At 44.3% G+C, this 140,892-nt stretch overlaps 5 protein-coding genes across 15 annotated transcripts in view; 4 read left to right on the forward strand and 1 right to left on the reverse strand.

The window, feature by feature from the left end:
• Positions 1-8,119: 8,119 nt before the first annotated feature.
• Positions 8,120-26,625, reverse strand: BDH1 (3-hydroxybutyrate dehydrogenase 1). 3 transcript variants are annotated; one of them, XM_075098912.1, is made up of 8 exons: positions 26,520-26,625; positions 25,133-25,264; positions 21,291-21,363; positions 19,761-19,871; positions 14,479-14,620; positions 12,774-12,926; positions 10,847-11,341; positions 8,120-9,251 (listed from the first exon to the last, which is right to left on the reverse strand). In XM_075098912.1, the coding sequence occupies exons 2-7, from the start codon at positions 25,213-25,215 to the stop codon at positions 10,872-10,874; spliced, it is 1,032 nt and encodes a 343-aa protein (XP_074955013.1). In that variant the 5' UTR covers positions 25,216-25,264; positions 26,520-26,625; the 3' UTR covers positions 8,120-9,251; positions 10,847-10,871. The 3 variants fall into 3 exon arrangements, with proteins under 3 accessions (XP_074955013.1, XP_074955011.1, XP_074955012.1); XM_075098910.1 differs by lacking the exon at positions 8,120-9,251 and having other exon boundaries at positions 9,496-11,341; XM_075098911.1 differs by lacking the exons at positions 8,120-9,251; positions 26,520-26,625 and adding an exon at positions 25,973-26,136 and having other exon boundaries at positions 9,496-11,341.
• Positions 26,614-46,510, forward strand: LOC142059803 (D-beta-hydroxybutyrate dehydrogenase, mitochondrial-like). Of its 3 annotated transcripts, XM_075098914.1 has the most exons (5): positions 26,616-26,779; positions 30,520-30,630; positions 38,226-38,367; positions 42,404-42,556; positions 44,212-46,510. In XM_075098914.1, exons 1-5 carry the CDS (start codon positions 26,660-26,662, stop codon positions 44,691-44,693), a joined length of 1,008 nt encoding a protein of 335 aa, XP_074955015.1. In that variant the 5' UTR covers positions 26,616-26,659; the 3' UTR covers positions 44,694-46,510. The 3 variants fall into 3 exon arrangements, with proteins under 3 accessions (XP_074955017.1, XP_074955015.1, XP_074955016.1); XM_075098916.1 differs by lacking the exon at positions 42,404-42,556 and having other exon boundaries at positions 26,614-26,779; XM_075098915.1 differs by lacking the exon at positions 30,520-30,630.
• A 7,816-nt stretch (positions 46,511-54,326) lies between these two features.
• Positions 54,327-64,871, forward strand: APOD (apolipoprotein D). Of its 3 annotated transcripts, none has more exons than XM_075098919.1 (5): positions 54,327-54,433; positions 59,862-60,015; positions 60,315-60,436; positions 62,247-62,335; positions 63,727-64,871. In XM_075098919.1, exons 2-5 carry the CDS (start codon positions 59,893-59,895, stop codon positions 63,960-63,962), a joined length of 570 nt encoding a protein of 189 aa, XP_074955020.1. In that variant the 5' UTR covers positions 54,327-54,433; positions 59,862-59,892; the 3' UTR covers positions 63,963-64,871. The 3 variants fall into 3 exon arrangements, with proteins under 3 accessions (XP_074955020.1, XP_074955019.1, XP_074955018.1); XM_075098918.1 differs by lacking the exon at positions 54,327-54,433 and adding an exon at positions 56,215-56,307; XM_075098917.1 differs by lacking the exon at positions 54,327-54,433 and adding an exon at positions 58,683-58,907.
• A 2,304-nt stretch (positions 64,872-67,175) lies between these two features.
• Positions 67,176-80,266, forward strand: PPP1R2 (protein phosphatase 1 regulatory inhibitor subunit 2). 5 transcript variants are annotated; one of them, XR_012661522.1, is made up of 8 exons: positions 67,176-67,374; positions 71,821-71,928; positions 72,390-72,470; positions 72,770-72,873; positions 74,206-74,388; positions 75,635-75,843; positions 77,403-77,453; positions 78,821-80,266. XR_012661522.1 is itself a non-coding variant. In XM_075098920.1 (8 exons), exons 1-7 carry the CDS (start codon positions 67,214-67,216, stop codon positions 77,405-77,407), a joined length of 798 nt encoding a protein of 265 aa, XP_074955021.1. In that variant the 5' UTR covers positions 67,176-67,213; the 3' UTR covers positions 77,408-77,453; positions 78,821-80,266. The 5 variants fall into 5 exon arrangements, 3 of the variants coding, with proteins under 3 accessions (XP_074955021.1, XP_074955024.1, XP_074955023.1); XR_012661521.1 differs by having other exon boundaries at positions 75,720-75,843; XM_075098920.1 differs by having other exon boundaries at positions 75,688-75,843.
• A 4,318-nt stretch (positions 80,267-84,584) lies between these two features.
• Positions 84,585-140,892, forward strand: part of ACAP2 (ArfGAP with coiled-coil, ankyrin repeat and PH domains 2) — a 67,921-nt gene continuing 11,613 nt past the window's right edge. The window contains exons 1-15 of the mRNA XM_075098924.1: positions 84,585-84,739; positions 105,248-105,305; positions 107,890-108,009; positions 109,344-109,397; positions 113,045-113,103; positions 113,608-113,791; positions 116,081-116,125; positions 117,237-117,332; positions 122,051-122,125; positions 128,908-129,020; positions 135,945-135,996; positions 137,368-137,468; positions 138,577-138,682; positions 139,127-139,335; positions 139,550-139,619. Of these exons, the coding sequence (XP_074955025.1) occupies positions 84,687-84,739; positions 105,248-105,305; positions 107,890-108,009; positions 109,344-109,397; positions 113,045-113,103; positions 113,608-113,791; positions 116,081-116,125; positions 117,237-117,332; positions 122,051-122,125; positions 128,908-129,020; positions 135,945-135,996; positions 137,368-137,468; positions 138,577-138,682; positions 139,127-139,335; positions 139,550-139,619 (1,395 nt within the window). The 5' untranslated portion in view covers positions 84,585-84,686. The remainder of the gene's footprint in view (positions 84,740-105,247; positions 105,306-107,889; positions 108,010-109,343; positions 109,398-113,044; positions 113,104-113,607; positions 113,792-116,080; positions 116,126-117,236; positions 117,333-122,050; positions 122,126-128,907; positions 129,021-135,944; positions 135,997-137,367; positions 137,469-138,576; positions 138,683-139,126; positions 139,336-139,549; positions 139,620-140,892) is intronic.

Consider the following 140,892-nt stretch of genomic DNA (forward strand, 5'->3'; position numbering starts at 1 on the left):
GGGGAGCAGAGGACACGTCTGAGAGCAGTCCCCCACTGTGTGCTGGGGGACAGAGCTGCAGGTCCCTGCCGTGGTGCAGCACCATGCTCTCCTCAAACATAGCACACCAAATAAAAGGCAGTGGCACGTATCACACATATAACACATTTCCTCTCTAAAGTCCTTTATGACTGTAGCCCAGCCAGGCTTCCCCTCACCTTCCAGATGTTACATGACCTCCGGGGCAACTCTGCATACCAGAACTGCTGCTCCTGTCCCCAGCTGCACGAGACAATGCTTGCAGAGAGAGCCGAGGTCCCGTGCTGGCCCAAGACACAAGGAAGGGTTTGCCTACCCAAGTGCTTGTCTGCGTCCCCCAGCTGTAACACTCTGCTTAATTAAAAACCTGCTTCTGCCTGCAAACCCAGCATGGCAGGAACTGCTGGTGGAGGGGAGCGAGTTTGGCAGGTCTCTGCACTCCTTGGGAGAGGCGAGCCGCTCTGCCTGCCTTGGGGCCAGGAGAGGGATGCACGGCAGGCACCAAGCCCAGGCCCCTGGGAGCAGATGCTCCAGGGGTCTCTGGGAAGCCCAGCCTCCCTGCCACCCACCTCAGGGGTCTCTTTTCCCCAAAAAGAGGAAAGGTCTTCAAAATAACAACTGGGACTCTTACTTGCTCCCCCTGAGCCTGCTCAAGACACACCCAAAATTCTCTCCACAAGTACAAGGGCTGCAGATCTGCTTCCTTGGGGCCAGGAGGCTGTCGCTGCCAGCTAACAGCTTCAGCCCCGAGAGCCTGGAGCTGCGAGGAGAGAAAAGCCACCAAACCTTCTGTGACTCACACCGAAACCATGAGTTGTCTACATTTCCAGCCAGGGCTGTAATCAGGCTGGGAAGGGGCTGATCCCAAAAGGGTGGGAGGGTGACAAGGATTGGGCTATCAGAGGAGTCACAGCACAAGCTAGGTGACCCGCAGCTCATCCCCAAGTGTGCAGACCCCCAGACTGAGGAAGCATTTCCAGGCATCCATGACTGCATTTCCCGCTGGCTGCTGCTGCAGAGGCTTCTGTAGGTTATGCCACGAACAGCACTCATACCACCTCCAAAATTAGGTCTTTTAAGGAATGTGATGTTTTGAAAATTCTGCCATGGGGGTGTGATGCACACTGGTGCCGTTACAGCTTAAGACACATCCACTGCCTGGTTACCAGCTGGCTAAAAATCCAGCCCTGCCCCTTTGCTGCCTTTGCTTACAGAAATTCTCCAACACAGTTGCAATCGCTTTGAGAACAGTGTTATTAGCTCAAAATCTCCTGTCTGCCCACTGCTTGCCGCTGCAGCGCTACAGGAGCTCCTGTGAGCTTTCCCAGCGCACTCAGGATCAAAGCCGCCAGCTCAGCTCAAAGCACTTCTGAGAGTGGATCTTAAAGAGCGTTTCAGCCGAGTCCTAAAAAAAGCTCATCTGCTTTCATCCTTCCTGCAGTCTAACAGATGTCTACAAGCCCCTGGGTAATTCCTCGCGGATTCCCTTTCTCTCTGCTGTATCAAACCAGGATGAATCCTGTCGAAAAGCACATTTCAAAGATCTCAGCGATCTTGGCAGTCCCTTCTCCACTGGCTGGGAGGGAGGCAGCGCCGGAGCATGTTTTCCAGGAGCAGGAGCTCAGCCTGGCGGGCATCCCCCAGAGGTGCCAAGCGCAAGGGCTGTATCGCATGTCCTGCCTCCTCAGAGCCTCGGCTATCAGCTGGGCTGGGAATTCAAGCACATTTTTTCCATCTCTGAAATGGAGTTAGCATGCCTAGATTTTTTTCTAAAGAATTATAGAAGAGGGGTAACAGCAGTCAGAAGATGCAGTCCTCCAGGGCACCAGCATTTTCGTGGAATGGGAAAGAAAAATGCCCAGTGTTATTCTCAGATACCAGGACATCTGACCCGCTTCTGCTTCCCTGGTGTGATCCCTGCACATGCCAGGCGCACAGCACCACTGAGCCCAGCCTAGGAATACCTAAGGCCCCGTTTACTCACATGTAACAGCATTAGCAGCAAATCCTCCTTCCTCAGGGCAACACAAGTGGCTCTGGAATGGGTTATTGTTAGGGAACGGAGCTGGGAGAGCATCACACCCCAGACATCAGCACACGAGGCTTTCTGCCCAGCACAGCTCAACAGTGGCCACATCTAGAGCAAACCCCCAAAAATGCATGTTGTTGGTGTTCCACTCTTCACTCTGAGTGATTTCCGGAGGATTTCGGCTTGGGTTTCAGTTACGGTGCGAACCAGAGCACGACTGCAGCGGGTCAGAAAGTCACAAAAGCATCCGCGCACAGGATCCTGCTACAAGTGGGGGACCAGGGGTGGAGATGGATGGTGCAGGGTCCGGCTGCAGCAACCAGGGCCACAAAGAGCCTTTCAGGGTGGCAGGCAGCGGCTGGGGCTCAGCCCAGTGGTGTGGTACCAGCCCGTGCATGGCCGGCAGCACCGGCTCGCAGCTCGGCTCTGTCTGTACTTTGTGCCTGTGGCTGAATTGTCTCTGGCATTGTGTCACCCTTTGTTCTCATCTGCCAGGGCTGAAAGGGACCTTTTCAGGGCTTGGGGACAGTTGCTTACCTCTACCCAGAGCTCAGGACACCCCGTGCTTGTGGCACCCGGCTGGGCCACAGCACCACCACCTGTCGCATCTGTGGGGGGACTGCAGGGCACAGCACAACTGTAAGGCACCGTGTACTGGCGCTCCAGCGGGTGCCTGGGCTTGCAGACAAGCTAAAACACTCCTTGGACTGCACAGGGGAGGGGGCTGAGCAATGGCTTAACACTTAGAACCAAGGAGCCTGGGTACCTGCCTACCTCATTCCCACAGTCTCCTCCACACAGGAGTGCCAAATGGATGCACAAGAGGGGCTTTGCTGCACGCTTATCCCAGGAGCTGGGGATGCCCTGCCAGCTCCCCTCCGCATGCAGACAGCAGGTGTCCAGAAGGAGCCCAGGGTTTCAATCCAGGGCCAGAACCTTGGGGACAGCCCGTCCTCCCACCCACCACCCCACGGCCTGCCTGTGGCAGCCAGGGTAGGAGACAGCTGGAGGTCGTGCGGCAAATCTGTTCATGTCACCGTGCTGCGTTGTTTTCGGCAGCAGCTTTAAGCCAAGTGACTTCTGGCAGTGCCGTGGTGGGAGGCTCTGGCATCAGCGCGGCATGGGCCCAAAGCTTCCCAGGGCTGCTCCAGCCAGGGGGAAACACTGCAAGTGGGAAAGCTGTTCTCAGGGTGAGCCTGCTCTTTGCCACCACTGGCTGGGCTGCAGGCAGGGATGCCTCGGATTTCCAAACCCCTTGGGAGCACACAGCAACTCACTGTTCAGCCACACACAGTCACACCCATCCTGTGGCAGGCTGCCCTGTGCCCCTGTAGCTCCCCAAGATGCCACACTATCCCCTGTGGCACCCCTGCCACATCCCTGTGTGTCTGTCTCACCCCACAGCATCCATGTGCCGTGCTGCCCCCACGGTACACCTACCCACGCCTCCCATTGGCACCATGGTCCTGGCCCAGCTGAGTCTGCAAGGGAAACTTGCTTTAAGGAACAACAGGGAAAAAGAGTCTACCAACCTCTTGAGGTGCTCTCGATGTCCCTGCCAACAGCTCACCAACCCCAGTGCAGCGGCTACCAGCTCTGGCTGTGGGTCTATCCCCACCTTTTGGTGCAGATCGCTTGGAGAGCTCAGCCAGGGATGGTCACTGTCCCCCAGGCACAGAAACGATTTTGGATGGAAAACTACAGCTGAGCAAAATCTTTCAAAAGACGCCATGCACTTGCCTGTGCATTTCTGTCTCCTCTTCAGCAACAAAATGCAGACTGCGCACCCCCAGAGTCACGGGGTGCAACAAAACACAGGGGTGTCACTGCTTCTGCTGCCGCAGTCACCCCTTGGGCCACTGAGTCCCCAGCCCTGAACACATCACCCTGCACAGAGAAGCTGACCTGTACCTGCCAGGGCTTCCCACGCACCAGTTACCCGCTGTGCTGGTGAGCCCCTCAATGCAGAGCGATGGCAGCCTGGCCTGACACAAAGCCACACGCGCTGTGACAAGGACACAGTTGCTGCTGAGAGGAGCCTGGGAGCCGCTCGCCACCCCCCTGGGGACATGTGCCCCTCCAAGCCCCTCGCCAATCAGTGCCAGAGCACAGCTGGAAGTGTATTGATCCAGCTGAGCAATTAACCTAAGGGGTCTCCCAGGAGCTGAGAAACAAAGGAAGGGTTCAGAAGGAAGCAAGGGATGAGGAGGAGGAAGGGTTGTGTCCCTGGGGGAAGCTGCCCAAGCAGCAGCAGTACAAGCAGGGCTGGGCTGGGCTGTGCCGGTGGTTTGGCCCCCTCTCTCCTGCAGAGAGCCCTGCTTTCCAGGCACACCGGTCATGTTGCTAGTGAGAAGCATTGCTCCACTGCGGGTGAGCTGGAAGAATAGCGTGTTGCTTCATGCTGCGGGATTCTATGCTACAGAAAACTCATAAGTGACACATGGCCCACACGGTCAGCGAAGGGAATGCAAATCCCTGTCTCCATGGGGTGGAGGGTGATTCCCTCATCTGCAAAGGTCTCTATAAAATGTGGCTAATTCCCACGGAGCAGGCTGAGAGAGGCAGGGAGCAGAGTGGCATCCAGAGGATCTTCGGTAAAAGTGCTGGTGAGCCAGTGGAAAGCAACTCCCTCTGCTCCTGCTGATCCAGCACCCTCTGCTGAGGGTGTTGACGGGTTGCAGGAGACAGCAGGGACCTCTCAGCAGCAAGAAGCAGCAGCACCACCAAAAAGCAGAACAAGGAAGGAGGGGGTGACCTCCCAGTTCTACCAGGATTATTCCCAGGTGCAGCAGGCTGATGGAGAGCCCTATCAGGGCTGCCAGGAGCATTCCCACTAGGGCAGATCCATCTCTCACCCCTGCGTGCTGCTCTTCCTCTGAGCAGCAGCATGGGCCATGCGTGGGCAGGGGGTAATCCAGCTGGGATTGACCAGCATCCTATAGGACCAGTGGAACAGAGATGGACAGCCCCTGACAGGGCTAAAATGGGATTCTCGGCCATGGCCAGGTGGGGGATCCCAGGTGGGGCTGGTCAGGTCCTGATAATCCATCAGGGAGTAAGATCTTTCTCAGTGTTTTTAAATTCATTGTAGATCCAGAGATGACACATCAATGACAATAATCCAAAGCTTCTGTTGAACCAAGCTTTGTAATTTTTCCTGGTCTCTCCTTCAGACCAGTTATACTTTCAGTCTCATGACAACAAATACCCCAATTTCACCATGCTGTGGCTTGGATCCTGATAAGGTTTCTGCAACACCTCCAGGATCTTATGACAGGGAAAGTAGCGAATACTTGCCCTGTGTTCATAGGTACAACAGAAACCTGCTGCTTTCTGCACTAGCAATGCCTAGCCCTGGGTGGGCTGGCTCCGATGCGCCGGCAGCATTCAGTCTCCTGAAAAACTGGCTGGAGGTCTCTGTGGCAACATGTTATCTCACATGATTTATGGTCCATCCTGCTCCAGGCGAAGTCAGAAATACCACTGCAGTGATTGCTCCGGATATTACCGCATTTTTTATGCTACTCTTCTGACATTCACAGCCAAGGGAGAAATGAGGATGAGAACATCTACACTTTCACCCCCAGCTCTGGCAAGGAGCTTTCCAGGGGCTTGGTGTGGGGGTATTTGAGGAGGGGAAGCGCAGGCTCCTATTACTTCCTAACCTGCAATTCCAGCTGGAAAACAAGGTAAAGTAAGATAAAGTAAGGTAGTGCTCAAGGATGAATACCTGTGCAAGCCCAGGAGGGGAATTTTAGTCTTCTGTGTCCTCTTTTCCCTTGGGAAAGGCATGACCCCTCATCAGTGCCCGGCTCCATATGCTGGTGGACAGGTAAGCAGTGAGGGGAGCAAATACCCCAGGGACCAGCATGTTGAAGCTTGTCAGAAATGCAAATGAAGGACGGGCCGAAGTCCCCGCCAAAGGCTGCACGTGTCTGGGGTGGCGGGCAGTGAGGCCGCGGTTCCCAGGGCACAGCTCCTCGGCCCTGTAGTCTGATCCCAACCAGTTTGCAGGAGGGACAACCCACTTGCTGCATGGCTGTGAAACAGGAGCGGCCCACCTCCAGAGAGCTCTGCTTCCCCAGAACTCATGCAGTGGGTGAGGACAGCTCTCCCAAGCTTTTCTGCTAAAGGCGTTCCATATCAATCAAAAAACTACGTGACCTTGTGCTAGGGAACAGAGGGGAGAGGATGACTGGAGGAGCCTGCAGCCAGGTCCAGTCCCTCTTCCAGGTCATTACGGTGGTAGAGTCCCAGAAGGACAGAAAGACTCATTTCTGATCGGGAACAGATGCTGACAACAAAGCATCTTCAAATAACCACACGCAGTAGCAAACAAAACACGGTGTTAGCAAAAATTATTTTAAGATAGCAACCTACATCTTAGCCAGACTCCTCGCCCCTAGGCTTCCCGCAGACCGCAGTGTGAGCTGCCTTCTGGCTATGGGAGCAGAGCTGTCTGATTTCTGATTTTCCAGGCAGTCCTGAAGTCCTGGGGCCTTTTGGAAGGTAGAAGGTGGGAGGCAACTACCTCTGCTTGTCCCTCACTGGTTGCAGGGGAGCCGCAGAACAGCAGCTGTGCCACTGTGTGTCTCTCTGCACGGCCGTGGGTGGAAGTCCCCGTAACATAGGCCAAGCTGGGACACCTGTGTTTGCCATTGCCACCCTCGCCACTGTGCTGGCAGGGGGTGATGGTGTGGCTGCTCTAGGCAGTCAGTCTGTCCAGCTGACGGAGTGTGCGCTACCCCAGCTGACCGCCAAAATTAGGCCACATTCACAGCATCCCTTTCACCCGCTGCCCGGTGAGGCTGTGATGTTGCCCAGGTGACAGGTGGTGACAGTCAGTCAGTGTTACTGTCATCCGTGTGATGGGCACACGGGCTGCTCCTGTCCCTCGCATCTGCCCCTTGCACTCATTCATGGTGAGGATGAACCCCTCCCTCGTGAGGCGCTGCTGCCGCCTGCCATGCGCTGCTGCGGCAGCACCAGGCTGGCGCTTCATGTCGCATGGGGAAGCACCGGTGTAAGTCTGCAGCCCCTGAAGGCTGCAAGGCGAGCCCTTCATCTCTGTTGGGAAAGGGGGAAGAGAAACCAATGCTGTGTTCCTGAGCAGCATCTCCCCATGGAGGTGTCACCAGACCCTCTGGGAGTTATGTGTGTGATTCCCTTCTTGTTTGCTGGAAAGGTATTCTCTTTTCAAAGCCATAGTTCCTGAAGTGCCGGCAGCTGCACATACGCTTCAGAGCAAGGCCCCTTGGCTTCAGCCCAGTCTCAGCACAGACAAGGGTTTGACTTTGTGGCTCAGCAACTGAGCTACTCATATATTTAATTCAGTATCTATTTAATTGTTATATTTAATTCAACTGGAGCAGGTACCCTGCACTCAGCGGTTTAACACTGCCTGAACTGAAGTGGTCCCTTCATCTTTTCTGCATCCAGCGCAGCCCCGTTTCTGAACTGCCAGCCTGGGACCACATCTCAGCCAGACTCGCAGGCTGAGATGTCTACCCTGGGGGGGAGCCTCTGCTGGGGCGCAGGAGCTGAGGCATGGGCATGGGACCAGCTCTCCTAAAGCTGTGTGACTTCCTGGCTGCGAGATGATTTTCTGTTTTACTGGGAAATCCCTGCACTTTCATCCAGACAATGTGGCATTAAAGGCTCACTAACTGCTGTTCTCAAAAGCAGCATTCACCACCCTCATCCCTAGGAGGAAAGAGTTCTGAAGTGGGTAGACTTCATTAAGGCTCAGAACAAGATGTAACAGCTGTAGTTAAAATTACCCCATCTCTGCTGCCTCCCACCACACCGGGGAAAATTATTTTTAACTCCAGGTTGCCCAAGGGATGCTGCATGGTGAGATCTGTTGCATCATTGCCAATGGTCTTTGCTCGGCAAGAAATTTGGGAAGAGCGAGCCCTCCCTCCAGCCATCTGGGATCAGACTAGAGCCCAGGGTGGGCACTGCCGCAAACTGACCCCTCCAGGCTCCCCAGCTCCTTCTGAGGGGACAGAAGCTCCCACTGAGACAGTTCTGGGAGCGCAGAGGACCAGACGCCCAGCCGAGTCCTCTTTTGCAATGCTTTTGTTCTTTTTAATGTTCTAATAAACATAGTGGGCTGAAGCTATTCCAGGAGCCATGGTGGCACGTTGCAGGCTGGACATGGAATGCACTGAGTCGCAAGGACGGTAATGCAAAACCAGAGGGGATTAGCTTTTAATGCGCTTCTCAGGACAAACCCTGAAATTGTGGGATTGCCAAGATCCCATCAGGAAAACTAGCCAGCTTGCTGCCTTCCTGACCACGTATCAGCCACCAAACTCTCCCAGTGTCAGGAAAAGTCACACAGAAACCTAGGAACAGCCATGATGCACAGGAGCATCCTAGCCATTGCCTCCTCATCGTATTTGGCCACAGGGTCTCCTGTGAATCGCGCTGCAGGGCAGCAGTACCGTCACATCTCCTCCGGCCCCTGAGCAGCGGCACGGCTTCGGAGCTCTCTGTGAGTACCTCATGTGAAAGGGTTCAGAAGCTTCCAGGAGAGACGTTGTACAGACATGAGCACTGTTTGGCTTTATCTTTCTGGCTGGGAATGAACATGGTACTATTAAATGTCTGCTAATTTGCTCTCAGGGGTCTCTGAGCTAAACTGAGAGAACTCAGCTGCGCACCCAGTCTTTTCCATATCTAACTTGTCATCTGTATCAGAACCCAGCAACACGTGTAATATTGGGACCTTGCACCCCAAACGGAATGACATGATTTTTTGGTGTTACTTGGCATCTTGGGGCTAAAGACTGCAAGGACTTCTCTTGTAAAAGCTTTTCTCCTTCTGCTGCGTCATCTGCAGCAAACATTGTTAGCCAGGTGTTTTGCTCTGTGTTGCAAGTTGGTCCCTGTGACTGCTGGGTCTCTTGTGGTTCATACTCTTATGTTTTGTCCTAGAGAGAAGTCTGCTTATAGGAAAATGCACCACAAGATGCAGCTACCACAAGACACTAGGACTCTGGAGAAGATCACAAAGCCAGCAAGTCTCTCCCAGGGTTTTATTTCGGGTCTCTCAGTGACCGGCTGTGTGCCCACCCTGCTGAATCACTGCCACTCCCCTCCCCTCTTCAGAGCTCAGTTTCTCTTCCCACTCCCTGGGAATAATCCATAATAATCTCTTGTAATCTGTTGGAGCCCGGTACAGATGCAGGTTTAAGAACTGTGAATACAAAGAGTCCAGGGGTTAGGCATATTTGTCATGAGATGCAGGATACACCTGGTACTCCTGCAGAAGTCTTGCAGTACCCAACATGGACATGCAAGACCCAAGGCTGCAAAGCAGCCTCCGAATGCAGTGTATATGCACAACAGGCATGAACCTCACCAAATTAAAAAAACACGACTAATGGATGTGAGCTTTTTTCACCTTAAATATTGGAAAACAAAGACAGAGAGCCTCTGGATTTTGTTACCATTCATGTATACATTTATTAAGCCAAAGGAGCTTGATCATGTCACGGTATGTTACTAGAGCATGTGAGATCCCTTCTCTTTAACTTTACTAACAATGGTATTTTAATTACTTGTTTGGTTTTTGCCTTTCAAGCTTAAAAAAAATTTAACTCTTTCCGCATTGTCCCATGAAAGGATCTTTTATGGTTTTTTCCTTTTCTTTTCCTACAGTACAAAAAATGTTTCTCAGACATGTAAACAACCATCGTGGAAATGAAACTGCTCTTAAAGTTAACTTTATTGTTATGGACGTTCTGTTAGATTTATATCAATGTTAGATGTATTTCAGCTCAGTGACTCCTTCAATGAAAGCTATTACTGTTATCATCACCTGCTCTGCAACAGTGCCTAGAGGCCCTGGACAGGGTTAAGGCCCTTCTGTGTGAGGTGCTGTGCAAATACTTTGGTGTAACTCCGAGGTTCCTGGTAAGAACGCCATTCATTGGTGTGACTATAACCCTCTCTGCTTCCCTCTGCTCAGTGGTGACCCTCAGATTATAGGAGCTGGAATGAAACTGTTCTCCAAACTAAGTCTGGAGCTCAAGTGCAATTACTCCTGAAGAGAAAAGAAATGGTAGTATGGGCCAATCCTGATGCCTGCAGTCCTGTGCATAAAGCTGCTCACACTCATGGGAATGCTCATATGAGTAAGAAACTCCTGTGGGAAAGGTCTGCAGGATTGAGTCCCTAAATTGTTGAACTCCTTTGCAAGAAAGCACGCAAGAAAAACAGACTGGTTCCTTTTCTCTAAGGTTTCATCAGTATAATTCTAAGAGAGAAAGGGACAGGGTCAGTTGCTCAGTTTCAGCACCTCGAGCATTTTGAGTTCTGATCCCCAAATTAAAGAAGCCTCTGCTCTGCCTTGGGCTACTGTGACCAGGCCTGTTGGACACCCTTTGTCATGAGGAGGCAGTGGTTTGCCATTACAGCACGGAGGTCCTGTTTTATGGTGTGAAGGCTGCATCCTAGGCAGGAATTGTGAAGATTGTGTTCAGCCATCAGCAGAAATAATTCTGAAAACACTTCAGAGCAATTGCAGTTTAAATAATGATTTTAACTTGACTTTTGAGGTGAAAGAAAAAAGATTAAATGAAATAAATAGCCAAGAATCAATGTCCCTGCACAAACATAATGTATTCCTGCCTATGAAGTATTCTTGCAAATTACTGCCCTTTAGGTTATGTCAGATGTTTAAATGAACCCCTTAGAGCTAAAATACAGTACTCTGAAATGAGGTTAGAAAAATTTAAAAACAACTAATGGGAAGTGTGTACAATGCTCTCTTTAAAACAAATTTCCCACCTGGTTACCCTAGGAGCGTGAGGCCTCAGTAGACATAGAGCCGATCCGAAATGGCAGCAGGCATGTGCGTCATGATCTGCATGCGCAGCCACCAGTAGTAATCCATGGGGTGGTAGCGGGTGTAGGGGGTCGTGGAGGTGAGCGCATGGGCGACACTTTCGATGACTGGTGAGGTGTCTGTTGAGCCGCTGTTGCAGTACGTCTCCATCTTGCTGACCTGCTCATCGAAGTACTTCCTGCCATAGTCTTTGCGCACTATCTCGGGGAGCTCATCCCACATTTTGTCAGCTATGGCTTTGATTCGCTCGGGGCTGTACAGGTTGGTGGCAGCTATGAAGTTGCCAGGCTCCACAATGCTGACCATTACTCCCTGGGGCTGCATTTCGTACCGCAGGCAGTCGGAGAAGGCTTCCACGCCAAACTTCGTGATGCAGTAGGGTGACCGGGCAGGACTACCCATCCGACCCATCATGCTACTGATGTTCACCACACGACCTAGGCAGAGGCCAGGCAAAGCACAGCTGAGCTGTGGTACCTGATCCAAAGCAGATACCTGACGTGCACCGCCCAGCAGATTCCTGAATGTGCATCCACCCCCCCACTGCATATGTCGGGCTGCCTGGCAGACCTGCTGGTGGCTCTACCTGAGAGCACTGCTGTCCTATGCAATGGCCTTCAGGCATTGCTCATGACACTGCTTGTGCTCTCTGGCTCTTTATACCTGAGGGCACAGGCACATGGTTACACACAAAGCTCAGTGCTATGGGGAACACAGAAAAGGCTGGACAGAACCTGCACGGAGGGAAACAGGATTGTTCAGCAGCAATCAGGGCTGAGCCCAGACAAGAAGAAGCTGCAGCAGAGAAAGCCTCTGGCACTAAGGCTAAGCTTGTTTATTTGCAAGTCAAAGGCACAAAATCTAGGAGCCCAACGGTGACTTACAGTGTCTGCCTCTTAAAAGGGAAATGGATTGCTCCTGCACCACAAATGGCAGAGCAGTCAAAGTCCACTGCACCCTTTTTTGTGGGACAGCTGGATTATGGCTCCATGCACAGAGCTGGGGCCTTTCTCCTCTCCAGAAGCCAGCCATCCATCCATTTTGGCTGGGGAGACTGCTGGTAGGAGATTGTGGATGCTGCAGTCTAACCAGAGGTTGCAGTTCTCTGCACTTTCTATCAGTGCTCATTGCTGAGTTGGGTTAGAAAAAGACACTTCCACCAACAGAAGTAGATACGTTTCCATGGTGTAAGAAATGCTCCCTGAGCCACATACAGCCTGGGTCTGCAGCACAAGACTACAAAACCAACACTGTTAATGTCTGTGGATGCCTCAAGAGTAAAAAATATTCTCATTTAGTTAGGTAGTTGGCCCCAGTACAGGAAAGCTTTTGCCCCTTTATGCCAAGACCCATGCAACCTCCAGGTCTGTGTTCCTTTCCTGTACAAACCCCACCTCTCATACCTTACAAGCTCCCAAAGTAACACAGCGCACAGCTGACAACTTCCCTGCAAGATGCATGTCATAGCACACCGCTGCTGCCCACCCTGCCCAGCACTGGCACAGCTGGTTTTTGTAGAGAGGAGGATTGCTCCTGGCACTGGAATTTATGGTGAGCTGCAGCTTCTGAACAGGTGAAAGAAGGTATGACGGATTAGATCTTGCGTGGGATGTTGCAGGAGGAGGCAGCACAGATGGGAAAGATAAATAACAACTTTTTCAGGACTGCTGCCTTGCTGTGTAACTCAGAGTGGTTAGGAAATCTGTCATTTGTGTGTATGCTGTGGGTCCCATTCTGTCTGTAAAGGTGTGAAGGTCGCCAATGGTGCAGAATGAAGCTTAACAGACCTTCTGGCCTCTAACACAGCAAGACATGGGGCAGGATGGGGGACCTGCTCCAGGGGGTGCCAGTCCAGAGGAGACCACTCACCCTTTGACCTCCGGATGAGCGGGAGGAAAGCTTTGGTGGTTCGCACAGTCCCCCACAGATTCACTTCAGCTACCTCCATGTAGGTGTCCATGCTTGTGAACTCTACTTCCCCGAATGTGGAGATCCCAGCATTGTTAACCAGCCCCCAGAGCCCTGGAAGGAAAAAAGAACCAAGTAGAAAGCTTTCCCTCTGGGATGCTAATGAGAACAGCTTGGAAAAAGCCTTGCTAATAGATTATGGAACCACACCACAGAGCTTTTCACTACGACGAAATCCAGAAGGAAGAGAGTCTAGAGCAAACCTCAGCCCCTGAGTAAATATAACGACAGTCAGGATCTTCCTGTAATGCCCAATGCTGCAGCCACAAAGTACCGTGAGTTAGGCTTGCTGGGAAGTTCTGAGCCAGCAGGGAACTTCAGCCTTGTCTAAGCTGTGCTCCTTGCCATTCTCTTTTTATCTGTCATGATTTTTTCAAAGAAGCAAAATATCATCCCTAAATGCAAATTGTAAGATTAGGAAAGACCTTGTAAGAAACAAAAGAGTAATTCTTTCAAAGTAAAATCCCTTGTGTCACCATAAGAACTAGAATGTCTGCAGTGCCAGGAAGGAGGATGTGGGCACGCATGCCATGGCCTCTCCCTTTTATTCTGCTGCAACCAACATGGCAACAACTGAAGCTACCAACTCAGTTGGCAATTAAAAGAAAAAAATTTAAAGGAATTTGGAATAAAATGAACTCACTCCATATCATATTCTAATTGCACAGGAAACAGTCTGGGATGGCTTCTCTCTGCTGTTTAGAAAAACTCACTGTTATCTGTTGGCTGTGTCCAGATCTGTGTTCTCAGAAGCAGCCCAGAAAAGGCAACTTCATCCTGGCCTGTGCTTGAGAATACAGGGCTAGAAAACTTAATTTATATAGAATATCCTTATTTAAAAATTAAATACCAAGAAAAGAAAAAGAAATAGGTTTATGCAAAATCCAAAATAAAACATTACCAGGTTTTTTTTGCTTTTAAACAACCTTCATGGGTTGAGGTGTGCATGTTCTTTAGGGGAAAAACGTAGTTCACCAAAGGATGGAAAGGTTTCAGGAATGCATGATCAACTGGGATTTTCCACAGTACTGAAGCAGGATTTGCTGTCATCACCTCAGCAGAATGAGGTAGGCAGGCTAAGAAAGTGAGTTACAAGCTATCCCCTGAACTCTGAAATCTGTAATATATGGTACTATCTGCAATGGCATTAATGATACTCAGCTGGCTTCATGGTAAATCCTTTGGAAAACCTCTCCATTTCCTTTGCCTTTGGAAAGTTTTGGGGAGACTTTTCATTGCTAATCCCCAATCTTTGGGCACTGGCCAGGTTTTACAACATAAAGGGAGTCATGATAAACTTCAAGTCACAGGAATAAAGCGCTACTCCCAGGGCCTTGAACACCGCCCTGATTTCTGCTAACACCCCTACAAGAGCTAGTGGAGAAAAACAGCAGTTTTCTTTGTAGATGCTGTCTTAAGTGGGAAGCTGCTTTCTGATATGGCACAACATTTAAACAGGCCATTTGCTCTGCAATGCTGCTCCTCAAAGCTTTGTGTCCTTCAATGATATGCTCAGCTTTTGAAATATGCCCTGAAATGCTCTCAGAGCCCAGCTGAGGGAGCTCCTGCCACCTATGTGACCTTAGAGCCCACTGCACGCACCTACCTTTCTCTGGGTCCTCCAGGCTGTTATTCACGTGCTCCACTGCTTGGTCCACTTCTTTGCTGTCACAGACATTAAGCTGGACAGTTCTCATTCGATCACTGTTCATGTTGTCCAGATCCTTGGAGCCACCATCTCCCTTGTTCTAGAGGGGAAGAAAGCACTGGTCTGAAGCTGGCTGAAGAGCTTGTGTAGAAGATCAAATGCATAGCAACCATCAAATCAAGCAAAAGAGAATGCACAAGGCAGTCACAAAACATCAGGGCAATCCTGCAGCTCTAAGAAGGGGAACAGACAGGGCTGCTCCTGCAGCAGAACACCATTCCTCAGGCATCTCCATCTGACCATAAGCCCTGTCACCGAGTCAGCTGGTACAAACTGCTTCGACCACTAAGAAAGCAGCCAGTGCTGGATCTGCCCTGGCAAGACGACTTCTGCCCAGTACAAGCTCCTGAGATCAAGCTATGCCCCACTACCACAGTGGTGGGAACATGGTGCCATCCTCAGTTTGGCTTGCATGCGGGGCACAGCAAATAGCTTGGCAGGGGTATGGTATAAAATAGCCGATGAGTGGCTGCACATGTATGTTGCATGTGCTTCTCAGTCACATCGCCAGCTCTGGGAGTGACAGTCCTAGAATAAAGACTGTCTGCCCACTGCTTTTTCCCTTCGGCTGATCTACGCACATAGCTCCCACTGCCTGGAAACCTCCCTACTGCCTCCAACAGACTCCTACACAGCCTGGCCAGCTTGCCTGCTAGCAATTCCACCTGGTGCCTTTTCCAGCATCTTGCTCTCTCCTCTGCCTCCTCCCATGAGCTTTTTCCTCACTCCCATTTCCCATCTCCACTCCTTTTTTTCTCAGCTCAGTATACACATACTGCCTCACAGCCCAGCCAGGTAACTGCAGCCAACCCCTGAGATACTTTTCACACAGGCTAGATGCTGCTAGCAACAAGCCTGGCATGCCCAGAGCTAGTCCATTCACAGTTGTAAAGCCTGGCTATGGTGCTTCCAGGACACAGACGTAGGATAATATGAGTTTGGGACTACACCTGAATCACTCCCATGACTATAAGCTACTGGACTGTGCTGGCCACTCCAGGGTACTTTTGTAGAGGATGGTGAAGTCTAGCTCCGAAAATAATAACTTTTTGGGAACATCCCTGTCTTTACTATAAGAAACTCCCTCTGTCCCCTCAACATCATCCCTCACTAGAAGGTTTTTACTCCCCATTACTAGGCTAGCCATGGAACATGTCCCCAAGATAATCTGACGGCTGCTCAGCTCTTCTTCCCCCATCACTCAACCCTCCAGGTAGCCCTAGTCACTCTGTCAGCATCAGCAGGCAAGCATTATTCACTCCTGAGCTTTTACAAGGCAGGTGTGATAGACGAGGCTTTTTTTTGATAGCTTTTTTTTCTTCTGACCTGCAACAGGTCAGTTCTTCATGGCAGGGCTGTTTCCTGACAGCTGAATTTTAGCTCATTTTAAACATCTCGAGCCACAGGCACTCCCTGTCAGAGACTCAGTAGTAAGCTGTCAATGAGATGGTGCTCATCTCTGCAGTCTGAACCCAGGCTGCCCATCTGCCCCCCCAGGAGTGAGAGTCCCCTTCAGACATTACACTTTAGATACCACACAAGGGTGGCCACACATCCCCCTGTCTCTGTGCCACCTGGTCTTCCAAACACTTTCTCTTGGTTCCTCTCATTCCTGGGCTTATCTGCTGTGCTTACAGACAGTTCACTAACTCAAGTACCTGATGTCTCCTCTGTCATCTTCTCCACCCTTCCTTATTCCGCTGCAGACTGTTAATACCAGTTAGTGTTTGACCTTAAGAGAAGGCACCTACTGCACTCTCTCCACATGGAAGCGTAACACATACAAAATGGAGCAGTTATAAGTCCCATGCACAGCTTAGTGATGTTTGCTTTTAATGGTGACTGAAAATAGAGTTTTGTGCTAAGTTTGCAGCTCACTCAAAAGCACTGTGGTGCTGAAGCCAGTGTGGATGGCAAATCATTGAAAAGCATACAAGTGGCACATGTAGGAATGCCAGTAGAGGATCAGCAAATGCAAGCATGCAAGTCCCTTGGGAACAGCAGACATGGCTGAAGGGAAGAGGAAGAGCGATAAGGCCAAGGTGCTTCTTTCCCTGATCCCACGCCTGCAAGGTGCTACAAAATCTCTGGGCCACAGCAACACACCAGCCTCAGAGGCCTTGTAAGCTCTACGGGGACCTTCACAGCATCCTCTTCTTCCTCCCTTACAGGGTTGGCTCAGCAAACCAACATCCCTCCTGCCCTCCCACCCTCACGCAGCTGGGTGCTTGGACAGGGACCCTTGGGGCTGGGATCCTGGCCAAGAGCTAGGCTCTGGACATTAACCCACACCCACAGGGCTGTTCCTTTGGCTCTTCAGAAATGGCAGATGGGTGGTGTTCAAGTCAGGCACGCCGTGATTGTCATGCTCTCCTGGCATGGGACGCAGCCTGTTCCACAACCCCTGGCTCATACACAGGAGTGGAAGGGCCTTCTCATGCTATGCCAAGAGACCAGCACATCTCTGCTGTCAGTCCCAGGGTCCACTGTCCCCATGGCAAGAGGACCCAGCTCTTGCACAATGAAAAAGCACGCTGCTGCCTCATCTTCCTTTTTCCATGGCCGCCCTCTGGGGCCCATGTGCTTCAGCTTATATCTTTATCAGTGTGTCCCTGAAGTGGTATGTAACACCCTGTGGCTCTGAGCACCCTTCTTGAGCCCTACAGAAACAGGCCTGCATGCTGGCTTGCTCAGATAACGTCTGCCTCTCATCCCCCTGCAAGCCCCCACAGGCCTGAGCACATCAAGCAAAGCAAACAGGGGTTCCACCACACTCCTGACAGCCGTGACAAATATCACATATGTCCACTGGTAACAGATACTGATGGAAAAATACCTTCTTCAGCTTGTGTCAGCTGGCTCCTCCAGCTATTAACCAAAGAGGAAAAAATAAGACAGCTGCAACGTGATCGTTCACTGGATCCAGTCTACTGCTGTCTTTTGGCAGTGAAGCATCAACACAACTCTCACATGAATATATTTGCCAGTGAAAATGTTAGGAAGAAACTGTATGTGAAACAGCACACTGTTAGCGCAGATCCATCCTTGGACTCCCTTCAGTCCTGACTCTGAACACCTCTCTCAGGTTTCCTTCAGTAAAAATACAGTCCGGCGCTCAGGATCTGGTCACTCTAGGAAACCTTTCCTGATGAGTCAGCACTGCATACACTTTTAATCTACAATAAGGACATGACATTCCTGAGAACAGCGCATACCCTGAGGACATGATGGTTCCTCAAGCTGGAGTATGCCTCTGATGTGCAGGTGTGCTGTGAAAAACAGTCCTATGAAAATAACACTGAGGTTTCAGAGTCATTTCCTCCCTTTTGGGGTTAGGTCAAATACACCCAAGCCAAAGATGATTCTTCTTATTTCTACCTCCACTTCTATCTAGCACCTAAAAACACACCAGGCTTTCTCTGCCCCTAAAATCAGCACCAGCAATAATTACACTCTGATCAGAATTCTGCTTCTGGTTTTGCTAGTGAAACTTGTGGCACTAATGTGGAAATCAGCTCAGTCTCCTGGAGTTGTTTTAGTTCTACAGAGCAGTTCTACATAAAGTATATGGCCTGAAGACACATAGGAGGCCAACCTGTTAACTAAGGAGCTTTGGCATTTTACAGTGTTTTTCTGATGAGAACTGCTGTTACCAGTCTTGCCATAGTCACACAGATTTTGGAACATGGGATGTGAGTCCAGCTAAAGAAGCAGTATTTAATTACACAGTAATAAAGCAAAGCTTTCTGCTGATTTTTGGCAAGGAAAGAAATATTAATCAAAGCCAAAAAGAGCTCTGTCATGCTGCTGCATGTCAGCTTATGCCAAAATTGTCAGAGGCCAAGATCTTCCACTACCATGTATTCAGTAGAATAAGTACTGAAAACACCTAAAAGGAAGGGAGGTTTCAGTGACAGTTAAAGATACGCTCACTGAAAATCTGGTCTTCTGGCAGATCAGACAGAGGAACTGAAACCCAGAAGTAACTTTGCAGCTCTGAAATTTTTGGTTCCTGTCTACAGAGGCAGGCTATTATTCCTAACTGGTTTTTAAGTCTCAACGTTCTTATATTCTCTAATGCTGATCTTCAGTTACAAAAGCTGAGTACAAATATCTGCCAAAAAAGTACTGGTCTACCCTCTCCCTTTACACCTTTTGAAAAGCAGTTTATAAGAAATGTCTTGTTCTGCTGTGAAGCCTGTAGAGGGAGCTCAGGTTAACAAATAAACCCTTGACCCAAAGCTGAGACACCACAAGGGACAGAGCTAACAAAACACAAACTTCTCTTTTGAAAAATGCAGCAGGAAGAAACTAATAATTTAAGCAAAACTTAGAAATAATGGAAAAAATAATAGCAGAAAGAGTATTGATAACACTAAAAAACACCTGGCAAATTCTCTTTAAATAATGTAAGTGTTCAAGATCCATTTATAGTGATGAGTGAGATAAAAGATTTGCATCAAAATAACCTACCCACCTCAGGACAGCCCAAGGAGTAAGTTTGTTTCTGTCGGGAAACGGCTGTGCAGCTAAAAAAGCGCAGTGCTTCATAAGGAGAGAGGCTAAAGCTTTCTCCTATTCTCCATGACCAGGCATCTCTGACTGCCATACAGAGCACTCCTGCGGAGTCTATCAAAAGCTATTTGTGGCCTGATTCTGCTCTCATTTGCACTAGTGGAACTCTATAGCCTTCACAGTAATTTCAGGAGACCCTCAATGCACACTGAGGCATGGCTGTGCTCATGAATACATAAAAACATGCTCGTACCACATGCCATAAAATCACCGGTGGCTTGGTGTATGTCACAATTCATCAAAATGAACCCTGCATAAACACGTATAGTCTGAAAGCAGGGCCAAAGATTCAGACTCAACCTGATCCCAAAACTTGCTTATGGATAAGCCTATAAAATTAGATTTGAGGTTCCAGTCCATCAGATATGGAACAGACCACAGAGTTGTGATTCAAATATAGAACCTCCTCAGATACCATTCAGGCTTGGTTCTGGTCTAGACCAGATTATGCTCTATGAAATTCAAGCACCCATTTCTTTCCCTTTGGGCTACCAATCACCCTCCCTCTCCCTGCCAGAAAGCTGCACAAAGTGGAGTGGGAAGATCGGGTTTGCTATAGGTCTGCACATGTGCCACAGGTGAAGAACAGTTTTTGTCTTCCCTACCTTTTGCAGACAGCCAGCGTAAACAATGAAGCCTTTGGCGTGCAGGTGCTTGGCCAAGGCAAATCCAAACCCTGAGTCACAACCTGTTATAAGCACAGCTCTGCTGCCAATCTGCAAAACAAAACAGAACAAAGCGCACTGGAACTGAGTATTTGAAATCAGTGATTTGCAGTGCACAGAACAAAACCATGTCCTTGGCGAGGAGCAGTCCATTCCAGGGACGTTCTGTACACTCGTTGCCAGCTACTGCCACCCAGTGCCTCCTGAAGACGAGAAAGGAAGGTTTCATACCGAGTTCACTCCAGTGAGGCAGGATCACTGTCCTCCCAACACAAAGAAAAGTTTGGCACCTCTGGCAACAGGCTCGCAAGGCAAGGAGACCAAGCAAACCACCATTCGCTGGCAGTTCGCATTCATCTTTAAATCTAAAAAATATACCAGACAGTTCCCAAGGAATGTTTTCTCTTCAGTAGGAAATGTTCCTATATATTCAAAGCAGGCGGGAGTCCACTATTCTGTGCCATGTAACCCACAGGGCATGGGGAAGATAGCTTTCCGGAAGAAAGGATATGGATATCCTTACTGACTGCTCACTCATCTTCCTCTCTCTAGCACATAAGCCCTCTAGTACTGGGTTTTAAAAGCTAAGCAGAATCAAGTAGGTTCAATATTTGAAATTAAGACCAGTTAGTCATCAGTCTTTTTGTTTGTTTTTTGGTCTTCTTATTTTTCCAACTTACAATTTAAATCCAAGTACACCTCCTTCCTTCTCCGAATCCCTTCTAACCCAAAGAGAGGCAGCACTTAAGTGACAGGTTAAAAATTGTATGGGGTATCAGACATTCCAGCAGTAACACATGCACATGCAGCAAGGTGCTGCTGAGGTAATTAGGTAACAATTACTTGCAATTCATTCCAACTTATCTTTAACAGACTAGAAATTTGGCTTTCCCCAGCATATACAGGGACTGGAAGCCCAGCAGCGATGTGAGGGCCATATCTGAATTCCTCTGAGCCTCTGCCCCAGTCTAGCACTGCTACAGTGCTGAGTTCTGTCCACAAGACAGGTAGGAGAGCAAAACATCCCCCTTCCTTTTGTCTGGCACTGTTCCTGGCAAGATAGCACCCTCAAGGAAAGGGCTGTTAAAGAAGAGGGCCACTCTCCAGAACAAGAGGTGAGGACACTGATTTATTTACGTCTCTTTACACAACCATACTCCAGAAAGAGTGCTTTATTGAGAATTTGTCATGCAAATTCCCTCCACTCTAAGGTGGAAGATTTCATCTGCTGAGTGAGTTCCAAAAATAGAAAAAAACCCACTAGCCTGATTGTTTATTTCCATCCTTAGCAGCATGTGCCATGCTACGTCAATGGAAGCTCTGCACTAGGAAAGAATGTGGAGTATGCTGGAGAGGTCCAGCTCGGAGTCTTTCTGGCAAATCGCAAAGAAGAATTTGGTCACCAGGCTTCAGGGATTTTAAAACCCCAGCTCAGCAGAACTAGTTCCTGGAAAACACAATCACACTCACCTGATCGACTTCACTTGCATAAGAGCGGCTGCCACATGTGGACAACAGCGGGAAGCAGAATCTTTGCACAGGCCTGTTAAAAAAAAAAAAAAAAAAAAAAAGAAAAAACCAAAACCAACCAAAAACAAACAACAGAACAATCAGGCATAGAATATCTTGTCCATACCCTGGTGCTGCAGCATACACATGAAAAGGAATGTAGTGTTGCCTATACACATGATGTAGACTGTCATTTGAGAAGATGGAATCCAGTCTACAGTTCTCCTTAGTCTGTGCCTGTGTGTTTCCTACAGTAGGAAACATTTGTTTCTCAAAAGACCTTGATGCTATTTCCAGCTGCAGAAGCTGTCTGGATATTACCAAGAATTCTAAAATAGCTCCTGGTCTGGAAGCACAGAGCTGCTTCCACCTGCAAAATGTGCAGTAGTGTTTTCATTTCCAACAGCAACAACGGTCTCACTTAAGAGTTGCACAAAACCGGGATAAGGGAAGTTATTTATTTGTCTGATGAAAGGATTCTGCTGTGGCATTGTCTCAAATTCCCAGACTATGGCTGAATTTGCTTGGATCTATCTCACTGCTTTTACACAGAGCTCCGCCCTTCTGTCATTCTGGGTGAGACTTCTTCTTCTGCAGTGACTACCCATTTGATGCTCTTAGATTTTATACCTCTTCTTTGCAAGCGTTTAAGCTAAGAGACGCTACATCTTTGAGCAACACCTGGCATGCAGATCTGAAGCTCCTCCACATAGTATGTCTCACTCCCAGGAAGATAAACCATGTTCACAAAGACAGACCAGAGAAATGCAACAATCCATTCCGGGGAGCGAGATTCTATTCATAAAAGCTATGCTACCAGTAGCATCATGCTGTCTTAGGTCTTGCCATCATTCATCAAAACTGGGCCTAGAGAACACACCAGAGTGTCCCTAGCCTCTGCCCTTGCCAGTCACCTCTCTAGACTATATCAGCTGTTTCGTTTTTGCTTTGGGCACTAACATCGCCCTCCCAGAGCCTTCTCGCCTTCCCCTGACATTGCTGTACTTCATCTACCCTCTGACCCCTCTAACAACATCTATCCTTCAGCAAAGCTTATCTTCCAGGCAGCTCTTCTACGTGAATTTGCATAATCATTCACAAGTATCTCCTGCTTAGACATCACAGGCACTCCCAGGGTGATGTGTGCTACACTGAAGAGCAATCTGCAGACATTCTGGCCTGAGCTACATCTTGGGAAAACAAGGCTAGAAAAAGGGTCTGCTAGAGCAGAAGCTTTGAACCAGATGGAAAAGGAGCTGATTTATATTCAGGCAACAGTGCCTGTTCATGTTCCTGCAACAGTGTAAGGGACTGAAAGAGTTAATGTCTCAAACGTTGTAAAGCCGGATGTTGCAAACTGCAGGAGGGAAACTGGACACAGGGCATGGGGGGCGCATGCACAGTCCCAGGTTCTGCTGGGCCTCACTTAGCAACTTGCCGAGGTCATACAAAGTCTATTTGAGGAAGGGGCTTATGACCGCCTGAAAGAACCCTCGCTAACACCCCTCACGCTGGCACCTGCTCAGATCACAAAACTTCTGGAACAAGAACCATATAAGCTCATAGGAGGCATAACTGAAGGTGGGGCTTAGACTGTAAGACACTACAACAATGAGTCTGGCACACGCCCACCACCAGAGGATCATCATGTCTGTCGTCATTGGCACTGGATCCAAGGGTGGTGATATCTCTCTCTCTTTCCCTCTCTTTCTCTTTTCTCCCTCTCTCTCCCTCCCTACTCCTCCTCTCTCCCCCCTCTCCTTTCTTTCCCTCTTCTTTTACAAATATTCTTAATAAGAACCCCCACCGTCAACACTTTTCCATGTTTTCAAGTTACTTCTGCATTGAAATAAAATGCTTAACTGATTGTTTGGTGTCATTTCACCTTAATTTAGTCCAAGGCAACCACTGGAACTGTGGTTACTCTACTTTCCCCTCTCAGGTCGGTATGCGACAGTTTAGCTCTTTTTCTAATTTTGAGTGTCACAGGCCAATCAGCTCTTGAAATAGTTACAGCCAATTTAATTGCTGCACAGGTCAGTCTCCAGGCAAAGTCCGTGTTAACATCCCTGACCTGCAATCCTGGCTTGGAACTTTCATCTCAACAGTAAGCTTCTTGCTGTATCTCAAAGTGCCCAGAAATGTTCATAACATTTTTTTTAGTTGCATGAACTTGATTTTTATTTTCCAGTGTCATGTCTGGTTCTGTTATTTCACTGAACAGCACTCATTTGCTGCACTCTACTCACAATAACCTGTAGAGAATAACTACTTGACATTCTGTCTACCTTGACCTGAAGGCGAGGGCATAAAATAGATGCTGCCTGCTGATCAGCAGGAAAGTCATGAGAGGAAACAACTACAATGCATTTGTGATGTTAGCCCCCACACAGTACGCTAATGCACCATGAGCCATTTTTGTAATTTTGCATGACTGAGTTCTACTGACCACAACTGAGACTTTTAAAATGCACAGATGGTCCTCGAATTGAATCTGTGCTTGTAACCGTGCATTCGCTTATGTTCGGTTATACCAAAAAAGGCAGTCCTCAGCTTGAAGAGTCAAGTATAAAATTGCTACCTCAATGCATTAAGATACTGGTATAGTGACAACACTGCCTTTCAGGTGGACAGTTGAGATTTCCATTTCAGGTTTAGCAGCTTGTGGGTACTTCAAAAAACGCAACACATTTTTGCCCTGAGTAAAAGACGCACAAAGCACAACTACACAGTAAGCAAAACAAAGAAGAAGGGGAAAAAAATGCTGAAAGTTATTTTCTCAAGTTAATAAAGCATTAATTTGTATTTTTAAGGCCACAGCACATTCCTGCTGGAGCTGCTTTGGTGTCTGTGGAGTAAATAGGAGATAAAGGCCTATGTCTGCTTGCTAAAGAAATCTCTAACAGCTTAGCTATTTTTGGTCTCTACAACTCCCTGTTACAGGAATGATCCTTGAGGGTGATGGTCCTGGACACCACTATCAAAAGTAGTAGAGTGAGACTGGAGGTGGTAGTTCTTGCTTAGCAAGAAAAGTGGCCATAAGCCACTTTTAAGCAGCTTATGTACAATTAGTGGTACACACACCATTGTTGGGGAACCCTGCTCTAAAGCAAAGGCAGTGTAAGCACTCAACTTGCTCTGAATTTGGACTAGTAGGGTTCCCATCATAGATCAATATAAAAGGTATTTTCTTCAGAGCTAGGAAATAGAATTAGATAGGCAATTTTCTGTTCATGTTCAGAAAAAAAACAGCTTTGTTACTCAGCCCACCTCCATTTCTCACTAAAACCCTCCCTGTCAACTTACTTTCTCAGTTCATGTGATTCATTGCCTCTTTAATGAAGACAGAAATACATGACAGTTCCTTGCTCTGCAGCAAGGACTACTTGCTGATATTTAGGAATAAATCCTTGCTTGACACTGTATTAATGTTCCACTCAACCCCTTTTTGACTGCAGAGGATTGTCAAGTGTAAAAAAACCCACGTTGCCAACCCCTCCTTGCGCATCGAGTTCATCTCCTCTGCGCTCAGCTCAAAAACTGAGCACCGGCACAGGTTGCCCAGGCAAATTGACTCTCCATCCTTGGAGATATTCAAAAGCCATCTGGACATGGTCCTGGGTAACCAGCTCTAGGAGGCCCTGCTTGAGTAAAGCGGTTTGGACCATATGACCTCCAGAGGTCCCTTCCAACCTCAACCACCTTGTGATTCTGTAAATAAACTGTCCCACTGCAATCAAATGAGCCCTCAATGTATGCTTTACTCAAGATCTCTCTTTCTCCTAGTCCACCAAGTTACTTACCTGAAGCCATTCCCCAGGTCCTTGAAATTCAGGGCTTTCACAGAGAAGTTCAGGAGGGGGCGGGACAGCTTGGTAGCCAACATATTTTCACTTAACACACTCTACCAACAGCAAGAATGTTCTCTCTTAACGCTGCAATACAAGATTGCACCTTTGTTTTAGTTGCTCAGTTATTCTGCAAGTCATGCTGGCTCCATGCATTTCAACAAGAAAATACAGTCCAAAGGAACTCCTCTTTCCCCCTTGCAGTCCCTCACACTGAGATAAACAGCTCAACCTTCAACCACCTCAAGACAGTTTTAAATAAGGAAAAAGATAAGTAAACTGACAAGCACGGAGGCATTTAAAGAAAATGTCAATTTCTCCTTCTTTAATGCATCCTTAACTATATTCTCCGAAACAGCTAAAAATTAAGGTACTTGCATGGAATATATTATTTCAAGTGAGCTATATTTTTAACTAAAATATAATTTAAAGTCACAGGTGACGTTATGTTACATGTTCCCACGGCAATCCTTGGGCTTTACAACTAGTTGAGCCATGCAGTTAAAAATATATTTCTTTGCAATTAAGTCGCTGGTGATGCTGGACTATGGGCGGAGAACAACCATTAAACTCACTATGGGGTGAAAATGGCTCAAGAAGAGTTAAGTACAGAAAGTTAATTTCAATCATATTAATCTCAGATAAAACCGATCCAGCGCACAAAAAACATCTCAGCAGAAAAATAATACCTAATTGTTACGGCTTATTTGCGTCTCAGCCAAAGGCCAGGCCGCTGCTGCGGCAGCTTCGGGGCCTGCTGGAAAACAGGCCTCGGCTGAAAATCAGTAAAATTACCGCAAAAAGAGCGCTCGGAAGGGAGAGGTCTAGGCTTAGGCGGGCTAGCTGGCGCCGGTAACGCTCAGAAATTCAGGGGTTTCGATCAAATTCGCGAGCTCGGTGCTGCCCACGGAATTATTCGCGAGCGATTTTGCAAGGCGGGGTCGAGCCTTTCCGCGGGCGGGCGGGCGGGCGGGCCGGCCCTGCCCTGCCCCACGCAGGGGCGCGGCTCCGCGGCCGGGAACGGGCTCACGGCGCCGGCCAAGGCCGCCACGCACCGGGCGGCCCCGCGCTCGTGGGAGCGGACGGGGCACGGAGAGCGCCGTGGGGCGGGCCGCGGGTGGCACGCCGCGCGGGGGGCATGCCAGCCGTGTGTCCCACCCCACCCCGCCGCGGCCTGCCTCGCCCATCGCCCCCTCCCGCCGGCGGGCGAGGTCAGCGGGCGGCCCGGCAGCCGAGGGGCCGGCGGGGCCTGCCTGCCGCTGCGACCCGACCCGGCCCACCCGCCCCGCTCCCGCGGAGGACCCAAGGCGGCGGCGGCAGCGGCGAGCCGCCCGCGCGTTACCTGGAGCCGGCGGGCCCTGCTAGGCGCTGCTGCCGTTTGAATGGGGCTGGGCCGGTGGCCCGGCTGCCGGGGCGTGGCGGGGGGCGGGCCGGGGGAAGGGCCGGGGCGGGCGCGGGCGGCGGCGGCGATAGGCTGAGGCCATGCGGGGCGCCGGGCTGCTAGCACTGGCCGCCGCGGCGCTACTGGCGGGTGGCGGGCGGCGCCTGGCCCTCCTTCTCCTCCTCCTCCTCCTGCCGCGGCGGGCCCGCCGCGCCCTGCCCGTGAGTACCGCGGCGAGGGGCCGGGGGGCTTCGGCCCCCTCGGGGGCTCGCCAGGGGGCGGTCTCCGGAGGCTCCCCCGCCGCCCAAAATGGCGCCGCGCCTGTGGCGGCTGGGCTGGTGGAGGCTCGGGGCAGGCACGGCGAGGGGAGGCGAAATGGCGGGCTGCGAGCAGCCCGGGACAGCCCGGGCTGAGCCCTGCGGCGCGGTGGGTGCCTGCGTTTGGTTCCAGTATTCTAAACTTGGAAGTGAGCGTAAGGGAGGAAAAAAAAAAAAAAAAAGCCCTGTGAATGGAACAGAATTCGATAACCAGTGTTTTTTATATGTTTTTAAAAACCAACACAAAATATTTGGGGTTCTTTCACTGGATTGGAGCTAACATACCTCTTATGCTCCAGACAGCCTTTCTGCAGGCACCGGGAACAACCTGCAAGTAAACATGGTTTTGCTCCAGGACCTCCAGCTCCGTCCTGCCCCTCTGAGGTGGCCAGATACCAGCTTTGGCCTGCCTCCAGCCTCCCCCTTTGCTCCTCTTCCATCTGCTCTACTCCTCGACATTCCCCATTCCTGTCCCGCCTGAGAAAAGACCTTCCCTTTATTGAATATTTTCACTTGCTTTTCCAGGGATTGAAAATCTCAACTTTCTGACTCTGGAAAAAGGGAATAAGCAGAGGTTACTGTGCTCTAATCTTCAAATTAATCTGTTTGATAACAAACAGGGCATAGAAGGAAATGGGATCCAGAAAACAAGCTACATGGTAGAAGGTGAAGTCTGAGCAAGCATGATGGGTTCCCACATTGTCCAAAGAGGCTAAAAAAGTACCATCACTTTCATTAGTCTTTTGCAATAAATGTGTATAATTTCGATAGATCACCTACACAAGTAAAATAAATTCTGCTGTTTAATAAAGCAATCATAACCCAGTAGGAAAAGCTAGTGAGGTGTGTGCACCTGAGCTGGCTGCAGGTTAAAGTCAGGCTGCCTCGCTGGAACTGCCTGAACTGTTTGGAACGTGTATTATAGTGCTGTGAATCCCACAGCAAGGATATAGACAGCATTACCCTGCCCAGATGCCACAGCAGCACCTTCCAGTACCAGAAGTCATTCCGCACTCCCAGCCAGTCTCGGGCGCCCTGGCAGCACTGTAGGCAAGTGCCATCTCCTGTGCAGTATTTCCTGAGAGCACTGCGTGACCGTTAGTGAGTGAGGCACCTGAACTTCCTCAAACCGTTGATTAAGGTGACTGTGCTGCCTGCTAGAGAGGTGATAGCTAGTCCTCTCTGCCTGTCTCAGCACTGTGTCAAATGGTAAGCTGCAGACTGACGTTATCAAACTCTGGAAACCTAGCCTATTACACCTTATCTTGGGACTTTCAAAAGATAAGGATGACAGGGTTTTTCTGTGTTTGGAGGTTTTTGGGAATAGTATCTTTCTGGCTGAGAATGGGGTTGCTTCCTGCTCTCATCCCTTGGAGCTCTTTGTCGACCAGGTGTAGCACAAAGACGGGCAGCTACAAATGTGAGATCTAGTACGTTCCTTGGGTTTTTGCACAATTGTTAGTGCTTCTGGGTTCTCAGTCTGTTATGAACTGTGCTACTGTAGTTATGTGTTTTATTACCAGCAATTAGGGTAATAGCAAATAATTAACAAATAATCACAGGAACCTTCTCATACTGCAAGTTGTTCCTCACTTTTCTCCCCATTATAGGCAGCCGAGAGAATTTTAAACCTCCTCCTTTCTGTCTACATTTTGGTGGTTGTTTTGGTTTGTTTATTTGTTTGGTTTTGGTTTTTTAATCAGAGAAAGCAGACCAGCTGCTGAGAGCTAACACTGGATACACATGGGAACACAGCCCAGCCATTTGCTTTTACTTTCTGTAGCTGAGCTCTGTCCTTGTGAGTCCAGCTGATGAAGTTGCTTATAGTGGTTGAGGATTGGGCATCTTCTCTGTTTGCCTGTCCTGGGTTCTGGAAGTGATTGCAACTCCTTATCTCCTGCACAGTTCCTGCTCTTTTGGGAAGTCCTCTGTCTTCAGGATTCAGAGGCAAAGTGTCTAGGGAGGTGGGCAGAGGGAAAAAGTCAAGTCATTTCTTTTCCATGGGCTAGCTCCCTGAATTATTGTGGGAGGTAACCTTTTCAGATTCTGTGGTCTGGTTCATACTTGATCCTTATCTGTCTTGAAGTTGTCACTGTAAATTAAATTAAGGCTGAGCACTGTATATTTAATTATCATTTATCTTTTGTACTTCAGCCGTAGCTGCCTTCAGAGCTTTAGTAGAGCTAGCCTGTAGCTGGGTCCTCTTTGTCTGAGTATAGGAATCAGTGTTAATGTGGGTGTTTGTATGATAAATGTAGGATAGACTTTTGATCAGTTCTCATTTCAACTTCAGATCATGACTCCCCTTTGAAAACAATAGCTTCCAAATGCGTTGTAGGACAGGGTGTAGCTTATTTGCTTATTGCTTTCTGCTTAGGCTCACTTTGAGTTTGTGCAGTAATGCTCTGATCACTATCACCCTGCAATTATTCCTTATTGCCTCTTTGCTACCACGCATGTCAGTAAAACAAGAGATCAGAGAACACTGGTGATTGCCCCATTTCTGTCTGAAAAAGTGGCTGAACAAGGTGGCGCAATACATTTGTATGTAGTATAAAATACAAATGTTCATATTCCAGCTGTTTTTAATACTGTAACAGGGAATATTAGTTGCGGCTATCTCCACAGAAATGGAAGTGACCTCACTTCTTTATTGCCTTCTCAAGATCTTTATTACTATATCACATTATTGCCCCACAGATACGGTTTCAGTTTGGAGCAGTGTGCAACACTGCGGCTGGGTGCCTGCTGGTTGGATTCGGTGTTAGGAGTCCATTGCCTCGCAGCTGTGGCGAGGAGAGCAGGGGAGAGATGGCTTTCCAGCAAAAAAAGAGGGCAAATGAGGAGTGTTTTGCTACAGGCGTCTTTTCAGGACTTGGGATTCTGTTTTCAGATCTATCACAAGCCTGTTGTGTCATATGAGATGGAGTATCAAATCTTCTCTCTCAATTTATCTGTCAGTCAAAAGATAATTATAATGTAGGAGAGAACTGTAGGATTTGATAAGTTGTTCCTGTTAAGACTGCAGTGTTTCAGAAGGAAACACTAACCTGTAGTCACATTCCTGCGTGCTAAAATACAGCATGGAAAGTACTGCATAGAGTGGGAGTAGGTGGGGAACAGACAATAGAGAGTCACTCTGCAGTTAAAAGAACTCCTGTACAGTTCAAGCAGGTGACATACTATCATTTGGATGTTTTCTATGCTGCTCTTTCCTATAATGCCTATGAGCTGGTAGATCACTAACCGTTTGAAATGTTTCTGTTCTGCTTTGGCCACTGATACTTGAAAGAAAGAGTTACTGTAATAGCTCAGGCATCAAGTCAACACAAATAGTTACAGACCAGCAACTGAATAAATTTAGGGTTTCACAGTAGTTGGGAGCTGGCTGTGTTTCTACACAGGAGTCTTGTCATCTTTTTTACGCTGGTTGACCCAGCAGAAGCCCCACTGAAATTGCTGGGTTTAGGCTGCGGTCAGGTCAGTGTGCAGACGTGGCCGCTTTACTCGCAGCTGGAATTGTACCTACTAAACACTGGCTGGCCCTGGCTGCAAGCTGCTCCTGTGCTATGTTGCTGGGTGCTGGTGGTGCCTGCAGCATTGCAACATCTGATGACATTGTATTACTGTCTTTCCCCGCACAGGCTGAAGGGAAGGCAGTGCTAATAACAGGCTGCGACAAAGGTTTTGGACATGCCTTGGCAAAACAGCTTCACGCAAAGGGATTTACTGTTTTTGCTGGATGCTTGCTTGTGGTGAGTAGTAATATTGATCAAAATTCTTCCCTGAATGGAGAAAAATGCTGCTCAAGTGACAGCAACTTCATCTGCAGCCTCTGTTTATCCTAGTCCAAGACTTGAGAGAAGTGCAGTGGGCAGGGGTCGTTACATCTTCCATTGCTTCATCTGCCTGTTGCACCTTGTCATTCCTGAAATTATGAGCTCTTTCAGGCAGGGATCGTCTGTCAACCCCTGTCTGTACAGTAGCTTGCACAGTAGAGCAGTGTTGACTGCCGGAAGCCTCTCGGCAATACTGCAACACAGTCAATAAATCTGAGAGTACAAGATCGCTGTGGCACTATGGCTTTCCATCTTCCCTGGCATCTCTGTTGCTGTCTTCCATTTTGTCACTTTCGTTTGGGGACACCCTCCTCAAACTCATCTCCAAGCTGCCTCTCCTGCCTCTTTGTTCAGGGTCTGTTTCCAAAGTGTCTTCTAACTGAGCTTCTACAGTTCTATTCCGTTTCTGGATAGCTGAATAAACAAATTTATGATACCTTTCTGATACCTGTAGGTCTCACCCTCTGTCACCCGTGTTTGGTAGATGGTATTGCTTGTTGTAAAAGATCAGTTTAGGCACACTGAAACAGAAGGGGTTGCAGACCCATCATCCCTGTCCCTGCTCTTGCAGGTAGCCATGTTGTGCAATCCTTTTTATACACTGGGCCTCGGCTCCAGTTCCATCTCCGCTGGGGTTTTACCCTTACTATGCTTTTTTGCTGTTTTCATAGTTAAAACTTACATAATTTCCAACCTGAATTGTTCAAAATCAGTTCATACCCATTTGTTTCTCCGTTTGAAGATGACTGTTTCAGCACAGGTGCTCAGGGAGCAATGACCACAGATTTTTGACTAGCGTGGAGGGTAGGAACAAACAAAAAGGTGGCCGTCATTGCCTGTGTGATCTCAGCGGAGGTTACGTTCTTCCACCACACCAGAAGGGAAAGTTATTATCAGCTGACATATTGTGTAACTTGAGAGCAAGAGAGTCCTTTTGGAAAATTGCCACTATTTGGAAATTTCCATGTGGAGGCTCTGTAAATCCTTCAGTAATCATGTCATACGCTGCTTTGAGATGCCTGTCTCTGTGGTGATAGCAAGTCAGGCACTCACTTCGCAGAGCAGCAGGTGTAGGGAACGGAAAGGAGAGGGGAGATGGGGTGGTCTGAGAGGGCTTTTCAGAAGGCAGCACACTAGTATGGAGCAGAGAGGACCAGGCTCCACTGAAGCTATATAAAGAAAATAAATGCTCCTGAAGTAAGCCTTGCTTGCTTTTTTTATTGATGGGGAAAAAAAACCCATATTACTTCTTGATCACAGATTGTCCCAGAACGTTCTGTCCCAGAACGGCCAGGCAGCTCTAAGCATCCCCTCTGATCTGGCCTGGCAACTTCTTCCTCAGAGCCAAAATTTTTTTGGTTCCATACTTATATTCTGTGTGGAAGTGGAAAATGCATCAGCAGTCACAGTTGATCTACAGGTGACTTTCAGGAGATTAACAGAGCACTTGACCCTGAAGGGGAAGAGAGTGGGAGAATGTGATTTTTGTTGTTCTGCGTGTTCATAAATTTTCAGGAGACCTGGACTCAGAGCCCCAAGATTTCACTTGTGGGTTCCCTCCCCCCCCCCCCCGGATTGTTAGTGTTCTATCTGCTGTTAGGTGCATCTGAGGGACAGAATCGGGTGGTTAAACAGTTATCTGGATAGCTGTCGCAAAAATATTACACCTGAATGCTTTCTGTGGTTCTTGGGACAGCCAACACGCTCATGGAACAGCCTTGTGGTTTAGGTAGTTGAGGAAGAAAACAGCCTAGGAATTCAAAATTTGATGAGCAGGAGCTTACTGAAAACCTAATGGGAGAATGCACGTGGGATGAAAATGGTTATACATCTAGAGCTGACTGCTGTGAGAAAAGGAAGCATATTGTGACTGCAGAAAAAGATGATGGATCCAAAAGAAGCAGGAAATATCAGTGAAGGCAGGAAGCTTTTAGGTCAGCTCACTTGTGAAGAAGTAGTTATGAGCGTATGAGAGATTATTGCTGATAAGTGAAGGAGTACACATGCAGTGTGGCTAAGGATGCAGCTACCCTATGGTAACTGGCCGTGTGCATGTAACTGCTCATGACAAATGCAAGGAAACTTACCCTGTCATGAGAGAAGTGTGAGCTGGTCTAGGTTCACTGCAGGGTCAGAGCAGGTATGGGGGCAGTTGTTGTAGAGCAGATGCCAGGCTATTAGTTCACACATAGTTACTCCATCATCACTTACTTGCATGCTTTTATACTGAGAATTAAAGGATCCCTGATGTGCTGGCCAGCACAGAAAGCTCTTACATTTAATACAATATGGTACACTGTCAGGTGCATCGGGAGCTTTTTAATGATCAGACAGTCAAAAATAAAGCTACAGGAATAAAAAGAATACTGCAAGCAGGCTGGGATAGAACTAGAGAGGATCAAGTGCAAAAGGGGTTTCATTTAGCAAGAACAAGTAAGTGCACAGAGAAAGTTTCTGTTAATATATTAGGATAAAATGGAAAAACACACAGAAATCAATTACAAAATAACCTGAAAAGTAGAAAGTACAGAAAAGTTGAAATAATTATTGTCTTATTTTCTTTGATCTTACTGAGAAAAGGGATAAATTGTTTTCAGATGCCTACTGCCAGAAGTTTTCATGAGGACTGCTGGTGATAAAGGGAAAGAACAGGGAATGTTTACATAAATGGATATGTTCAAGTTCACCAGGCCTGACGAAATGTACTGAAGAGCATTTAAAGGATGAGCCATTGTGATTTCTGCCCCACGGGTGATATTTTCAGGAGCACCTGGAGGCCAGGGGATTTCCAGAAGGCTGGAAGAGGGCAGATATTGTACTTTCCATCCCAGAGGAGATAGACCTCTGAAACTGCCAACCAGGCAGCTCGACTTTGGTGTGCGAGATGAAGTTGCAACACACTGATCTGTCAGTTTTACAGATGTCTAGATGATAGTGTGATACACGCTATCTGTATAAGTTTACTGGGAACAGGCTGTGCCATGTCAGTCTAATCTCATTCTGGCTAGGCAGCAGAGTGGTTAAAGGGGAAGGAATAAATATATCCTGAGTAAGGGTTTTGACACAGTCCCTCATGATAGTCTCATGAGCAAACTTATTCTCTAAGCCTGTGACTGCTGTTTAGTCCCAGTGAAATTTTCTTGGAAGTGCCCCCTAGAATAGAGTTCACTTGGGAGAAAAAATGTGCATGGTGCTAAGCAGGGAGGATTGCAGGCCCTTTGGGGAATAGGGTTCAAAATTATCTTGATAGATCGGATGGAGTCTGAAATCAATTAGATGGAATCCAGTAATGATAAATACAAAGTGTTCTGCCTAGGAAACACAGGAAGGGAGCAGGTGGCCAGGCAGCAGCAGGGGGAAGTGGTGCAGATGGAGCGAGCCAGCCAGATCCACGGGTGTCCAGCATTGTGTTTGTGGCTTCCTGATTCCCACTGACATCTTGCTGCGGGTGCCCAAGCGCTTGCCGGGACCTAATCCTGGATCTCTCAGGCTTCCTCGAGAAAAGGCCGTGGCTCGGTCTGTTACAGAAGGGCTCTCTGCTAACAAGCCGCTGTGTGATCTGCCTGTCCCTCAGCACCAGCTGCATTGGGATTCTCTGAAACAGAATAGGGGGGAGGAGCAAGCAAGGGGAACAGGAGGCAGCTGAAATCTGCAGCAAGGCTTCTCTGCTGGGTGGAAAGGGCTTGTGTGGCTGTCAGGCTCCCCGCCCAAGAACAGCTCCTGCTAGGCAGAGGGTGGGGTGGGCAGCCAGAGCCTTGCAGGTCTGTGAGGGCAGCATAACCGGGGGAAATGAGATAGCTGGGAGGAAACAGCAGAGTCGCGCTGAAGGTCTCTCTGGAGAGTACTTGGGCAGCAGGCTGGGCTGGAGCAGGGCGGCTTTTAACTCTGATGGAACTGGGAAGGGGAAGCTGGGACATTCTTTGAGAGGGCAAAAATCACACCAAAAAAAAAGTGACAGCAAAGGGAGCAGGAGAGAGGTTTTGCAGGAGCAGTTGGGCCATTGCTGCCAGGACCCTGCTGAACTCACGCTGCTGCGTGGTTCCTGCTGGTCAGTCCCGAGGCCTCAAAGGCCATCCCAGGGAGGACAGCCTGGCTGCTGCCATGGGAACTGCTCCAGGTATTTTCCTAGCCACGAAATCTACCATTTAAAAACAAGGAGGAAGTACCATGTGGGTATCGGAACAGGGAATGTGCTTACAGCCCCTGAAGAACACAGAATGTAAGATGATGTTCACTTCTTTCCATAAGAATATATGGCTGCTTCATTTGTGAAGACGTTTTCTGGGCATAAGAGTTAAGCAATTTGTTTTACAGTTAAATAGTGGCTGAGGTGGTATCTGCAACTATGAAAAGTGGTTCCAATTGATATTGCCTGTTGAACTCAGTCTTCCAAAATCAATATGTTTTGTCAACAATGAATAAATTGTAGCTGGGAGTGTAACTTTGTAGATTGAGTTGCATCGGTGATAGGGGGAAATTCATTTCAATATGAATAATACATACTATTTATAGTGGATTTTTAAGTTGCTGGCCTATGGCTTTGTTTCTCGAAAAACAGTGCAAGTATTTCTTGTATAGTTTATAAGGATTATGAAAGATTAAAAAACATGCAGGGAGAGACATGGACCTATTGGAGTGTCTCCAGAGGAGGGCCACAAGAACGATCAGAGGAATGGAACAGCTCTCCTATGAAGAAAGGCTGAGAAAGTTGGGGTTGTTCGGCCTGGAGGAGAGAAGGCTCTGGGGTGACGTTATTGTGACCTTTCAGTACTTGAAGGGGGCTTATAGGAAAGACGCGGACAAACATTTTAGCAGGGCCTGTTGCAATAGGACAAGGGGTAATGGTTTTAAACTAAAAGAGGGTAGATTTGGACTAGATATAAGGAAGAAATTTTTATAGTGATGGTGATGACACATTGGCACAGGTTGCCCAGAGAGGTGGTAGATACCTCATCCCTGGAAACATTCAGAGTCAGGTTGGTCGGGGCTCTGAGCAACCTGATCTAGTTGAAGATGTCCCTGCTCATTGCAGGGGGTGTGGACTAGATGACCTTTAAAAGTCCCTTCCAGCCTAAACTACTCTGTGATTCTATGAAAGGTGTTTCAGTGCTCTGCAATGACAACTGGTACTTGAGTACAGATATAGTTATGGGTTTGTTTTTATATAGATACAGTAAACCTCTCTCTTTACAAGCTGAATTAGCTCCACTTTATTCACTGTTAAGTAGCTGAAAGTTGCTTTGTATAACTCGGTGAGATGCAAGAGCATCTTCCAGAAATCTAGTGAGGCATCACACAACCCTCACCTGTTTCAAAGTGAATATATTTTGGTGACTATGTTAATAACTACTTGTAATGCCACTTTCAGAGATTCTTTTCATGGTGAGATAAGAGGGCTAGATGCAGCACATCACTGTGTTCAATGTGCATTAGAAAAGTATCAAGTCTTTATTTGCTGGTTTTGTGATACCTGGAAATAAGTCAGCTGTGAAATAATATGCAGCCATGGGGCCAGAAACTCATTCCTCCTATTGTCATAGCTCCAGTGTAACTATATATTGATTTTTAAGAGAGCGACCCTGTTTTGCTCTAGGCTGCGGTGGACATTTCAGCACTCTTCCTTCATTACAAGTCATTGTTCACTGGACTGAAGATGGAGGTGAGATGTTGTGTGTTCATTAAACAGCCTGAGATGCGTACAGAACAACTAACTGGTTACATGTTTTTTACATCGGCCTGGCTGCAGAGGCAGCTGAGCAGGTGACTGTGGGAGGGTTGCTCACCTTGTTTGCCCTTGTGCTGTGGGAGTTGATATGAAGTGCTAAAGGAAGAGTGGCAGCCAGGCATGGTGACTCACCAATTCATAACTTCTTCCTCACTAACGAGGCAGAGCCTGTGATTCAGGGAGTAGTTTGTTGAATTAAATTTTGAGCCTGCTGTGGAACTGCATGGTTAATCTGTGCTCTTTTCACTTGTACTTGTTATATACCACCTGAGCAAGGCTGTAAGGCTTAAGCAACAATCCTGTCTGGAAGTGACCAGGTAAAATTTGGAATTTGAACTGTGTTTAGGTTTGATTAAACAAAAAACCCCAACACAATAGTAACAGAATCTTTAATAATAGTGGGGGGGGGAAGAGGAGAGAAAGAAAAGTAGAGCCATCACATTCTTATTACCTGTAGTTGGAAAAAAAGGACTTGTTCTTGCTTCCTTAGCCAGAGTCTCCTCCTTTCATGGCTCATGTCTGTAATCTTGTCATTGTGTGGCAGATCTCCACTGTGCGTGTATTCCTGGGCATCCTGTTCTGCTGCGTAGTAAGAGCAAAATATTATTATATGTTCAGCTGCAAATGTTTCCTGCTGTATTCTGTAGCATCAGACTGTTTGCTGTTAGGCATGCCAAAGGTGCCCCTGCTATCTCATTTCCAAAGTGGTCTGACAATACTATTTCATTAGAAGCCAGGCAATATTTTGGAATGAGAAGGCCAACGGTATCCTGGGCTGCATTAAAAGGAGTGTGGCCAGCAGGTTGAGAGACGTTATCGTCCCCCTCTACTCAGGCCTAGTGAGGCCATATTTGGAGCACTGTGTCCAGTTCTGGGCCCACCAGTTTAAGCAGGATGTGGAACTGCTTGAGCAAGTCCAGCAGAGAGCTACCAAGATGATCAGGGGACTGGAGCAGCTCCCTTATGAGGAAAGGCTGAGACACCTGGGTCTGTTCAGCCTGGACAAGAGAAGTCTGAGGGGAGATCTTGTGAATACTTATAAATATCTAAAGGGTGGATGTCATGAGGATGGGGCTGGACTCTTTTCAGTGGTGCCCAACGACAGGCCAAGGGGAAATGGGCACAAGCTGGAACATGGGAAGTTCCACATATACATGAGAAAAAACTTTCCTGTGCAGGTGCCAGAGCAGCGGAAGAGGCTGCCCAGGGAGGCTGTGGAGTCTCCTTCCCTGGAGACATTTAAAACCTAATTGGATGCATTCCTGTGCCCCCTGCTCTGGGTGTGCCTGCTCAAGCAGGGGGTTGGACAAGATGACCTCCAGAGGTTCCTTCCAACCCCCACCATTCTGTGATTGAGTTAGGTGTCTAATTAGCCTTTTGCTTTTAAGCCAGAAATTCTGACTCTGATTTATGTACAAGTGTTTGCTATGTTACCTACAGAGCATGAAGACTGAAGCAGCAGAGTCACACACGTTTATCCCAGGCTGGCGCAGTACTTGACAGTGTTATGGATGTGAGACCCTTCCTGTCAGGAGCAAACAGCAGGGACTTCGTGGCCCTTCAGAGTAGTAGGTCACTGGTGCAGAAGTAAGGGCTGTGCTGGAGGGAATAGGAAGATGGCTGTGGGTTGCACATTGGGTTGTGTGGCTCGTGTGCCTATTTGTGCACCAGGTTTATACCTCTGTGCGGAATTTCAATTCCCTGTCTATGTGAACATGCCTGGCCCCAAGCTGCATTACTGTTCCTTGTCTGTCTTAGCGGGACATCTTTCTTTTCTGCTGAGCAGGGTGAGAATGGAGATGGAGCCAGGGAGCTGAAGAACATGAAGTCAGATCGCATGAAAGTGATACAGATGGATGTGTGCAGTGACCAGGAGGTGGCTCAGGCTGTGGATTTTGTGAAGAGGACCCTGAAGGAGCCAGAGGAAGGTATGTGAGGATCTTTGTATTTTGAGCACAGCTGGCTCTTTGCTGTGCTCGCAGAATCCTTCCTACAGAGCACTGTCCAGGTTGTTCCCTCTCTGCACCACCAAAAAAGGGTTAACAAGCCTGGAGGCCTGTTGACTGTGTGGTGGGCAGTCAGGCAGTGATTTGGGTCAGTGAGGAAATTGTCTTGCTGTTGATGTGCCGGCCACATAGAAAGAGACCAAGACTGGCTGAAAGATTAGGCTCTAACTCTACATCCTGTAAAAAGCGATGAGTGGCAGCAAGCCCACAAAAGCCTTTGTCTTTCTCCTTGAGTGTCTGTCAAGGTCATAGGATGGCCAGAGCCTGATCCCCTCCTGGTGCTCCTGCTGCAGCCTGGCTCATGCAGGCCTTTCTGTAGTGACCCTGCTAGTGAAGAGGTGATGGGCTCTGGCTGTTTAGTGCTGCCCCCCTGCCGTGCTGGTACAACCTGTTTGTGTAATTGAATGCTGAGCTGGAGTACAAAACTGACCTGCCCCCACACCCGGTTTATTCTTCAGCCAGGTCTATTCATGTTTTCAGTTTGCCATGCAACATCCCAAAGGTGTGATGTGAGGCAGGACGCAAGATGAGCTTGGCATAGACCACCTTAATCCATGCCACCTTAAGCACTAGCCCAACTCATGGGCCCTGAGAGCATGTGAAAGAAGATAGGAGTCCCTTCTGCATGCTGCTTTCCTTTTTGGAAGTGGTTTGGCAGTGGGATATGAGCTTACAGTTGGAGTCTGGTGTGACACCACCTAACCTCTTCCCATGTGGTGAGGTTGTGAGACTTCTTGTCCTGCATAGGTTTCTCTGCAGCCTTTGTGCAAGAGCGAGCTGCGCAGCAGCTGTAGACCCAGGCTGGGGATGGACTGAGGTTTCACATCTGTGGCTCCAGGACTTAAGGGTTGTGTGGCTGGAGTGTGGTTTCTCTTCTTGAAGCTTCGATGAGACTGCCATGGGCCTGGTTTTGTTCACAGCAGGTATAAAGCTAGTAAATAACAATAGCTCTAATTTTTATGCAAATTATGTGAGCACACCCTTCGTCCTAAAACAAGCATATGAAATGTATCCGAGTTACGTACAAGCTCTGATCCCACACATGTTCCCTCTGCATCATTTTTCTTCCTACACAATCACCCAGCCCTTGTCACACATTTCACAGCTTCACAAGCTTTTCCTGAAGAGCCCAGCAACAGCAGTGGTGGCACAGAGCCATTACCCACTGAGTGAACACTTGTAAGGGAGCAGCTCTGTGGCTTCTATAAATGCAGCAGTGTTTGCAAAACCGTGTGTGTAGCAGGGACAGAGAAGTCTTCCACCCTTGATCAGCAAGTTGGACCAGTTCCTCCTGCTCTTGAGAGCCTTATCCTGTAGTTGTCTGCTCCAGCACAGTGTGCAAAGCAGCAAAGGCTTCTGTTTAGGCCCATCAGTGTGACTGAGGTTGCACTTGCCAATAAATAATGCTCAATAAATAAGTGCTGGAACGTAGAGACTATTGAGACTGATGTGCCTTGCACAGAGGTGCTTGTTGCACACTGAGTGTGGCCCCAGAAGGGTTAGTGCAGAAGAGTTCTTGCGCTGTACTTTTATACCTCTTCTCCCTGTGCTGTGTACATAAGGCTAAACTGATTTCAGTAGAAGTGCCCCTGTTTGTTTTCATTCTTATGCAGTTCCCACTGTATTGTTGACACTAAAGAAATAATAGTGATAAGGCTGTGCTCATTAAACACACTGCTGTCCAGCAAACAGCCCTGTGACCCGGTACCTATCAGCACTTTGTTCTGTACGTTGCATGACTTCATCAGTGAGCAACAAAATTCCAAGAAAGAACAATTGTAAATAGTGTTTTCATGAATGTCCCTGAATCTAACCTCGTAACGCAAGAAGTGGGAAAGTGTTGTGGAGAAATTTAGAATCAGGAGGGCTCTGCAGAGATCAATTTGGGACTGACAGTTTAAGTCTTTTGTGGTCTTTGGGAAATCCCTGCCAAATTTGTTCTGCATAGCTTCTTGCTACTGGTGAAATTACACCATCAGATGTCCTGTTTCCATGGTCCTCCTGCTAGCGATTAGAGCCTGCTTTGCAGCAGCGCAGGGGACACCATTCAGGCTGAGATGTTGTGCTGGCTGCCACATGAGTGTGAATTTCAGAGTTACCTTGACCCATTAAAGCTGGCAGTTTCAGTAAGTGCAGCAGCGACAGGCAGGTCTTGGGCAGAGCAGGAGTAGAACTACCTGACTGCAACATTTAGAAACATGAATTAATAAACACAGAAGTAAGGATAGGTGAGCAAGATGTTTTCTTGGCTTTTGCTGCAGGCCATGACTTAGCTGTTATCGCAAACAGCCCCTGTGGCTGTTGTGGCCTGGTGGGGATTGGGAAAGGGTTTTTCTGGAGGGGGGTAAACCTGCAGGCCAGTGAACTGGAGCAATATTCACCACTATCTGTCAGAGACAGGTGTGCAGGGCAAAAGGGGTGCTGGGATCAGCATGTGAGAGCTGGGAGGTACAGGAATGGTGGCAGCTATAATAGGCAAATCCATTCTGGGACAGACCAGGAGGGAATAGTTAATGCGCTCTTATCACTGGGTAGGACATGACCTTCTCTGGTCTGCTATACGTGGCTGGTCAACAGTCCTCAGGGAAAATTAACATAGCTGGGAATGGGGCAGGATACTAGGTCTGTTGTGAGAATAGAGAGCCGGTCTAGCAAGGGCACGTTGGTGTTTTTAAATGCACCAGGAGGATAAATTCTATTGGTATTTATTGGGCAATGATGGAATATTGCAGTTTGCTTAGAGGGCCATGTTTGGTGCAATATATGGTTAGTATCTGACCATGAATAAATATAGGCTGGAAGTTATTAAAAGGCTTTCATACATGAGGGCAGGGAAGCTATGGAGCAGAGCCAGGGCAAAGAGCCCAAAAAATTTTGAGAGAGAGCTTGATAAGTTTTTCAGTGGGGTGCCATGACGTGGGTGCTTTTGATAGCAATGTCAGAGCTCCCTGGACGTGAAGACTCCATCTTAGCCTGTGTGTGTTCTTGGTGGTAAAAAGAAGGTCAGGCAGTAGAAAGGGGCCCTGTCTCCAGCTGGGTACTTAGACAGTGAAAAATAACTACGATGTATGGCAGGACATCTAATGAGGAGCAACTCTGTTATCTTGTTCCAGCTCTCTGTTTGTTCCTCCTGCAGCTTATGACTGCGTAGTCCTGTGCTTCAACAAATTCACTAAGTATGGACTCTGTCCTACAAATGTTTGCCACTGGGGACTTCTGCAGTAATCGCTTTGGAAGGTCAAGTCCTCAGTGACCCACTAAGTCATGGACATGTACGGGGCTCAGTGCAGAAGCTCTTGGTAAGCACAGTCAATTTAATTTTGACAGGACTGCATGCACAAAAGACATGAATTTTTAAATTCTAGTAGTTTTAAGGGTTGGTTATAAGTTTGCCATATTCTGCTGTATTGAAGGAAACCGAATACCTGAACTAAAATACAGCAACAATTAATGAGGCATGAATCTGCAGACCAATACCATGCACTCTCCAAAACAGTGATTCAGAGCTGTGAAGGGGATTTAGAAATCCAAGATATTTGTTTTCCTTCTTTTTTTTTTTTAAATTGAGGGAAAGTCCAGCCCCTTACAAATCGCAGAAGTCTTGATAAGTTCACTGAGTGAAGACAAACCTGGGACCAACAGGAAGCATAAAAGAGAGTCAGACAGATCCAGCCATAGAAAGCCCCAGGACAGCATTTGACCTTAGAAGAGACATTCAGGGAGGCAGTGCTTGTGTGACCCCATCACTCTCCCTGGCGCTCCAAACAAGCCCTACTGGCTTCACTTCTGATATACCAAGGGCGTATTTCATTTCCTTGCTGGTTTTTCTCTACAACTTTTTTTCTATAAAAGTGCCCAGTTCTTTGTCAAGGGGTTGGGATACTTTAAACAACAAGGAAAGGTACTTCTCTGTGACATTCTTCCTCATTCCACTCTTTAACCATGTGTTTGTTGGCAGGTCTGTGGGGCCTGGTGAACAATGCTGGTGTCTCAACCTTTGGAGAGGTGGAATTTGCAAGTTTAGACAACTACAAGAAGGTGGCAGAGATCAACCTGTGGGGCACCGTGAGGGTGACAAAGGCTTTCCTGCCCCTCATTCGCAGAGCTAAAGGTACATGCCGGGCAGTGTGGCAAGACCCAGAGAGACCTTTGCAGCACAGCAAAGAGATGTAGCTAAAAATCATGACTCAGACTCTGCTTTGAGGAATGCCTGTGCAGTCCACGGAGGGGGTTTGAGGCATGCAGGCAGACCAGGCAGTAGGGTTCAAAGGGCTGTGTAAGCATTTGGTGGTATGGGCCGCTTTGGGGGCAGTCCAGGCACTTAGGCAGTAGGTGCTATCTTAAACATGCCAGGATATCAGAGACCTTCATGCAGTGCTGGCAGATATGACACAGGACCCAAGGCCACCTTTAGAAAAAGTGACTGGAGGCCAGACCAAGTGCTTATTTTGGATAACTGAATCTTCCCCCTTCATGTTATTCAGTTCACAGATGATTGCAGAGTGGTAGTGGTGGAATAAATGAGAGTGAGTAACAGCCATTTTAGACATCTTTTCAAAAATCTTTGTTTTATTAAAAAAAAAAAAGATATGTATGAGCAGAACTCTGAAAAGCTTCTTTATTTAGCATGTGTGGGAGAATGCTGGCACAGCTGTGTGTTCTGTGAGCACAGAAAGGGGTTAGACTGAGAAGATTGCTCAGATACCACTTCCAGAAAGTAAGTACCCACTAAACGAGCCCCACCTCGCTACGAAAGGTAGCTTACCCATCAGGTCAGCAGGTGGTTCTCACAGACCCTCCAAGCTGCTCTTAGGTCAGGAATGAGACAGCAGAGCCACTTGTTTCTCAGCTAAAATTTCAAGCTGCAGAAGGGCGTCATGCTCCACAGCTGTGAAAATCCTCTCTGTAAAAATAGCTGGTGAGATTTCAAGGGCCTGTTCGTAAATGCAACTGAATTCATAATTGCACACACCTTGGGGAAGGACAGAGCCACCCACAGAGGAGCAACCACTGCTGTCACTGCCACTGGGCAATGCATGATCTAACACAAGCTGCTGGAGCTCTGTAATTGGGCTGGCATGGCCTGCTGGTAGGAGTTAAGACAATTGCTCTTTGCTGCCCCATAGACAGCAGCACGTCAAGTCTCCTCTCCGTTTCTCCCAGGTGTGTAGCACTCAGGCACTCCTGGCCAGCAGCTGGGTGAGCAGGCTGTGCTGCCCATGCTGCACATTCAGAGAAACCTCTACTGGTTCTCTGCCATCCACCTCAGGTCTAGAAGCATGTAGCTGTGTTGGGCAGAGTGGCTGCAGATGAGCCGTTGTGCCTACAGAAAGAACCAGAATGCTTGCAAGGCATCATGCAGTGTTGTGCGCTTTCCAGTAGATAAACCTGCTAGCTGAGAGCTTGAACCCTTCTCTAGCAAGATGCAGGAGTGGGGCACACTGATGTGATGTGAGAGCACACAGCTAGTAGCCTCAGAAGATCTGGGTAAGACCAGAAAATGGCCTCGGAAATTAGGAGGGAAATGTATGCTTTGTTACCCCTTTTTAATACAGAGGCAGGCATGTTTACTATCCATGGAGGAGGTCAGAGCAGGGGCTAGCCTTGATTGAGTCAGGAGAGAGAGGCTGCTTGACAGGGGATTCGAACATCTCTTCAAGATTCAGATTTTATGAATCAGCGTCATCCAAGAATGCACCTTTTTACTGGGATGTTCTCTCCGCTGCTTCTGCAGCCTGTTACCTCTCCCTGCTCTTTTCTCTCTAGGCCGTGTGGTTAATATCACAAGCATGTTGGGACGGATGGTGAGTCCATCTCGCTCCTGCTATTGCATTTCCAAGTTCGGCATGGCAGCCTTCTCTGACTGCCTCCGGCAGGAGATGTACCGCTGGGGTGTCAGAGTCATCCTCATTGAGCCCAGTAACTTCGTGGCAGCAACAGGCATCCTGACAGCAGACAGCATCGACAAGCAGGCTGAGGCACTGTGGAGTGGAGCCAGTGACACTGTGCGGGAGGACTATGGGAGGGAGTATTTCACTCACCACGTGGCCCAGATGAAGTCCTTCATTAACAGTGGCCTGAAGGACATGTCTCTGGTCTTGAATGACATCACCGATGCACTCACTTCTATGCACCCGAATAACCGTTACAATCCCATGGAGACCTACTGGTGGGTGAGGCTGCAACTCATGACTCACCTGCCCACTGCCATTGCCGACTGGCTTTACATCCCTGGAGCCACCCTGTAAACGGCCGTCCTTCAGGCACCCTTCCAGTGCTCGTACGTATGCACAAGTTAGAGCTGACTTAGCCAGGGCTGTCTGCACCCATTGCTGATGTATCTCCCCCATAGACGCACCTGCTTTCACTTTGGGTTATGGCTTCGGGTCTTGTGTTGTGGGATGTTGAGAACAGAATGGATTTTTTTTTTTCCCCCTAATTCTTTCTTGTTATACTCCCTGCTGTCCTGACTAAAGTTGAAAGGTGTTTTCCTTTTAACTGTGGAGGAGGTAGAGGAGGGTTAACATAATGGGTCAAATATGTGGCTAGTGTAATTAGGTCAGCAAACTTCCCCTGGTGATAAATTTGTCTCATTAATGGGCTCTTGCTTTTCCTTACAAGGACAGGCTGCTAATAGCAGAGCTAAGCTGTTGCTATGAGATGTCTTGAAGGGAGAAACTAAAACGGGAAACAAAAGCAGAGTTTTACATTTGATTGAAAATGGGTCAGTCACAGCCTTCCGTTGTTTTCATGATACTGCTAGGCAGCTCTGCTGTGATGTGACTGTCTGCTCTTTCCAGGAAAACAGCAACACTGCCTCTAAACAGCCTCATTACCTAGCTCGGTGGGGAGGGGGAGGGTCAGAGCCCTGCAAAGAAGGGTTCTTCCCTCCCAGCACTGTGGCCAGGAGCTGCCAGAACCAGCGACTGCAGACAGGCTGCGCAGGGAAAAGCCCTTCTAATAATGAGTGAGATCTGAGCCGTCCCTCAGTCAGTCCCTGTGGCTGCTGGGACTCACAGCCTCTCTCCACCCATTACTGATGCACTTTGCCAGGCAGGCTTGAATCTGATGTAGCAAACAAATTTGGCTCCTCTGACTGCTACCTTATGTACCAGTGCCTGAACTGCTCAGCTGTGGTACAGACACTGTCCAGCCATCCCCCCCGCTTTACCCACGTCCCTGGCCCGTGCTAGGCTCCCTCTTGCTGGTGCAGGGGCTGCTCTTGGCTTTCCCAAATCAGTTTTTTGGTTTCATCTCCTCAGCACTTGGACAGTGACAGGGACACTGTGCAGCCAGTGTGGCCTGACTATAAGCTCTGGAAGGGTGCTTTAAGTAACACGTTTCTTTTTTTTTAATATTGCACAATGAAATTTCCATGTCACACGTGATTGTCACCTCAGAGAACTTCCCGATAACTGGTATGAGCTACTTTTGCACAGTATCCCCAAGGATCTCTCCTGTTGGCCATATACCATGATTTCAATATTTTCCCAAGTGCTGGAGCTGCCTGGCTTCATGCCCCATTCCCTCTGTCCAGAGGTGACCACTCCTAGAGCAGCCAGCGGGCTGGGACCCTACCCTCTCACTCTAGGGACCAGCTTTCCCTTCTACTGCTAAACTTCATTCTGTTTTGTCCAATGGGAGATGAAGTGACTATGGAAAGAGTTTATTGCTTGCTCTTTCCTCATCTGTCTCTGTTAGCTCTGACTTGGAAACTCTGCCATAAACTTCTTATAAGCCACTGGCTGTAAATGCTTGGGGTCTGTATGCACCTGTGAATGCTGTGATGCCAGAGGAGGAAAGCTGGCTTCCCCTGGAGATGCTGTGGAGGTAGCTTGTATTACAAATAACAACTACTGGAAATGCTGGCCGTGCAGTTCTTTTCTATTCCAGATCATCAGCACATGGAGTTTGCCTGGAATCTGAGTCTCAGAAAGATCCCACTGAACTGCAGCTTAGGCAGTGTTGTAATCACTTCTGCTCCTTGCACTGCAAAATGTGAATAATGTTAAATAGCACTGAATTGCACAGAGAGAAAAATAAACTGTGAGATTTATAAAGCACATGTCTGTGTCTCCAGTGCTCATTTCTACATTGTTTTTCCCACCTCCTTTGCATCTGAGATCAGGATTTAATTGGGCTCAGTAATAAAGGAGGTGGCAGTGGTTCAGCAGGTGGTGGGTCTGTGGAGGCTCAGCAAGAACTGCTTGGAGCAGAACAGGCAGCACGACCCATTTCATCAGCAGAAGGCAGCTAGAGAAGCCTCTCTGCAAACACACATTCCATCAGTGTATGTATTTTCTGTGGTTTTTCCTCAAATGACAGTGTTGAGAGAGTGGTGCTATGCATTATCGATTGCATCAGTGCTCTGCATGTAACTAATCCAAATGCTACAGCCACCTGATAATAAGGATTAGCTCTTCTCACAGACAGATTGGAGACTTGCAAGCCAAGAAGTGTCTGAGGCCATGCAAGGACATTGTGGCTGAGTCAAGGTTAGGATTTCACAGCACAAGGGCTCCAGTCCCTTCCTCTGCCCCCTGAGAGGTGCTCAGGAGAGCTGTCAGTGCCTGATCTGGTTCCTGCCTGGGTGAGGAGCTCTGGGTGGATGTCTGGGGGTGAGAGGAGCAGAACGCTGGTGCGGGAAGAGCAAGTATCAGGTGTTTCTGTATGGTGCAGATGATCTTGTGAACTCTGAGCCAGTTGGGCAAAGCCAGCATGACCGAGCAAGTCCCTTCCCATCTTGAGGTTCCAGCAGCCATTCAGTGTCCGGTGAAAACTTGGTTCCGAAATCTCTCCCCTGAGGCAGCCAGGCCCTTGTTTCACGCTATAGAGTTGCATTAGTGCAGACATTGAGGGCAGATTGTTGTCTTGCTGGTGAGGAACGAAGGGAAGAAATCTCAGATCCATTTGACAGTGACCTTCAAAGCTGGAGGACAGAGGAGACAGAAGGAAGTTCAGTGAAATCCCCTGGAAGTCCACACTCATTGCCGTTACAGTATCCTGTGAGGAGTTAGGCTGCCTAAGGTGCCTGTGGCTTTTTTTTTCCAAGGGCAGCTGCTGAGGCCATGGCAGTATCCTACCTTTTTCTGCATGTTTCTCACAATGCTTTGGAAGACAGTGATTGCACAGCTCTTTGGTGCACCCTTTAGCCTTTGTAAAGTGTTTCTGTTTTCCCCTTCAGATCAGCACGGTTCTCTGCGATGACACTGGGAACCAAGAGATTAACCTCTCCATGTCATGTCTGCTCTGGTCCATCTTAACACAGCAAGGGGCCGCCTGGGGTCTCCCACACAAGCAGTGTATGTCGCAGACCTCACAGCACGTGTGGTGCCTGGTTTACCCCCACCTTGAGACCTCCACTAGCAGCAAAGGGAGACTTTAGAAGGCAAAAAGTTTATTGTGGGTGAAGTGAATAAAGATCGTCTATAAAAGCCAAGAGAAACCAGAAGTATGTTCTAAGTGGCAAGAGCTGCAGAGGAAGTCGTTCATTTCCGGCAGAGGTGAGAAGCAGCAAGTTGCTATGGAGATCCCTCATTGATAGTCCTGTATGCGTTCAGCTGTACAATGAGCTACAGAGAGGGTGGGAATGTATGCTTCCTCCTCTGGGCTCCAAAAGTCTTTACCACTGTCACAAGCAGCTGACATCCTAGGTTTGCTGTTCTGATGTGGCTGAAGACCTTAAACAGTTGCAGAGCTGGCCAGGAGGCATGCTGTACCACAGGCGAGCTGTGTAGTGTTACTGGGAACTATGCTCAACAGTCTGCTGGACTGACAGGCAAGACCCAGCCTTTGGAGGAATGTTTTTAGGCAGTGGGTTGTGATTTCTCTTAGATAATGTTGACCATCGGGATATTTCCATGTGCCACTTTCCTCCCAAGTGGTCGCCCCATAGGTGCTGTCTGGTTATTGAGCACTGGAAAAAAAAAACACGCAAGGGATGCCAGAGTGTTAGCAAAGCGGCTGCTCTCGTCTGCTGAGCAGGTCCAGCTAATGGATATTCCTTTTTCTGGCCAGATGATGCATATGACTGACTCACACCATGTCAGCACTGTCTGCTTTGTAACCTGTTGCTTCACCACCTGGGATGGAGTTGACAGGTGTTAGGAGAAAACTTAGGATTTGAAAAGCACTTCTTGCATGTCTGGTTTTGAAGCTCCAGGAGGAACTGCCCACTGCCAGAAATGTTGTTGGGCAAAGGCAGCCAGTGATAGCTCTCACACACAGCAACAGCCCTGAAAACAGGGCGGGAGATTACTCAGGGCAGCTCTCCTCTGCCCTACACATGGCTTTACCTCTGCTTTCCCTGCTCTCTGGAAAAAATTAAGATAAACATGTCAAATGAAGATTGGGAAGCTCTGCTAAAGATCTCCACAACAGCCACAACAGGTTAGAAAGGCCGCTGAGGTCCTGCCTTGCACAGATGGGTGCTGGCCCAGCTGCTCTGCCAGCAGCCAGGGCAGTGCATGGGTGCAGGACACCTTTGCAGGCTTTCTGCTTCTGTAGGGAGCTCTGCTCATCAGCACCCAGCTCTGCAACAGTGCCACCCAGTGCACCCTGAAATAGGAGCCTTGCTTAGCATTTTAGAAACTTTTAAGACCTAGGAAACCGAGGATGGGTTTATCGTTCTAGCTTGGAGACACACGCGCACACACACCCCCCGAACATGGTGGTGCTGTGTAAATACAACGGCAGCACCTGTCCTTCTGGCTGGGGTTTTGAAACATGAGTTTTCAGCTTCTTGTGCAACCACAATGCTGAGAAATGTCTTAGAAACAAACCAAAACCCATACCAGCAGGTTTCTCAGCCAGCAGACTGGGGATTGGAGAGATGCTACGAATAGCAGGAGAATTTGTAATGGAGCCAGCTCCACCTCCAGGGCCTGGTCTGGAGCCAGATACAGTTAATTCATTCTCAGCAGTGCTGGAAGGGCCACAGGGATGCTACCAATAGAGCCATATTGTCCCCTCCCCTGGCACTCGCTCAGAGAGGGAGCAGACCAGTGTCTTCACCTCAAAACAGTGATGAGAAATAATATTTTTGCCCTGACAGAATCTTATCAGGAGGCACAAAGTGGCTGTGCACACAGGTCTCCTGCAGCATGCAGTGCCTTCTCTGCAGTGCTTCCGTAGTGAAGCAGATCTTCGGAGTGCTCAGCAGCAAGAGGCGTGCACTGACCTGACAAACTGTGCTGTGGGCGCGTGTCCTGCTCCAGGCACGTGGGCAGCAGGGCTGGCCAGCGGCATCAGCTCCCGGTGCAGAAGGGAGCTCCAGGCACGGCACTTGGCTGAGCCAGCGTTCAGGTGCGGTTATCACACACATGCTACAGTAAGCATGCAGTAATTCACTTCCCTCAGGGTGGTTTAATTTGATTCCCTGAGGGTGGTTTGCCTCACAGCACTTTTTGCTAACAGAGCAGTAACAGAGTGGGTCTCTGCTCACCCCATTGCCTGTGCATTTGCAGTATTGCTTTCCTCTGTCTTTAACAGAGAAGCTGTTTGTGTTTTGGTCCCATAGATACGGTCAGGGAGGCATTTTTTCTGGTCTCTTTTCTGATAAACCACATAATTATCAGATAAGGATTATATCTTAAGGAGCCCTTGCCACCAGGCAGCTTCCAGCCCCGAAGAGTCAACATGGAGAGAGTCTGAAGTTTTCTGGCTTTTTGGAAAATATCTGTATTTTTAAGGGTAAGGGTTTCTAAGACTCGATGGTACTGCAATGCCATTGCCAGCTTTGCAGCTTCGTAGCCCTTGCATCACAAAATTGGCCCAAATACCATGACTTTTATGGGTTTGCTTTGAAGAGCACACAGTAACAGCTGATCTGCCTACCCATTCCTCACTCTTGCCTTCCCCTGTGCCTGCCTGTTCCTAGCCAGCATGGTACAAGGATGTCCACCCCCAAGCATGTTGTATCAGGTGTTTGGGCCCCTTGTATGAAAGCTCTTTCTCATGCAGGACCTGGCAGATGATGTTGTGAAGAGCAGTGAAGTTTCCCAGTCCTTGCCAGCTCCAGCACACAGCCAGAGCGGGTCTGGTTACCTGAAAGTCTGGCAGATCACCCTTCACTCTTTTTGTCAAGACATTAATAAAAGTAGAAACAGGTACAATGAAAGAAAGAATTTCTGCTTTGATTGTAAAGATGGCATTCGGTGGTCAGGTAAGAGCTGGTCTGTTTTAACGGTAAAATGGAAAGGCTTCTGCCTAGGACCGAGATCCAGCAGTTCTGGTCCTGGCCCTGCCGCCAGCTCACTAAGTGTTCTGAACGAACCACTCTGTGCCAAGGTCCCTTCCCATCCCAGCCACCTTTACCAACACCCTGCCCGTGCTGGAAAGCGCAAAACCAAAAAGTGTACATTGCAATGCAGTGCAGTGCTGTTTGACTCATGTTGCTGTTATAACTGATGCCAGAACAGGTGTCGTCCCCCTTTCCATAGGCTGAATTATTTTCTGAGGCAGAATAAAATATGTGGCATCTCCAGCCTTCTGTGTGAAAGCTGCTACAAGTGGTTTATAAAGTCCTCTGAACTTCCATAGCTTCTGGGAAGAAGGTGCCAGGGCTGAGGGCAGACATTAACACTGTAGTGTTGCTTTTAAACAGGCACCAAGGTTAACCATCACCCCCCCAGGCACCTTGCCCAGTGGCCTTGAAGTGCACCTTGGGGGAAAGCTCTACGTCGTCCATTACTGCGTAACTCCATGGCCTCCCTGCCCGAGCGATTGTGCTCCCAGGGGTGCTGGTGGTACCTGTCACCTGTGGGGTCAAGGGCTGTAGGAGAAGTCGTTTTCCTGGTGGGACTTTAACTAGGGTTACTATGACAATCAGTCAGCAGGCTGCCAGCACCGTGCGTCCTTGCATCTCCTTCCTGGTTTATGCCTGCTTAGGGTTGTTGAAGCATTCAGAGAACAGCAAAGCACCTTCCCTTTCCAACTCTAATGAGATGCAACAATTGCTCCAGGAAGCATGACTAATGAGGGAGCTGGCGGGATGGGGAATGCACCCTCATCCCACGGCTCCATCACCTCCTGCAGGGAGGGACGTGGCTGTCCCTGCGTCCCACTGGAGACATCCAGTGGGTGTCTGGAGTATGGCTACATGGCTCCTCTTTCTATAGAAAACAGTGCATGAACGCTTGCATAGGTACTTACCCTCCAGAGAAGATGGGGATACAGCTGAGGTCCACTTTGATAATGGGAAAGTGCCTGCAGAAATTCTGCCAGGGGACTCGGGAAAGGCTTTGGGGTGGCAATTGCCATCTTTACGGAGGATAAGATAGTGTGGTGGCTTGGCTGTGTGGCACGAGGTGGCTTAGAGGAGGTGCAGGACAGAGTCATCTGGTGGGCACAGTGGTCTGTCTGTCCCAATGAGGGACTCCACCACTGAGTTTTCTCAGGGCCAGCACTGGTGTGGGGATGGTGCTGGTGTTTTTACCAGGAGCTGCTGCCGCAGCATGTGCAGACACAGGAAGCACCTCTCCTCCCCGTCTTCCTCACATACTCTCAACACACACACTAAGTCCCAACCTCAGCCCCTCCCTGCACATACTCTTTTGCTGCATGCCTTTATTGACAAGCAAGTCCCTAAGAGTCTGTATCCCCAAGAGCACATCTAGACCTCCTTTTTGTACCACTGCCACTTTTCTACCCCTGAGCCACACATGAGCTGCCTGGTTCCCTCGAGCTTTGGGGACACCTGTACCAGGTGGCCCCTGCTCACCTGCAGCACTAGCAGGAGCAAGAAGCCTCCAGCTCACGGGGGGCAGGCATGGCACTTGGCACAGCCAGGTCCAGCTCCTTGCCCAGGCAGCTCTCTCTGCCTGAAGACACAGGCTGGGAGCCAGTTTCCAGCTCTGTCTGCACACGGGCACTTACAGACTCAAAATCAGTGCTAGGTTGACCCATCGCATCCCGAGGAAGTTCCTGTGCTCTTGTACATCTGTCCTGGTGTGAGAAGCTTTTGCTCTATTTTGTGGGTAACAACTTGTGCAAAGAATGATTATGTCTGGGAATGCAAGCAATGACATATGTTCTCATAAAAATTCAAGATAATTGGGTAACGCATCTGTTGTCTCACCTCAGGTCTCTTTACACTGAAATACATGCCTGGCTAGTATCCCTGGGGTGCAGCACAGATAAAAGCAGTTTTAACACTGTGTAATCATTCCTAAAATCTCCCAACTTGTTTGAATGAAGCTCTGAATGAATGGTATCTCTGTGCAGTTTCAGACTGTAACTATGTATTGAATCAAAGTCAGAGCATCAACCACTGCATTTATGTTATTTATTTTCTGTATAATGTAAACTCCAGTCTAGCAAACACTTAGGCCTGTGTTTCAATGCAAGGCATGTGTGCTGGGACTTGGTGGCCTCAGCGCAGCTATTCATGGGAAAAGCCAAACACATATGCCAGTGTCTTTGTGCTCTGCAGCCTGTGTGCAGGGTTGCGACTTGCTCTTTCAGAAAGGGGATTCTTAAAATTCTCCTCTGACCTGTGGTGTGAGATTGGGCGGCTCAGGGATGGGGGTTGGAAGCTCTGTGCTGGCCAGTGGAGAAGTCCGTCAGGGCCACAGTGCTGCCCTCGGATCTTCCTGGTTCATATGTAAAACATATATAAGCCAGCTTGAGGTGTAGAAGCAGGGGATATCTGAGGGTCTGAGGCCAACCCCAAACTCTGTGTGTGATTCCTGCACTCATGGTAGCTAATGTGAGTTGCTGACTTGAAGCTGGCTCCAAAGTGCTCCCGCAGCAGGAAAGCCCATGTCCCTGCGGAAGGGCTCCGTGCTCAGCTGGCAGGACAGCATAATCTGCAGGAGATTTCTTAGTTGCATTTCTTAATGCCATAGAATCTGTTCTCTCTTTCTGTGAGCAGAGCTGTGGTTACCCATGTTACAAATCTATGCCACGAGGAAGATGTAGGTTGATATAGGTCATAGAAAATATAATTGTGTAACTGCATTAATGCAGTCCTGAGCTAAGGTGCTGAAATATGGTTTAGCTGCAGAAAATAGGGCTGTGGGCTTTAAATAGCCTTACTTGGGCATCTCTTGGACAGAACTGGTGGTGTCATGAATAGATCACTGTGCCTCCTCCGGCAGAACAGAAAGTCCCTTTGCAGAAGGTGCTCTCTAAGTATGTTTAATGGGATTTTTTAAAGGATTTAAACTATGTTTCAGTATGCTGGGGGCTGCTTAAGGAGTTCAGAAAAAAATATCATGAATCCATGAGGGAATGTGGGAGCTATCTTCCAAGAAGTGGGATGCAGAGCACAGCAGCAAGCACCGGGGCGCCTGTTGGGGCTTGGCTTGGCAGGGTGCAGACCCACCCATGTGAGGGGGGAGCAGCACCCTGAGCTGAGCGGGGCAGCCAGGGCCCCGCAGCACCCGTGGCACTTAAACCTGAGCATTCACAGACAGGGACCCATGGGAGTCTCGTATCAGACTGCAGGATCTGCTCCTGCATCCACTGGAGAAGTCCTACTCTGCCCCCTTCTGCTGTGCACTTCCTCACTCCTCCCAGCGAGAATGAAATCTGGCTGAAAGCCTGCCCTGCCCTGTACCTAGCGTATGCTGTGATAACCTCGCAGCAAAATGAACCAACAAAAACTTTTTTGCCTTATTTAGCTGCATAAGGCCGACCCTGGTGCAGGGCATTCCTGAAACATACTGAAAAGCCAGGATTAAGTGCACTGCTTGAACTCTGTTTTTTATGGTGAGCACATCCACAGGGGTGAGGTGCTGCCGAGCCAAAGCTTTAGCACCGGTCCAGCTCCGCAATGTAGTTCTGTCTGCAGAGACTTGCCTGCTGTCTCTTTTAAACCCCTTTGTCCTTGTTTTTCTTCTCTCTGTTTTGTTTTTTCTTCTTTCAGGAGAGGAGGGATCCCTCTGGCTCCTCTCTCCAAGGACTTGGACCTCGGCAGCAGTGCCAAGCAGGCCAGGGAGCCTTCCTCAAAGCCCAGCCAGAACCACTGCTGGTCCTGCACAACAGAGTTTTTGTCCCTTAAATAATAATGTATTTTCTAGTTTTCTAACTTCTTACCTCTCTCTCTTTGGTTTCTTGTGTTTTGAATACATAATTGGATAGTTTCCAGGGTGGAGAGCTACTCACTAATTGTATATCATGAATCACAACATCTGTCGTGCGCTTGTCTTGGACTGAGTTCCCATATCCCAGAGGCCAGTTCACACTTCCAAAGTCTGTTTACTTCCTTTGGTGTCATAACTGTAATTTGAAATTTTACACCATTTTGCATAAACAGATATCAAAGCACTTGCTGCCACTCCTAGAAACAGAGGAAAATTCCCACCTGCCTTCCCTTTCTCTGTCTTGTCTTCTGCAAGTTGATTTTTGTTTCTATATACATGTTGCAACATGTCCGGCCAACCCAAAGTCCCATTTCCTTTAGAGGAAAACAAAAATGAACTTGCAGGAGACAAGACAGAGAAAGGGCAGGAAGGCACCTCCTGAGTTGGGAAGAGCTGTCCATGTGAACATCGTCTCTGTGGTGGGAGTCTCAGGACTCCCAGGATATCCTGGGTCCCAGGATACAATGCCTTGACACTGCAGGTCCCACAGAGAGGCTCCAGCACCGGGGCTTCAAGGGCAGCAGGCCTGAAGACAAGATCTGTTCATGCAGAATGGTGCAAAATGGCAATGCCCACAGCAGCTCTCCAGCCCCCATGCATTTGGGTTGCTCAGATGCCAGTTGGAGATGAAAGCTTCCTCATGGGGACAGGCGGGGACCCCTGGACTAGTGGCTCCCAGGGCTGGAGCTGGTGGCGTCCCACAAGCAAGGGGCATGCCTGGAGCTCCTGGTCCCTGCAGTGCCTCCGCCAGTGGCTTTTCCTGCTGGTAAGAGCTTGGGCAGCTTCTTAGCTGTCCAAAGTAATCTCACCACAGGGTTGAGAGGATGATGTCACTCCGGCTGCTCTCCCATCCCATGGCAGGTGGAAGGCTGCTGGGGGCTTCTCTGCAGCTGCTGAAATCCCAGCTGGGGACACAACATGATAAGATAGCCTTTTCCTGGGGAGTCGGTCCCCCACAAGGCCTGGCTGGCTAAAACTTCTCTGTTACATAGGTGCCAGGAGCTGATTTCCAGGTGGCCTGAGGTGCACAATGGGTCGATCTCACTTCTGCACTAAGCCAGGTTGGCTGCAGGTAGAATTTCATGGGTGGTGTGACACTGCCCTGTCCCTCAGCTGGCTGGATTTTATCTGCAGCTCCAGCTTACCCTAACAAGGGGATTTTCCTTGCTGGCAGCACTTAGTGCCATTGCCTCCTCTCCCTAGAGCCAGATGAGCCTTGTCTCTGAAATGGACACCTGAGTAACACGACAAAATCCCGGCCAACGTAGCCCATCCATACGTGCCCTGAAAGCAGTGCTGCCTTACACCGTGCCCAGCGAGCGCCCAGCGCTGCCTCGCCCCATGCACACCCTGTACGTGCCCCGTACGCAGGGCTGCCTCAGCTGCCCACCCCTGAACATGCTATGCAGCTTGTGCCACCTCACCCCGTGTGTGCACACTGCCCATACACCCCATCTGCACCCACTGGCACCTTGCAGGCACCTCCGTCTTGTCCTCCAACCCCTGCAGCACTTCACCCTCCATGTGCTATGCACGCACCCCGCAGGGCTGCCTCGCAGCTGCCTCATCACCCAGAAATGTGGGGTAGGCTTCATTCTTGCATGAAGGGTTCAGAGCGTGCCTGGTCCCCTCCCCTTTGCCCTGGTTTTCCCCTAGCTCTCCTCCTTTCTGTCCTCCCACCCCTGCTCCAGCTTCCTGTGCTTTGATGTGCCTCCCCTCCTCTGCTCCAGGGTACGAACTGCTTACCAGGTGGAGATTACTTCTCCCCGCCCCACAAGTAGGTGCAATTATAAGGTTATGGTTTTCCCTGAACCCTTGCTCTGGTGTGCATTGAAGGTGGACGGGCTCACAAACGGTGTTCTGCTCCGGGCTAACGACAGGTGGGACGTGGAGCAGGGCCTTGGTCTGTGGGTGAGCGGTGCCACTGGGTGCTGGAGGAGGGATGACTGAAGGGTCCCAGTGGTGCTGGGGATGGGATGGCCACCTAACATGTCCTGGCCTGGTGGCCCCGAGCAGGGACTCAGCTGCAGAAGCCTAAGCCTGCTCCATTCCAAAACAAGAGCAGCACCTGGATGCTTCCCGCTGTGGTCAGGCAGAGCCCAGAAATGTGCCCCTGGGGAAGGCGTAGCCAGCAGTTGCATAGAGACAGGTCCCAGCAGCGAGCTTGGCTGTCAGCTCTCATCATCTGTGCTTTAAGGCGTGGGGTGTCTTGGCACTCGTGAGATGACCCTTGGCTGGCAGCAGCCAGCAGAGGAGTGGGGCTCCACGTGCTGCAACCCCTGGGCTTCTGAAGGTGCTGCCTTTTGCTGGAGGTGGATACCCTGTGCCTCCTACCATGGCATAGGTTTGCTCCACTGCTGTTGGCGCCGGCTGTGCGGGAGCTGATGGCTTCAGCAAAGCCCATCCCACATGTCATCCCTGCTCTTGCTGGGGCTCAAGGAGTGTCAGCTCTTGGTGACTCCTAGTGCCCCATCACCTCCTGGCCATGTCTCAGAAGAACGCACGCTCCTGCAGCAGGTTTCGTGAAGCATGGCTGGGCCAATGCATCGCTGCTCCAGTGCAACTTCGGCCGCAGGGAGCCAGGAGCCAAAACCGCAGTCAGTGCCCAGTCAGGGCACGCCTCTGGCAGGGCCAGCACTGCGGGGGGGCAGCTCCTGGGTGCTGCGCAGTGCCTGGAGGCCAGAGTGAGCATGAGCCCCTCCTGCTGCTGCAGGACAAAAGGCTTCATCAGAACTGCTCCATCCAAGGGCAAAACACTGCCACCACAGCCCAGGAGTCCTTGCTCCATCCCGTAGGAGAGTGCTCCATGTGCAGATGTGGATATGCACACAGACGCACCTCCATATGCTTGTCCTCAGGCACACAGGGCAAATGTTCCTCTGTGGCCAAGGCTGGCTATTCTGCAGTGCTTTCTCCTCTGGATGTTCTGCAGCATGCAGGCAGCCAAGCTCAGGAGAAAAACTGAGCTTGCTGATCTGCTGCGTGGGGTTGGATCTCACCTCCTCAGTGCACTGTGGCATGGCGGCGCTCCTACAGTTCAGGTCAGGGTGTCTGTCCAGGGTTTTTCTGATTTCTAACCTGTTTGTACCACAAGAGGTGCAGATGAATGTGGGACTTGCACAGGGTCTGCAGGACTTTGACATGGGCAGCCAGATCAACCCCATCAGGGACATGTACATGGTGGCTGCCAAACCGCTGAGGGAGCCGTGTGCAGGTGGGGAGGATCCCCTGCATGCTCCCCTGCCCCATGGCAAATGCTGCTGGCAGGGCCATGGAGGGGGTGCTCCCTTGAGCTCTTCGCCCCTGTGTGGCACCGCTGCGTCTGTGTTGGATAAGCTGTGCTCAGCTGCAATGGCCGTCAAGGTCCTGGGAGCACCCCAGCTGTGGCCGTGTTTCAGGGCACACCTTGGCAGCACAGCCCCAGTACGGGGCAGGACTGAACTAGTGTGGCTCTTGGGGTGGCATTTGGGCAGCCAGGGGCTCAAGAGTGTGTGTGCATGTGTGAGTAAGGCATGAGGTGCAGCATGTAAAAACAAACCTAGAGAGAAAGTCTCAACAGAGATTAGATTAAAAGAAAATGTAATTAAACACAGGGAGCATCCTGTCTGTTACTCAACTCTCCTTGCATAACTCTCAGGACTGGCTGCCTTCACAGATGGCTGCTCTGCTGTCAAAGTCATTTGCTGGGCACCTGTTGAAAAGCTGCCAGGTCAGCACAAAACTAAGTGCACCGGCATCTTTCCTTGTAGTGAGATTTGAAAGTCTAGAGGAAAAATTGATGAAAGGTCTTGCAGCTCCCCAGATGAGCCTGCGATGCCTCCCGCCACTTAATCCTCCCCATGTACTCCTGTGAGTGATTGTGATGGGGACAAGAACGTTGCAGTGGCCCGGAGGGTCTCCAGGGCTCGGGTGGTCCCTGGTAGAGAAGGTTGCACGTCACCCCTGGGAGCACGGCGATGGCTGCTGCTGGGCCAGAGGCAGCAGGACATGAGCCACTGCTGTCCCTAGCCCCTCTCTAAGGCTGTGGCACTTCTCCCCTTCCCCTGCCATTCGCGCCCATGTCTGAAGCTCTTGCGGGCAGCCAAACAGCAGAGAGCTGCTGCAGAGCAATACCCAGACATGTGGTGTGCCTTTGTTTGCCTGGGTGAGCAGCCAAGTTGCAGCCCATCTCCAGCTTCGTACCAGCTGCAGATCCAAGGCAGCTGACTGGCCTGCCAAAAAAACAAAACACGTCGGGGACCAGGGAGTGGCTTGTGCTAGTACTGAATAATGATGATCCCAGCATGCTTATAAAACGACGAGGCGGAGAGCTCCCCACAGAGTTGTTCCTTGCAGCCCTGGTCTTCCGCAGAGCATCACTCCGCCTCATCAGCCAAGGTACGTTTCTGAATTAAGAGATTCAAAATGGGAACTGTGTTTGTGTCCGCAGCATGGCCCATGCCCTGCGGTGGGAGACAGACTGGGCTTTTCTTTTAAACTTGGGCAAAATGCTATCACTGCTCCTGCAGAGGAGTTTCTGGCCAGGGAAGCAGAGCAGCCCATGTTACAGGGTCTGTAGGTGCCAACCTGCCACAAGCAGAGCCCGAAGCACGTGGGCAGCATCCTGGCTCCAGGGGCTGCTTGGGGGTGAGCAGCACAGCTCCCACCCCCGCTTCACAGGAAAATATGTCCTTTCCCTCCTCACAGCATACTTTGGGGGGTCAGTTCATGTTTTATTTGGTGCCGATTTGAGTTTTGACCAACTTCCCCACCCTGCAGTGCTGTGTACATCTTGGCAAAGACACCCCCAGAGGCAGCTGCACCGTCCCTCCCACCACCTCTCAGGGCCAGGCAGCCCTGGCACACGTCGGGATGTCCCTCTTGCCATGCAGGCTCCTGTCTGTGTACACTGTTGGCTTCCATGTCCCAGGGCCCCGGCTCTGCCCTGGCTCTGGAGCATGTTCCTTGCGCTCCATCATTTCATAGCAAATATCTCTGCATTTCCCCTTGCCTTAGCTTTGGATAGATGATGATGTTCCTGTGTGTCCTTGGGCATTTATCACCCCTGCATCTTGCTAGGTGTCAGGTGTGGGTGATAGGTACAAGCACCCTCACCAGGCATTGCCTTGCTTCCTGCAGAGCTGCTGGGCACAGCCTGAGCACAGGCAGGGCTTGAGGCCATTTTGGGGTGGGGACTTATTTGGCACAGTGTCTTTGTGCTCTTCTCATGATCCTTTTCTCCTTGCTGTGCCTCTGAGGTGCTCTGTTGCAGACGTCCTGTCCTTCTTGCCATATTTCACACACAATTCTGCTCCAGGGACACCCCAGCTCAGCTGTTTTCCTCCTCTCCAGGTCCATTTCCCGCCTGCATCCCGGTGCAGCCATGCTGAGCACAGCAGTGGGGCTCTCGGTCCTGCTCGGCCTCCTCGGCTTTGGGAAAAGCCAGACATTTCACATGGGACCATGCCCAGATCCACCAGTCCAAGAAGACTTTGATATCAACAAGGTGTGAAGAGCTGTCTAAAAATCTCAGGGCACGTAGTGAGTTAGGCTAAGGGGGCATGGGAGCAATGGCAGACTGCCTGGGTGCGGGGTGGGGGCCATTGGCAGGTCCAGTCTCAACACCTTGTGCCAGAGCTGCCAGCATGCGTCTGTGGCCCCACTAACCCCCTACAGCCTCTGGCACCATGGAGGTGGATGCTTGAACAAAAAGAGCAGGCAAAACTGTGCCATCAAATGAGCCAGGCTGCTCTGCCCCTCAGCCTTCCTGCACTAAAAGCATCTCTCTGGACTTTCTTTTATCAGTATTTGGGGAAATGGTACGAAATAGAGAAGCTGCCCTCAGGTTTTGAGAAAGGAAGCTGCATCCAGGCAAATTACTCACTGAAGGAGAATGGGAAGTTCAAGGTGATCAACAAGGAGATGCTGTAAGTGTTTGTGTTCAGGCTGTGTCCTCACCACAGCTGTGGCACTCCTGTCACCCCTCTTGCTGCCCTGGGTGGTCATTTTTCTCCAAATTGCCTATTTATGGGTCTGGGGTTGCTGGGGAGGTGCCCTGTGAATGCAGTAACTCTGCCGGGAAAACAGGCTTTGCTGCGGTTACAGCAGAGATGTGGGTCTCTGGTCTCTGCCTGGGCTTCTCTGGGGCTCAAGCAGATCTCTCCCTCATTGTCCAAGGTGAGTAGTGAGAAAATAGATCAAATGCACATGGTGACTCCAGTGTGGAATGCATGGGTCCCCCCTCTAAATGATTTGTGATCCCCAGTGATGGCTGATAAGCCGGATGCCCCAGGTCCTGTCCTGGGGTGTTACTGGGCTGGTTACGGGATGGCAGCCACCACCTTGTGCCCCTTGCATGCTCAGAGGTGCCTGTGCCCTGTGCTCCTCTTTGCTCTGGAGTAAAGGGACCTGATGAAAAGGGGCACAGAAGGTGAAACACAGGTCATTTTTACTTCAGCAAATATTTGTCAACCGCCTTCTGGAGCATTTACCTTGCACTGGTAGTAACTGCTGTGTAAGGGGATTGGCAATTGCTGCGCATTTAAATCAGCGAGCAAAGTGAATGCACTGATTGTCCTCTTTATTATACTTGAGAGCTTGCAATTATCCTGAGCTCTCCTGGATTTTTGCATGGACAGATGCAGATATTTATCTGTTTCCATCACCAGCCCTGGCTGCCATGGGGCTGAATGAATGAGAGGGAGCAAGCAGTGAATGCAGCACTGTCCCCTGCGCTCCTGGCGTGGCACGGGGACTTTGTTCTGGCTCACAATAACAACAATGCAGCAACACATCCCTTGTGTCCAGCAGAAAGCAGCATCCATGCTGCTTGCTGATCACGCAGTACTGTCTCTTGTAGCTCCGCTGATAGGGCAGCGCCTGGCAAACAGCTGACCATTTATTTGTGCCTGCATTAATCTGCAGGAGGTTAATCTGACCGTTAGTGTCACTACTTCAGCAGCTCAGTCAGGAAACATTTCGGGTCAGGTGTGCACTGTGCATGGCTCCAGCATCAGCCCCTTGACCTCCGCTGCTGGCAGCATTAGCTTCTGTCTCCTTGGGTGTTCCTGTTTCACAGGGAAGCATGAAACTTTCCTGCCCCACAGGCAGCATCCAGGTCTTGAGGCATCCGGGGAAAAATGCAGTCATAAGATGGGCAGCCCGAGACGTAGGGCTTGCTGCCAGCAGGGCAGTGCTCTGAACCAGCAGCAAAACAAACCCTGGCTCACCAAGCAGGGACAGGTAATTTGTGTGTGGAGGTATGTGCCGTGACCTGGGAAAAACACAGGTGATTAAGCAGACGTGAACACATGCCTTCCACAACTAGCAGGAGTTGAGCTTCTCCCTGGCCCATCTGAGATCAGTCCTGGGATCATCCTGTCCATCCTGTCCCGAACAGGGCGTCTTATTTTCCCTATTCTCTGTCACTGTGGCACTGAAATGCGCCCCGCTGGCAGGGACCCTTGGAGAGAGGCACCCTGGGGCACTGGGGTGGTTTAACCAGGGACAGCATTTGCCCCGCTGTGCCTGGCCCAGGACCTGGTGTGCCCTGGGCACTGCTGAAGCTGTCCCCAGGGGCAACCCATCCTTCCTGGGATGCTGTGGTTAGCTGGTACGTGTTTCAGCCACCTCTTGGCAGGCGGATGTATCACAAGGGATTAATTAGCAGAAGGAAGAAAAAAAAAGTGATTTCAAACTCACCTGATTTTATTTCTCGCGGTATCATTCTCCCCTTAGTTCCAATGGCAAAGTCAATGAAGTTGAAGGAGAAGTCATGCACATGGAAGTAAAGGAGCCAGCCAAGCTTGGAGTCCGTTTTAACTGGTGTAAGTGTGTTGCTGGGAGGCTTGCAGCCTCGCCAGCTCCCCGATGCCCGCCGGCTGCAGCAACGCTGTGGTGCAGTCATTGCGGGAGGGTAGCACCTGCATGAAGCAGGCACCACTGCCATGTCATTGGGGTGCAAAATTAGCAAAGCAAGAGGCAAAGCTCCTGTGGTGACTTCAGCTCAGCATGACAGGGCAATGGCAAAGGGTTAGGACAGACATTGTGACCAGCAGGCAGTGGTCACTACTGTCCCTCCAGGTCCTTTCACAGATGGGGACAGGGAGGGTGGGGGGTGGGAAAGGGAGCCCCACAGCCGCTGCAAGAGTTGGGTATAGGCTTGTTTCTCTGAACACAGCGGTGTAGCTACTAGACAACCCTGCCTCTGCTTACAAGGGCCTTTTAATAACCATTAATAGTATGTCCTTGTTTGCTTTTTCTTCCCATGTCAATGTAACACGACAGAGGCCTGCTGAGGTGCAGTGCATTTTATTCGTGTTGCACAGCACTTTGCTCTCTCCACAGCAATACTTTGGAAAGTGAGCAGAGGTCTCCCCTTGGCTCCCTTTTTATTCTGGTCCCTCACACCTTTTCCTTGGCTGTTTCATAGCACTCACACAGACAGGTTATTTGGAGAAATGGGTGGAGCAGGGGTACTTGCAAAGAAGATACAATTATTGTTCATGAGCCCAGCTAGACCTAATTACATGCTGCTAAGGCATCACCCACAGCCATTTCACCCGCAGCCATTTAACCCACAGTGTGCACAGCCCCAACCGTCCTCGCTGGACGAAAGCCCTGGAGGACAGCGCCTGGCACTCCTAAGTGGATCAGAAATAAACCCCAGGACACTTAGGCCTGTGTGATGGTTTGAAGCTGGAGTGGCTGTCCCTCACCAGAGCAGATGTTTTGGGTGTAGCAGCCTGATGGAGAACAGTATTTGGCCCAGGTGGCTGGTGCTGGTGGGATGGGCTGAGCCATGCTGATTCCTGCTGCCTGGGCTCCAGTTGACTCTGGGACAGGGCACCTGGGTTAGTGGGGAAGGAGGTGGTAGTTCATGCTCCTCAGATCACCAGTGTCAGCTCCTGGCCCTACAGCTCCTTCCCGCCAGCAAGCACTCTCACAAAGGTACGAGCCAGCCTCGCCGAGCTGTTCAGGTCATAGTGTTAACTTTCCAGCAAGTCCTTCCTAGTCAGGGCTTTGTGGCTTTCTTGAGTCCCTCTGGGCAGAACAAGGGGCCCTGATAGGCTTTTATAAACGATAGCTCCTTGTACTGACAACAATGCAGCTCAGGAGCAGCAAAAGTGGGAACAGCACCAGGAGCCATGGCTCTTGTGCTGCAGTGCAGTCCAGAGTCAGTTACCCACGGCATTCACGGTGCCCTTCTTTCTCCTAGTCATGCCTTCTGCCCCTTACTGGGTCATCTCCACCGACTATGAAAACTACTCACTGGTTTACTCCTGCACCAACATCCTGTGGCTCTTCCACATTGACTACGCCTGGATTTTATCAAGAGCTCCTGAGATGCACCCAGAAACCGTGGAGCACCTGAAGAGCGTTCTCCAGTCCTACAAGATTGACACTGAGAAAATGATGCCCACGGATCAACTTAACTGCCCTCCCGAGATGTAACTCCTGACACGCAGTGACACAGCGCTGGACCAGCAATGAACTTCATTGCTTCCTTTATTATCCATTAGAATTTCTCTATGTAACAGAGAAATGTAATAATCCTTTCGCTAATGGTAGTTTGCCAGCCCTGAGTTACTCCTTGCTGCCGTTCCCTCTATCGCTCTCCCTGCTTTTTCATCTCGCTCTGACTTTTGCACAGTAACTGACTGATTCAAAGAAAATGGGTGAAGAAAAGAAACCCTGAAGTGCAGGCATGAAGCTCTGCTGTTGCTGTGAGTCCTCCAGTGTGTGGATGGGAAAGGGTATGAGAAGTGATGTGCAAATATTAGTCCAAGGGGAAAACCTTTCATCATGTTCCTGCAGGTTTGTTTCCCATTTTTGTCTTGATGCTTCTGGGCCTGCTAGGAGTCTACAGTGTCCGAGCTACATCGTGGGCACTGCCCAGACACAGAGGGTCAGTCCTGCAGCCTGGGAACTGAGACTGGGGGTCTTTCATGTTTTCTGGGACAGGCCTGTAGGTGTATGTTACTGCCACGTCAGCACACCTCCTTGCTAGAAATCAGATCTGGCCCCTGGTATTTAAAGTCTGAGAATGTACAGAAATTCAGCATCGCTCCATCCCTGGTGTCTGCACGCGACTTACCTCAAGTGAGGCTGGTCCTGCACTCACAAGGGATCAGCTCTGACAGTACCCGTAAGCAGACAGAGGGAGACGGGTCTGCTCCCTTGTCCTCTCCCAAGGCTTTTTCTAAACACTGAGGGACCGCAGGCTCTGCCTGACATCCTGCTCACTGCTTTTGTATGTGCTGAGTGCCCGCTGGCACTTCATCTGTCCTGGCAGGTGTTCACCAGCACCGCAACAACTCTGCTTGTATAGCATTGATGCAACTCATTAAAATTAAATCAAAATATCTGCTTCAGGGCTTCTGTACCTTCCAAGCTGCATGACCTTTTTGAGCAGGCTGGGGGCGGCTCGACATGCAGGGTCTGCCCCTTTGCTGAGGCCACGGCACTGCGAGAGCAAAAATGCAATGCAATATGAGCAACCATCTCTAAAGTTGAATGGTTTGCCCCGGGAGCCTGAAGGGCCTTCCAGCTGTCTGGGGTCGGATGTGTGGGCTTTCCCCATCGTCTGAGCCGTGCCGGCAAACCCACACTATGGCTTTGGCTGGTGGTGCCCCCATCTCCTGCTGCTTTTATTGACATGACATTGATGTGGATGTAGAATACTGTAAACCTGCAGGAAATGTTCTACACTTACTGTGGTGGGACCCCGGTTAGTGTGGGTGTGCAGCAAAGCACTTCCTTGCCCTGGGAGGGCTACAGGAGCTGGGCAGGGAGCCAGCATTTTGCTAATCTTTACCAGAGGAGGCGGAGATGGGAGGGAGGCCTCGATGCAGGGATCAAAACAATTGCCATGTTTAAGCCATTAGCTCTTTAAAACTTTTAAATCCTAATGCCACAGTTCCTGTGACACAAAATTAAATACCCCACCCGCATCCTCAGGCCATAAGGCTGATGGAGGGCACGCCAGCATGCTGACAGCTGCATGGTGGCTCCCAGGTGTCAGGTTTTTGGGGTAGATAATTTCATCACTGCTTCATCAGGTTCCTATTTTCTTCCTCATATGGATGGTGATGCTGTAGTCCACAGGCCCTCACAGCTGTGCTGCCAGCCCATGGCAGGGTGGCCATGCCAGCTGCCCCCACCCCTGGATCTGGCCAGGGACCGGGATCACAGAATCACAGAACGGTAGGGGTTGGAAAGAACCTCTGGAGGTCATCTTGTCCAACCCCCTGCTTGAGCAGGCACACCCAGAGCAGGGGGCACAGGAATGCATCCAATTAGGTTTTAAATGTCTCCAGGGAAGGGACTCCACAGCCTCCCTGGGCAGCCTCTTCCACTGCTCTGGCACCCGCACAGGAAAGTTTTTTCTCATGTATATGTGGAACTTCCCATGTTCCAGCTTGTGCCCATTGCCCCTTGGCCTGTCATCAGGCACCACTGAAAAGAGTCCAGCCCCATCCTCATGACATCCACCCTTTAGATATTTATAAGTATTCACAAGATCTCCCCTCAGACTTCTCTTGTCCAGGCTGAACAGACCCAGGTGTCTCAGCCTTTCCTCATAAGGGAGCTGCTCCAGTCCCCTGATCACCTTGGTAGCTCTCTGCTGGACTTGCTCAAGCAGTTCCACATCCTGCTTAAACTGGTGGGCCCAGAACTGGACACAGTGCTCCAAATGTGGCCTTACTAGGGCAGAGTAGAGGGGGAGGATAACCTCTCTTGACCTGCTGGCCACAATCCTTTTAATGCAGCCCAGGATATTGTTGGCCTTCTTGGCCCCAAGGGCACGGTGCTGGCTCGTGGTCAGCTTGCTGTCCCCCAGCACTCCCAGGTCCTTGTCAACAGAGCCGCTTTCCAGTAGCTCAGCCCCCAGCCTGTACTGGTGCATGGGATTGTTCCTCCCCAGGGGCAGGACCTTGCACTTGCTTTTGTTGAATTTCATGAGGTTCCCCTCGGCCCAGCTCTCCAGCCTGTCCAGGTCTCGCTGGGTGGCAGCCCAGCCTTCTGGCGTATCAGCCATTCCTCCCAGCTCGGTATCACCAGCGACCTTGCTGAGGGATCTGCAGGTCCTGCTGAGACGGGAGCGCTTTGCTCAGCGGCAGAAAGCCGCGCCGTCTGAGCCCTCTGGACACCACGCTGCCTCCTTTCTCGTGTCACGGAACCCCGTGACAAGCCCGGGCTGTTCTGCCCACGCTGCAGTGCCAGGCCACCCCACAGCAGCCACAGCACCTCCGCGTCGCGGCAGAGGGGACGCGGGGGCACCCCGCGCGGGGCTGCGGGGGGCAGTGGCGGCCTTTCCTGCGGGAAACCGCGCACACAAACCGGTCACGCCTGCCTCCGTGTGCCAGCAAACAGCCCCGGTACAGCGGCACGCGTGCTGGAGGTCACGCGTGTGCAAGAGCCTCACGCGGGCGCCGAGTGCCACGCGTGCGCAAGGCTCGCCCACCCCCCGGTACGCCCGAAGCCCCCGCGGCGCGCAGAACCGCCCACGCCCACCCCCGCCGCGTGTAAGGGCGCCCGCCCCGAGCAGGGCGGTGCCACCGCGGACGCGCACGCGCACGCGCACGCGCACGGGGGCCGAGGGGGTGGCGGTCCGCCGGCCGCCAGGGGGCGCGGCGGCGGGGGGGCTAAGGCGCGGCGGGGCGGTGGCGGAGGCCGGAAGCGGGCGGGAGGGCGGCGCGGCGATGGAGGCGCCCTCGGTGCCGGCAGCCTCGGCGTCGGGCGCGGCGGGGCGCGGCGGGCCCATCAAGGGCATCCTGAAGAAGGGCGGCGGCAAGTTATCGGCGGGGGGAGCGGCCCCCGGGGCGCGGCGGGCCAGCCCGGCCCGCGACGAGGATGAGCACGGGTGAGGGCCGCGCCCCGGCAGGGTCCTGGCGGAGGCGAGGCGGTGAGGAGGCGGCGGCGGGCCTGGCCTGGCTTCCCCTCGGGCCCAGCGGCACCCAGCCGCCCTGCCTGCCGTGTCGGGAGAGGCCCGGGCGAGGGGCGCCGGGGAGCCGCCGCCGTCCTGGCTCGGACCGGAGCGCGGGGCGGCGGCTGGGAGCGCCGGTGTGGTTCTTTGCTGCCTATGAAGCGTTAGCAGAAGCAGTATTGTCTTGAAATGCTCGCTCTGAAAGGTTTTGTAGTGGGTACGAGGCTAGTTCGCAGTTCGGGAAATAGGCTTCGTCGTGGGAGGTTGATTCTCAGTCTTTTCAAAGGTCCCTTATTTCCCTGTAACCAGAAGCGTGCCCCGAGGAGAGAACCTCTCCTGGGTTGAAACATAAGTAAAACGTGTTCTGGGTTGTGCAAGATTCACCTGTAATGATTTCATGCTTGAGAACGTGCATTGGCCACGTCGTTTGTAGTTTGAATGTCAAGAAAATCTTGCTTTAACTGTAACATGCTGAGTTAGTCCAACTATGCAAGAAGTGGGATTTACCTGGCCAGCAGCTGCCCATGACCAGGAAGGATTCCAGCACTTTTCATGTTAGCACCCAGTTTGCATGGCCCAGTGCTGCTCCGAGACTCCATTGCATTGTGATGGCCAGGATCTGACCCAAACTCTACATTTCTAAAATTGCTTTTGACAGGTTTTTCATTTGGGACCTCAGTCTTGCACGGAGAGAAATAATGATAAAATAAAATTGATGTGATTTTTTTTTTTTCTGTATTATGGTAACATTCCTGTCCTCTTTGCCTAGTTAAGTCATGAATATAGTCTAAAGTCAGTGAGGTAAGAACAAAGTTTTTGGTTTGCTGCGTTTCCTGTGTTAGCTGCCCCTGCTTTCCAGGGGGACATTACTGCAACTGAAGGAACGAGATGAAGTTTTTGAAGGAGGTGAATATGACTAGAAGTATGCTACACAAATACTACCTTTTTTTTTTTTGGTCTTTAGTTTTAATATAATATAGCACAAGGTGTTCACTGCCACACCAGACATAAAGTAAAACTGGCTGTTGGTAGCCTCTGTTTCATTTTCTACAGTCTCTTTTGTACCGTCTTGATGAATGATCATAAATTAGAGTACAAACTGATGAGCTGAGTATATAGCATATTGGTTATAGTACACAGCAGTCTCTTGCAAAGCAGGTAAGTGGGCAGGAGTCTAGCTTCTATGTCCTGTTTACCAATGTGAGTCAATAAAGCCAGTTAGATTAATTCTGAAATTGCCTTGCAAAGTAAAGGATATTGGCTAAACCTGGCAGGCTGCATTAGGAGATTTTCTGGGGAGATTAGTATATGGCATTTAAAGCTGATTTGTGTGCAGGTATTAATTTTGGTTGCCAACAGTTTAAATCAGTGTTATTTCTGACTTCAGAAGAACAATTTTGTACTTAAAAGAATGATAAGCCATACAGCTGTGACTTTTTTCTTTGGAGATCAAAAATTAGTTTTAAGGTATCTGTTTTCTTTGTGCACCTCTGTCAGCAGCCTCTCTGCTTATTTCTAATATTGAAATTCAGATCTGAATACCTTTAAAAATAGCTGCAGGTGAAAGAGCTCATTGTGTCAGCTGTCATCTTTCAAAGCACTGTGTTCAGTAGAGCTCTCATGTATTTGCATCATTATTGACCTTGCACTGCTGTTAGTGATGATAAAATTCTTTGTAATACTTCCCTACTGAAAATAAGATGCAAGGGGGAAGCTCATGAAATTGGGGCACCACTGGAACTGCGTCCTAAGAGCTGAGATCATGGTTTATACCATATTACATATACATTATATATATTAGGTAGATACGTTCTTGGCATTCCTGGTCTACAGTATTTTTTGTCTTAAGGCTCCTGTAAGAGCCTGCAAACTATTTGATCTGGCATTTTACAAAGTAGATATGTAAGCGTGTGTGTGTAAAAACAGCTGTGTTGGAGCAGGTGAGAGAAGCGTCTGCTATGCTAGGAGCAAGTGAGGTGTGAGAGGTGTTCCTCTGTGTAACGTTGCTGTAAAAACTTCTCACTTGTCAAGGTGTTGTCGCAAAATTAAATGATGTATGTAAAGATGGGAGAGAATACAAATGAGCACTTCTGAGATTTTTCAAATCTGATTTTCCTAAGGAAGATTAGATTTCATGTTTCTGTGTCTGAAGGGGTGTCAGGACCATCACAGGAAAATGCTTCCTGTGATGGTCCTAAGCTCTGCCATTAACGTTATGCTGCTCAGGCATGCCTAAGCATGCTAAACCAGAGACAATCAAGGGAGGTGCGTGTTTTTAGAGCACTTAGTCACCTTCCTGTGATGGCTTTTTACATGGAGGGGTAAAATGACAGGTTTGTCTGTTTGCCACTAACGATAATTTTTTTCCTAGCTGAATTTTAAATTCTGCTTTGGGAGGTGTTCCGCAGCCGAGGCTTTTAACGTTGGTATCTAAGTTTAAAGAAATTAGTGTGAAAAACTAAACCACTAAAATCTTCCTCAGTCTTGTATTGATAAGCTACTGAATTGCCAGCTGTGGGCTGCCCAATTTCAAGAGCAGTGTATGCCAGAGACTCTCCTAACGTTGCCAGTATTATTATTAGATGTTGAGTTGTGAGCCCAGGCAACAAACCTTGATGTGCTCTGGGCAAGTGCGGTGAACACGAAACACGTGATGCATTTGTGAAAGCAAAGCATCTGTCATACTTCCTCGTCAACTAAGCTCTGTCTCTTTACAGGGGCTGCATACCATTGTTTGACTGCTATGGCTGGTAAAAATTCTCACACGCTCACTATGTAACCGTATAGTCATCTTACGTTAGTCATAGATGCACTTTAAGCAGGTGTTTAGCTGATATTTAACTGGTGATTTTTCAACTCCCAAATAGACAGGTTTGAATAACTGGCATTCCTAGACCAGAGCCCTTGCTTTGTCATCTTGAAGCTCATGACTCTCCACCCTGCCAGAGCAGGCAATCTGACTCACGTGTTGTCCTCTTAGGTTGCAACTCTTGTGTTGCAATTCGAACAAAATGATTAAATGGATCCTGAACCTCAAACATGAGAGCTTGGCATTGGTTACTGTATGCTAAGGGATTAAGCTCACTTAATTTGTATTCATTTCTGGAGTGTAAGTCTGTGGCATGTAGGATTCAGCATTAACTGTTGCATCTACTTTTTCATCGCTTTAGTTTTTGTCCGTTGTATTATGCAGTGCTCTCCATAATGTAAAATTTAATTTGTGCTTGGAGTTTTGCTTTACCAGTGTTGTTTTACAGATAGCATTCTGCTCAAGAGCACTTGTATTATTGAGACTGAACGTGTTTTTCAAATCGAGTAATTTGTTACTGTAACAGTCAGTGTTTAAATAAGAGTAGTTAAGATCAAGTCTTCTAGCCAACTGCTTCCCCCCTTCCCCAAACCAAACAAAAACCAACAAAGCCCTGTCATGTTTGCTTCCTCAAATAATAATTTGCAACACTTCAGAAGTACGTTAATGCATAAGGTAATATTAAATAGTGGAATTACTTTACTATTCTAAAACTAAATTTCTTGGTTTAGCCTGAAAGAAAGACCATGTTGTATGAAAATTGCAATAACCTTTTTGGGGAAAATGTGGAACCTGGTAGGTTCTCTTGATTAAACATTTCGGTGGCTTCTAGATCAGCGGAGGGGTTGCCTTCCTTGTGGCTTGTACATTTTGTCAGAGTAGACTTTTATTTCCGCAAATATACATAAAGTGGTGCATTCTCTGATTAACTGAGGAAATTCTAAATAAGGTAACATCTCTGATGCCTGTCTGTGTAAAACATGAAATCCCTCGACTTAATTACAGCAGCAAATCAGTTCTGGTTTATGATTCCGCTTCAGGATGACAAAAAGCAGTAGCAATAACCAGATGGTTCAGTGCTATTTATTTTACTGCAGGAAGTTATTTGTTGGTTGGTATTGTTTATGCAACAGTTTCACTAATAATCAGAGCAGCTCGCTGAGCAGTGGTGAGGTGGAAGTTATTTGGTTTTGTTGAAGTGTTGTGGGTTGTAATAAGAGGAAGAATGATTTTACAGTAACTTGTAACAAGAGCAAAGAGTTAATGGGACAGTGATGGAACAAGACCAGTAGTCTCTTAAGAAAATATATGTGTGTATATGAATAAGAATACATTGATAGATCACTGAGTTTATTTAGCTATTGTGAATTGTTAGGGAAATTAGGTTGCATTGATAATTTGTCCTGACTTAAAGTACGTATAGAACAATATTTAATAGCTATACTTTGAACATGCCTGTGTGTCATGACAATATACTTTGTGCGTAGTATTTAATAGAGGTCAAAAGAAATTCTAACATTCCTTTTCAGTGGCCAATTTTTATAGGAAAACATGCCTTTGTTTTCTTATTTCAGTAAAAAATCCCAGAAGTGGGATGAAATGAACATCATAGCTACATACCACCCAGCAGGAAAAGATTATGGCTTGATGAAAATAGATGAGCCAAGTACGCCTTATCACAGGTAGGCTTGCGAAACTGCTGTCCTAAATGATGCCAGGTGACATAATAGTTTTACAGCAAAATTGACTTTGCGGACCTTGCAGTATTTACTGTAGCTGATTGCCTGACAGACTGTGCAGGCCTACTGGATATATGCAACATACTCAGATTTACAAAGCTTGTAATAAATGCTTATAGCTATTGAGGAGAACTGCTGAAAGTCGATTTTTAGAAGGTTTATGTCTAGTAGGCTTTAAGCTTTAAATGGAATAAGTCTGACTTGTCCTGGGTTTTTTTCAGCTAACATCTGCATACTAGAATGTAAAGTTGTCATTCATAGCAATATTTAGATTAGATTTGGAAAGTTTTTAAAGTATTAAAGGAGTCTTTTAATGGAGTGTTGTAAGGTTTTTACTGTTTGATCAAGCAAATTTTAATCATCAGATTATTGATAATGGCTACCTTCTTTGTTTGCTTTCCAAGCATGGTAGGAGAAGATGATGAGGATGCAGTGAGTGATTCAGAATCAAATGAGCCCTTAAGAGCAGATGTGTTGAGTAAAAAGTAAGTATTGTCATAGAAAACTGACTAAAGGTTAAGATAATTTTCTCTTCCCTGGAGTAGTTTTTCATTATGGAAATTGCTGGTTTCTCTAGAAGTCAAACTTCTGCTATTGTCAAATTAAGTAGTTCTCGGTGTTTGATAGTGCCACTGGTACTTTAAACCTCTTGCAGGTTGTCAGTACGCATAAATATGGCAAAAAGAATGAACAAAGCAGTTTGTATGACTGTTCTGAAATGTCTTGTAATTTAAATAGTGAAAAACTTGCTGCTTCAGCATTTTGTATTGCATGTTTTATGTAGACTGGCAGCTGCAGCTGAAGGCAAAGGACCGAAGATTATAGCACAGCAAGAGGAAAGCAGTGAGGAGGAGGAAGAGGATGAAGAACTAACACCTGAAGAACGAGGTAAGCATAAGTTGTTTTCTTTGGGGTGGTTTTTTTTTTTTTGGGGTGTGGGGGGGTTGGTTTTGGTTTTGTTTCGGTGGTGTTTTTTTTTTCCTACAAATAGTTTCAGATTATCACTAAGAAATATTTTGGAAGAAAAAGTACTATCTAACAGAAAAATGTTGTTATTTGAAAATGGAGATAAATGGTCTTTGAAGGGTAAGTAAAAGATTGAACAAATATGCTGTTTGTTTGTAATTTGGACTGTTCGGTTTGGGATCTATATACAAACAGGAATTTGCTGTTACTGGCTGACCCCTTGTATACAAGGTTAAGGTTTTGGAATTACTCTTAAACCTAGACAGCTCAAATAAGAAACTCTTCTGGTTTTGGGGAGAGGGAGTACTTCTTAATCTGAACATATTTCAGGTAGATTTAACAATTTGATGAGTACCGTTGCAATTAAGATGCTACTGATTTCTTGCAAACATACAGATAGTATTTCTGTTTTTTTCAAAGCAACTGGTAGATGGATCCAGCAGGATATCTACATTTATTCTTAAGTAAATTTCCTCATGCTTCTTCAGCAGAGATGATATTTTGTGTTAGCTTGGCCTAGAATATTTTGAGGAAGCAGCCAAACAATAATACTTCTAAGGTTTCAGGCTTGTGTTATCTAGCTATTGCTTCTCATCTTTCTTGGCCCCAACTTTGAGCATGTAACCTTACTATCCTAAAGGAATTGAAAAACAGTGTTGGGGCTGCCAATAAGCAAAACTGAATTTAATTATAATGTGTTACTGCTAGACCTGCTAATGTTTAATATATGGAGCAAAGTTAGGCTTCAGGCCATGGGGAAAGTGGAAAATATTTTCTTCTACATGTGGTAAATATATGTCTCATAACTGGCCTTTGGTAGCTAGCCAGGAGTCAAGTCAGACATCTGCAGAAGTTCATCTTCAGTCCCTCCAGAACGTCTCAATGTGTCCTTAAGTTTAGTTAGAAATGACGCTTGTGAAACTTTGGAAATTTGTATGCTGCTACTAGATGCTTCTCTTGGTTCAGACTTGCGCTTACTTGGAGACAGGTTCTTTTAAAATAGTGCTTCAGCCATTCCAGTCCATCGATTGCTAGCCTTTTTGTAAGTCAGACTCATTTAAAAGAAAACTACACTACTTGAAGAAAATAATTTTAATTCAGTGATTGCTTGATCATATAACCAATGGACTTTCAAGCTAGGAATAAATTTGACCTAGGAAGCAGCTAGTTCCTCTCTGAAGAGGAAATAAACTGGGTTTCTTTTTTCCTTTTAAAAAGGGAAGAAATAAAATATTTGCATTTGTTTGTCCACAGAGAAAAAGAAGCAGTTTGAAATGAAGAGAAAAATGCACTACAATGAAGGACGAAACATCAAACTGGCAAGACAGCTCATTGCGAAAGAACTACATGGTGAAGAGGAGGAGGATGATGATGAGGATGAAGAGATGCACGATGCTGCAGGTGTAGAAACAATGAATACAGAAGCTACTGAACATGGTAAGCTACTGATTAATCAAAAAGCATGTTTAAGTACTGGTGGTTCTTTCAGCTGTTGGGAAAGGAATACGCTCAAGTGTGAGGATGAATAGAAAGGGTACAGTACATATGTACCGCTCAGTTTGCAATAGTGCATGCTATCTTGATAGTTAGATTTGTAGCATGGTACCAAAACCATCAGTATTGCTAATTAAGTGTGTGGGTTTTTGTCTGTGACATAACAGAAAAGCAAACACCTCTGCTTCATACTATTTCCCCAGCAGTAGTGAAGTTGCCAGCATCTTTTTTAAAGGAAGAGCTGTCTTGTACAGAACACTTAAAGCTGTGGCCACATGGGAGAGCCTGGCCTGATGTTGTGGTTCAGTTCCCATTCTGCTCCCAAACCATCCTCTAGCCAGCAATGGGAAACTGGTATGAATGCTTCCTCCCTGTTGAGAGGAGTGTATCTAACTTCCTAAGAACTTCTGCCTGTCTTACTGTAATGTAAAGCTGCTGTTAGGACTTCAGTGTGCACTTGTCCTTAAGCAGTAATGTTCATTTCTATAGTATGGGTTAAGTCTCTCAGCTTTGCTTTTAGTGCAGCTGCTGGAAGAAGGGCTGGGATTTTTAGCTAGGAGCTGTTTCTGGAACCTGCTTCAGGGCTGTCTCTTGGCAGGAAACTCATAAAACCATGGAGGCTGACACTTTCTCTTTCATCTTCAAGCTTCTCTCTGGGTGAAAAGGGTCAACTGTGTAATAAAAGTCTTCGATTTTTGTGGTGGCCTTCTGGTGAATAGTTATAGCTGTTTGCTACCCACCTCTGTGTGTAACAACACTTTGAACAAGTTTTTGGCATTAAAAAAATAGACATCTGTTGCTCGTGAGACTAGTGGCAGTAAAGTCTGTAAGCCTCATTCATCTGTTGCTTGGCAAATCTATGAGATGCTAGCACAATCTGCAGACTTGGGAAGATGCTGCATGGGTTTAACTTGGTTCACATTTGCTTTTCACAGCCATGTGAACTAGGAACTCTTCTAAAATTAGTTTACATTCCACACAGTAAAAAGGTGATTTGCAAAGTTCCATGTTTTTAAGTTCTGTGGATTGCACATTGTAGTCCCATTATTTATTACAGGAGGACTAATGCCTTCGTAATTGTTCCAAAAGGGTCATTTGGTATGTGTCTGAGACCCGTTAATGGACTGACTTTATCCAGTAACTTACCGTATGCCTTATAATGGCTATTTACTAGAACTTCACTCTCCAGGGGAAAGGAGGGCTCCAATAGGCAACCTTATGACCTTTCTCCATGGCTTGAAGCTGCCATCTCTCTGCACTCTGCTGTAAAACAGAGGCAACTCCGCTCCCCAGCTGCATTCTCCAGTGGAAAGAAGGCACACCTTTGCAGCATTTTTCCATCTCTATTGTTGAAGTCCATTCCACCTTGCCTCATAACCAGCTTCAGAGCCACAACTGGTAATTATCAATTTCAGACTGTTCATGGCCAATAGATTTCATAAATGTAACTGTTTGCCAGTTAATCAACCCATTAACTAACTGGTTTCCCTCCACACCATGGCATATAGAAATACTTTCTATTAACTTGACGTAGTTCTCAGTTCTTCATTTTTATTTTGTATCATTCTGCTTAACAAACCTTGATGTTTCATTATTTCCTAATCTCTGCATCAACTATCATAGCTTTTGGTTTCTGTACTTGATCAGATCTTCTGAGGTTAAGTACTGGTCTCACTTTTGTAGCAGCTGGTGAATTGAATGCTCTCAGACTGACCATGTGTGATTCTTTGTGGCAGGGTTGGTCAGAGGATGATGGAGTATGGACAAAACTGTTCATTATCCTCTCTGTCTTCTGCCACTGCCCACATTCTAAGAAATTCTTGCATTGAGGTGATAAATGTTCAGCACCATAGCTGTGTTAATGTCAAAGTTTTACTGAAATAACTTTTTTGAGATTACATCTCTTTAGCACCCTCTTATCTGTATTCTGTGGGCACAGAATAATTTCCTTACTCATAAATGTTAATTAAACAGATATTAGAGCTATTACTTCTCAAATAGCTGGTTTGAGCACTCCCTCCATGGGTTTTTTAGTAGTGTGTGCTTTTGGTCATGTCATGCTTTTGGACATATTAAGTGATTGGGTATTTAACACAGTATTTGAATTTGGTTATTTCCTTCATGGAAGTGAATCAGAATGCTATTAATATTCTTGTTTCTGAGATTCCCCTGTTAGGACTGTAAGTGTGTGGAAAGATTATTCATCTGGATAGCTTTAGAAGAGCTCTTTGACTTAAAATTGCTGTATTTTAAAGTGCTTGCTTATAGAGCAGAAAAGGAGGGTTTCCTTTACTCAGTATATTGGGTGATGCAGGAGCTGATTTTTATGAGGGCTTATTTTGGCTTCCTTCTGTTAAACTGACTAACAGCTCTGATGCTTGCTTTTAACTGCAAAAGAAATGTCTGGGGGGTTTTCTGCATTTTGTATTGTAGCTACATTTTTGATAACTTCTTCCATTCCACTTCAGTTTTTCTGAAGTTAGGGAGATCATCTGGTGATGTGCCTGCCACTCACCTATTATGTCTGAGACTGTCAACTTATGTGAGTGAGAGCTGGCATGCAGTGTCTTTTTATTCCAGTGGAATAACATGACTTCTATAGTACTGATGATCGTTCCAGGTAAAGATGTGACATAAGAGGCATTTCTTAGTGGTCTGTCGTGACTCTAGGGCTTCACTGGCTCCTGGGTTCGTTTTCAGGCCAGTTGAGACCCTCTTCTCACTTGGAATTTTTTTTTTGTCCGTGAAGATCCATTAAAGGTTCTGTGCTTCTCTTACCTGATGCTCCTTTCTACCCTCTAATCCTGTCTGGTTTGTATTTGAGCAAAACTAACAATACTCTATTAATCTCTACACTCTCCTTTTGAAGAAGGGGCTAAAGGCTTGGGACAGGTTTTTAAGAAGGCTTCTGTCAGATGCCACCAGCTCCGCTAATGAGTTGCGCTTCTTGGTTACAGACTGAGATTTCTTGCTGATTGAAATGAAAATGGCGAGCCCAGTCAGCGATGGTGAGAACTGTTTGTTTATTTTTGCCCCAGTCTTTGTCATGGGCTACCAAGAGTTTTAAGTGGATGGGTCATTCCTTTCTTGCCCCAGGTACCTGTAACTTAGCCCATGTATATGGATTCTAGCAGCCAAGCTTTTTGGTGCAAAAGAAAGTTCAAATTGTAATAGACTGCATTAGGATTACTTGCTTCAGCATTTCAGCTTCTCTGGAATTTCTCTGGCTATTTCTTTGACTCCATGAATGACGTAAATAGACTTTGCCAGCAAAATAGTGACCTTTGTTCCTCTCTTCAAACACTTTTCCTTTAAAATTCTCTTTGGAATCACTGAAGGAAACATTACTGATGTAGCTAGATTTAAGCATGATGATGTCAATGCAGACCTGTCTTTACTTCTGCGACACAAAAGTATCACATAGAAGGGTGTGATCTCTAGCAATTCAGTCGACCAGCAGTAGAACTGTTGTTCTTTCCTTACGGTTCATTTAGTATTCATTGCTATGATAACCCTGCTCAGATGCTGCTGGTAAGCTTAGCTGTCAGCTGACTGGCTGTGCTCTTCTGGCCTTTGGTAGACACAGAATACACTGTGTTTTCTTAACAGTGGTGAGTGTCACCCTAAAGATGGTGTGAGAAGGCTGGGAGCATACACAAATTAGTTGTGCTTGTTAGCTGTCCTATTCACTTGTTAAACTGCACTTGTTACTAAGTCTAACTTGTGCTGAAGCCTACCTGGCCTTTTTTAAAGACTATCATCATTTGGATGTGGTTTTCTCTGATCTTTGCATTATGCTGCTGAATTTTCAGGTGCGCATATATATACACATGTGTGTGTGTATATATATATATAGAGTGAGCTTTTTCATATGAAAAATACTAATGAGAAGGAGCTTTCCCTAATTTATTGCTGTTCTTTGGCTCAAAACAATGAGTTTAATGACTTCCTGAAAAACACATTAGACTGCACTCCTTCATTTATACGCTTGTTTTGCTTTAGTGTGTCTCATCTGGAATTGAAATTTGACCTAAAATGTACTATGCTTGCTTGCGTTTCAGGAACCTCGTATGTTAGTTCTGCAAATTGATCTCTCTTAACTCGTGGGTTAAATCCTGCCAGTTCCAGGGGTGGTGAGCGTTCAGTGCTTGGTGTGCTGAAGCAGTGTTAGCTATTTCTTCAAAACATGAGTGGAAAAACTATTTTGGAAGTTTCTGCACTCTCAGACTTAAAAGCTTATAGGTTGCTAAAAGGGGAGAGCAAACATTACCTTTGGAGAAGCAAAGATGAGCTCAGGAGGATTTTTTGTGTGTGTTTTGAAAATATTCAATGAGTGCGAAAAATTACCAATTTTTTTGTAATCTTTCTCATGCAGCACATGCCTCTCGTGACCAGCTGGAAAGTAGAGCACACAGCATAGAAGAAATCTGTCCAGGACTGTAACTGCTTGTCAAAGACACAAATATAAACATCGCTTCATGATTTTTGCAATTAAGGCTCTTAAATACCAAGAAGCATATCAGCTACAATGTTTTATTGCCAAGAATGTTAATTTTAGACTTGTCCATTAGGCAGAAAAACCTGTCTAATTGATTTATTCTTGTGCCTAGTATTTCATGGAGAATACTGCTTCATAATCTGTTCAACCAGAATGGCATTCCCTGTATGTATAATGCTGATTATCTTGCGTAATGTACCGTTACTCTTCATGCTTTAAAACAGACAGTATCTTTTGGTTTTTCACTATTTATTTGACAGTGTTATAGGTGTATCTGTTATGGAAAGATTTGGGATTCAAGAGCCAAACGGTACGGCATATATCACATTGACATGCAAGCTATTTATCAGATGTGTTAAGCAGTTTAAAAAGGGATTATTTAAGTCTTACAACTTTTTTGTAAAATGTTGACCTGTTAATCTAGATTTCAGTACGTTTTTACCTGTACTTTCCCAGTCTTTCCAAGAAGAGCTGTATTATTTTTTAAGAGTGGTGTCTGGAATCAGTCGTTAGCTTCTGACTAAGGCAGTATTGATGTCTGGTGGAGGGAATGTTTTACACTGAAAATGTGCTAACTTGAACTTTGCATTTAACTGTCATTCTCTCTTCCATCGGGGCTGGGTTTTGTGGAGCTCTCTTTGGCTTACCGTGAGAAGTGGAAATTCCCTCCAACTTTTCTCTTAAAACCACATCCACCGTCACTCTGCTGGCTCTTGTTTCAAACTTTTGGTCCTTTCAGTTGCATGAAGAGTGCTTGTGCTACCTGAGGAAAAACACCCACCTGTGAGCAAATCCACATCCGGACTGGGAAGATAAAGCTGAGTTTAGGCTCTGGCTGTTCTTTTATAAAGATAACTGCTGACGATCTCCTACTCATTTGGGGTTGGTAACCTGCATACTGAAAACCACTGGTCTGAACCTTCCTGTATCTATTGCATGTTACAGTAGCTGCTTTTGTAAAATGAAGGCTGTTTGGAAGAATAGAAGGGAGACTGCCTAATTCAAATCCTTGCTTATGGTGTGGTTGTATAGCCCCCATAAAGAGGGATTCTGAACCTCCAAGTCGCCGTAAACAACTTCCCACTCGGTGGAACTTGACTGGTGAATGTTCCAGTATTCAGAGTTGTTCCTGGGTTTTACTACACAAATGAAGTATACACTTAAGCTTTAGCTCGGTTATAGAATACAGTGTATATCTTAACTTTGATCTGAATTTGATATGTTGCAAAAATCCATATAATTATATGGATCTATTTTAAAATGTCTTTTTGTCCACTGTATATGTGAAGTTTGAATAAAGGAATGAAAGTTATTTTCCAGTTATATGCATTCTCAAGTGTGAACTTTAATGAAATTCCAGAGAGATTGAGAGTGAACAAGGCAATAGGTTGCTGTCCTTTGAAAGATTTATACAGGAATAGTTCATTAGAATGGATGCATTGCCAAAGGTACCTGTGACTTGTGCTAACTGGGTGTTGCAGTGTGCCTTTCCAAACTACTTCCTCTCCTTAGTAGGTGACAGGGTTGTCAGTTGTGGGATGTTTAGTCTTCTAAGGGCCTGAATCAGGATTAATAGCATCTTTTCACAGAAAGAGTTGCCCTTTTGATTCAGTGCAGTGTGGTGACACTAATTTTTCAATATGGAGAACACTGTTTCTTCTTGTATCAAACATGGTTGCTTCTACAAAACAGGGGCAAATAATAAGCCTTTAGATACTTCTGACTCCTACAGTCACTTACTGTAGCTTTAAATTTGACTTCCAAGAATAGGGTTTCAAAACTTAGATTTTGCACCCTTTATATACCAGCTTGCAGGGTTCACACTGCTGGAATGTCTGCACTGGCCTGTATTTCAAATTGACCAGCTGATGGCCTGGTCTGCCCTAGCTAGGGCAGTTGAGTCCCGCTGAGAGTGCGGCAGCACTTGGTGAAGCTGCATTACTTTCAGACTGGAGCACGAACGGGTCAAGATTGGACCAAGGTCTATGGGTAACATAGATGCCTTCTGCAGCACTGTAAAACAGACTACTCGTACTTTGTGATAAGCACAAGCAGGTTCTTTGTACCCTCAATTATAGAATCGTAGACTTTTTTAGGTTGGAAAAGACCTTTAAGATCATCAAGTCCAACTGTTACCCTTACGCTGCTAAGCCCAGCACTAAACCATGTCCCTAAAAGACACCTAGATGTGGTACTTAAATACCTCCAGGGACGGTGACTCCATCAGAAGCAGCTCTTATATGAGCTGATGCCCTGCCCTCCTTACCCCCACGCTTTCTGTGTCCAAGACCTCATTCTCATTTTGGTGCTCACTGGGCCTATTTTGTAGCCTGCAATGACTACAAAGCATTTTGTTTAAAAAGAACAAACACAAAAGCCAAAACAACAAAAAAAACACACAAAAAAAACCAACCCAGAAAAACCAAACCAATAACTCCGCTAACTTCCAGTAAAATGCTTTCTTGCAATGGCTTCCAAAATCCTGGATGAAATGGGTATGTTGCTTTGAGGGAAGTACGGTGTATGTAAATGCATGAAGATGGTTTTTAATGAACCTCAGAACGGTCCCTTCATCAGTTAGATGATTTTGAGCTGTCTGGGTGATATTCCTTCTTCCATGCCACCAAGCCTCCAAGTTTTAGTTAGATGCCATTTTGGGACTTGTACTGGTTTTAGTTATGTGTTTTATTAAAGGTTTTGTTTTCAGTGCTAGCAAAAATTCTGTTTATGCTGCTTCATCTCACTTGCCTGATGGTGTGCAGCCTGATGTAGCTGATGCTGCTTTTGACTGAAAGGTTGGTTTACTTGATTTTATCCAGGCTTACACCTTCATGCATTTTAAAAGCTAAAATATGCAAGTTTGCTTTGCTGTAACTACATATGCTCTATATAGCTTCTTTTACAAAGGGGTGTCTGATTTCCTTCTATTTTGGAAATACACTTCCCTGCTGAATGGGAGCAAGAGAAGAAATGCCTTTTCTCTTTTTACGTGTGCTAGGGACTTGGCTTGCATGCATGTCTTCATCTTGGGGTGCATATGGTAAAGGCTCATTCATACAGTAAAGAGCGGTGTAAAGAAGAAATAGAAGACAGGCAGCCCTTACTAATGTGGACATTGAGCTCCACAGCATCATAATTGCGAAACTTCTTGCACAGGTTTAAGTCCTCAAAGTGCATCCTGTTCAGAGAAAAGTTTCAATATGCTTCCAGTAGGAAGATCACTTGCAAATAAGAGTCTTAACTCCATCGTCAAAGGTTTTTTTCTGTCCTTAAAGTTTCTTTCACGCTGAGTTGCACGCAGTTTGTGGAAGCTGCAACTATTTTTTCCACAGCTCACTCTCTTGTGTTAAACCTGTGTATCTTACTAGAACTGTTTCTTTCTGTAGCATGCCTGTTGTGGTGTTCATGATGATACCACCTCACAAATGTAATTATTCTGTTTGAAACCAGTGTTAAGTGTCACAAAATAAATAAAACCATTGTTTTCACTCCTGCCTTGTGGCGCTAATACTAAATGTATTGGTTTGACTCCTTAGAGCTTTTTGAAGAAACTGGCAGCTACCGTAAAGTTTGCAGGTGTGTTCATAGATGAATACTTAAACCAATATTGCAATTTGCTCATCACTGCAAACGAGGAAGTACTCTTTAGTGTCACTTTGATATACATCAGTTTGTACACACCTTCAGATTCTGTGGTTGCTGGGCTACCTAGATGCAAGGGTAGTCCTGGGAACCTGAATCACGAATTTAAGACAGCACCACCACAGAAAAGTTTGCATTTTTCAAGGTAATTTTCTTTGTGCGTTGTAGGATGAAAGCAAGACCTGTCTGTCTCTTCATGGTCAACACTAAGTAATGGAAAATGACTAATACCAGCTACTCCTTAGGAAGTAAAACTGTATTCCAAAAAAAAAACAAAACCAAAGAGCTGGGCTCTTTTCAATTGCACGCTTTAGCTGAAAAGTGGATTTCACAACATAAATGCAGCTTAAGTGATACAAAAATTTCTTAACTTGGTGCTTTTTCTGTGTGGGTGTAATGGATGCACTCAACTGCTTAACCAAGCAAGTGGTAGTTTGTTTAGTTTAGTTGACGGACAGCTTCCAAAAATATACAGTCATTTTATAACTCATAGCTTGGATCTGACACTTTGCTAGTCTTAAAAAAACAACAAAAAAAAACCCAAACCCTAAACCACAACTGACTGAAACAAAATGCTTCCCTTTGCTTCCGTGAAAGGACACCTCAACAGAGGGGGGACAGTAAGTGTACAGCAGGCTTTCAACGTCTTGGAAAGGAAAGAAGTCTTATGTTCCCCTCCATCCTTCCACACTGACTGTTTCTTCTTGTGAGACAAAAAGGAAGTTGGGGAGGGAGAACGGATAGGACAAGGAAAAGGGATAAAAAACATAGAGGTGAAGCCTGGCACAGGTGATGGGGCTCTGGAGGGATGGAGGGTGCGAAGGTGGCAGGGGGTGCACAGGCTCACTGGGCACAGATGCAACAGCTCCTCGAACTCTGAGAAGCTGAGAGTGAAGGTCATCATCTCTTGTCAGCTTCCCAGCATGGTGCCTGTGACTTGGTGTGACGTTGCTTCCTCTTGGCCAAGTTTAACTTGAATAATAACTTGTACTGCTGTCACTGCCTGGGGGCAAGTGGGGATGGCTGACGCTGCTTTGCCTTTTACGTTTTGATGCCAGGGAGCACTACGCAGTGCCAAACATGTTAAAGCTCTGTTTACTCTCAAGGGATGAGAAATCACCAATGTTCTGCAGCCTCTCACCACAGAGCAGGGGAGGACCAGCGTCATCCTTTCCACCTTACGATACAGCCCTTTTGCTGTCTGAAAAACCTTCCAAAAGCACTCTCAGGCAATGGTTCTGCACAAAACCCCAACAGTTGTGCTTGTGGTTCCTTGCACGGAAAAACCCAGTTGGTCACGTTTCTCCTTTGAAGACAACTCTGCACCTCCCTCGAGTACCACCGGTCTGCAGGTGTGCCCTAGGGCTGGAGCTGGAACAGGCGGGAGCGCGGCCCCCGGCGGCCGGGCCTCACCTGCTCAATTAGCAGTTTTAATTTTAAAAAATAAACTAAACCGTCACGCAGGATTAGCTGGGCCGCGCCTGGTGAGCCCCGCCCCGCCCGTCATCCGCCGCGAGCGACGGGCGGGCCAGCCTATCGCAGTACTGGGTCGGCCCCCTCAGTGTTGATGAGCGCTGGGATTGGTCTACCGGGTGGCTGTGGCAATGGAGCTTGCCAATCGGTGGGAGGCCAATGACGGTTTTCCCATTGGCTTGGCAGGCTGTTACTCCTCGGGATGCCCGATGACGAAGTTATAACCTGCCTCCTCTGAGTGGCCCACTTATTGATCTGTCTTCCTGTTATGCCCTCCCCCCTCACCTTGTGATTGGCTAGAGCGCTCCCTCCTCTTGCGACTGGACGGGCTGTCTGCCCTACCCCGCCCTCCACCGGCCTCTAACTGGCTGTTTCTGCTGCTGGATGTCTCCCATTGGTCGGCCGGGCCGTCAGTCGCGGGAGGCGGGCAGAGGCGTTGCTCGGGCGCGGCGTTCCCGCAGCAGCAGCTGCCCCGCCGCTGGGCCCCGCCGCGCCGCCATGAGCCCCGCCCCCGCCTAGCCCCGCCCCCGCCTGGCCCCGCCCCACCCCGCCCGGCCTCGCCTCGGGCTCCCCCCGCCGCCGCTACCAGCAGCACCGGAGGCAGCGGCGCGGCCCGCGGCAGGGGAGGATGAAGGTGACCGTGGACTTCGAGGAGTGCCTGAAGGACTCGCCGCGCTTCAGGTGCTGCCGGGAGGGGGCCGGGGCCGGGGCCGGGGCCGGGGGGGACCGGGCAGGGGGATGGGCGGCGGCTGGTTGCGGGCCGGCGGCTGCCGGGAGAGCGGCGGGCCGGGTCAGGGTCTGGGGGCGCGGGGCAGGAGGACAGGGGCGGCTGCGAGGGGCCGTGTGTGGGACGCGGCTCTCGTGGGGCTCCGGAGGACGAGTGGCTGCTGGTGCGGGGGGGTGCAGGGGAAGGGGGCATCGTGCGTGCGGTACCCGGGCGCTGCCGGGCCTGGCGCTCGTGCGGGACCGGGGTCCCCCGGGCCGCGGCCGGGGGCTGAGGGCGGCAGGCAGCCGCCGCGGGAAGCGCCCAGCAGTCCCGGCGGGAGCGCCCCGCCGTCGGGCTCTGTCTGACCCTCCAGAGCTGCGCTCGTACCTCGGCCCCCAGCATTCCCCGCCTGCTCGGCCGGCCCGCTGTTGGGATGCCGGCACCAGACACGCTCGGTATAACCTTACTTCCCCCTGTCAGTCCAAGGCACGTACTATTTTGTTTTTCTCCTCTTGAGTGACCGCTTGCCTGTCATTTCCGTAGGCTTCCTTCTGCTTATGTTGGGCAACCTTCCCCTTCATCTTTCCTTATGCTTTTATCCATTCTATGTATATGTTTTGCACCATTGTATCTACTCAGCATAATTCTGCCTCTGTGTCAGACGTGTGGCTGGTCTCTGCATACAGGCCCGCTTTCCATGGCTGGTATCGCCCTGCTAGCTGATGGAGAGGCAGGCGGGTCCGTGGCTTGGTGTGATGTGTCACTGCTGTGCCCCTCCTGTCCCGTGTTTGGAGCGCCTGTGGCTCTGTGGTTGGCACAGGCTGCGTGAGCTCTGGCTGATGAAGGAAGCAGTCTTGCTCTTCCTCTGGTCTCTGCCTGTGTGTTCATGCCTCCTCTTTGTGTCAGCTTTAGCAACTGCGTGGTTCTGGGATGTGGAGGAAGTTGGAGAAGGCTTGAATGGCTTACCCCTGCCAGAAGTTGGAGTTCCTGTTCTTCCCTCCTTTGCTCCTGTCTCTGCTGCCAGCTTGTCCCTGGCTACTTCTGCCACGGGCTTTCCTGGCGACTGTGACTTATATCCTTCAATAAGCTTGTTGCCCTGGCAGAAAAGACTGGCTGATATTCTGCTGGGTTAGTGAGTTAACTCAGTGTTACAAGGGGTGTGAAACCTACTCAAGCTTGTGGGGAGGAGGAAGAGGAAACTTCACTGACAGAAGCAAGGCAATGGGGAGTGAGACCTCCCCTGAGGCAGCAGGGAGTTTTTTACATTGGCTTAGCTGTTCCACAACACTTTGCTTCAAGCTGGATGTTCTTGCTGGTATATGTACTTTCTGGCACAACTGTGTTTAATGTGGGTCCTTATTTGGTGGGTCAGTCTGAGACTGACTTAATTTAACCATAGAACTATACCATTAAAAATATTTGTTTAATAATTACTGAGACCTGCTGAAGTATAGAATGCACTTGAGAAAGCAAGAAATTGTGACTAAAGTTTGGGAGCAGAAGTGTGCTGCTGTCTCTTCAAGTTAAGGCATACTAGGTCATGTGAACTGACAGTATCATTTTGCTTTGGCCCTTTTTGATTCCTTTCCTTCAAAGAGAGAAACTGTGGAAAACTCTTTGTCAGGGTCTTCTAGTACCTTGTGGTCTTTCAAACAGTCTCTGATAATACTATTTTTGAAGAAATTGCTGAAAACCTTATGGTGTAATCACCTGATGCCACCAAAACATCCTTCAACCTTTAACTGATAGGAAGTGATAGTATTTACCAAAAAAGTTCATGTCTTTCATTATTAGTCATTAGTATTTGCTGTTATAATTTTGGTTATTCTTAGTGTTCATATGAATTACCTAAGCAAAATACTAGAAACCTTCTAAATGAAGTTTACTGCAGTGGTTTTATTATGGGATAGTAGAGACACTAATGTAGAGCAAGGTCACTGCAAAGTCCTAGCGTTCTTGCAGGGAGTAGTGGGGACATAAAGCACCTTCCTGTGCTGTGTTCCTTATCTTACAGCAAAGCAGAGCTGCAGCTTTCTCCTGACCTTGCTGAGCAGGTGGGTGTAGTCTCCGTCCTTCCCAACAGTATACCTGTTGGAGCAGTTAAATAAACCTGTTGGGAGGCATATACTGTATCAAAATGTCATAGTTTACTTTCTTATAGTTGTGGAGAAAACTGGGAGGACGTGTGTGAATCAGAGTTCCTGAGTCACCAAATCTCTGTTTTCACAGGGAGCTCTTTAAATCTTTTACAACATGCTGCTACGTAGAGCTTCAGACACATGGCTTTTTTGCTTATCTGCTTCTAATGAATTTCATTTCAGTCTTTGGGCTTTGAGATGTAATTTGGAATAACATAGTTACCCAAATCAAAGAAATGAAGGTTTGTTCGCCTAAAACGCATTGAAGGGAGTGTGGTTTGTCACTGTTGAGTTGCTGATATGTGATCAGATAATGATGGCTATAAAGATACACGTCACAAATGTGGTGGGCTATTTTGTAGTAAGGCGTGCTTCCTTCTTCCCCTCCCTTCCCCCCCCACCCCAGTAAGTAAAGAAATCTTTGAATTAGAAAACCTGAAGCAATGATGGCCTATTGCATCACTAGGCTTGTAAACTTATGATGTACCAGATCAGTTTGGGGTTGGAAACTTGAAGTTTAGAAAAGGATAATGGAAAAGGCTATGAATTCAGGCACATTTGTGCAAATTTGCAATCATATTTTTTTTAAAATCCATTCTTCCTTTGAAGCTTTGAAAAGAATCTCACTGAAATCACATTTTTCCTTCATGACTCCCTGTAGTAAAGTAAAGTGTGGACAGACCAAAGATCTAGCAAGGAAATGCGTTTGCAGTTCTCCTGCAGTGTGTTGATAACTTCCCATCAAATGAAGAAGTTGCTTGAGGAGGGGCCTTGGAGCAGGCCTTGAGTAGTAACTGAGCTGTGCTGGCAAGTTCTATGTATATAATTAGGAATTCCTGGAGTGGTTTTTTGATACGCAGATAGTATTGTGAAATAATACTTGTTCCTTCTCTTTAAACAGTGAATTTCAGCTTCAGAGTTAAGTGGAACAGACTTTACATTGGTGTTTCATTTTTGTGTTTTCTTCTTGTAACTGAAGAACATTTTCTCCTAATGAGCGTGTTGTGCACTGTAGCAGCCACATGGATCACTCTGAACCTAAATTTTTAGAAAGGAGAAGCAAGTTTAAGTGATGTGGAAATATATCTGCTGTAAGTAATAGTTAACGATCTCTCTAAACAAATAGAAGCAGCAAAATTCTGTTGCTTGTGATGTGTGCGATTATAAGAACTCTCTAGAAAAAACTTCAGTCTGTTCCAGTCTTTATAAATGCATCAGTAAAAAGCTGGGTATTTTTGAGATAATTTCTTTGTCCTTATCTGTCACTGTTGCTGAAGTTTAAATTTTGTTGTATTCAATTTTGTATTCACTTCCTGAGAGCCCAGCTGCAGAACAGATGAAAGAACATAAATCAAACTGTTGCCAATTACCATTCTTAGTAAAAGTATATAGCGGGTAGTTTCTGAGTAGAACTGATGGTTATAGTGTGTTCCCTTCAAAACAACTTGTCTGGGGAGCCTTCCATTCAGATTGAACTGAAGGGTTGCCTTGTGCAGGCAGGCCTGCAGTCTAGGTAAGGCTGGCTCGTCACTGAAGTTCCCTGGTTTGTGTTGGTTTTCTTCTGTGGCTTTGATCCTGGTCTGCCTAAATGGGTCCAGCTGAGATGCGCCTTGTGCTTACGTAGGGGGTTGCAGGCTGGATAGGTCACTCGTGCTACTTGGTGGCTTTCTAGATTTATGAGGGTTTTTGTCTCTTTAGTACTGTGCAGCCAAAGTTTGGTCACTAAGCATCTGTTTTCCAGGTAACAGGAAGGATCTTGTCACTTTAAAATAAGAGTAATATAAGAAAGTGCCTTATTTAACCAGTTTGGAATAGTTCTTGTTTAGTAGAAATCAGCATATGTGCCTAACCTATATACCTTGGTCTGCTTATTACTTTCTGAAGAAAACACAAATTGGAACATGGGAAAACTTGTCCCTTCTGTGTAGGGACAGCGGGCAGGGTGCTGCAGTGCAGCCTGCTTCCTAACCTGCTGCATTCCAGCACTGCGAGTAGCAAGTAAACCCCTCTTACTCAGCACAGGTTTATGGTGTGGGTAATCTTTGTGTGGTTATGGTTCTGTTGAGATCACTGAGGCTGCTCAGGTGGGTAACCTCAGCTACATTTAAGGTGTTGAGGTATGTGACCAAGAACTTGTCTGCGTATGAAATCTGTTTGTTTTGCTCAGACTCACCTAGCTGCTTTTAGAGAAATTCCCAAAGAAATGTTTGGTCTGGGCTTTCTGCTCTTGGTGTTTAGGACTGAAAAGCAAGTTTGTAACTTCCTTGGCAATGCAGGGTGGAAAGTATTGCAGAGCAACAGAAAAAGAAAGAGTAAGTCAAAAGGGAAAGCTGCCGAGCACTTGCTTGTAAGTTTGCATTTACCATTTTTCATGCTTATGTGGCTGTTATGTTTATAATTTCCAGATTGTAGGACAGCACTTTTCATAGCTGAAGTGTAGTGATGTGGAGGACAGTCTTAGTGGGATGCTGCTGAGTTACACATGTACAATGTCTCTGTCAGTTACTGCTAGGAGTCCGATGGGGTTAGTTAAACAGACTGCTTCTAGATTTCTAATTCTTCACTTTTGGGGGGATTGCAGTGAATGGGCTGTTCTACTCCGTCTCTAGTCAATGATTTACTTACTTTTTAAATCTGTGACTGCATCTTTGAAATGTACATTAAGAAAATAATTGACCTAGAGGAAGGAAGTGGGATGTATTGGAAGATAGGACCTAATATTAGAGCATTTTCTCCTAGGGTAATCATACTAGTCTAAAGAAGTTTCATTGATTAATATCGATGTGTTTAATGTCGTCAGTGACACAGTGGGATCAGGTGCACCCTCGGGCAGTTTGCAGATGACACCAAGCTGAGTGGTGCAGTTGGCACGCCAGAAGGATGGGATGTCATCCAAAGAGACCTAGACAAGCTGGAGAGGTTCAGTAAGGCCAAGTGCAAGGTCCTGCTCCTGGGTCGGGGCAACCCCTGGTATCAATACAGGCTGGGGGATGAGGGATTGAGAGCAGCCCTGCAGAGGAGGACACGGGAGTACTGGTGAAAGAAAAGCTGGACGTGAACCAACAGTGTGTGTTTGCAGCTCAGAAAGCCAACCATATCCTGGGCTGCATCAACAGCAGTGTGGCCAGCAGGTCGAGGGAGGTGATTTTGCCCCTCTACTCCACTCTGGTGGAACCCCACACGCAGTGTTGTGTCCAGCTCTGGAGCCCTCAGCATGAGAAGGACACGGACCTCTTGGAGCAGGTCCAGAGGAGGCCACAAAAATGATCCAAGGCTGGAGCACCTCTCCTACGAGGACAGGCTGAGAGAGTTGGGGCTGTTCAGCCTGGAGGAGAGAAGGCTGTGGGGTGACCTTATTGCAGCCTTTCAGTACTAAAGGAGGACTATGGGAAGAATGGGGGCAACCTCTTTAGCAAGGTCTGTTGTGACAGGACAGCGGGTGATGGTTTTAAACTAAAGGAGGGTAGATTTAGACTGGATATAAGGAAAAAATTTTTTACACTGAGGGTGGTGAAACACTGGCACAGGTTGCCCAGAGAGGTGGTCGATGACCCATCCCTAGAAACATTCAAGGTCAGGTTGGACGGGGCTCTGAGCAACCTGATGTGGTTGAAGATGTCCCTGCTCATTGCAGGGGGGTTGGACTAGATGACCTCTAAAGGTCCCTTCCAACCTAAACCATTTTATGGTTCTGTGAAGATCCCTCTCAAATACATTTTATCAAAATCTCTCACACTGAAATCTTTTAAAGCCTTTTCAAGTTTAATAGTAAGTTGTTACAGTCCTTCCTAACGGAGATTAAAGAAATGTGTCCTGAAATCAGGTTGTCTTGAATTGGTTACTGCACCTGAATTGTTTTAATTAAAAAAAAGAAAAGTTGGCTGTCATAATTATCAATTACAAAGGTGAGGGTTTTTTAATGGTGATTCTGATTCTATTTCTTTATTGTTTGATTATGATTTAAAGTAGCAGCAAGCTGAAAAATATTAACTCTATCTCAAATCGCTAATAGGAACTTAAAATATTAATTTCCTTGGGTTTGATCTTTTTAAGTTTTTATCTGGGAATGTTTAGAAAAACCCCACGCACGGAGAAGGGAGCTGACAGTGGAAGCAGTAACAAAATCTGCTAGCTATTATAATGTTGCTGTAGCACAGCAGCAGGATCAGTTGCTGAAGAACTGATGTTAATTAAGCCTGTGCAACTGATCTTTAATGAGTACTTGCAGGATAGGAAGGACAGCTTATTGGTGTGTGTGTGCGTGCACAACGTAACTGTAATTATGCAAGCTCTTACAGTTGTTCAAGTTTTAAATATAGATTTAAAGAGGTTTGGCTCCTTAGCCTGGAGTGTCTCTCACTTGTGTTGCTAAGCACATCTCATGTAATTACATTAAGAACTAAAGTTCTGGAGATGATAGTTTTGTAGTTTGGGGGGGAGGAATATCAATGTTAAAATCTCTGGAAAGCAGGATTAGTAAATAGAACATTTAATTAGGAAGGTGGCAACTATAAAATAGAAATCTGCCGATATTGGGCTAGGTGGGCTTTGGGTAGCTTTGTTATTTCCTATACACATCTGTGAAGTCACTAGCCACCAAATAGCAAATGTGCTGTTTCAGCTGTGTTAGCAGTCCTCTGATCTTTTTTCAGGCTTAGCTTCTTGACAACCTTGTACTCAGAACTGTGTTATTTGGTCAGCATTTTTCCTGTTCTTACTTCATGCAGTGAGCAATATGACTTAAGTTATTGGTAAATTTTTACTACAGTAAATCATTCTAAAAGGTCCCCAAAGCAAACTCCATCCTGATAACATGCTTTGGGAGAAAAAGGAAAGGAAAATACCTAATTCTCATTGACTACAGAAACATTACTACTGAGATTACGATTTACAGAGACAAGAGCCCTTTGCCTGGGTCTTGATGCAGGCCTTTCTGGCTAAACCAACTAGTTTACTATCTCAAGGAGATGCAAATACAGAAGTGTCATGAGGGAGTGGGAAAAAAAAAAAACAACCCAACCCACCCAAAAACCCCATGAGGTTACTTAAGGAGCTGTAAGACATAACACAATGTCTATGTGGACAGGAAATGTAAGAATAAATTCTGACTAATTTACTTTTTTTACCCTTTCACTTGTACGTGCAGAATTCAACTTAAAAACATGTACAGAAGTTTAAACCGTGTAAATGCGTCTGTGATCTTTTTGAGCAGATACTGTCCTGATTGTTTGAGGTTTAGATAGCCCTGTGAGTTTAGGTAATACTTCAGGTGGTTTGCTTTTTGATAGTGGCAGATTTATAATAAAAATAACAGCAAAAGTATCTGCAATGGAAAACCATTATGAGGAAATACAGATTAGTATGTGGACATGTGTTTTCGTATCTGCAGAGTCTTCCATACTTTGTGCCAATATGAGTCCTGGTTTTGTTGCCACTCTTTCGTATGACTAATTATTAGATCAAGAGCATGAGATAGTAGGTATTGTCATTATGATCATAAACTAAATTCTAAGCAGCCCAGTAAAGTAGACTAAAACATTGGTTTGCCTTCCTGATGATCTCTTAAAGAGCAGTCCTTGCATCTGCAGCAAAATAACTACTTTATAGTTAACATCTAATCTGTGAATATTAAAAGTAGCCAGGCCTCAGACCTGGGGTAAACCAGTTGTTTTGTTTTGATGCACTGTATGTAACTTACACCTGAGTAATGGAGAAATCTATTTTATGGGATGATGTCCTGCATGCATTTTCAAACTAACAAGGCACAAGGATAGACTAAGAAAATAATTTGCTGCAAAATAGTCCCTTCAAGTGTTTTATGGATAAGAGAAGGTTTTGAAAAGAGAAAATACCTGTCAGATGGTTGGCGAACTTGCTCATGTGGCATGAATCTTTCTGTGAATTAGGCTTTCTGTTTGATATTTTAAGTTTTTTGTTTGAAATTCTAAGGCTCTACAATATGCAGGCACAGTGCTCTTGAATAATTTTTAGAGTTCATATGTCAACAGTAATGGGGTTTTAAATAGCTGTGGTTTTGCATGAGAGTGAGTCTCATAATAGTGCACAGGCACAAACTACCTTTTTTATTTTCATGAATTTACAATATGCCTTCAGTAACAGTCATTAAAGGAAGACCTTTCACAATTTTCTATGAATGAACACAAAGCAGAGCTAGTGATCAGTTTGCACAACGTGATTTTTAAGTTTCTAAACTTCCAAAATGTATTTTTGTATTTTAAGGTTGGTTATAATACAAGGAGAAATTGGAGAAGCCATATGTAATGAAATATATTCCATCTGACAAAATTTGAAAAACCAAGTTCTGTGCAAGAGAATTCCATATTTCCATCTTTCTGGGTGCCAGATGTTAATTTAAGTAGGAACACATGGATATCAAACACACTCAACATTTCTGTGCATTTTAAATAACCTAGTCTTCAATTATTAGTTATCTTGTAATTATTTTTAAGATGATGTGTAACTTACATAATGATTATGAAACAGACTTTGTGTACTGATTTTTAGAATGACATTTTGTGGATTGAACTTTGAATTGAATTCACTTCTTTGGTACAAAGGAAAGGTGTGTTCAATTCGGAGTCTGACTTCTGGCCGTGAATGTTATCCCTTCTGCCTGGCAAAACAGAGGTTTGGAGTTTGAGCTGGGAGCTGGGGTTTGGTTTTCTGCTTCATGGTCTCTACCCAGGGAGGCACTGAGTCTCTTCTGTCCCCCTCCTCACTGCCGCAGTGATCCGCGCTGGGTTCAGGGCTCCCTCAACTGCTTTGCACAGTGGTGATGGCTGGTGTGAGTTGGTGCCAGGGGACCTGTCCCACTCCCTGATGCCTTCCTGGACTCCAGCTCTCCAGTGATTCTCTTGCTGCTATGGCTGCTCATCAGTGGGTGGTGATGGAAGACTGAATGTTGCCTGTTGTGAAGATAGAAAGGTGCAGACTGTGTGCATTTTTTTGTTTGTTTGGACTACTTTGTGAAAGTAGTCAGTCTCTGTGTTTGACTGTTATTCTGCTGAATTTTAATATAAAGAACATGTGGTGTTTTTACAATATCATTGGTTTCATGTAACACGCTGTTGCTAATATTTTAGGTTTAAGACAGCTTAAGAGCTGGATGGGTGAAGAAGGAAAATTAATGTAGGTGGAGCAGCGTTGGGCCCTGTGATCTTAACTGAGACTAGCAAAAGGCATTAAAAAGACTCACTGATCAACTGGAAATGTAGGTTATATCTTGTCTTTCCTAGACTTGTAGCATTCATGTAAGTTGATTGCAGTTCCCGTCTGTATAAAGAGTAATTAATAAAATAGGCCCCTTCTTTCTTAACTTCCTTAAACAGGGTAAGTTGAGTTCATCTCATCTACTGTGTAGCTATCTCTTTTCTTATGGCAAATCTTAGGCTCCTTCAAATCTTAATGAAGATTCATAGTTGTATCCCAAGTGCCTCTTGATGTGTTTTAGCCGTATGTGTCAGGATAAGGTGAACTGCACCCTGGAAATAGTGTGTTTCTACTCTGTAGTTTCCAAAGGTGATTTAGATGACCAACTCCGGTATGTATGCATAGATACCCATATTTGATCAGATAAGGCACACTAAGACAATAAAACAGATGAACTGGCTTTGCCAATCAGGGTTGTTATTGAGGATAAAAACTGTTTAAGATGACTGGGGAATCTCTATTTCATTGAGGATGCAACTTCTGGCTGAATTTGTGTGCTTCTAAATTGGAGTCTGTTTAAAAAGTATATGCACATGTGCACATCCTCTCTCCAGGATTATTCTCCAGAAGAATCACCAGTTTGTGGAGAGTGATTTTTTTTTTTAGAGTACTTGTTTAACTTTGTGGAGTGCTTTCTTTTGTCAAGTGTCTGATTTTGAAGAATATATCTGCCTGTTTATTTTATGCTACTTGATTTATCCCAAAATGAATGATGAAAACTGACAAGATGAAGTGTTAAATGTGCCTACCATAGCAAAATATATGCTATACTGTAGGTACTGATATTGCAAGATTTTGTTTGAAAATATTTGCAGTTGATTGGAGATGAAAAACCTTTAGTATGTAGTTAATAAAGGATATGTAAGCTTCTGTTTGGCTGAGAAATAGCTTACCCACAATTAGCGTCAATACATGAATGAAAGTCCAGGGTCTATAAAATCTCCTGATGACTAAAAGTAGTGAGAGAAAAGATACTAAATGTACCCAAAGATTATTTAAACCTTTTCTAGGGCTGTGGGTGTACCATATGCATTTTGTAGTTTTTATGTTACAATATTCCAAATGCTTATTTTTTTAATAGACTACCCATTATCATTTGAGAGGGATGAAGAGAAAAGGAGACTGGCTTTTCCAAATGTGAAAACAGTAAATTGGAGGAAAACACCAATACGCTGTGTTTCTGTATTTTCCTAATGCTTATGTACTCTGTTATCTTGATCAGATTCATTTGACTAGCTGCTTCAGTGCAAAGGCATAAACGGCAAACAGTCAGTTTCTTTGCAGTATGAGGGATCAATAAAACTACACAGTAAAACTGTTAATTTAAATGTAAAATACACTTACGGTAACTGAGTGTGAGGTGCATGTATGTGTATACACCTAACAGCTAAACAAAAAAATTCAAGTTCAGGATTTGTCTATTGCAACAAAGCTGCAACCTCCCCTCTGACTGTCAAACAGAACACTCTCATTTTGTGAAAGTGTATTACCAAAATACTCAGTTTCTGAAGGGTAAATATGTGCTGTGGGGACTTAGTCTTCATAGCAAATCTGAAACTTCCCTCCTGCTTCGGTAAAGAAGGTCCACCTGATATAACTGAAATCATAGAGAGCTAATGGTCCTTAGCTCTTCTGAAACCTGGTGAGCTCTTGTTCTAAAGGCTTTATTGTTTGGACACAACAGTACTTCTTTAACTGTAGTAGGTATAAGTTAGCAGTGAAGGAAGTTATAGAAAGAAAGGGACAGATACTGCCTTGTTTTTCTGAAATCAAATCAAACACAAGACTTGTATTAAGATATGAAATCTGTAAAGAATGCTCTTTAATTACAGAGTACTCTGATCTCCTGTTGTCTCTACTTCATTGGAGGTTTTCTGTACAGGTGGTTAAGTCTTGCTGTATCAGTTCTGAACATATTGATACTGAGAAATCCTATACTGGGGAATCCAGTGATAGATATTCTTTCTGTTTTTCAGGCCCTGTTACCCTGTTTTTTCTATTGGATGCATTTGAGGTACATAAGGGCTATCTTTCCAAATCAGGGATTAATTTCTTCATTGTTCATCAGATTGTTAATACTTCCAGATTTTAAAAGAAAAAGTTGACATGACTCCTTAGCTCTGACTAGGAACTCCAGATCTTGAGGCTAATAGGGCGTAGTGTTTAGATGGAGGGATGTCCTCTTGTATCATTTGCAGTTGGTTGCTTGATGGCTGTATTTATGGTTCCACTTCCTGACCTTACTATGTAGTTGAGTTTTCAAATGTTGAATTCCTTTATTCCTTCTGCTGTTTGTGTTCAAGCGTCTGCATAGTGGCTGAGATTTAAGAAGGTAAAGCAGCCCTGTGATGTTTACAAGTTTTCAGCAACAAGAAGTTTCTGCACAGCACCATCAGTTTCTTGAGCCTGTTTCTGCTGCCTTTTTTTGTTGCACTGTCTTGATACTACAGTCCTACTTCCCTATCTGATAGTAAGGCCTCCTAAAAAGCTTCTGACTCATTCTTGAGATGTTGGAATTACTAGTCAAAGTTGTACAGGACAGGTATTGTGGTATGTTGCGTTCTTATCTGAGTTTACGTTAAGCAATGTAATCAGCTTCTTGTCTGTGCAGCTTTCATGGTCACCATTGTGTCCCCATCTTGTTAACAGCTGTCCCATAATGAACAAAACATTTAAGTTGAAAGATTAAAAAAATCCTGCTTATCAGAATCTTTGTGGAAGAAAATGGTTGCTAATTTCTTCCTTAGGCATAATGTCAGGCTCTCTTGGGGTAAAAAAAACTTAGAGGAAAAATACTAGGCAAAACTATTGGGAAAAGAACGCTTGGGCATTTCTGGCAAGTTACTGCAAAAGAGTAATGAGAGAAAAAGCTTGAGAATTTAGGGCCAGCAGATAGCACAGATGTCCTTACAGACTGTGCATGATACATCAAATGCTGCTGCAAGTTTAGGGTTAACCAGTTTGCCTTTCAACCATGTATATTAAGTGGCAGTACTTGTTCCTTTTTGACTGATTAGTTTATAATGTTCATTATCTTCTGAGCCATGTATAGTCTTGCAGTAAAGAACAAATCAAGCGAAGCATGCATCCTAAAGGGATTTGTCCTGTTTCTTTGTTATATCAAAGACTGTATGAATTGCTGAGGATGAACTAGACTTTGTAGGCAAAGAATACCTTAAGTTCATAACTACAAGCAGACTTCTGCTTTAATGATTAACTGAATTCAGCAGATACCATTATCTTATTTCATTTGATTATTTTAGAAGAGGAGAAGTCTGACTTGGTAGAAATAGAAGAGTGGCCCTTCTAGTACTGAGGGCTTGATTCTTCTTTCACTGGGGAAATTTGAAATGTGGATAGCGCTTGCTATGGACCTGAGAAAACTTGTTTTATTCATCAGCATGATAATCTTCAGTTCAGGAAATGCATTTCCATATTTCAGTCCGCCAAGCTCGTAGAAAATTTCTAGGATTTCAGGGTGGGTGTGAAGAGAAAGTCACATTTCTGATTCAAAGTCTTGCTGTTCATGTTGTAAAGCTTTTCCAAGCTATTGATAATTTGTTTTGTGGCAATGAATGAAGAACTAATAATGTAAGGAGTACTAGCATGACTGAGGAAGTTTATCTCTGTGTGTCAGGGAGCATTCATCATCTGTTCTTCAGCCCAGAGGGGCTCTGTGCCAGCAGGGAAAAATCTCTGCAGTGCCAAACCAGGGCTTCAATGGGCCCTGTGACAGGCTGCAACAGCGTTCTTTCTTGAGATCATGTTAATGGTTATGACACATCTTGTAAGTTATAAAACTCTTCTTGTGTGTATCCATGCTGTTATCCAAGGTTATTAGGCCTTATTGTTCAGTGTATGACTTCTTTGTCCCTCAATATATCATGTTTCCTTTTTAATCTGTGGTTGTCTGATGCCATTATACACATACCAAATGTATTCCTTGTTAGCATGTTGGGTAAGATGCCTCTAGATACCTTTTCCTTCATCTATACTTAAATATAAAGTCAAATGCAGTATACAGTGATAGGAGGGAGCAGTTGGTATGCTGGAGGGTAGGTCTGCTGTTCAGAAAGACCTCAGCAAGGTAGAGGAAAGCACTGGTAGAAAGCTCCTGAAGTTTAACCAAGACAAATGTGAAGGCTTGAAACAGAACAACTCCATACAGCTGTGCTGGCAGGCAGGGACCTTTGCGTCCTGGTGAGCAGCAAAGGGACCATCGGTCAGCAGTGTACCTGTGCAATGGTAAAAACTGGCAGTATATTGGGCTGTATTTGCAAGAATGTAGCTGGCCAGTTGCGGGAAGAGATGATTAGTCTGTATTCAGCTGTCATGAGGCTAAGTCTGTTATGACCAATTTGGGGCCCTGCCAATAAAAGAAAGATATTATGAAAATGAAGGACATCCAGCTAAAGGCAACTGGAATGGAGTATGTGGAGATTGCCCAGAAAGGTTGTGTTACTTGCATCCTCCATTCTCATTCAAAGTGGAGAGGATCAGGAATATTAGTTACGAAGCAGTTACAACTTATTTTGGGTGGAACAGTGTCATCAAATTATTCCCTTTTTAGTGGTTTTTTTTGCCATAGCTGTGTTATGTTGTGGTGTCTTGTAGGTGAGGAGTGTGTTGATCCTTGGTTTTTTTTAGCAGAGAGGGCAGACAGAGTATGGAAGCTTGAAATGTGTCTCCAGTAGAACCGACTGTTTACTTGATTGGTATGGTATTGCTATTTTCTTTTCTGTGATGTTCACACAGATTCCTATTTGGAGGACTTTGCTGTCAATGTTATTTCTCTGTATGGTGGGATTAGTCATGATGTTGTATGTGTTTCCCCAGCCTGATTTTATCCACAGCAGTTAGTCTGTGGCTGTTTCTAAACTAATCTGTAAGTAGTTGCTTAGCATCTGAAGCGTGATACCAAGATGCAACTGAGATGGATGTGTATGAGAGAGAGCGAGCGAGCAGACCAATTAGGTGAGCAAGTGTAGTATATTGTGTGGTATAGCTGCATTTTAATTTGCCTTTACATCATACTTACAGCTTGTGGTCCATCCTCTGATTAATGTCTATGGGCCTTTTTGCTGTGTGTCACCTGATGGGCTCTGGCTTAGAGGAGGAGACATTCCTGTAAATCATCAGGTGCACATTCTGGTCTTGCACTTCTGTATCTCACCCTGTTTCCAGTTTTTCACGTTCAGTAGTACTGTCTTCCAAGTTGTCTTTAAGGTGTTTTGAAGTTGTCTTGCTTTGAAGACTCTCTTATTGTTATAAGAAAATTAGTGACTGATTTATTCCCACTTCCCTCTCAGTGAGGATGCTGAATGCAATCACTGTCAGGAGTGGTCCATAAGCAACTCTATGGCTGATTTTGTTTCAGTCTGATAATTGGGATCATAAGGATTAGAAGTCACTATCTTGCCGGCCTTTTCATCTGAATCTGGGCAGCACAGGTTGAAACCCAAGTATGGTATCGCGTAAAGCCATAGCGTGAGTGCTTGGTAATTTTGATACAGTTTGATTTTTGACACACCTAGAACTGTGATACCACTGTGGGATGCACAGATAGCTTGCAGCTAATCTCTACTAGTGTCTGTATTGAGTTTGTATTTAACACGAGTTAGAATGATCAATTGCTTTTACTTCAGCCAGTTACAAACCAGCTTTACCCAGCTTTGGCCCTTGCAATTAGTAAGCTGTATATATCTTTGTAACTGCTTTTCAGTTTTCCTAATGCCCTTAAAGTTTAAAATGAAATGCAGTTGTAGAGGGCAAAGGAGAGTTAATCACAGTACCATTTGCTTGTTGGTTCATGTTCAATGCTCTCTGTCCCTCTGAGGCTGAATTGTTCCCCACTGGCAGTGGAGCATGGTAATGCTTCTTTATTTACTCTTCTGATATACAGCTGGTCTCATGAAATTACACTAGAGTAAATGAAAGAATGTGAATGTAGTCATACTTGAATATGTGTACTCAAATACTTTGATTTAGCTATTGATAATTTGTGGCTGGTCTTGCACATCAACTTTATACCATTTAACTGTAGTAGATGTTAGTTGAAAGGGCATGTCATCTGCAGTGAAGTATAAGTTGTGCATTAAGGCACTATTCCAGATAGAATACATGCAAGTAGGAGAGCTGTTTCTTTCCAAGGTTTGAAGATGACACTTTAGCAGTAATATTACTGAAATTGTGATGGTGAGAATCTGTTATTCCCATTTTGAGTCCAAATATGTGAATGTATTTAAGTCCCAGTCTGAATAGGAACAAGCACACAAAATCAAGTGCTATTCTTCTGAAAGTATATTCAAGAAATGAATCTAAGATTTAGGCTTTGAAGTTTCCTCAATTAAAATTAAAGACCCCTCCTTCCCAAATTATGGGAAAATACTTTATTAATTGGCTTTTATTCTTTTGAATATTTTTTTATAGTGGGATGTGTTAATTCTAGAATTAACAATAATTGTTAATTATCCATAGCACCCTTGATTTCTCCAATTTGTTTGTCCGCATCTAACTTAAAATGACTGCTGATTCCAGCCTTCTCACTTTCAGGTAAGCAGCCTAAAAATGCAAGCTAGAACATGATGAATGAGTGAAAGACTAAAGGCAAGATGTGGCTTCGATGGCAGATATCCTTTGAAGAATAGGTGATTTTAAAAGCATTTTCCATTGCCACCTTTTATGCTGTAAGAGTAAACAGGCCAAGCAGACGCTTGCTGTGGCCGCAGTGTGCTTGGCATTACTGTCAGCAGTGTGCAGTGGTTTAGTCCAGGCTAAGTTAGTTCTGTAGCACATGTCTGCAGCTCGTGGCCTAACAGTGACCGATTCTCTTTCTTTCTAGAGGACAGTTTAGCTCTCATTCCTCTTTGGTTCCTGGGATTCTTGGAGTACCGTAGTACCTTAACCTGGAAGCAAGTCTTTAGGGTTAATTAAGGGGAGTGCTGTGATGGACACCAGAAAGTTCAGCTTTCCTTTGTCATATGCTGGGCTAGGTAACTGGTGACATTAGAATCATAGAATAGAATCATGGAATCGTTTAGGTTGGAAAAGGTCTGTAAGATCATCAAGTCCACTGTTAACCTTGCATTGCCAAGCCCCCCGCCAAACCATGTCCCTAAGCACCACGTCTACATGTCTTTTAAATACCTCCAGTGTTGGTGACTCAACCACTTCCCTGGGCAGCCTGTTCCAATGCTTAATAACCCTTTCGGTGAAGAAATTTTCCTTAATATGCAGTCTAAACCTCTCCTGGTACAACTTGGGGCCATTTCCTCTTGTGCTGTCACTTGTTACTTGGGAGAAGAGACCAACCCCCACCTCACTACAACCTCCTTTCAGGTAGTTGTAGAGAGTGATAAGGTCTCCCCTCAGTTCCCTCCCCTCCCCCCCCCCGGCTAAACACCCCCAGCTCACTCAGCTGTTCCTCATAAGACTTGTTCTCCAGACCCTTCACCAGCTTCATTGCCCTTCTCTGGACATGCTCCAGCACCTCAATGTTCTTCTTGTAGTGAGGGGCCCAAAACTGAACACAGCATTCAAGGTGTGGCCTCACCAGTGCCAAGCACAGGGGGCACCATCACTGCCCTGCTCCTGCTGGCCACACTATTCCTGATACAAGCCAGGATGCTGTTGACTTTCCTGGCCCACCTGGGCATGCTGCTGGCTCATGTTCAGCCACTGTCAACCAGCACCCCCAGGTCCTTTTTTGCCAGGCAGCTCTCCAGCCACTCTTCCCCAAGCCTGTAGCGTTGCCTGGGGTGGTTGTGACCCAAGTGCAGGACGCAGCACTTGGCCTTGTTGAACCCCATACAGTTGACCTCAGCCCACTGATCCAGCCTGTCCAGATCCCTCTGCAGATTGACGCTCCTGCCCAACTTGGTGTTGCCTGGAGACTTACTGAGGGTGCCCTTGATCCCCTTGTCCAGATTGTTGGTAAAGATATTAAACAGAACTGCACAAAGATATTACACAAAACATTATCCTCATTTAAAATGGCTGCTAAGTCACATCTTGAGTTTTCTTCCATCATCTGCCATATTCCTCCTGCACTGCAGCTGTGCAGGAAGCTGTATCTAGCAAACTGAACTGTGTTTTAGGAGGAGGAGGTGTGGAGGCGAGAAGGAACATCAGAGGAGAGAAACATGTTCCTGAGAGTCCTTGTTACAGAGCATGAAGAGTATGGGAGGTTGCTCATTTATAAAAGCTGTCCTCCACCCTTAAGCAGCTGTTCTGGTTTTGTGCGCTGCCATACTGTGTTTGAACATCTTGAGAAGCCACAGATGTTTGATTTTGATTCATATGCTGAGGCAGATTTGATCTTTATTCTTAGTGCCAGAGCCTTCTGGCTAAGATTACCCTGACACAAACCCTTCTCCCAGCTCCCACTTTGCTAAGGAGCAACATTTTTGGTATATGTCAGATCTGGCACTTGGTTCTCGGCTGTTCTATGACCACTTCGTGTGTTTGTAGCTGGAGATTGGGTCTTTGCTTGGGACATGAGATTTACTTGGAATGATGAAAATTTTCTGTGGACTTTAACTAATACTCGACACAGATGCTTTAGAGAGAGAAACGCACCTTTGTATTCTGTGGCTTCAAAAAGTATTAAATTAAGAAAAACAAGGATAGCGTTCACATAGCACAGCTCAGATCAGCTCTTCTTAATGTGTTTTCTAACCTAGTATGAAAACAATTTTTGTGACTAGATGGTGTTAATACATTATTAGATATATGTATATGTATTCTGATAGTCTGAGGGCATCCTCTCCTTTATTCATATGCTTGTAATCCACTGTTGGTCTAATACTGTGGATATGTTTGCATGAGAATAACTTTTCTTCTAGTTTTTAGATGACAGAAACAGTTAAAGTAGCCAGTTCTATGCAAAGAAACAAGGAGGTGAAATGGGGTTTGGCTGGAACCTAACAGCTGTTTGATCCATATCCAGCTGCAAGACCCAGATGTGCTTTCCCTCCATCATGTGGTGGTGGTGGGAAATAGCCTGGAGAACCAGGCTGGTGCTTCAGGTGCCTGTGGTCATCATGCAAAGATGATCTGCAATCAGTCAGGTGGTGGAGGGGCTGCATGTCTCCCTTCTCCCATGATATCTCTTTCTGCTTTGCTTATATTTCTTTCTTGACCTGCCCCTCATCTTATCAGTCTTTTGATGTTCTGTTATTCTTTCAGTTGAGCTTATTCTGTCTTAAAATTTTTCCCCTTGGAACAGGGCTTTAATTACTGAGCGGATGCGTTGTCTTCGTTCTGCCTGCTTTAACTGCCTTTATCTCTCATTTTGAATCTTAGACTTTTTAGCTCATTAAGTCCTGTGGAGCTAGAACTCCTTGCTAGTTAGATAGTAAAAAAAAATTCTTATCAGATCTTGCTGCAGTTCTGTAAACAAGCTACATAATCATGCTTTTATGTTAATGCCAAAGAACCAAGTAAAAGTTGGTTGCACTGGGATTATAAACAAACGAGTACAAAATTGTAGTTTAAATATTGAGATACTTTTCCTTCCTTTGTTTTGGTTTTTTGTTTTCTTTGTTTGTTTGTTTCTCTGTAATGCTCTCTGAAACAAGATCTAACTCGAGACTTAAATGAAAGTTAATTATTTATGGAAGAAAACAAAGAAAGTAAAAGAAATTTACGTTGTCTGAAGTCCTTTGTGGCCTGAAGCTAGAGAAGAGGCAGAAGCCAGAATGGAACTGTGCAGGAATGTTTAGCTATAAAACCTAGGACGTAACTGTGGGAATGCCTTTAGATACAAAAACTGGAATGCAACTATGTGTTAGTGAAATCTGCAAAAAGCTGGGAATGTCATGCTCAGTGTTTGAGGACTGCAGGCAATTGGCAGTGTTTTTCAGAACTAGTCTTGTAAATACTGCTTTCTCCTGAGTTTGGGGCCTGATCCAGTCTTTTTTCATTTTTTGTTTTTGGCTTGAACTCATGTGAACTAGAATGGAATTAGCAAGAGACAGTAAAGCTGTGGTTCTGTGTGCTCTCTCTCAGTGGTAAAGCTGGCTTATGAAATTCCTGCTCAAAATCGTACTTCCCTGCCTGTCTCACTTTTTCCAGGAAGAGTTTTTTTGTCAGAGTGAAATGTATCTGACCCAATTTTCCAAAAAGCATCACACAAAACCACCTATTACCTTTTTTCCCCCAAGGTGAACTACTATTGGTGAACAGTGTGGCTCTGTGAATAGTTATGCTGGAATGAGTGAAAGAATGAGGCACCCTGTGATGGGAGCAAGGGATGGGAATACAGCTGTTCTGAACAACCTGTGTGTAATGTGAAATCGCAGCCTCGTTGAACAGATTTTTGGAGTGTAGCATTCGTTGCCAGAAATTAGTACATTCAAGATCTCAAGGCAATAGCGTGATGAAACAGCAATATTCATGAACTCTGAGCAAAGTGTCATGCTTTCTCGGCCTTCCTCTATTTTTTTCAGGTAGCAATAAGCAAGGAAGGAGGTGTCAACAGAAACATCAGCTCTCAAGCAAAAAAAAGTTATGGTTTAGAAATGCATCATGGAAGCAACTTTTACTGGCAAGTAAAATTTGACTGGCCTGAAAGTTGCAACCGGTCTAGACTAGAGGCAAATGATATAAGCAAGTGTGCCATCTGAACTTACTGCTGAGTCAGCTGACTCATGGCATATGCTATATTTTTCACAATGTAATTGCAAGGTCATTCATTAAATAGCTGTGGGTTTGTAGGTTTGCACCAGGAGAGTCCCCAAAAGATTACTTAAGAAATTTCACTCAGACTTTTAGTTTCTTTCCTTTGTTATTACTTTCAAACATGTAAACTGTTGGCTATACAAGAATAGAGGCAACCTATTTTAATGTGACAGACATTAGGATTAATAAAAGCTCATCTTAAATCTTTATTACTAAGCTATATGTTTTATTGGTGATGTAGTTTTTCTTCTTTTTACTGTCAAATTTTCTGCAATCCTTGTGGTTCTCTAAAATCTATGCTGTTTTATAGTTGAAATTTGAGTGAAACTGTGATGGCAATAAATGGGTTAAATTAACATGTCCCTGCCCCTTCCCCCCAGTCCCAGAGTATTTTGGTGTAAAGTTTTACAGGAAAGTATTTTTTAAACCATGCAGGGCAGCTTTAGAAGAAGTAGAAGGAGATGTGACAGAACTGGAACTGAAACTTGACAAGGTAAGCTTTTCAATTCAACAGTGTCTGTTCTGAAAAATATAAAAATATGGTTTTAGGTTTTGTTTTAAAGTTCATAGCTAGGAAGCAGCAGTGGCCACCGACCACCGATCTGCTCTTGCGGAGGGAATGGATCTGGGTCAAGTGCACAGCTGGGTGCCAGAGACCCAAGCTTCAGCAACAGCAGCAGCAACAGGCAGTGTGAACTCTCCTTCCCCAGCTGAGGGTTTGGATTGTGCAATACCCTCCTGCCCCTCTGGCCCCCTCCCACTCATGTGACTCAGCCCCACAGTGGGAGCCACATGCAAACTAATTCAGTTTTCACGTGAGTTAGAAGCCAGGGGTTGGCCATCCCTGGGTTGATAGCTTATATTTTGGCAACTGCATACTCTGAGGACACCTGGATACTCTTTGTTTTAGAGATTTCAAGTCAATGCTTTGTCTTTGTTAGCCTGCAGCACAGCCACAGCAGGATGAATATACGTGTGCTTCACTTTGATCTGGAGGACTTAACTACTGTAAAATTCACCCTACTTTTTGTCATGCTTTGTGCATGTATATGAAAGGTTATATGTAGCATTTTTTCAGTGCCTTACAATCCATTTATTGGTTTCCTAACCAGTAGTGTCTGGAGGCTTTTGCTATTTCTTTGCTAGTGTTTTGAGGGTGGCTTATTTTTATTTTACATCTGTAGAAAGTTTCCTTTCCTTATTTTATGCTAAATGTTTAACATTATTTTTTGCTGGTGTTTTAATGTGATAGGCAGATGTCATTTGTTCATCGTCTTAGCTGCTTTTTGAATGAGAACAACTGTTCCTGCAGCTGTGAGTTGGCTGCAGAAAGATAGACAAAGGCAGTGTAAAGTCTGAAGCCTTTTTGGTGCTGGTTGTAATAATGTTTCTAACTTTTGTAGTTAATAATGTAACCATTTGCCCTTTCAAAATAAATTTAAGATACTTAATTTTGATTTGGTATGAATTTTGGTGAAACTGATGTGTCTAAGACATTTTTACTGTAGGTGTGATGATCTGGTTTGGTAGATTAAACCATGTAAGTATTTAAAGGGTCTGAAAAATCTTATCTTGGAAGTTTGTGTTTTCCACCAGTCTAAAAGGGGCATTTTTGGGGAAAAGAATTCTCAAATCCCTTAAGGAGCATTACTCAGGGCCTTGCCCACAGCCTCTTGCAGGAGGACAGTGCCAAATAGCCATTCTATCATGTAAAAGCTGTTAAAACAAAAACCACCCAAACCCGTTTGCTTCCTCAATAAGAAAGCAAGTACACAAGGTAAGTATTTAAGTAGTTTAATTATAATGTGAAGTGTAAGTGATTTAGTATAATGCTTAGGTTGAAAACTGAGCTGCTTGTGTGAGCTAAAGTAACTATTGCTTGAGGGTATGATTTGTCTAGACTTGGTAACCTTTTCTGCTCAGTTATTCATACAAAACTTAGTTTTATTGTCCCACAGTTGTGACTTTGGGCTACATTATCTGCATTTTTTCCCATCTCTGGAAGAAAGGACACTGGGTTCATGATTGTAAACCATAAGCAAAAGTGAAGGGAAAAAAAGATCATTAGTAGTGATTTTTCTGTCTATTGCTCAAGCAACTTGGCCATTCATCAGAATGTGGGAGTTGATGCTCAAATTTCTTCTTTTCCTAAGAGGATCTGAGTCAACATGAAAGTTACTGGGTAAAATATGCAGGAAGGTTGCTTGGGTGGTTTCCTTTCCCCAGCATAGGATCAAGTACCTTTGTGTTGGTCTTCATAAAAATTTTTCTAACATCCTGGAAAAAATCCTTCAGAGACGAAGGTTCACCCTTCTGATTGTATTCTCAGTTTGGCCTAGGATGGGGGAACTCAGTTATAATATGTCCTCTCTCAAGAGATCATCTCAGTGACAGCACTAATCATTCTTTCTGTCATTAATGACCCAGTGCATAAATGGTTCAAAAAGCAGGAAGAAGTCCGTCACAAGGTGCTGGTGGCTTTCATGTCAGGCTCTGCAGTACCGTGATAGCTAAGGTGCTAACCTAAGCAGTGAGTGGTAGGGGTGGAAACCCATCAGAGAAAGACTAGTCGTATGAGTGAGAATGATTGGTTTTTGCCTTCTGAGATGTAACTGTCTCTTCAGTTGTGCTTTGTGCAGATAGCCTTTTGCTGTCCTGTGCCTGTATTCTGAGTATCTCAAGATGAAACAACTGGTGTGGGTTTCCTTTGGGATTTTTTGACTTGAAAACAACAAAGTGTTTATAACTTACTTGGGTTCTAACCAGTTACGTTTTAGTTACTGCACTTCTTGCCCTCATATGGCCCTCTCTTGAAATATGTGCAAAATCTCAGTTAACAATAACACAAATAAAAAAAAAGTAACCCTCTCAATGGTATATTTATTGACCTAGAGTACCATTTTATAGCTATCACTATACAATAGAAAGCTTTCATAGGATGTGGAGCTCTGTAAATTTAGATTTGAACTTTTGAAATCTGTTTCTTAGACTTAACTAAGCTCAGTGTGCTTTGTGTTTATATGGTCATGTAAAAAAACAAAACAAAAACTTCTGCTTTGTAATTTTTTTCTTTTTAGCTGGTGAAGCTTTGTATTGCAATGATTGATACTGGGAAAGCATTCTGTACAGCCAACAAGCAGTTCATGAATGGAATTCGAGACCTTGCACAATATTCCTGTAAAGATGCATTGGTTGAGGTAAGTTCTTTAAGAGATGAAAATAGGAGAAAAGCATAACTTAAAAAGGGTAAAATAAAATAGTTGGTGAGAGTAGGAGTTCAATTTTATACCATTATTTGCCTTTTTGCTCCTTTTTCTTTGAGATATCTTAAGAGTGAGCATTTTTGACTGTGGTGCACTGCAAGTGTCTGTACTTTGTAGTTTCAGCTGTAACGGGCAATGGCAAGGGTTTTGCAAATTCCAGAAAATATGTATTAGGTTAGGAATAGTCATCTTGGGAGAAGTGGAGAAAGTCAGGTTGATGCTGTGAACAGCTGCCCTTTTTAATTCCCTAAATAAAGGGGTTCTAGTCATGAGATCCCAAGAGCTGGTTCTCTGCAACTAAATTCCCTGAGCTGATCTCTTGGGTCCTGATTCTGGCACTCTGTAATACACAGAAGTTTAAATTTTTAAAGGTACAGAGCCCACTTTGGTGGTGTAACCTCAGACTGGTGTCTTGTTAGGCTAATTTGGAACACCTAATACTTCCTGTCTGTTACTTTGAAATGAGATATGGAATTGTGTAATATGCAGGTATAATTATGTGCACAGTTCTGTGTATATTATCTATATTGACTGCATGTTATGTAATAGAACATAAATTGCATGTATGCATCTTCACACACTAGTTGAAATAGATAATTCCTGTGAACTTCAGCATAGTCTGTGTGCAGCTGAAACTGTTGTCTGGAAATTTACTTGGTAGAAATGGAGTGCGATGGCAAACTAGTAAAACTGATATTATTTGATTCCAAGTAGGTGTGTGTTACACTTGTTGTGTAAGCAATAAGCAGTTATCCAAATATGTTAGGTATCATTGTTTTCTAACTGTGTTTGAGACATCAATGCTACGGACTGATGTCTATGTTGCTAAGCATATCAGCTGTGAGGCAGTAGTTCCAAAAGTAAACGTGTTTGTACTGATGATTATGTTAACCAGGTTTTTGGAGTTAAACTATTAAACATTAATTTACAATACTTAGTATTACACTACTTAATATTTATTAATGTGTTAAATTCTGTGAACTTTCTCATAGCTTAGTCAACCTAATTTGAATTTTTCCTGCTTTACTTCAGTTTGGTCCTTTATTTATATGTAGGTAGCTATAACGTTTTTGTTGCTTGTAGCGATAATAGATTTACTTGATATTACCCCCATGTTCTCCTTCTAGCATAATGGTTTTAGTTTAATAATCATGCTAAGGAAAATCAATTCCCAAGTTCTTTTCTGAAAAGCTGTAAACCTCTCAAATGTTCCTTTCATGCTGTGTATTTGGTAGGGCTTAACTTCAACCACTTTGGTTTATTTACAGACCAGCTTGACGAAGTTCTCTGACACCTTACAGGAAATGATCAATTATCACAATGTAAGTATTTGTAGCTGAAACATGACACTGATCGCTTACCTCCAGTTATATTTGATAACAGAATAATGCTAAAGCTTTTCTTGTTGATAGTATTTGCAAAGTCATGGTTTAAGTGGTATTAAATACCTCATTATATACTTGTAAATATTTTATTTATATTTTGATTACGAGGTATTTATAAATATCCCCTTTTCTGCAGATTTTTATCTCACTTTTTTGTTTGGACCTCATAAGCTTTACTAAAACCCAGTGCTGTAAGACAGTAAATACTTAATTGTTTAATCTTTTTTAAATGAAACTGATGGGCAGCAGTGACAAACTAGAAGCCTGTTTCTCTGCTGGACTGAAATAATTATTACCTTCTCCATAATTTCTACCCGCCCCCCCTACCCCCCCCCCCCCCCCCCCCCGGTGCACAAAATGAAACACCTCTGATTTGTGTGTAGTTTTCTTTTTGGAAGTATGATAGATTTAGGCAAGTGTAGAGAAAGGAGAAAATGGTAGGATTTCAGGCTAATAGTGGTTTTTAGCATGTCAGACTTCATCAGAAAGCTCAGGTTTGCCTGGATTGAAAACCAGTTGGGTTTATTTTTTTTATTTTTCACTTCTAAAGAGTTTAGTCTTGTATCCTGAAAGCCAAAGGGATGTGTTCATTCTTCTGTGTTTTTCCTCTTCCCTTGGCCCCTACTGCTTTTTCTTTCATTTTCTAGCAAATTGCTAGAAAGCAGCTGAAGTGTCTCCAAAGTGCTGAAAATATGCAGGGCATTTAAATTTTGTTTTGGTTTTTTAATACCACTAGCAGTTTAAAATGTAATGAGATAGAGAATGCAGTTCAAACAGCTTCACCTGAAATTAAGTTTGTTAGCATTAACTTAGCTTCCTAAAACTACCTTCTTACTAGGCATTTTTTTGAAAATCCATGCTTTTAGAAGGGAAGGGAAACAAGGGGAAGCAGGTAGATACTATTGAGTTGGATTTCCTTTCAGTTATGAGGTGTACATATCTACCCCTAATATAACGAAAACTGTAAATGGGAGTAAGTGGACGGTGATACTTTGATGGTAGAGAGAAGCTGGTGCAAAGGTTCAAAGCAACGGTAGTGGGGAGAAAGTGTTACTTTCTTATCAGTGATTTCTGCAGATTAGTTTGAGCAGGTGGATCCAGTTGGCTGTCTCTATTTTACAGACTTCATCACATGTCTTGCTGCTGGTTACCCGCTTAACCATGTCTTTGGTATATGGTATGCTCTCTTTGACACATCTGACCTAGGTCCTATATTCTTGCTGCTGTTATTCATGGTTGTGGCTTGCAGTGCTTTGGTAAAATTTGGCACAGCACAGCTCTCCTGTTAGGGCGGTTTGAAGGCAGAAAGCAAAGAAGCCATACTAAAAGAAGATTTCTTTGCAGATCTAAGCAGCACCACTCTGAGTTCTGTCCTGCTTTTTTTCCTTCCAATTCCTTGCTGTGCTCAAGCATAGTGAGTGGCTTTTACCAATAGGCACCAACATAAGAAGGGAGGCATGTTATGGCGTTCTAATGTAGAGCTTTCCCAGACATGTTGCAGTCCTGCATTGCTTTTTGTAAATCTGCTTAGTTCAGCAGGACTTAGTACCTCAGAGTGTCAGCTCTGTTGTTGACCAATTTGCCAGGAAAGCCATCATGAGTCTGAAGAAGTTAGAGGAAGAAAGAGGAGTGGCAGGCATCCTCCAGGGGAAGGAGGGAAGAGGTAGGAGATGGTCCCACTGAGATCTGGATGACTGTCAGCTCTCTCGTAAGAGGCTTTGCTACAAATAAGGCTAGGAACCAGACTAATGCAGCATCTTCACTGATTCACCAGTGGGGGAGTAGGTTTGACAACTTGTGGCAAACAGCAGCTTTTTTAGACTTAGTTTGGAGTATGTGAAAGGTAATGTAAATTTAGTCAGATCATGATCTGGGCACTTTTTCTGTTCTTCTAGGGAGAAAGATGTATATGCAGAATTGCAAGGCTTATATTTCTGGGAGTCCACTAATCAGTGGAGCTCCCATCTGGTTATACTCTGTGTATTGATCTTGGTTGGTGCACTCCTCCGGCACTGGCAAGCTTAAATGTCAGCAGTGGGAGTAGTCCCAGCATGACTTGTCAAGAAGTTTTTTATCTATTCTAGTTGTCTGTTTTTTGTTTTCCCGAAGTGGGAATACAAACAGGATCTTCCATGCGTTACTGGTAGATATAGGACAATCCAGGTTGGAAGGGTCCTCAGCAGATGTCTGTTTCAACTGCCTGCCTAGATCAGGGTCAGCTTTGGGATTGGAGCAGGTTGCTTAGGGTTTCATCCCACTTGGTCTTGAAAACGTCCAAAAATGGAGACTGGATGGAAGATACAGTACCACTGTTAATGGGTGACTTAAACTCAGTCATGTTTTACTTCCTTCAGTGTTTCTAGAAAAAAGAAACAAGCTGCTAAGGGTTTTGCTGTCAGTACTTTGCATTGCATGGCTTTTCATTCCCAAATTTTGTGCACGTTTAAAGAAAACGGTGTTTGACCTGAAACTTAGAGTTCTTGACTTGCTCTTTCAAGAACATTGCTTAACACTTAGATCTTTACCTTTTGGAAGAGATTCTACAATCGGGCCAACTATTACTTCCTTACATTCTTTCACTTCTTTATCTTTTGTGACTGTGCCTTGCATATTTCCATAATGTAGAATGGGAGGTGTAGACGAGTTGGAAATTATGGCATCATTTGTGGTCTGCACAATGATAAGTGGCAAAAGGGTTGGTCCCATAGCCATTGACCTGTTCCATTCCATCCGAACACTTAGAGGGCAGATGTGAAGCTGAAGGAACATGTGTTTTCATTCCTCAGTTGTGTTTTCTCTTATGACCCCGGAAATTCTAAGTTGTCTAACATTCAGGTGTGCTTTGGCCTTGGAAATATAACAAATTTCTCAAGCTTTACAATTTGATTTAGTAGATTGTATTCTACATCCCCACTGCCCAGCCTCCCCAAATCATAAGTAGTTTCACAAGTATGGCTTAGAACGCTTAATCTTAGGAAAAGAAGGAGCCATTCTTCTTAGCAGTTGAACAGTGGGTGGCTTTTTTACAAACCTTATATGTAAAGGAGATGGTACTAATTACTCATGTATATTACATTTTCAGCATTAATTTCAGTCTGTGGGTTTTTTTGCCAGAAGTTAAGGGCATGTTCTTCCTATGGTTCCATTTGTCTTCTAGTTGTTGGTTAAATTGTGAGAGAGTCAAAAAAAGATGTTACTTTAACATTCAAAATTGTCTCTTCAAGATTGTTTGTACAGTAATGTTATTGACTGTTTAATAATAATAATAAGCATGTTCTGTGAAAGTGGGCACGTCTTACATTGTCAGGATCAGAAAGTAAGATGCCAGGAGCTCTTGTCTCTCCTTATAACCGCAGTTTTTAAGAAAAGACCAGCAAAAGGTATTCAGGCTGTGTTATTTTCTTCATTTTGTTCCTTTTTTTAAATTTTGAAACTACTTTGAAGGGATTTAGATTTTTATATTAGACATGTTGGTTCAATAATAATTCCCACCTAATTCTGCATAATAGCCATGTGTATGTCTAAAATGAAAAGCTACGCATACCCCAAAGTTATTGACCTACATAATAATGCTTTTCTTTCAGATCCTGTTTGACCAAACCCAAAGATCAATTAAATCACAGCTTCAGAGTTTTGTTAAAGAGTAAGTTAATTTTTACCTATAATTTTCCCATTACAAGTACAATAGATTTATTTTTTTAAACATCTGATTTGAGTGGGTTGGTAAAACATCTTTACTGAAGATTGCCAGCAACAAATTGAGAAGGATGTATTAAAAACATGTCAGAAATCATCCCAAATAAGTGAGGCTTTAGATCCAGCTGCAGAAATGTTAAAATAATATTAATTACTGATCTTAATTACATGTTGTCATTGTCTAAGCTTAGAGAAAAAAGTGCTTACCAAAGCTTTTTCCCAGTAAGCATTAGATGCATTTATTTAAATTCCAGTTTTGTCCTTTCCTCAGGAAAAAAAAGACAGAGACGCTTCTATCATTCTTCATATGATTTCCATTTGATCTAAGCATGTATTGAAGAATATGAAAACAAAGAAACTAGCTATAATAGTCATAAGCATGGTCTGTCTAACGTATCTTTAAACATGTTTTCATGCCTTGGAATTAATTTGTTATCCATCTTTCCTTTAGAGATATTAGGAAATTTAAAGATGCTAAGAAACAGTTTGAAAAAGTTAGTGAGGAAAAAGAGAATGCTCTAGTGAAAAATGCCCAAGTTCAAAGAAATAAGCAACATGAAGTAGAGGAAGCAACCAATATTTTGACAGCAACGAGGAAATGTTTTCGGCATATAGCTCTGGATTATGTTCTTCAGGTACGTGCAGCAATAAAAGTTATTTTTCAAAACCATCTGTTACATACAGTTAGAGATCCGTCCTTCAGAAGTTCTTACTGTAAGCTTCTCAGAAGCTGTGGAGATTCAGTGAAAAAGGAATAACTTCATCTGCAAGTAATTTCTTTTTTAATGAAATCGGAGCAAAATTAATTTACTTGATGCATTCTTATTGCTTAATTCTTTGGTGTCCAGTGCCATTGCTGTAATGACATGGTTTAATTTTCAACCTGAACATTAATTTTGAAAAAACACTATTTACCTGATACTTACCTAAATGTATTTCGTGAATTGGCTATGCTGTAGTTCCTTATATATTTGAAGTAAAAACTGTAACCTAGCCTAGGAAGTACAAATACCTGAAAAAACCCGATATAGGATGCTGGCTACTACTACAACTTCAGCTGTTTGCTTTGGGTTTTCCTTAACAAATCCTACCTGTCTAGAAGCCTTGCAGTTTGGCATCGTGCCATAGGGGATGTCGAGCATAACAGATCTACACTAAAAAGCAAAAGAGCAATCTCCTATAGTCTTGAGAGGTGTTCTTTGTCCTACTACTTGGAATCCTGTGAAATAATAATAATTTTTCTGTCGATATTTATAGTTCATCTGTTTCATAGTTACCCACAACTGCAGCAACATAGAATTATTTCAACTCGGATGGTATGAGGGACTGGGGGCTCCTAAATGGGTCTGGGGTTCTCCTGTGATCAAACAGAACAACCCTTAAATTGTTAGTTTTGTATTAGACATTATCATCTTGATTTGTAACAGTCCAGTCAGTTATTAAAACTTTAGTTAACTGTTCTTTAAATTGCATGTATTAACTGTAAAGTGAAGTGGAATCAATCTGATCAGCCCGGGAGTGTGCACAGATACGGTGGTCAGTGGTCAACATGGAGCTCCTGCCTTTTGAACACTAAGCACAAAGTTCTTTTTGATATTCAAAGAGTAATGTGAATTATGTACCACTTGATTATTTGTACTAACAACAAATAGTAGTGGGGGGAGAAGCTGGTAGTCATTATTACAGGCCAGTTCCTTGTGTGTGCATTGAACTGCAGATCGTTTGCCTCCTGGAATTCATATATTCTAAATATGACCGGTTCCTGTGATAAAGATGCTTTTAAAGTTACAGGGAGAAGTTTCAGGATCCCTTAATTAATGCAGGCAAAAATGAATTCAGCTTTAGGAATTCTTTTTACTTGGGTGACTCTTTTCTTCTGGAAAAGTAGTTTCGCAGCTGTGGTCTCTTTGTACCTATATTGGCTTTAAACTGTATTTCAGAACCTTTGCTTTCCTTTTATTTTTTCTGTCTTGCAAGTTGAGGGTTTGTTCTGTACAAACAAATCTTAATTATTTTTGCTGCAGAAGCTTTTCCAAAATACTGACTATTGAAGTATAGAAGTACAATCTGGTTTTGATTATAGCTTCAGTAAGTTTATTTCTTTTGCTGGAATTTTAAACTGACATAGAGGTGTTAAATTACAAAATCATGCATGTTTCTGCTAAATGGGGTGTGTAAAATCTGTAGTTCTGGATGACAGCCTTAAAAATTAGGGAACAAAGAGGATAGAAGAACTAGGTGAATGTGAAAAATTGGTTATTTTTTCTATATAATGTGAAAATCTTCAAGTTCTAGGGCAACACCATTGGTCAGTGACTTCACCTAGCTTAAAAGCACAAGTATATCTGAAAATTTATTTACTGAAGCTGTTATGATCTTGCTTGTTTCAGAAGCTGGGGCTATATCCCGGTTTTGGGGTGCTTTAGACAATGTCAGCCTTGGGGTGGTGGTGGGGGAATACATGCCCCCATCCTTTCCTCTCCACTGGCAGGAGACAGCAGTGGTGCTGAGTGCAGCTTCTTCAAAAAGTTGGTGGGCTGGGTTAGGTCATACTGTCAGAAAGGGTATTTGAAACATGTTGAATTCAGTCTCTCAAAAATGGGTACCAATTTTCCTTGCTTGAAAGGTGTATTTTATTCTTGCTACCATGTGATGCCTTACATTAGAAGGGAAAATATAAGCCAGTTGTGACTATTACTGTGAAATTCTAGCTTTGCAAGCTGTTTCTGTTAGCATTGCTTAAATATGGTGACAAAACTAGCATGCATCTTTTAAAAAAGTGCTTTGTGACATCTGATGCAGAGTTATGTTCTTGCAATGATTTAAGCTTTGATACAGATATTTGGAAGTAATTTGAAGTTCACTTCTGTGGGGAAAATTTGCAAGTAGAATAAAGTTGCTTGTTTGGTTTTTCTTTTTCCTAGATCAATGTTCTTCAGTCTAAAAGGAGAGCAGAAATCTTGAAATCAGTAAGATATACTTTATTTTCAATATAGAAAATATTTAAATACATCTGAAATTAAAAATTTGACTGCAAAGCAGTATATTAAAATTTTAGTCGTTTTTACCTATCAAAACACCACCAGTACATTTGGCACTTCGGTGACAGTTGGTTTGGTCTTTACTATAACTGGGCATAGATGCTTCTGGCAATCCTTTTGGTTCAGATTTGAATGCTTTAAGGTTTTCACTGCTGTTGACTCTTTTGGTATGTGTTTCGTGGTTAAAATCAAACTTTGCCAAGAATTCTGCTGTTTAGGACTGCTATATTCATTTATAAACAATAAGTACTACTTAGAATCTATTCTAAGATGGATTCAGCTCTTTCTAAAAAAATGGTATTTTTATGTAAATAGCATATTGTAATAGCAAATATACAATATGCTTTAGTATGGTGTCTGCTAAATTGATATACAGCTGTATCTCCACGTGAGTTTTCTGCTGACTTTGTTCCCTTTTCTGCTTCATATTATCTCTGTAAAAAGTTTCCTGAGGTAGAGACTGCAAAATTAAATGGTACTTTCCTTGCAAAGGTCTAAAGGTGCACTCCTAGAATTTCCTTCAATTCCTTTAAAATAGCAAAAACTTTAGTTGGATCACAGCTTTCGTAGCTGCTTGCCATTCTGCTCTGCATCTCCCCAACTTCTTTTCTTTTTTAAGACTGGACGGTCATCTCAGCTACGTTCATAAAGGTTATGGTTTTGAATTACTAGTAAATACGTTCTGTAGACCCTCTCTAATTTACATCTCCTAGTTAAACAGGAGATAGTAGAAGTTTCAGGTGACATGAATTAGAAGTAATTTTCTGCCCTTAGGCAGATTTTTTTGTTTTGTTAATGGGGTTAATCCTATTAACTAATTTCTGAGATTTTTGTCTTTTCTTTGCTGCCTTTACCTTGCATGTTTACTTAAAACATTGGAAGCTGTATGAGATATTGATATAAAATTGCTAGGCCACAAGACAGCAGAAATTAACCCTGGAATTGTATTTCAAGTTTATTCATGTGGATTAGTGAAGTGATATATTTATGATATCTGATCAATATTTATCCTTTTTTTAATTTTTTTTTTTCATTCTAGATGTTATCATTTATCTATGCCCATCTGGCTTTTTTCCATCAAGGCTATGATCTTTTTAGTGAACTCGAGCCCTACATGAAAGATCTTGGTGCACAGGTAACAAATTGCTTTAAAAAATCATAACTATATGCTGGAGTGGATAAAAGAAGTCATATATGTGTGCATATCAGGTACATCATAGATTTATTCTGCAAAAAGGGAACATAGTGTGATAAAGGCAAAGCATGAAAATACTCTAAGTGGTTTGGATGAAAACACTTAGAGACTGAAATTTGTCTGTTTACTCAAAGTAATACTGTCTTTAGGATTTACATACTTAAACATAGCCATGTAGTGCTGTTTGAGGTACTCCTATGGTGTTCAGGACACTAGATTATTTTTTTAAATGTTTTTATATGACCAATGTCATAAATATATTTAACAATAAAAAGTAGATTAGTTTTTTCCTTCTACTTGTATACATTATCTACTGTATAAATTATGCAGTGTGCCAAAAATAAAATTTGTTAGCGATTTAGACCATAGAACAGAAGTCTGATTTTAAAAATAGTGCAAAACTAAGTTCATCTGTTGAATCCTTCTTGACCGGTTTTGTTGTTTAAGAACACACAGTTGCAACTTCTGGGTTTTCAGCGGGGGACTCATGGAGAGGTTAGGTGGACCGCAGCCAACTGCACACAAGAGACATGGAAAATGGTTATGCAAAATAGATTAAGAGCATAGAATATTTAACTGAAGATTTGTCTGTGGTGCAGGAAGAAGTCTCGGCAGCATCATGACTTGTTTTCAGGGCAAGTTGAATGGGCCTAGAAATACTTATACAACACATTTTCTTCTTTTTTTCCTCTATCCGAGGACTTACAAATGCACTGATGCAAACCCCTCTTTTGCCGCTTTCCAGCCTGATCCACAGAAAAAAGCCAACCCAGATTCTAAGTGTCTATCCAGATACAAAAGCAAATAAATGACAGCAAATACTTATTTGCATTCATCTCAAGTAGATGCGTCATTGAATGTCTAAGAAATGACCTTGTTCTGAGCTGGTTATTCCTGCTACAGCACTGTTGTCATCTGTGCCCCTCAACCTGCCTCTGTGTCTGTGCAGTGAAGCAGATTGGGAACTGTAGAAAATAACTCCAACAATGAAATGCCTAAATAATTATTTTTCTGCTAGACTAGTCCCCTGTCTGGTTACTGTGGGTCACAATTACTTGTACAAACACACGTCAGGGAGGTGTGTGCTTATGTGTGGTGAGCAAGAGATGGAGCTGCGAAGAGAGACAGGCTGCTTGAGCTGGCACTGCCGTCAAGAAGGAAAGTAACTGTACAGCTACAGCCCTCTGGTGTAGTAGTGGCACTTGAAAGGTTCAGGTGCATATGACTGTCCTTAGTTTTGCCTTTTATTCATTCATATCCTTCCATTTTGGGTGTAATTGTTCAACTGTAGTGTTTTGATAGTATAGAACGTGTGTCCTGTACCTCTGCAGAAGAGGGGATGGGGAAAGGAGACAAAAACTGTGAAGTTGGTAGTGGTTTATGCTACCAGCTAGGCCTTAATGTTTCCATTTTATTGATATTATTTGAGCGAGGAACACAAGGTTATTTTTGAATGGCTGGTCGTGCTTTTGCTTGATCTGGTAAGGAGCATTTTGGTGCTGGTATCATAGCAACTGAAGGAGTTAAATTTAGAAAATATGAAGATGAGACTGTTTAAAGTATATTGCAATTGGAGCAAAGATAGACTGAAGACCTTAGAGTTGTACAACTTGCTGAGTTATTCTTTTGTGGCGGACCTTGGCATTTAAGTAACGAATGTTTTCATGACAGAAGCAGACTTGTAAATAGCTTATGAAAGTTTTAAGTTAACAGCTTTGCAGTTTGTATCGGTTGGAGCTTCTGCCTTTAACAGGTCAGGGAGAAGGTGTGTTGTGACATAACAAAATAGGGATTTGCTAGATTTTCCTGAAAATAGTCATTCTTTCTGTGGTGAGTTTTCATTCCCAGTTAGATTTTGTGTATGATCGTAATTACAAGGTTAAAGAGCACCTGAAGTAATAAAATTGAAGTGATCTTAAATAGTATAATTATAATTTTTAATTCTTTTGGTTTGCATTTTCAAAATAATTGGTTTACATGATGGAATAAGATTGAGCGATTTTGCTCTCTGGTTATTTTAGGTCAGGATAGGTTTACTTGTGAATTGGGTCACTGTAGGGGAATCTTTAATGGCACACAAGTGTAATAAGCTTTTGCATGGAAATTATGGTATCTGACACTTTTCATGTGGAATGTGGTATTAGTTTAAAAAGAAAACTTGAATTATCATTCTGAGATGACTACTCAAAAAGCTAAATATTTTAGTCTGATTTAGTTCTCTGCAGAATACCACTTATAACACTACACTTTTATAAAAATACATTTACCAGTAAATGCAGTGTTTTGAGAAACCTAATTTTTAGAAGACTACCCAGTAGGGGTATAATGACTGGGATTTGGACTCTTCTCCCTAGTAACAATCGATAGGACGAGAGGAAACAGCCTCAAACTGCGCCAGGGGAAGTTTAGGTTAGACATTAGAAAAAACTTCTTCACTGAAAGTGTTGTCAGGCATTGGAACTGGCTGCCCAGGGAGGTGGTTCAGTCTCCATCCCTGGAGGTATTTAAAAGAAGGGTAGATGTGGTGCTTGAGGATATGGTTTAGTGGTGGGCTTGGCAGTGATAGGTTAGTGGTTGGACTTGATGATCTTAAGGGTCTTTTCCAACCCTAACAATTGTATGAATCTGTGATTTTGTTAGTTTAGGTATATGATTGCTCACAGCTCTTGACAGTTGTACGCTGTTGGTCTTTTCACTTGAGTGAAAAGAACAAATTCTGGTCTGAGCTTGGAAACTGGAATGATGCAATGCTGTCTTGATAGTAAAAAAATAAATGACAAAATGAGCTGCTCTTAAGAACTGTTTTGGCATTTATGCTGTGGTAAATGTATTCTCAAACACTTGTATTTAAGATAAATTAGAGGTAATTGCCCTAATGTGAACATGGCTACCTTCTGCTTCATCTAGCAGGGTAGGAAGAAGAATTTCCTGGGAGGCCATGTGCAGATTCCTGAATCTGAGGTTTCCGCAAGAAACTTGATTCCTATAAAGTCTTGAACAGCCTTTGGACCATCTCATCTTTATCACAAAAGAATGGGTTTCCCGGGGTTCTTAGTGCAAAACAGTCTTTGAGCACAATGGCAGCCCAGTGTCTGTTTTAGAGCCTCTTCTATAACTTAAGTCATATAGCTACATAAATATGACATCTGGACATTTAAGTGGTTAACATGTTCATGCTCACAAATACTTGTAAGGTGTGAAAGTGCTGGTATAGCCATTTGAGCCAGAGAAGAGTTAAGTAAGAGTATGAAATTGGATCCAGATGTCCCAACTATTTGATGGCTCCTTAATTGTTGGAGACTATCTTGCACAAAGGTGTAAGAATGAATTATTGTCCATTTTTTTCCCTCATTTATATAATTTCAAATAGGGGAAATACAACACTGGGGAAAACGACCAGAGTTGGCAGGGGCTCTCACTTGCAGTTATGAGAGTGGGTGCAGGCAATCCTATTTATGTGTGAATTAGAGGTTCTGTTAGTCATACAGTGCCCTCTGCCACGTGACTGACTTCAGCTGGAAAACTGGTGTTGCACAGTGTTTCTGGTCTCCTCATTCTAGGTCTGGAGCAGAACAAGGTCTGTCCCACAGATATAAAACTGCAGGCTGTACTGCTGTGTTCAGTATTGCATCTGCATCATTATTCAGTAAGATGCTATGACTGGGATTAATGGCAGTCTCGTAACCACAGGCTGGATAAGCGAGGATTCATCAGGTTTTGTAGTGTGTCATGTAACTAGCAAGCTAATTGGTCTTTCAGGCAGCATCTGCTCCTCCACCATATTTCTTATTCAAACATCAAAGTCTGGAAAAAACCCAAGCCAATCGACCAAATCCCCCCCCTGCCCCAAACCTCACAAAAACACACCACCCCCCAAAAAAACACACACACCCCCAAAAAAAAACCACACAAAAAAACCCAGAAAAACAAACCCAAAACCAAAAAACCCAAACCTTGCTCTCTACAGGATATCTTAAATTTCATGTCTTTTTTTCCCCCTTCTGGTTTTAAGACATGCTTAGAACAAGTCTTTCGTTGTGTCTTTTTCTTGTCATCACAGACTTTGTAAGGACTTAAATCCTCTGTTGTGACAGTCTTTTTTCTTTGCAAAATCATATTGTTATTTCTGAAACTAGAAACAGTTTGAAGGGTTCTATCCAAGATTTCAAGGAATCTTGCTCAAATACTGCTGGTGATCTGATCAAAAACTATCAATACAAAAGCCTGTTGGAGGCAGTTCCCCCCCTTTGTGGAGGAGAAAAATCACTGGCAGTTGCTCCTTCTAGTTGCTGCTGCATAGGCCAGTCAGCCAGCAAGAGCAGCTAAAGCATGAGTCATTCTCTTCAGAGACTGAGCACCAATGCGGTATAGAGTCGCATATGCTTGGCACCATGCTGTTCTTTGAAACATTTCTTCTAAGGCTTACAAGAAATGTACACCTTTCATAGAGGTTAACTCAGGATGGTAGTGCAGTGCTTTAAGTGAGGCTTCAGTGGTTATTCAAGGTAAACACTTTGTGACCAGAGAAGTAATTATACTATGCAAATAAGTCATGCAATGTCTAGACATAATGCGTTCTTTTTTGTCAGCATTATGAAATATACTGAGCCAAATTTCTCTTGATATCTAAAGATCCAATTTTCTGTTTCTCTTTACAGCTGGATCAGTTGGCTGTAGATGCTGCAAAGGAGAAGAGAGATATGGAGCAAAAGCACTCCACTATTCAACAAAAGGTACTTGAGAGAATGTAAGAGGCAGACTGCTCACACTTTGTTTGTATCTCTAGCATCTCTCCCCAGCAGTGCATCTCTGCATTGGAACTTTGAGGGATGGTATCTTTAGTGCCGAGAAATAGACTTGCACGTCATTAAGTGTAGGTTTGGATTGCAGATACTCACTTTATATTACAGAACAGAATGTTATGTTTAGTTTTGAAACATAAATAGAACAGAAATTTATTTGAATGCTGGGACTCTAACATTTCATTAGAACTTCTAATTCCTGTTACATCTTGGATTCAATACAATTATAAAAGTTGCTATCTTCCCCTCCTGTGTCTATAGAAGCGGTATATATGCTGCACAGTCCTACAGTCATATGTATCACTTTCTGGACTGTGCCAAATACGAGTGCAGCATTTTGAGGTAGGGTGGCAGCTGCTATTGCATATAAAGACCAAAAGTACACTTTTTGTAAAGGCTCTCTAATGTATGGTGTTCACCTGTACACAAATATGGAAGTGATGACATTGAATTACTGTTTGGGTAAGATCTGCAATAATAATAAGATAATATCTGCAATAGTTCTTATTTTTGCTCTTTGAGAAAAATCTAGATAATTCATGTTGTTGGGGGGAATGACTTCTGTTGTTTGGATGTTTCAGAAGCTCTAGATTAGTATTGGTTTTGCAGATATAGTGCTAGAAGTTAAAAATATTTCCACTGAACTCTCTGGTAGTGAGCTAACACTGCAGGTGCTTTTGAAAGGGATTAGGTACCAGTTTAAAGGTAATGCAATACATCTTACTCTCATTCAGATACATTCTGTATCTGTTCAGGTGGCATGAATTAAAAAAAAAGCCTAATGTAAATGAAATCTGATGAGTAAATAAATGCAGTAATGCAAACATGCTAAGATTATAATTTAGGTAGCCTTACTAGGAGTCAATATTAACTCTAGTGCAAAAAGTTAAGTCTTTTTTGCTGAAAATGTTTTTGTCAGTATCTCATCATTCCTGCAGGAGTTGATGGGAAGCTTAGGATTGCTGTAACTGTGAAATTGAGCAGACATGGTGATAGATTTTAGGGCAGTGCTGATGTGCTGTGTTGGGACGCAGGCAGGAGATAACTACAGGCAAGGAAGGGGAAGGAAGGGGAAATGAGAAGGAGGTGGAACTCGAGAGTTTAGGTTGATGTTCAAGCTTTAATTTGTTTGGACTCAGTAGGCCTATTTTCAGGAGTGGGCAGTAGTTAAGGGTTTTACTGTTAGAGAACAGCAATGCTTGGTGAAGGATGTAAGTTATGGGCAATTAACTTTTAACTGGTAATAATAACTCATTACCATGAAGTATGGTTATTGCTGTTGCCAATGGTGTTTACAGTCTTTGTGTTTTCTTCAAATGCTGCTTAAGGCTGCTTTACAGGTAAACTATTTCTAATAGTATCAATGGTTATTGAAACTCTTAAACTTCATGAAACTTGATAAGCTATATCTGTGTGTAATATAAATATTCTTGGTTTCTAGTACAAATGGCAATCATAATGAGGTTATTTATATATTGTTCCTTATTTTAACTCAGTGACAAATATACGCTGTCTCTAAAATATAATCAGGGCAGTCAGATTGTCTTGTGTGTTACCCTCTACAGTTCTGTCTCTCAAGTTGTATATGTTGTCTCCTGTCCTTATTAGTGAATCATTGATGCTTTTTTTTTTTGTGACAATAATGCCTAGATTAATGCATCTAGGCTTTGGAGGGCATGCTTTATTGGAGATTCCTCTTATAGCCTGACAAATAATTTTCTTTGTTTCTTGCGCAAATCATGTTGTCTGTTTTTTGTCTCCTCCCATTTGCTTTTCCCAGCCTTCCCACCAAGTTTGCTTCCAGCTCATCAGGATTTCAGAATCTTAAACTGCCTTAGAGCTTGGATGTTGCTCTTTATGTCATTCTTTGTCATCTGGTCAACCTGACCAGGATGGCAACACTCTCTTCCCATGGCTTGTCATGTTGTTTTCCACTGGGCTGCCCCTTAGGCATATATTCCCAAATCTTCCAGTGCCAAATCCTTCCATGTTTTATAACCACTGAAACTTCTGCTTCTTCTGTTGAATATTCCATGAGGTATATATGCATTTAATATACTGAAGTTTTAATCTAATGCTTCAGAATGATGCCTTTTCTTCATTGTGTGGATAAAGAACAGTTCCTTTTCTGAAATGTATAGGTAAGTGCACATGTGCACACACCTACCCACCCACTACCTGTGTTTGCATATATGTGCGTATGCATGCAGAATAATTGCACTAATTAAATAACTCATCTCACTTTTCTTTATAATCATCATCCTATTTAATTAGGCTGTTGTCTGAGAGGCTAATACAGAAGTCATGGAAGGGCTTGGTCACCACCATAGTCTGATTACTATTTAAGAGAATTGATGTTTGACTTTTTTGTTTGTTTGTTTTTAACATCTGTGTTCTATTTACTCAGCACATATGCAGGAAACAAATTTTTGTGTGAGGCATTATTTCTGTATTAATCTGGTGCAACACATACTATGTATTAATCTAGAAATGTCTTGATCATTCAGGGAACTTCTTGCAATGTATTTTTATAGGGAAAGATTCGTATCAAGAGAGTGGTGTCACAGTGTCAGTATCACTTAAGACTTACAACTCCTGTTTTCTGAGTATTTTGCAGCCTGTTGCTGTAGTAACATGCTGAACTAACGAATAATTTAAAAATCAGTTGGACCTGTAAACACCATTACAGCTTTTTGGTGTTGTGACAAAGCTAGTATTTTGTTCTAAAATGAGGGAAATGATACAGGAAGAACATTTGCGTTGAACTTCAAATAGTTTTCATGGTATTCAAATTCCTTTTCATTAAAAAATTGCATACAAAGAGCTGCTCAGGAAACAGCTGGTGTGAGAATGATTTGAAAAATTTTAACATCTTGACTAAACAAGGTAATAGGAAAACAGATGCTACCACAGTCAAAGCAGGCATAGGCTGCTGTTGAGAAGCAATGCAAACTAATTCCAGTCTCAGAAAAAAAAAAGACATGCCAGTATTTCAAGTGGTGTGTATGCTCAGTGACTATCTCACCTTCTCTCACTTTGTCTTGGACTGTAAACCTCGTTACTTGTGCCTGGATTTTTTTTGTTTGGTGTTTTTTTTTAAGCCCTTCCTCAAGGGACTTTCAACTTAAGCATGACGAACATGTTTTGCCAATGGGATGGGAATGGAAGCAACTTTCTAAATGGGGGGGTTGCACAATTAGTGTCTTCTGTTTAGTATATGTCGGAGTAACTTGTCAGATTAGTGTTTTCTTTGGTATTTATGCTCCCCCATTTACTGCCTTTTTAAAAACTTTAAAAATTCTGCTTCTCTAAAGTAAAACATTGAGAACATATTCAGTATTACAATGCTGATACTCCATGCTCCCTAAAATTTACTGGTAAAATGGCTTGAATAGCGCTAGCTATTCAACTGAAGACCTGCTAGCAGGTCTTCTTATTGAAAGTAAATTGAAGACTTTGTTGCTGAAAAGTATGGGGGTTTATGTTTTGGTAACAAGCAAACTATATGTAGAGAAACAGAAAACATGCAAGCTATGAAATGAATCTGGTATGTGTGATAAATTTATACGTTCATATGAAAATGCGTTCACTGAAACACTGTCAAGAACACTAAGTATTCTGTGACCCACCAGATCAGTATTAATTGTGGAAATGAAAGTTGTTTTTCCATTGCCAGCTGGCTTGCTATCCCTCATGGACATTTAAAGAAAAGGAAAAAAAAGGGCATGAAAGCATGCTGTACACTTCATTTATATAACCCACTTCTACATGTTTCTCTTCCAGTAGCTGGCCAACCTTGAAAAATGTGTATCAGAATAGAAGCCATAGATCTTCCTTCCTTCAAATCTGAATGAAATGTGCAATATAGCACTTCAGTGTAACTTCCATAATACTAGCTTAATTTTCTTAGTTCTGATCAGGTGAAATGTACTTTAGTTCTAACTGAGACCTAATTAGTAAATAAATGATGTTTAAAATTCGGTCTTTATTAGCCTCGTGTTTGCTTAGGGAATGCAAAATTCTGAATCACAAAAAAATGACTGGGTTTATTAACATGTGATTTTCTTATGCAGGACGCTGGAAAGATATGGATGTATTTCTCTCCACCCCTTGGTTATTTTTCATGATTCACTAAACTTTTCCATGAGCCAAGATAAAAATAAACTATAATGTGTCTGCTTATAAAATAGCAGAGACTATAAGATCAGACACAGCTTATCTGGTTTCTTTTTCTACTTTTATCTTTTTAATTGAAATGAAGGGCATTGTGGGTTTTTTGGGTTGTGGTTTGTTGTTGGTTTTGTTTGTTTGTTTGATCTTTTTCTTGACCACAGCTTTATCAATGAAGCTTTATGGATAAAGCATATGGAAGCTTTACTCCCTTGTCCCCCAGCTGGTAGACTGCTGTGTATGTTAGGAAAATATTAAACATTTCCCTGTATACTCCTGTGTCTTTATCAGCTCTACAAAGATTGAAGACAGTCTGGGAAGCCATTAAAAATGACACTAAATGTACTTCATGAGGAAGGCTCAGTATTTTAGACAATTTGGACTGAGAGCGTAGCATGATAAATGATCCAAAGAAGTTTTGCTGTCACGCTTCAGTATGCCTTCAAAGCGTAAATCAAGATTCATTGGAAAAAGATAGTTGCATTTTCTGCAGCACTTCTCCAAACCTGGAGGAAAATGTGATTACACAGTAGTTTGGACAGAAAAGACTGAGGGAGTGTATGTTGTCTTTCACTAGACAAGGAGTTGCAGGCACCACTGAGGCAGGAGGATGCACATCTTTAGCAGGTTTCATTATGTTTGGGAGCTGGTAAGTTAGGGTAATTCATCAGTTCTTTGGGGAGGGAGGGAATGTGACATCAGCATGTCTAAGTCTGTGCTTATAGGGGTTTTCACCTTTTTTTTTTTTGAGGGTATAATAAACAAAGGTCTTAACGCTTCGAGAATGTATGTCATAAGTTGTGAAATACTAAGTTAAAATTTTACTGTGATATTTGGCTGTTTGTGGTTACATGAAGTCTTAATGTATAGTGTGCTCTGATCTAGAAAATGGGCAGAATATCAAAATTAAATGCTGAATAATAAAGGCACAAATTTGATTTTTGAGAAGCTTTTATTTGCAACCTATATGTTTATTCAGATCAGTATATAGTAGTGATATGATAGTTCTATTATCTTTTGGAATTCTTTCTTTTGCACTGATCCTCTGCAAGTGCAATTATAAAAATCTAGATTTAACATCTCAGATTAACTAAATCTGTTCAGATTGGTAACAGCTCAAAACACTGAGTATTTTTATGGAATCTAGTGCTGAGCTGGCCTTGGAGTATAAAAGGCTCATTTTGAGACTTGTAACCACTTCACTGTCTTGTTTAATTGACCTTGGATTGGACCAAACCATCTGCATGTATAACAGTAAACATTGTGTGTAGCAGAGAAGTTGTGTGCAGGCTGGAATTTTACATAGGGCTAATGGTATTTTTGAAGCTGATTGTTTTGTTGTTGGTATAGCTTCTTTTCCCATACGTAAGGACAAATTCCTAAAGAGTAAAGTACAAAACAGATATACAGACACACTTTTCACACAAAGCTGATGTTTGCAATTCACAAAAAGTACCTACTGAAGGTATGGGAGAGTGACATTTTGAAATGTCCTGCATCTTTAGTATTTATCCTGGCTGTTTTGTTCTGAAACTTGGTTTTCAGTGGTGTTTCTTCTGTCCTAGTTAAAGGGAAGAAGCTCTATGTTGCTAGTCTACTTTAAGGATATATTTAACTAACAGTGAAATTAAATAATAGCATGTATATTATTTTGATCTTTGGACATAGCTTATGACAAATGTTCATTCCATGTGTGCTTTTTCATGCACCCCTAGTAGCTGTTAGCCTCCACTCACTGAATACCTGAGCTCCGGAGCTCCCTGGGAAGCATTCATGCAATTTCAGATGAGATATGAAAGCGAATAATTACTACGTGTATTACTACTTAGTCTACTCTATCTTTGCTGGAGATGTGAAGCTGTTAACCTTTCTAAAACTTGTAAACCTGTTATTAGCTCGTTTTGTTATTAGATTGCTTGAAATGTGTATTGCCGTGTCCTACTTCTAGATTCATGTTCTTGTCAAAGATCATAAAGAAAAAAATACTGCAAAGTTTGTCATCATTGCCAGCACCCTGACCGCTTTAATTTAGAGATAGCTGATAGCATCATCTTTTGTTACTCATCATCTAAGTTCTGCTCCAGCTCACTTGTCAAGATGACAGAGCTGAAGAAGATGCTAAAGCATGACAGGCTCTGTACAGTTGTCAGCAACAGGCTGCAATTGCTTTTCACTTTGACTCCTAACTCCCACTGCCCCTTTTCTTCTACCTTAGTCTCCCCTTTCTTTGGAATATATGTGAGACCATTTGAGTAGACAGTTGAAGCAACAGATGCTCTGTCATTAATGTTTGCCATGTGCTTGGCCATAGAGGTCACCAATACCTGAGAGAGAATTTCCCCTTGTGTGCAGGTAAAGTAAATATCTTCAACATTCTGATCTCCTAAAAATGCTTTTTAAAACGAGTTCTCAGGGACTGAGAGTCATGGCTTGTGTTGCAAGCAAAACATTATTCCAAAATGTTTGCTCTTGACGTTAATACTGCCATATTTAAAGCTTAATTTGAAACTGGTGTCTTTTTTGTCTTGTTCCTTTTGTACTAGGATTATTCCAGCGATGATACTAAACTAGAATACAATGTAGATGCAGCCAATGGTATTGTTATGGAAGGTTATCTATTTAAGCGAGCCAGCAATGCCTTCAAGACTTGGAACAGGTAATTATTCAGAAGCCCTGTTTTACTAGTTTATTAAAATACTGCTTGTTAAACTAAAGTCTTATCTGACTTATAACCAGTGCAACTCACTGATTCTACAGTTTTCACAGTACACTTGGATGACTGTTAATTTACATAGAAATAATGCTTCAAAGCCATCTTTCCTTATTTTCTGTCCCAGTTGTTAGCAAGCCTTTTCCTAAGAGTGTATCTTAGTCTAGAGAAGCCCTACGTGTAGAAAGCTTGATGCTTTGTGTACAGTCTGGCTCTGTAATCGCATTTTGGCCTGCCTTTGGGTTGAAACAGAGCAATCTTTATGATTGTATGCAATACACTATGTGAACGTAAATGCTGGGAAAATAAGAGTTAGGGGACAAAGTAAAATGGAATTTTTATAGCTATTGGCAGCAGGGAAACACAGGGAAGGACTCAAGTACTTCAAGTTACTTTTCCTGAAAGATAAGCATGTAGTTGTTATGCTTTACAGTTCCTGTCCTGTGCAGTGTCTTCTGCTTAGTAGCTTTGATGGTCCTGTTGGGAATTCAAAGTATATTGTTACTCGTGTCTCTTTAACAATGTATATTCTACTATTCACAATTTTTTTTCTCTGAACAGGATTTTTTTGTTTTTCCAAGAGTGTATGCTTTTTTCAAGGAAATATATGCTGGAGCATTTACAGTATAGTTGGATACAGTTCTTGAATTTTAAAGTCAATTCATTGTGATATAGAGCTCTTTATACTGTCTTATGCTCTGCAATTTTTGGAGCAGCGCTTCTGTTAAACTATTTTCTGTGTTTCAAAGCCCAGAACGTGCATTTGGATATGTGGTCCCTTCCATCCTTATTCTATAATTACTTGAGCGTCATGGAATATCACAAGTCTATAACAAACTGGGATTGCTTCACTTAAATCTGTAGACTGATTCAAGGGCCACTGCTGTCAGTAAGACTGTATCTGTATTAGTAAGTCATGTGCAACTAGTATAAGGGATTTTGCTTTGGACTACTTCTAGTCTGGACCTGTGGTCTGATTATCTGTTTGTAATTGTAATGTACCTTCTGGATTAGTTTCATCCAAGCAGAATTTGGAGCTCTCAGATAAATCAGTGAGGCATCAAAGGACGGTGAAGGGAGAAAACTGGGAAATACGCTTCAAAAGTATGTTCCTGGTCTGCAGTAAAATGTTCTCACTGTTCTTACACTGACAAACTGCAGTAACAGGGCAGGAGGTTGTCCTTTATTGGTTTCTCAACAGGCTGAAAGGGTCCTTTGCAAGGTGTTTTGCAGGATTGACTGCAGCCTCTTAATTGACTGAAGGCAAAACTCTGGCTCGCTCTCTGGGTTCTTCTTTTTGATAGCATAAAGACCTTGCTCTGTAGGGAGGCAGGAGGGAGCAGGACAGAAGTTTTGGAAGGTAGCTAAGAAATATTCTTCTATGTGGCTTTATACCTAGTAATACTGTACAAGTATCTTACCTTAAGGTGGTCAGGGAGTAGGACTCAATTAAAAGTAACTTCTGTATGTTGGAAATTCAAATGGACACAATAAATACGGAGAAGTCATAATTAAATCAAGATACACAACAACATACTTTCAAGTTAATTTACAGGTTTGAACATATACAATAAAAACTATCTAAATAAGTTATTTAAGAGAGCGAAGGTAAACAGCTCAGTAATGACTCAGAGCTACCTACTTTTACTATATAATTTATATTTGCTTATAGTTTTTTCTTCTATTGGTTGCAGGAGTATTCAACAAAGCTAAACTTAACCTTTTAATCTTAGATTCTTGACAATTTATCTCACTGATAGGCTAGTTGGATGCTTCACAATTAGGCAGAGAATAGCATTGGTTATGCTATCTATAAACACTGTTTAGAAATTTAATCAATCATTTTAATTTTGTACTTCACATTCACAAACTGTTACTAATTGTTATGAAACTACTACTACTATTATAATACATAAAATATATGTTTAAGACCTTAATGAAGACGACTATTAGTTTCTGAGTCTAGCTCTATTTTTCAGGTTTTAATAAAAATACAGAAGTATTTTTATCTTATTTCTATTTCTGACTGCATTTGTGATTGCTTGCTACATTGTGGGCACTGAAGTGGTCGTTGCCACTTTACACTGCATGTTTCCACTGATGGAATGTTTTACTTATGTAGTATTGCAGTTTCAGCTGCAGGGAGATAGTACTGATTAAAGTTTACCATATATTAGAGGTGAGAGTATTTTTCCAGTCACTAGGTAGAGTACAAGAAAGGGCAGTGTCATTTCATGAAACTGTTTTGTACATAAAAATGTGCAGTGAAATACCAAAGGAGGAAACAGTGTCTCGTGTATTTTACATGAGGGAGTTCAGAGCTGAAGTTGGACAAGATACTGTCAGTGTTATTATCAGATAGGTAGTTTGCTGCTTCATCATATGCCCATCTTTGGAGGAGGTGGGCGGAAAATCAACCAGCTGAAACAAATCCAGAAGAATTTGCCTGGAAAAGAATTTCCTGATGTTCTGGACTGAGGACAATGGCACTGACCTTCCTTTCTAACTGCTGATTGCACTGTCAGTAGTAGTAGTATGTATTTAAACTGGTAGCTTCTATTTTCTCTCTCTTAGTATCAGTTGATGTTTTGATGGTTCTAGGCCTTCTAAGTACTCCTGTAAGACTGAATTAAAGGCACACAAAATCATTGCGATTACCACTATTAGTGTATACTTGCCAGCATTAAAATCATAACAAAAATAAAACGGTACAATAGGTTTTTGTCTGGGTTTGGCACACATCCGTATGGTTCTAGCTAACAAATGAGATAGTTGTGATGGTTCTGTGTGCGTGTCTTGGTCAATGAATCCATGGATGCCATAGTGGATTATCCTGGGAAAGTCTGGTTGCTGGGGGAGAAAACAATCAAAACTATATAATGCAGCCCTTTGAAGGGGGGCAAATCTGTTCTAATGAGTGAGATTTTTTGTTTCCAATCCAAGCTAAGTTCTTGCTAGGATGTAGTTTCTTACTGGGGCAGCTGACAGCTTGGGTTTAACTGACTTTAGTTATTTGGGCTTTCTCATCAAGTTTCCTGTTCTTGGGATAGTTCTGCACAACACTGGCTTGAGAAACAAGTAGTGTTTGAGCATCTTACAAAGCAAACCACAAAAGCTATGTACAATTCAATGTTGCTGTGTTTTGAAAGAGCTGGAGATTTTGCAATCTTTTTATTGTGACTAAATGGATAGTGTATAATGTACATGAGTAGTTCAGATAATATACTTTAGTGGAATCAAAATTATATATTTATACTGGAAAGTCTTACAATAACAGGTGTGGAGGCCTATTTTTTAATGTATGTCTGCTTGTAAACAATATATCTTATTGTACACAACTTCCAGGCATCAGGAACCGAAATCAGGTGCATTTATTATTGTGGAGCAGTAGGTGGAAAGCTGTTTTGGTTCATAGAAATTCAAATGAAAAATAAGTTCATATCATGAAGATATGCATGAATAAATGTATGGAGGGAGAACACAGCAAACACTAGTATGTTCTAGGTAGTTTTTAGGTTGGATGCATTAAATGTTTTCCTTTTAAAATTCTGCTGTATTTTCAGATCATGCTAATTCTTTGCTTTTTTTGCTCATTTTGCATTTTTCATTCCTCTCCTCCTTTCCCTTATGTTTTAATCCTACCCCATTTTTTCACATGACAGGAAAAAACCAGATCACATCAGGTACCAAACAGCTTCTTTTATACCTTCCCAATGTTTCTTTGGCACGCAAAAAGCTCTTAATTAACCCTGCATTTAATTTTGATTACTTGCAATGGATGTATAAGTGGCTCAATCTAAGAAAATAACAGAAGGATTCTGCCTGGGGTGCCAGTATACCTGCTGCTCAGCACCTTTAAAAGAATTAGGAAGATTGAGCTAGTTTTAGCTAAAAAGGAATTAAAGCAAAGTTTCTGCACTCAAACCTGTGAGTGTACAAGATCAGTGTTCTGACTTTTTCCAATTGAAGTTGGTGAGATTTTTCTTATCAACCGCATTGGAAATAGAGATGTAACTTTTAAATGTTGTGCATTCTTAATCACTCTCTTTTATTTGCGTGGTGACAGCAACTAATGAAGAAAACTCTTTCCTTTTAAGGATCAATATGCATGGGGGGTTTTGTTGTGTTTTTTTTTTTAAACTCAATTGACATTTTATATTTTTGGTATTACTCTGTTCTCAGGAGCTGGAAATGTCTTTCAGGCATTTTTAAAAATTGTTTCCTATTTAACAAATACTCCTTTGAATTGTGTAGGTATAAATGATGGAAAACATTCAGTTTCTAAACCCAAGCAGCTGTATTTAGGCACCACTGACTGAGGCAGTGCAAATAACTTTAAGATTTCCCAAGTATGTTTTCTCTTTCACCATGCTACTCTCCCATTTTTGACAGAATGGCACATTTAAAGAAAGTATGTTAATGGTCATTACTTACTGCACACACATTTATGAACATCAGTTCTTAGAAGAGAATAGCTGTATTATACCCTGTAACAGCACCTTCAGTACATATATTGTACCTCAGAAGTTCCTGGCTGTTACTGCTGTAGAACCCCAACAGTCCGTTTCCTACAGTAACGAGTTCATTGATGATACTTGGTTAATATGAAATAACTCAAAGTTTTTTGGCATGAAGAGAACTGCTGTGGTGCTGACATGTCGGAGAGGAGTTAGCCACTCTATTGTATGCTTGAAAAAAAAAAAAGTATTTATTTTCCATTGGCATCTGCTTCAGAAGTGTGGTTTACAAGTTATATTACATTCCGAATCACTGATCTTGTTCAATGGAAGTTTCTTTAAAAAAAAAAAAATCAAAAAAAACCCACACTTTGCTGGACTGGAAAGTTCTCTTGCACAGATTTAATTTCTCTACTAGGAAAAAAGGGGGCTGGAATACTTTGAAAACTTCTAAACTAGCCTTTAAAAATGACACAAATCTATTTGACAATTTGTGTGCTCACTTATATCCAGATGATCAGATTGGAGCTTATTTACTTTAGCAACTCACTAAATATTTAGCTGTAGAACAAATGAAGCATTGCATTAATGAAGTTAATGATACTACCTAAGACCATTATTAGGGATTTGCTCCATTGCATGTTATCTTGGGGCACGGCTGCATTTTTGGGTTTATTTTTTCTTTATCACTTTTCGTGGTAAAGGCACTGCTTCTTGTGTTTTTCTATTTGGTGTTGCGTTCAAAAAAAGCACATTAAAAAGCCTGAGTTTATTTTCCTATTCTAGTCTACTTCTTTTGTTGAGCTACCTATTTAAATGTTAGCAATAACCTGCCTTATGCTCATATTTGAGGCTTAGTTACTGCATCCTTTTTTAAATAGATGGTAAAGGTGATACCTTTTAAACAGTGGTGACCAAAATGACTGCTGTTAATAAATAGAAAAAGTAGTTACCTTTTTGCATTACCCTGTTCAATTATTTTAACCCAAAAAGATGACTGCTATTAAATTGGAAATACAGTATCAAAAGAAGAACCTGTTGTTGCTTTTTAAATTAAATATATCTGCACAACATTTGAAAAGATTGTTAAAAGGTAGAATCTCATCTGTCTACTAAGTACTAACTTCTCTAACAAATACTAGATTTTCTGTTTTGAATCTGTTTTAGATAATTTTTCTTAACAATCTTTGTGTGCTTCTCATGAATTGCTTGTAGAGGTTGAATAAATATATGGAGCTCTCTTGTTACTAATGGTAGTAAACTGTAGCTCGAAGCTCAACAGCCTGTGGAGAATAACAAGATATGTTGCAATACAATATTTTGTATACCGTTACCATTCAAACTAATTGGCAGTGCAGAAAAAAAGTGATGTGGTGTAAGTGTGGTATTTGAGCTAATTGAGGAATTCTGCTATGATAAACTCAGGTTCACGTTATAAGCCTGAACAAAACAAAAAGTAAATTTCACTGCAGGACTGCATTTTTTTTTTTAATGTTGCATTCACTTTTGTCAGTTCAAAACCAGTGATGATTGGTTAGCTTTTATTTTGTGCATCCCCAGAAGAGCTAGAAAGAGGTAGTTATATTTGCTGGCTTCTTTTAATATTCAGTGGTCGGATAAAAAGCAGTTGTTAGAGGTCTGAGGCACTCATAATTTTTTTCAAAATGCAAATGATCTTTCCACACACTATGAACTGTATCCTATCTGAACAGTGAGTTTGACAAGGAAAGATACAGTTCAGAGGAGCTTTTAAGCATTATTGATCTTTTGGATTTTATAGGATGTCTTCAGTAAACCTTTTATTTTATATTTTCCCACAAAGCTGAGGCTTAAGTTAGGATCCTACTGAAATTGCTTTCCTTGGTTTTGCTTTGGTTTTGTATGCAATCTTTTTATTTCAGCATCTAAAATTAAGACATGCCAAATAGAGAGACATTAAATCTACATGGAACAGCAACACTGTAGTGCGTTTAGTGCCTTGGTAATTTCATAGTTCTACTATCAAAAAATATTTCAGGACTAAGCAGTTTACATAGTGGAACTATTTTTCTTATTCAAACTGTCTGAATTTCTGTTATCAAACAATTACTTAAACTTGTAGCTTGCTGCAAAATTATGGAAGTAATATTATTTGAAATGAAAATGTTTTGTGTGGTAGCTTAACTAATGTTGCCATAGCATGAATGTGTTTGTTTAGGACTCAAATTATTTGACCTTTGCTTTCTTTTCCGTTTTTGTCTCTGCTTTTCCTTTTTTCATTTTTCTCACGAAATACTTGCCAAAACTGACTGTGGCATTACTTCTGTGAATTCTTTTATGCAGTCTCTCTGTAGACTGACTGTTAGCACATTTTGGTCAAATAAGCACTGTAAACTCAGTTATGTATTCTCTGGGTGTCTCTTTATTTGAATAGGCGCTGGTTCTCAATACAAAATAACCAACTTGTGTACCAGAAGAAGTTTAAGGTAAGGATCAAGAACTGGCTTGCCGTAGTTTGGGGTGTGGGTGATGGTTTTCCTGATCAATCAGCAAAAGGAGGAACTGTGCTGATATTTGGCATCCTGTGTGGTATTGAACAACCTACTGCGTTTTCTAAATTGGTTTCTCCCCTTGTAAAATGAGACTAATACTACACTGACATATTTTGAGATGCCTGCACAGCAACTTGTAAGCACATACTTTATTTCCTGCAGGTTCTGTTACCTTGTTGCAGAGGTAACAAAACAGGTTTATGAAGAGCCTTAAAAGTTATTGTTCCCAAAAGGCTTGTACACGCTTGGTGGCAGCAAGATATTCCACGTTGTTCTTTGAGCAGTTGTTTAACTCCTTCAGGACTTGCTCTCTCCAGTTAGTTATTGGGTCCACATACCCAATTTAGCAGTGGGGGAGGGGAGGCATGGAAGCATTTGTTATGAAACTGTCAGGGATGCTGCGTACATGTATTTAATACTGAAAATGTAAGGTGGATCAGTAGTCAATATCTGTCTCATTGCTGGTGGGAAAGTACAGTTGTATATTACAGCAACAAGTGCCATTCTGCCCCAAGCTGTAGAAGGTAGCCTTTTCCGTCAGCATTTGGGCCCGTGCTCCCTTCTTTACTGTTCTAGAATCTGCTTTTGCACCACATAGCTGTAACTGTTCTTCATGTTGGAAAATACTAGAGAGCTGTATGGGGCGGGGAGGGAAGAGGGTAGAGCTTATGACAGTCTCTTAACATTGAAAATAAACTATGTTCAAAGGCTGTTCCTTATTATCTGATGCTACCAAATCAAGGGTCTTAATTTTTGTGGTTGGAAAAGAAACAGTTGAGTTTGTGTGAGTACGTTTGAGTTGGGCATTTTGTGTTTGTAAAAAGCCAATTACATTTTCATGTTTTTTTAAAAATGCACCTTTAAAATGCTGTTAGCTTAGAATAGGGTTCTCATGAATTGAATCAAATTTTCAAAACCGCTGTATCTGTTTCTGGTTTTTGTACTTGGCACTTAGAATACTGTGGGTTTAGGTATAATCTTTCTGACTTTTTGGTATGCTAATTGCATTGGATAGAAAGTATCTTTGAACTCCTATGAATACTGTTATTTAAATTTAAGGCATTGGTTACTTAGTAGATTGGATTGTAGGTAAAAAGGAGTTCTCCAAAGTTTGTATTAAATTGTCACAGGATATAACAAAACACTAAAATGTATCTAAATATTTCCTGTTAAGTGTCTCTGATTCCACCTATTTAAAAATTTACTTTTAGAGAAGAAACTTATGTAAATGAGCAAATAGAATTAAGTTATAAGTAGTTGATCATCTTTCCTTTGTGATTTGTTTTGTTAATTTTTGTCTCTCAGGATAATCCCACAGTAGTTGTTGAAGACTTGCGGCTCTGCACAGTTAAACACTGTGAGGACATAGAGAGACGTTTCTGTTTTGAGGTGGTTTCTCCAACAAAGTAAGGAGGATGTTTATTTAAAAGTAAAAAAAAATCCTTACATTCAGTTGTCTTGAAATACAAGATTAACATTTCTCTTGGGATAGATCAAAACAGGAAAAGTATCTGAACAATTCTGTTTTCTGAAATTTTGGCGAAGAGTAAGTGATGCTGTGAGAAGCGTTCCTAGTATTTAGTTTGCTTTTGGCACTAAAATAAAAATGCATTCCTGTGCTTTATGCACAAATAGCTTGTGATTGTGGAGTTCTTGTGACTTAGTAGCTGATGCTATCAAGCTGCTTAGTAATGTAGAAAGCAGATCTCAGTTTCCCCAAGTTCCTTATTGGTGTAATGAGAGAGAAGCATATTAAAGTGTCATCTCAGTAGTGTTGAATTACATTTCAGAGTGCACTAAATGAAGCTACCAAATAAAAATATTTTTCAGCTCTAGCAGTGCAGTGTATTGGTTATATCTGGAGAAGAATGGCAGTCCTGCCATGGCCAAGGTGCAGGACATGGATTTCTCAAACAATTTTGAGATGTGACCTTATTTAAATTTTTGCTAGAAGGTCATCCTGCTTCTAGGTTTGGATGTTGTCTGCACTTCCCACTCCTGCTTACATTTATCTTCTTAATAGATTGCTGTCCTAATGTTTGCATCCTCAGTTGTGGTTCACTTTAACATGCATTTTGGTCCTGCTTGCCTATACTTTTTCAGCTCGTAAGTGTTAGAACAGTTTTATATTTCATGACCTGTTTGCTTTGACTGTTGGTGTGAGTAGTAGTTCATTCTTTGTCAGAGAGCTTTACACTCATTTTCCCTTGATCTCAGTGAATGAACTGTGTTTTTAAGGACTGATACATGTATCTTGTGAAATTAGTCGTGGAGGTAAATTGCATGTAAGAATATAAAAAAGAAAAAATTGCAATATGAAAAGAAAGGGAATAGGGAGCTTGAGCCATCCTCTGGGTTATTTGAAGATCCCTCAAAATAAAAGGGTTTATTAGATGATGCCTACTTGTGGTGATTGCAAGAAACTCTCAAGAGTCTAAACGTTATTGAACAATCTGTTCTTGTTAGCTGCTTGGTCAGTCTCTCTGAATCTGAGTACACATGTGTTTGTCACAGGAGCTGCATGCTTCAGGCTGACTCGGAAAAGCTGCGACAGGCATGGATTAAGGCTGTTCAGACCAGTATTGCTACAGCATATAGAGAAAAAGGGGATGAATCTGAGGTGAGTTTAAAAACCAAACAAACAACCCCCCTTTTAAATCCTGAAAACTAATAATAGAGAGAACCACCTTTTTATGAGAGGAGAGGGGAAAAAAATAATCCACTGTTTGTCTTCCAGTGGAAGTGCAAGGAAATTTTGAAGGCTATGATTTATATCTAATCTATCTTTCACTCCATCTCACTGATGTTACTTTGGCCTATATGTTTTGATAAGATTTTTCTGTAGTGTGATTAAAATTCATAGGATTATTGGGTACTCCTATATTCAGTTCTATACTACTTCTAAAAAGCTAAATATTTTTTCAGTTCTATGGCTTTCCTTGGCCTTAAATGTCGAAGTTACCTTCCTGGGATTCTAGTGCACTGTCAGGATCTGTAGGACTTCTATTTCTTTATTTTAATGTGTCTGTGTTTTATTTTTTTGTTTGGTTGTTTTTTTTTTCAGAAACAGGAAAAGAAATCATCTCCTTCTACTGGAAGCCTAGAACCTGGCAGTGAGACAAAAGAGAAGTTGTTAAAGGGAGAAAGTGCTCTACAGCGAGTTCAGTGTATTCCTGGTAATGCTGCCTGCTGTGACTGTGGTTTGGCAGATCCTCGCTGGGCCAGTATCAACCTAGGAATCACGCTGTGCATTGAGTGCTCTGGGATACACAGGTTGGGGAACTCTTCAGAACTATGTTTGATTTGTGCATTGATTTAATTAGGAAGGGTGGTGTTTGCCTCTTCAAATGTATACTGAAGAAGGGTTAGAGACCCCTGTTGTAAACAGAATTAAGGTAACAGCTTTATTTGCATAAATTAGCGATAAGGCTGTGTGAGGTAAGACACATCATGCAGTTACAGGTTAATATTTTTTCATGCTGTTTAGGAGCTTGGGAGTCCACTTTTCAAAAGTAAGATCTTTAACGCTGGATTCATGGGAACCTGAACTTCTAAAGGTATGATAGTATTTTTGAAACAAGTTTCTACTTGGTACTTAGATTGTTGTTCTAAAGCCACTGCTTCAGAAAGTTCAACACAGGAAACACTTGCATCTGTATCGTGCATGTCTTTAATTTTCTACTTAAAACTGCTTATAGTTGAGTGCTGGTTTTGGTTTTGTTTGGTTTTGATTTTTTTTAATTCATGCTTTCTTATAAAATATGCAGTAGCAGTAGTCGTTCTTGTTACAAACTTGTGAGTCAGAACAACTGTTGACACGTCCAGGTTTGCAAATGCACTTTGAGCAGTAAGTTTCATCTGATACTTTCAACATATAAAAAAGGATATATGTTTACAGACAGCGATACAGTGAGCTGAAAAATTTCAGAAGTACTTTATCAGCCTTAAGCGTGATCATACTTGAATACTCAGATGCCAACTCTTATGTGAGATCTTGATTTTGTACTCCTACTGGCCTATAGGAGAACATTCATGCAACTGCTTTTGTGTGCTATTTGTATGCTAAAATTCTAGCTTGAAATATGATTATGAAAATTATGTGACACTGAAATTCCAAAATAGGAGCTCTCATACGGATGCATGTGTGCAACAGAATACCTGGTGCAAAGCATTTGTTTCTGGCTGTGATGTTCTGGTACTTAGGTATTGCTTCTCTATTCTGAACAATCAAATGACAATGTGAGTAGGGGTGTTTATCTTGTGGTTTGACCTTAAATAATTTTAATATCAATGTGTTCATGCTGAGGAAACAAAAAACCCCGAAAACTACACCTCTTGTCCTGTTCATGTAAATACCAGAGATGACTATTCTGCCTGTTATTAGAAGCAAGAATTCTGTTTGCTGCCATCAATAAGTTGGACTTTGTCAGCCAAACTCTCCTTAAAGTAGTATCTGCAGGTTGTTTTTTGTCTCTGTCATTTTATAGACATAACAGATTATGTTGGACAAGATGGAATAGAATTGATAGAATTGTCTCTTGCCAATGGAACAAGAATAGCTACCAGCAAAGCTGGTGGAAAAGAGTATCTCTGTTAATAAGGCTTGCAGATATCATTCTGATTGCACAAAAAAAATTCTTGAATGGCAGATGGTCATTTTTGTGGGCCTTTTTCAGAAGGGAGTGGTACTTTTAAAGAGTGACTATACTTTTTGCTACCTTGCTTGGCCTTTGGTCTCTTGATTCACTGATGGTTTCATTATCATGGTATAAACCCATGCTTATTTCTGTAAGTGTATTTTTACCAGTGAAAATACTAAGTTGTAAAAAT

The sequence above is a fragment of the Phalacrocorax aristotelis genome, chromosome 7, assembly GCF_949628215.1.
Source record: "Phalacrocorax aristotelis chromosome 7, bGulAri2.1, whole genome shotgun sequence".
Taxonomy (NCBI): domain Eukaryota; kingdom Metazoa; phylum Chordata; class Aves; order Suliformes; family Phalacrocoracidae; genus Phalacrocorax; species Phalacrocorax aristotelis.

Coding starts and splice junctions, on each gene's coding strand:
- BDH1 (XM_075098912.1), bottom strand. CDS start 25,215: ATGTTGGCTACCAAGCTGTCCCGCCCCCTCCTGAACTTCTCTGTGAAA. Junction 12,927..14,478: donor CCTGGAGGACCCAGAGAAAG/GTAGGTGCGTGC, acceptor TTTTCCTTCCAG/GGCTCTGGGGGCTGGTTAAC. Junction 11,342..12,773: donor GCTCATCCGGAGGTCAAAGG/GTGAGTGGTCTC, acceptor GCCTCTGCCTAG/GTCGTGTGGTGAACATCAGT.
- LOC142059803 (XM_075098914.1), top strand. CDS start 26,660: ATGCGGGGCGCCGGGCTGCTAGCACTGGCCGCCGCGGCGCTACTGGCG. Junction 38,368..42,403: donor CCTGAAGGAGCCAGAGGAAG/GTATGTGAGGAT, acceptor GTTTGTTGGCAG/GTCTGTGGGGCCTGGTGAAC. Junction 42,557..44,211: donor CCTCATTCGCAGAGCTAAAG/GTACATGCCGGG, acceptor TTTTCTCTCTAG/GCCGTGTGGTTAATATCACA.
- APOD (XM_075098919.1), top strand. CDS start 59,893: ATGCTGAGCACAGCAGTGGGGCTCTCGGTCCTGCTCGGCCTCCTCGGC. Junction 60,437..62,246: donor GTGATCAACAAGGAGATGCT/GTAAGTGTTTGT, acceptor TTCTCCCCTTAG/TTCCAATGGCAAAGTCAATG. Junction 62,336..63,726: donor TGGAGTCCGTTTTAACTGGT/GTAAGTGTGTTG, acceptor TCTTTCTCCTAG/TCATGCCTTCTGCCCCTTAC.
- PPP1R2 (XM_075098920.1), top strand. CDS start 67,214: ATGGAGGCGCCCTCGGTGCCGGCAGCCTCGGCGTCGGGCGCGGCGGGG. Junction 71,929..72,389: donor CCAAGTACGCCTTATCACAG/GTAGGCTTGCGA, acceptor TTGCTTTCCAAG/CATGGTAGGAGAAGATGATG. Junction 74,389..75,687: donor TACAGAAGCTACTGAACATG/GTAAGCTACTGA, acceptor CATGGCTTGAAG/CTGCCATCTCTCTGCACTCT.